This window comes from Ranitomeya variabilis, chromosome 2 (assembly GCF_051348905.1).
Source record: "Ranitomeya variabilis isolate aRanVar5 chromosome 2, aRanVar5.hap1, whole genome shotgun sequence".
Classification (NCBI taxonomy): domain Eukaryota; kingdom Metazoa; phylum Chordata; class Amphibia; order Anura; family Dendrobatidae; genus Ranitomeya; species Ranitomeya variabilis.
Window position 1 is genome coordinate 1081354272 of NC_135233.1, and position 144179 is coordinate 1081498450.

The following is a 144179-nucleotide window of genomic DNA, read 5'->3' on the forward strand; positions in this document are numbered from 1 at the left end:
GCTGGACACACTGGGGCAGAATGCTGGACACACTGGGGGCAGAATGCTGGACACACTGGGGCAGAATGCTGGACACACTGGGGGCAGAATGCTGGACACGCTGGGGCAGAATGCTGGACACACTGGGGGCTGAAAGCTGGACACACTGGGGGCTGAATGCTGGACACACTGGGGGCAGAATGCTGGACACACTGGGGGCAGAAATGCTGGAGACACTGGGGGCAGAATGCTCGACACACTGGGGCAGAATGGTGGACACACTGGGGCAGAATGCTGGAGACATTGGGGGAAGAATGTTGGAGCCACTGGGGCACAATAGTGGAGACACTGGGGGCAGGACTGGAGACATTGGGGGCAGAATGGAGATACGGGGCAGAATGGATATACGGGGCATGATTGGAGACACGGGGCAGAATGAAAGACATGGGGGCATGATTGGAGACACTGGGGGCAGGATTGGAGACAGATCGTGCAGGATCATGGGTAGGATGGATACGATGGAGACAGATGGGGCAGGATAGGGAGATCATATGGGGCAGGATGGGGAGATCATATGGGGCAGGATGGATACTCATGAGGGCAGGATGCGAGAACATATGGCTGGAGCCAGTAATGAGACACACGAGGCTAGGATGGGGAATATTATTACCATAGGGGCTAATTTAAGGGATATTATTACTGCAGTGATGTATTTATTTTATTTTTTTAGTATACTGTTTTAAATGGGGGGGGGGCGGTCCTGTTACTGTGTAGAGTGATACTATGTCGCCTTTTTTTCTTCATGTGGTATAATGTAGAAGTTGGGAAAAATTAAGTAATGTGTTCTGCAAGCGGAGCTCGAGATAACTGTGTTATTTCCTGCAGAGACAAGTCCTGGCTGAAAGAAGTGACGGCGGCCTGTGCTGGATGAAAGTTGAAAGATGAAGGACTTCACATAGCGACATCACTGGTGACTCAGTGTGTTACCTATACACTGACACTATACACTGTATACTATATACAGAGCTCCTGTGTATAATGTCACAAGTGATCACTGTATTACCTATACATTATATACAGAGCTCCTGTGTATAATATCACCAGTGATCACTGTATTACCTGTACACTAATACTGCATACTAAGTACAGATCTCCTGTGTATAATGGCACTTATGGTGATAGTATTGTGTTTTTTTTATTACTGATCAGTAATGTAGTATTCAGTCACTATGTGGTGGTAATATGTGGTCTGGACATGGTGTTGCAGTATTTGTCCCTTCTATGTGCTATTTGCTCACTTTGTGGTGGTAATATGTGGTCTGGTCATGGTGCGGTGGTATTTGTCCCTTGCATGTGATATTATTCGGTCACTGGTGGTAATATGTTTTCTGGACATGGTGCGGTGGTATTTAACCCTTGTATGTGCTATTTGGTCACTATGTGGTAGTAATATGGTGTCTGGTCATGGTGTTGTGGTATTTGTTCCTTGTAGCTGCTGGCTATATGTGTGATCTGGTGATGGGAACTGTTAATGTGTGAGAAGCGGAGTTCTTCCAAGAGAGAGCGTTGGGATTGTGGACAGTTCGAGGGGTAGAGCGTGGAGGCGGGGCTGGGGTGGCACTGGGGCAGAGTCTTAAGGGGGCCCCGAAAAATTTGCCAGTAAGGGGCCCCGAAATTTCTAGTGGCAGCCCTGGTTGTGTGTGACAATGGCCGTAACTTAGTGGCAGCTCTGAAGATTGGCAACCTTGCACAAGTACCATGCCTGGCTCACATACTCAATTTTGTGGTTCAGCGCTTTTCCCAAAACCTACCCAGATCTGCCTGAGCTACTTGTGTAAGTATGCTGCCTGTGTGCCCATTTCCGCGAGTCAGCTACAGCTGTCCCCACCCTGACAGTTCTGCAGAGTGTTTGCAAATTCCAGCACATGGACAGGTGTGGCATGTCAGGTTCTTCAAGTTATTCAGGAACAGGCATATGATGGTTGATGTTAACACTCTCCCTAATGTAACCCTTGTGTCCAAAATGGATTACAGTCTTGGGTAATTTACAAAGTCGTCAAAGGGATCATCTCAGGTCATCTGTATGTGAATATGCCCTTTCACCTAGGAAAGGTGTTCATGACAAAGGCCTGAGGCCAGCTGTCAATTTTAAACAATGGTGTGTCCTCTAATAAGCCATTAAATTATAGCCAAACAATAGATGAAAATGCAAAACACCACAGGGATTGTTCATATGGCTAATAATGACTAACAAGTTAATCAGCATTTCTCATGTCATGACCCCTATTGCAGACCATTTCTATGATGTTCTAGTCCTTCTGACTACATTTTGATTAATCTATAGATCAGTGATCAAATGTAATTTCCAGTGCTCATTATTACTAATCTGGTCCCTTCTATCATTTGTTTTCACATCATCTAAGCACTCAGTAGCACTTTGTATCAGTAATTCTACAAATCCTGGCTGGTGACGGGTTTATGCAGCTTTAGTTGAATAGCCTATTTATTATACTGATGTCTGAACCTTAGAACACAAGCACTTTTTACCTACAGTGGCCTGCAAAAGTATTCACCTCCTTGGATTTGTAACTATTTTTTTTTTTACATTACAACCTGTGTTGTTTCTGGTGCAAGCAGTTGCCTTCATAAGTCACATGAATAGTGAGAGGAAGTCCACCTGTGTGCAATCTAAGTGTCACATGGGCTGTCAGTATATGCACTTTACCTTTTCTGAAAGGACACAGAGGCTGCAACACCATGAAGCAAGAGGCACCACTAACCAAACACCATGAAGACCAAGGAGATCTCCAAACAAATCAGGGGCAGAGTTGTTAAAAAATATAACCCAATCTTTGATGATGCCCTGGAGCATGAAATGCACGTACATGGTACTACAACAAACCTGCCAAGAAAGGGCCATCCACCACAACTCTCAGCCTGGGCAAGGAGGGCATTAATCAGAGAGGCAGCACAGAGACCAAAGATAACCCTGAATTAGCTGCAGAGTTCCCAAGCAGTGACTGGAGTATCTGTCCATACAACCCCAATGAGTAGTACATTCCATAGAGGTGGCCTATATGGATTAGTGACCAGAAAAAGCGTTTACTTTTGCACAAAAATTGTAAGGCTTGTTTTGAGTTTGCCAAAATACATGTGGGAAACTCAATACATTGTATGTATAAAGGTACTGTGGTTAAATGAGACCAAAACTGAACTATCTGGCGCCAAATCAAAATAACTCATCACCCTAAGATCACCATCCCCACAGTGAAACATGGTGGTGGCAGCATCATACTATGTGGATGTTTTTCAGCAGCAGGGACATGGTCCAAAGATGGATAGAGTGAAATTCAGGGATATGTGTAACACAGCACAGCACGTGTAACACAGCAGACACGCTGCCCTGCTGCAGACTGTGGCTCATGATTTGTATGTAACAGAGCGCTCTTGCACCCTGATGACTTTTTATGTCACTGCTCTTCCCTGCATTGAACAAGCAGGGAGAGCAGTGCAGCTCTGGATAAGACTAGCACAGTTTTTTGTCCTCTTCTCCCTGGCTGTGCAGCACAGCTCAGGTAATAAGCTGTGCTGTCATCTATAGCGTGTGCTCCCCTCCCTCACAGTGTAAGCAGCAGAGGGAGATCGATGACTCCCTGCTACAGAAACAATGGTTGAAGAAGGGCTCCCTGGCCAGCCTACAAGTGAGTAAGTGTAAATGGGGGCCTTTAGTCTGGGGTGAGAGGGGGAGGGGCTAAGTTACTTAGCCATGAATGAGGGCCCCATTACATCATCTCTCATTTCACCCCTGACTAACTGCACCCCCTTTTCCTATATCACTCCTGACTGAGCCCTCTCCCACTACATCCCCCCTGCTGAATCCTCTCCCCCTGTATCACCTTGCCTGAGCCCCTTAACCCTTGTATTACCCTTGACTGCACCACCTCCCCCTGTATCACTCCTGACTGAGCCCACTTCCCCATATCACCGCTGACTGCACCCCCTCCCTCTGTATCACCCTGTCTGAGCCCCTCTCCCCCTGTGTTACCCCTGACTGACTGAGCCTCTGCTCCCTATATCACCCCTGCTTAACTCTCTTTCCCTGTGTCACCCCTGACTGCATCCCCTCCCCCTGTATCTACCCCTGACTGTGTCCCCTCCCCCTGTATCACCCATGGCTGCATCTCCTCCCTCTGTATCACCCTGACAGACTGACCCTCTCTCCCTGCATCCCCCCTGTCTGCGCCACCTCCTCCTGTATGACCCCTGACTGAGCCCCTCTCCCCTGGTTTCACCCCTGACGAACTACAGTTTTTTCCCCCCACCACTAAGAAAATGAGGCCCTTCATAAAAAGTTATGGCCTTAAAGGTGGCAGAGAGTTTTATGTAAAAAGTGTATGAGGGACTGGGAGGGAAAGCTCTTTCGATATTACTCCAATGTCATACATAAGTGATCTAGGACCGCCACCGCTATAAGCGAGGACATTCACATAATGTATTTGCTACAATTTCCATTGTAATTTCTACAATGGAAATCCCACAGCAAAATAACAGCGGAAATATCCGCTCAGCTGTTGTGCCGATATTGTGCAGATATTGCTGCATTTCCTACTATGTAACGATGACCTTCACCACTGACCTGATTCTTTGTATTGCAAAGGATGAAATCGGTAGTGAATGTGCACAGCATAAATTGACACATTGTTCATGTTAAATCTGCATCGGTCAATTCATGCCGTGGATTTTCTCAGCGGATGGATGAGATGTCATAAAATCCCATCCTATAACACATTGGCTTAGTGGTTAATAAACACCAGGGAACATTTATCATTGAGTTTGCACCAAAACGTGGGCGCCAACCCCTGCTATATCATTAAGACGTCTACTACCTTATGTTACGCGATGATATTAGTGTGTTTTACCACAAAATTGGTGGTCTTGTATTTATTTCTATGTAGCTACATAGTGGGAATGATTTTCTCTGGTGGGCCCAAGGTGCTCCAGTCCAACGCTGGACGGAGGTTCACCTTCCAACAAGACAATGACACAAAGCATACTGCTAAAGCAACACTCGAGTGGTTTAAAGGGAAATGTGTAAATGTTTTAGGGTGGGCTAGTCAAATCCAAGACTTTAATCCTATTAAGAATCTGGTCAGACTTGAACATTGGTGTTCACCAGAGGAAACCATCTAAGGCCGGTTTCACACGTCAGTGGCTCCAGTACGTGAGGTGACAGTTTCCTCACGTACCGGAGCCACTGACACACGTAGACACATTGACATCAATGCATCTGTGCAGATATCATTGATTTTTTGCGGACCGTGTCTCCGTGTGCCAAACACGGAGACATGTCAGTGTTCGTGGGAGCGCGCGTATTACATGGACCCATTAAAGTCAATGGGTCCGTGTAAAACACAGTCCGTGTGCCGTGCAGGAGACAGCGCTACAGTAAGCGCTGTCCCCCCCCACGTGGTGCTGAAACCGCCATTCATATCTTCTCTGCAGCAGCGTTTGCTGTAGAGAAGATATGAATAATCCTTTTTTTTGTTTGTTTCTGGTGTTTAACATAAAGATCCCTGTCCCCACCCCCCTCCCACCCCCTATGCGCCCGCCCGCTGTTATTAAAATACTCACCTGTCTCCCTCGCAGTGTCCTGTCCTGGCCGCAGCTTCTCCTGTATGCGGTCACGTGGGGCCGCCCATTACAAAAATGAATATGCGGCTCCACCCCTATGGGAGGTGGAGCCGCATATTCATGACTGTAATCGGTGGCCCCACGTGTCCGCTCATACAGTAGAAGGCGCGGCCAGGACAGGACACTGCGAGGGAGCCGGGTGAGTATTTTAATAACAGTGGGCGGGCGCACAGGGGGTGGGAGGGGGGTGGGGACAATTATGTTAAACACCAGAAACAAACAAAAAAAAGGATTATTCATGTCTTCTCTACAGCAAACGCTGCTGCAAAGAAGATATGAATGGCGGCTTCAGCACCACGTGGGGGGGACAGCGCTTATCTCTAGCGCTGTCTCCTGCATGGTGCGTGTGGTACCCAGTCGGCACACGGGCGGAACACGTGTGCTGCACATGTGCCACACTGATGTGCCACAGAAACGCACGGGCACACGGATAATTCTGGTACCGATTTTTCCGGTACCGGAATTATCTGTGTCCGTGTGCCCGTGCGTTTCTGTGGCACATCAGTGTGGCACACGTGCGGCACACATGTGCCGCCCGTGTGCCGACTGGGTACCACACGCACCTTGCAGGAGACAGCGCTAGGGATAAGCGCTGTCCCCCCACGTGGTGCTGAAGCCGCCATTCATATCTTCTCTGCAGCAGCGTTTGCTGTAGAGAAGATATGAATAATCCTTTTTTTTTTTGTTTCTCGTGTTTAACATAAAGATCCATGTCCCCACCCCCTGTGCGCCCGCCCGCTGTTATTAAAATACTCACCCGGCTCCCTTGCTGGCGCTGCTTCCTGTCCTGGCCGCACCTTCTACTGTATGAGCGGTCACGTGGGGCCGCCGATTACAGTCATGAATATGCGGCTCCACCTCCCATAGGGGTGGAGCAGCATATTCATTTCTGTAATGGGCGGCCCCACGTGATCGCATACAGGAGAAGCTGCGGCCAGGACAGGACACTGCGAGGGAGGCGGGTGAGTATTTTAATAACAGAGGGCGGGCGCACAGGGGGGTGGGGACAGGGATCTTTATGTTAAACACGAGAAACAACAAAAAAAAAGGATTTTTCATATCTTCTCTACAGAGAATACTGCTGGAGAGAAGAGATGAATGGCGGCTTCAGCACCATGTGGGGGGACAGCGCTTACTGTAGCGCTGTCTCCTGCACGGCACACGGACAACGTCCGTGTGCGGTACGTGTTTTACACGGACCCATTGACTTTAATGGGTCCGTGTAATCCGTGCGCTCCCACGAACACTGATATGTCTCCGTGTTTGGCACACGGAGACACGGTCGGCAAAAAATCAATGACATCTGCACAGATGCATTGATTTCAATGTGTCTACGTGAGTCAGTGGCTCCAGGACGTGAGGAAACTGTCACGTACCGGAGCCACTGACGTGTGAAACCGGCCTAACCTGAAGGAGCTGGAACAGTTTTGCCTTGAGGAATGTGCAAAAATTCCAGTGGCCAGATGTGGAAAGCTCATAGAGTGTTATCAAATCGACATGCAGCTGTAATTGCTGCAAAAGGAGGCTCTACAAAGTACTGACTTTAGGGGGGGTGAATAGTTATGCATACTAAAGTTTTCACTTATTTTGTCCTATTTGTTGCTTGCTTCACATTATAAAGAAAACCAAATGTTCACAGTTGTAGGATAGTCTTTACATGAACTGATGCAAACTCTCAAAAAGAAACAGTCAAATTCCAGGTTGTGAGGTAGCAAAACACAAAAAATGCCAAGGGGGTGAATATTTTGGCTAGCCACCGTATTGTGTCCCTCCTATTTCTTTATAGATTGTAGCTTCTCTTGTTATTTGTGGAATTATGTGTTATTTTGTAATGTCTTTATTGTCTGCACAAGTCCCCTCTAAATTGTAAAATACTGTGAATTATGTTGTATAGAAATAAAAAATATTATATTATTACTATGCAGAAATTGGAAGAAATAAAAGACATGATTCAAGAAAAACACTTTATTGACGAAAAGATCCAATTCACTTATACATTTACATTATTGTTTTCATAAAACACTTTAGTTCCTATTATAAGGTCTGATTAAGATATTTAGTATTCTAATTAGGATAAAAGTGCCCTATTCTGGCAGTCAGCCGGATTCCCAGAGGTTGGACCCCCATCAATCTAAAGGTTACGACATATCCTATGGATAAGTGACTACTTGTTCCAACCAGAACCAGAATACCCCTTTAATGCTGACAATTGCCATATTCCTTCCAATGGATTCTGAGAATCTATAGATCTCTATGCCAGAAAACCACCGTGTATAACAGCACTATGTGACATGACCATTGACCCAATCATGGCATCTGGCTAAAATACTGAGCCATTTACATATGGGCATCACAACTAAGAAAGAAAAAACTAGAATTTTAGGTCGGAAAAATTGTCGAGGGAGACTACAATAAATTATATTATAGTCTACTGTAGCTAGTGTAGGATACATTGTACTACATGGTAAAAGTGCCTCTAAAAATGTTATAAAAAATAAAACATGCTGTAACTAAAAAAATCATAAAAAATAAAATATGCTGTAACTAAAAAAATCATAAAAAATAAAATATGCTGCAACTAAAAAAATCATAAAAAATAAAATATGCTGCAACTAAAAACATAAAAAATTAAATATGCTGCAACTAATTTTGAAAGAAAAATAAAAAAGGATTCCCTGTAATATATGTAGGTATGACTAATTATGAAATATTAGGAACATAATTTTCTATCTATAAATGTGATGCTGACGTATTGTCTTGAGCGTGGAAAATAATAGTTCGAGTAATAGTAAAAATTTTTGCTAAATACATGCTAAATATATTACTGATTATTTTTTTAATATTTCTTTATGGGATCAGAACTCCATTTTTTCTGATAAAGGGCTGTAAATCCCCAGCATAGTCATAGAGTTACGTGATAAAATTCCTACTGTCTGAAGTCACCAGTAGAGGGAGCTCCGAAGTTTGCTGCATACTATGTACGCATTGTGACATTTGCTGTTATGCTTCCCCTAGTGGTGACCTAAGGCAGCAAAAATTTGGTCAATCAATTCAATTTCAATATGGAGATTTTTAGCTCTGTGACTGAAAAACAGAGCTCAAAATGACCAAAAAAATCATGTTTTAAAATAAATCATAGAATGTTGAACCTAAAGGTGATGATGATTTATTTGAAAGCTTTATAAACAATGGTTGACTCTCAATGTGCTCCTGATTTAGTCTAAAGTACTTGCCAATGTAGAGTTCAATAGAATCTATACAAAGGATCGTGACGTACGGAACCTATGGTGCCTTGCTGGTCATGTCTACCATATAACAATCTAATCCCTCGCATAGAGTCTTATCTATTGTGTATAAAGTTTAGGATTTACTTTTCATACAATTTTTATTTTTTATTTCGAAAAGTGACAGTGGTGACTTTATGCATCTACACGGATTTTTCCATGTTGTCCTTGGTAATGGTTTTCTGGTTCTTCTTCAAGGGGAACCTAAATGAAATCATATAGTTCCAATGAAAGACATACAAAGACTAAGGTATCCAGGTATTATTTCTTATATTCCAATTATTTGGGGTAAGTTGCGCCTTTTTCATTTGCTTAGCTGAACTTATGGCAATTTTACAACCATAAAAACTTGATTCCAGCTCACCCAGTTGCTCTACACTCATCCACCTGGGGCTCAGACACCGGCCTCCTCACCCTGGCCTCACATCAAGGAAAATAGAAAAAGAGTCCAGCTCAAGAGCACTGGATTTTTCTTTTCTTTTTCTTTTTCAAAAGAAAATATAGTGCATACAAAAGAAAAATTTACATGGTCGACATGACCCAGTCGACGCGTTTCGACTGCACTAGGCAGTCTTACTCATGACTCGATTTTTTCTATTTTCCTCAATTTTACAATCATTGGCAACATTTTCAGTCTAATCTATTTTCATTAATGTCAGGACATTTTTGGACATGTGAAGTGGTTGGGTATGTGGGAGAGGTGGTAAGGGGAGACAGTAGAGGATAGAGGGGGAAAATTGAGAGGTTAGTAGTCAAGAACAGAGGGAAAACGGGATAGATGAAGGAGAGTATGGAGAAGAAAGGTTGGAACCACGTAGAGAAAAGGATAAAAAACAGTAGAACATGGATTAGTGAGGACAATAAAAAAAAAAAATAGAAGAAAGGTTAGAGGAAAAAGAAGAGGTAAAAAAGAGGAGGGTAAGATGGGGAGAGAAAAGGTGCAAAGGGGAGGAGAGAGGTAAGGGTGGTAAAGAAAAGGTGAAAACATCGGAGGAGAGGAAAGAGAGATAGAGGAAAGAGAGGTAGAGAAAAGGTGAAACGGGAGAGAAGAGGTGATAGGGAACAAAAAAGGGGAGAAGAAAGAAGAGCGGTGACAGGTAAAAAGGGAGAGGAGAAATAAGAGAGAGATGTAAAAGGGAGATGAGTGTTAAGAGGTGGAGTGAGGTGAAAGAGTAAAGGGGAGGTTAGAAAGAGAGAAGAATTAAAAGAGGGAGTGAAAGGAAAGAGGGTGAAGAGGTGAAAAAGTAGGACGGAAGGGGAAAGGAGCAATAAAAAGGTGAAAATGGAGGTTAGAGCTGAAGAGAGGAGGTATGAATAGATGATTAGAGGGAAGAGGTAGAGAAAAGAGATAAAAATGGATGGAGGGGTAAGTCGGGGAGACAACATGAGATAAAGTGTAGAGTGGGGGATGGAAAAAGATAAGAAGGAATGGGGAGCTGATGGAAAGGAATAACCCAGCAACGAAGAGGACAGAAGAGATAAAGAGAGGAAAGGTGAGAAAGGGAGGAGAGGTATGAAAAAGAAGTGTAGAAAATAAAGATTAAGGGATGGGAATGAGAAGGAGGAAAAGTAGGGGATGATTGGAAGAGAAAGGAGGAGGGAATAGAAGTAAAGAAAAGATGCAAAAGGTAGAAAGAAAGATGAAAATAGGAAAATAGAAACAGGAAAATAGGTGAAAAAAGGAAGGGGGAGGAGGAAAAGGAAGGAGGAGTGGAGAGGGAAAGAAAAATAAGGAATGGATGAGACATCGGTGTATGTGTATATGCTGCCATTTAATTCACAGGAAGGTTGCCGTATTTTCTGGGAATGTGATTCTCTCTTAATTTACAATATCAGATTGCGGAACCAATATAATGTCTGAGCAGTCTGGGGAAACCGTGAGGGAGATAATGAAGCCTTGATGTAATGCCTTTTATTAATGGGTAACTCTACTTACTTCCCAGTACACGGTGTCATCGTAGCAGTTCTCATCAGGTGGTTGCCCCCAGAACGGACATTTTAGGATGAAGCCTATAAAAAAGGACACAAAATAACAGAGAAATGATGGCAAGAGAAATAACTTTAGATACACATTAAAATCAAAAACCGTTTATGAACAAAGCTGGTTTTGGACTTAAATTGATTGTCCCGACATAGTCATTTATGGAATATTCACGAGATACGCCATAAACGCATGACGGGTGCAAGCAAACATGACCTGGTGACTCCACTGTGCCAATTCCAGGCTGTCACACCATCCATATACATCAATGGGGATGTGGCCTAACGCAGACCCCCACTGTGCAGAGAACCGAGTACATCACACGGTGAAAAGCCAATGTCATCATATACAGTAAGGGATCACTTCACATGATGCTGTTACTCACCTGTGATGACGCCTCCAACAACAGCGATAGCGAAGGTTGCGGCTAAAGCAGCTCCTTGAATAACAGGAGAAAAACTGGAAAATGTGGAAAATATTGTTATTATACAGCAATTGTATTTTTTAGTATAATAATTGTATGGAACTGTTATATGTACAGGCCTGACACCCACCCAAGGAAAACCTTGCTAGATTGGCTGATTGGGCCTGGAGATTCTACGGAACCTTAAAGGGAACCTAGCAGCAGGTTTTTGCTGTTTAATCTGAGAGCAGCATAATATTAAGCAAGAGATCCTAAATCCGGGGATGTGTCATTTCATAAGGTTTGTGTTGTACTTTGCTTACAATTAATGTGTTAAAGGCAGGCAATTACACGTATGCAACATTTGGCTTCTGAAAATTGTTACAAATCCAATGACTGATTTTTATGTTTTCTTATTCCCCGATTTCAAAAAAGCACTTCTAATTTTAACCATCACTTATGGATTTTGCACAGAAAACGAGTGAAATTACGTGCAAGCAAAATGAAGAAAAATCTTTACGGTAGCCAAAAATTTACACAATATTATATATAAAAAATGATTGAACATTCATTCTGCATCTTTATAGGAATTTAATTATTGCGCCTTTTCCTCTTCTCTTCAAAGCTTCTCTTGATACTTTTTCTGTTACGGAAGGCCTGCGGATCTTCTCTGTGAAGCATCCAGCAGAAGTCCTCCATCATATTCAAGAGCAATCTACCTTGGTATTGTCATTCCATCTCCTTGATATCTTAATATTTCTCCTTGCTTTTCACTAACCTCACCAAGGTTTTCAACAAAAGAAGTCCAAATGGGAATGTGAAAAATGTAGCTTCAAATTCATCAGACAACTCAAGGCTTTGAAATGTTGCAGCATGTTCTCCACGATGGACTTACATTTTGGAATTTTGTTGTTACCTTCAAATTTCTTCACATCTTCTTTAAAAATGTGGTCCTTAGTGAGTTTATGAATATCCAGACCCCTAAAAATGCCTTACTTCAGTTTTGCTTCGAACAGTACCTGAAACTTAGTACAAATGTACTTAAAAGTCTCTCCTTTTTTCGATAGAGCTTTCAGAAACTGCTTCATCAGTCCAAGCTTAATGTGGAGCGGTGACAGGAAAACATTAATAGAATCAAGTAAACTTCATCTTAAGTCCAGGATGCAAAGATCATCTTGATGGCCAACTTTTTGGCTCCAGTTGTGAGTCTTATCCTGGCTGTCCCATTCATATGGAAAACATGGGTACTTTGTGTATCCCCCTTGCTGCTCAAGGAGCAAAAAGAGAATTGTCAGATCACCACATATTGACCATCCTAGATCCTCGTAGTTAAGGCTTCTTGAGAATAAAGTATAAATTCTCATAACTTTCCTTCAAGTGCACAGAATCCCATACAGGCACTTTATCATACTTGCTGCCATTGTGCAGTAGCACAGCTTTCAGACGTTTTTTTTAGATGAATCAATAAACAGTCTCCAGTCTCCCACATTGTACTCAATGTTAAATTTTTCCATCAGCCTAGGAAGATCACTGCAATACACTAGAGTACCATCTTGAGAAAAGTATGGAAGGAACTAATTTTAATTCCATCTGTGCAATCTAATCACACCAAAATCAGCCACCAAAGGTCACACAAGGGGGTCAAAGTATAGTGCAAGAAAAAGTCTGAGTCAGTGTTTTTGAAAAGAAAACTGTACATGATGGATCAAAAGTACTGTATATAAAAATCACCTCTTACTTTTCAAACAATTTTACCTTTGCAGACCTGTGTTATCACTGCCTAACTAGGTCTCACGTTCACAGCAGTCTGGCTAATCTGTGTAAATCTGTGCCATCATGGGCAGCTTCCTGTGTGGAAGGTGTAATTTACAGCTCAAACTTTTGAGCACTACTAGATCTGCAGTGGATAAAACAGGGGCTCTACGAGAACTGCACCAAGCAACCCAGTAAGTGACACATCAGTAGGCTCTCTCAGCCTATATTATGCTGTTCTCAGATTACATAGCAGAAACCTTCTGACAGATTACATTTAAACGTAAAAAATAGAAATATCTGTAGAACAATCTTTGTATTTTCCTGTAAAATATGTTCCAAGAAATCCGTAATGCTCTCAAAATCAATTGGATGTCCACAGAGAAGAAACAATACCTCCTCCACGCCCGGCAGGAGAGCTTAGATAAAAATTTTAAAATTAAGCGATATAAACATGAAGATTAAATTAATTAAAATATAAAATCAGTAATATACAGTATATATATTATATAATAAAAAAAGTGATAATATGAAAAATAATTAATAATATACAGTCATGTCCGAAAAGGTCTGAACTCTTGAAATTGTTCCAGAAAATTATTGCAATTATACATGTTTTGTTATACACATGTTTATTTCCTTTCTGTATTGGAATAGCATTAAAAAAAAATCTGCTCGCGGTCTCTCATATTTGAAGGCGCCTTCTCCTAACAGCAATTTTAAGATCTCTCCACAGGTGATCAATGGGATTTAGATCCAGACTCATTGCTGCCATTTTAGAAATCTCCAGCACTTTATTTCCATCAATTTCTGGGGCTTCGTGAAATATGTTAGGGATCATTGTCCTCCTAGAAGACCCATGACCCAGGACACAAATCCAGGTTTCTGACACTAGGCACTACATTGCGACCCTAAATCATTTGGTAATCTTCAGATTTCATGATAACTTCCACACAGTCAAGGAACCCAGTGCCAGAGACAGCAAAACAACAATAAAATATTTTTGACTTCCACCATATTTGACTGTAGGAATGGTGTTTTTTCTTTGTAGACCTCTTTCCATTTTTAGTAAACTTGTGCTTTACCAAGTGGTCTCATTTGTTTACAAGACGCATTCCCAGAGGTGTTTTGATTTACTCACATACATTTTATTGGAGAAATACTTCATTTTCTGGAGCAATTTCAAGGGTACAAACACTTTCGTCCATGATTGTTTCTATATTTATATTAATTTGATGGTATGTGTGCTTGTAAATACAAAAGCGCAAAGGGAAAGAAAAAATGGTAATGATGAGTCCACAGCAATAATCATTGTAGAAAAAGAACCTGTTATGGCTGGCGGAACGCACCTAGTAATGATATGAATTGTTATTGGTGCATTCGCAGCCCGGGGTCCACCGTGCAGGAGAGAAGCCTGCTGCAAGAGGAATGGCTGCCCTATATGGTGGTATAATGTCAAGTTAGACTCGAGTTCCATGACTCGGTCAGTATAGCACGACCCCTGTTGCTTTACCGGGTCATGGAATAATAAGTGGGACTAAAGACCCTAACTAGGGTTGTGCTGCTCTGGAACTCTGTGCTAACCGCACACATGAAGGAACCAGATGCTAGGCCAAGCGACTAATTGCCCCCACTGATGCTAGCTGCCTGCCTATAAAAATTCTCACAGCTAACGGACACTCTCCACATGTAGCCTGAGGAGCAGAGTATGACTGGGGACAAGCAACAAACTACGAATGATACTAGCGCATGGCCGTGCGGCCATGCAAACCTTTTGTAGCTGCAGCAACTTCGGGACCTTCCTAGAGGACCAATGGGAGCTGCTACAGGACCTGAGCGTGTGACCCCTGACCTCCAATGAGAGGTCCTCCCTTGGGCATGCTCAGAAGGGAAAAAGCAGGACTTAGTCCCAGAGACGTCTGTTCACCGCAGACCAGTACTGGCTACAATGGCTGAGCCTGGAAGAGCAGCAGTAACCAAGCGCAGAGTATCAGCCTGAGCCAGACGCTGGGACCGACGTCTCCGCTGAGGTGACTCCACTGTGGCTAAAGCAGAATGGGAGACTGCAGTGGAGATGGTTCGAGATTCCCCCTGTGCAGCGGCGGGAACTCGACACCTAACAGAATCTTTATTAAATAAAAACAATCATGGTCTCAGCATGCTTCCAATAGTAAAATACAGCCATCACATATGCCAAGCAAGGACAGATAATGGGCATGTATTGTCTAATGACAAGCTGTACTTAGATAGTAAACTAATCAACAGAAGTAAAAACAGCAGTGATAGTCAATCAACTTAGAAACCACATAATTGTCCTCTCTTTCTGAAATGACGTCAGCCCCGTTGAGCATCCCCTTCATCTGGGTTGGGAACACACTAGCAAAAAGCTGTAGAAATATGGATCTCCAACAATCGAACTTCTTCCCTTGGGAGTCATGTGGCCTAATATGCACTTTGCAGTCATGAGTAAATTCCCAAACTGCTGGTTCTTTTGTGTTTCCCTATTGGTTTACCCTATTATTAGTCCTTGACATACCCTTAATTACATGCCATCAGAGTTGATACTATTAGTATAGTGTATTTTTTCCTAGTGAGCTTATTTGATTTATTCAGTGTGCGTATAAATCCATGAAGATCTTTGTCTGAATGCAGAAATTGTCAAAAAGAATTGTTAGCACTGGAAGGAGAATTACTCACTTGGGTTTAGCTCCGAGGGCCGTGGCCACAATGCCTGCGATCCCACCCATAACTCCTGGTAAACCGTGGAGATTGTGTACTCCGCATGTATCCTGAACCCTGAGCTTGGATGCAAAAATTGGCTGAAAGAAATAATGTGGATGAGAATAAAGTTAATACATAGCAAATTTACATAATGAAGTACTGTGCGAAACATTGTAGGCATTGGAGTAAAATTTACATTCATAAAGTGAGCTACACATTTCACCATTATTATGCTTACTAGAGACCAGACCCAGACTTAATAATTCAGGAATTAGAATTCAGATGTCAGCTCACAGTTAAGAACTTGAATCCCAGGGTAGAGATTATTCCTGCAATGAAACCAATAATCATTGCTCCAAAGGGTCCAATGTTCATGTCAGCACAGGTTCCTACTGCTACACCTCCGGCCAGGGTGGCATTCTGGATATGGACCTGTATGGACAAGTCAACGAGTATGAGACCTCAGGCTTGCTGATTGTGACAAATCAATCATGATATCTAAGTAATTTATTTTTAAAGCACTAATATTAAAAAAATATGTACTTAATAAGTATAAGGATCACTCAAGATTCAATTTTTAGAAAGATGGAGTCCCATAACTGCTGTTCCATGGTCAAATTTGTGTTGTAGCCAACAGGGAATAAGAAGCATCAGAGAGCCATACTACAGATGCTTCTCACAAAATTATAATATCATCAAAAAGATAATTTATTTCAGTTCTTCAATACAAAAAGTGAAATTCATATATTATATAGAGTCATTACAAACAGAGTACTCTATTTCCCGTGTTTATTTCTGTTAATATTGATTATTATATCTTACAGCCAATGAAAACCCAAAAGTCATTATCTTAGTAAATTAGAATACTTTATAACACCAGCTTGAATAATGATTTTAAAACCCAAAATGTTGGCCTAATGAAATTGATGTTCAGTAAATGCACTCAATACTTGGTCGGGGTTCCTTTTGCATCAATTACTGCATCAAAGTGGCGTGGCATGGAGGCGATCAGCCTGTGACACTGCTGAGAGGTTATGGAAGCCCAAGCTTGCTTTGATAGCAGCCTTCAGCTCGTCTGCATTGTTGGTTCTAGTGTCTCTCATCTTCCTCTTGACAATACCTCATAGTTTCTTTATGGGGTTAAGTTCAGCAGAGTTTGCTGGCCAGTCAAGCACAGTGATACTTTTGGCAGTGCGGAATGATGCCAAATCCTGCTGGATAATGAAATTTCCAGCTCCAAAAAGCTTGTCGGTAGAGGGAAGCATGAAGTGCTCTATAATTTCCTGGTAGACGGCTGCGCTGACTTTGGTCTTGATAAAACACAGTGAACCTACACCAGCAGGTGACATGGCTCCCCAAACCATCACTGATTGTGGAAACTTCACACTAGACCTCAAGCAGCTTGGATTGTGGCCTCTCCACTCTTCCTCCAGACTCTGGGACCTAGTTTTCAAAATTAAATGCAAAATTTGCTTTTATCTGAAAACAACACCTTGGACCACAGAGGACAGTCTGGTTCTTTTCCTCCTTGGCCCAGGTAAGACACTTCTGGCATTGTCTATTGGTCATGAGTGGCTTGACACAAGGAATGTGACACTTGCAGCCCATGTCCTGGATACGTCTGTGTTTGGTGGCTCTTGAAGCAATGACTTCAGCAGCAGTCCACTCCTTGTGAATTTCTCCCAAATTTTTGAATGGCCTTTGCTTAACAATCCTTTCAAGGCTGTGGTTATCCCGGTTGCTTGTGCATCTTTTTCTACCACACTTTTTCCTTCCACTCCACTTTCCATTAATACCCGTATTTTTCCGACTATAAGACGCACTTCCCCCCCCAAAAAAAGGGGGGAGATTTAGATCTCGGCTTCAGGAAAATGGCCACCGTGATCTCCATCTGCGCATGCGCGGCCTCCCGCGGCCATTTTCCTGAAGCCCCAGGAAGCAGAGCACTCCATCTGCGCACGCGCGGCCTTAGGAAGATGGCCTCCATTGCCGATAACAACATGATTCACCCGGCTCTGCTGCTTACCGGGCTGCTGCATCACCTCACCTGTGAAAGGGACCCTGCTCACGCCATACCGCTCACTGCGCCTCCTCATCCCCCATCTCTGCCACCGCACCTCTGCCGCCGCCACACCACTGCCGGTAAGTCTGTATTAACCCGGCTTCGCTGCGTCACCTCACCTGTGGAAGGGACCCTGCTCACGCCATACCGCTCATTATCCCAGCACCTCTGCCATCACCACACCACTGCTGCAACCCTCCCATGGATACCAGGCCGTGCCGTCTCCCACCTAAGCAGGAAGGGACCCTGCTCAGTTGCACGCCGTACCACATCACCCCACCTCTGCCAACATTATGCCTCCTGTGACCCTGCTCTGCCACCGCCAGCCCTCAGGTAAGATGCTGTAAATTCGGACAATAAGACGGACCCTCATCTTATAAAAAATCTTTTTTTCTGCAATTTTCACCCCAAATTTGGGGTGCGTCTTATGGTCCGGTGCATCTTATAGTCCGAAAAATACGATATGTTTGAATACAGCACACTGTGAACAGCCGGCTTCTTTAGCAATGACCTTTTGTGACTTACCCTCCTTGTGGAGTGTGACAATGACTGCCTTCTAGACATCTGTCAAGTCAGCAGTCTTCTCCATGATTGTGAAGCTACTGAAAGAGACTAAGGGACCTTTTAAAACACTTAGGAAGCCTTTACAGGTGTTTTTGTTAGTTATTCTAATTTACTGAGATAATGACTTTTGGGTTTCCATTGGCTGTAAGCCATAATCATCAACATCAACAGAAATAAACACGTGAAATAGATCACTCTGTAATGACTCTGTATAATATACGAGCTTCACTTTTTGCATTGTAGAACTGAAATAGATTAACTTTTTGATGATATTTTAATTCTGTGAGAATCTCCTGTATATCTTTGATAGTCTACATTTAAGGAGAAATTAAGCCAGTGTGAAATAGGAAATGATAGGAATATCCAGATTTTTGTTTTGAAAAAAATTGTCCAAAATATTATTGGTAGAATTGAATAAAAGCAGAACATAACCAGTACTATAGAAAACATATATATGTCAGAGGTTTTCCTACATGCTTCGGACTGAGTCTCAGACATGTAGGAAATGCTCTACACACAAAATAAGATCAAGAATAGTTTATTTTTCTTAAAATGAAGACATCTAGAGGGAATGATGATGGCCAAACAAGGGATTGACAAGCAGCTAGTTAAGGAGCACATTTATACGCTACTAAACACTTATGACAGCGGCATATCAGAAGAACTAATAAATCAGGCATTAACATTCAAATTGACTCAAACTTTATCTCTCCTGATGTCATTTGTTGGGAAAATTTGTTGATTTGGACCGGTTCATTAGTCTCATCTGTATACTGTGCTTAAAAGGAATCTGTCATCAGGTTTTTGTCACCTAATGTGAGAACAGTATAATGTAGGGGCCAAGGTCCTAATTCCATCAATGTATCAATTCTTTGGCCTCTTGGTGTAGTTTTGATAAAATCACTGTTTTTATCAGCAGGAGATTATTGCCATGTAGCTCTTAATATTCATGACTCGCTTCATATAACTCTGCCTCATTAATGATTAGCGGCTTTCTACCTACCTATGCATAGTGCACACAGAAAGCAGCCAATCAGTAGTGGGGCAGGGTTATACAAAGCTCAGCATGTGGATAACTGGTAGATCTACAGCAGAGGAAATAGTGGTTTTATTAAAACTGCAGCAAGCAACCCAGTAGGTTTGTCATAATCATAGTCTCTGTGCCTGATGACCCTTTTATATAGCAAAACAACCTGGTGAAGGATTCCTTTTTTATGTTTGTCTGACTATGGGACAATAGACTGTAATGGTGAAGGCAAAATGAACATGCGCTTCTTCGGGAGTGTACGCCTCGGGAGTGTGCACTTCTTCGGGAATGTACGCCTACTGGAGGTGGATACTCAGACATAGCTGACTGTGTCTGAGTGTCCGCCTCCTGTAGATGTACACTCCCAAAAATGATGCACTCTTTCATCACCATTACAGTCTATGGACCTGCTGGCGCATATGTCGGAACCCCATTTTGCATGTATTTTGGACATATGGCCCGATGGGGCCACTAAGTGGGCACAGAAACGCAATGTGAAAGCATCCCAAGTATTGTGACATAACTTATACAGTTTCTTACCATATCAAATTTTCCTTTGTGTTCAACCAAACTGGAGAAGGCATATGCAGTGAGCACACAGGCCGCCAATGAGAAGTAGGTGTTAATAATGGCCATTTCCTGATCTGCTCCATGTGCGGCAATAGCAGAGTTGAAGCTTGGCCAAAACATCCACAGAAAGAGGGTTCCTGAGAATACATGAGTTTTCGACAATAAGAGCACATCCTTGTGAGTCCTCGAGGATTCAATGATTTAGTAATGATTCATTGATTGATTCATACATTCAGTCAGTTAATGTATATAACAAAAAATTCAGAAGAGGAAGAGCCTGCTGATCTTGTTGGGACAGTGACCTTTCCACAAATGTGGTTCTTTGAAGACATGGTTGAATATGAAAGGGAAAATTCCCCAAAATATGGGGGTTACAATATAAGGCACACAAGCTACATGTGGCAGACACAAAATCCAGAAATGCATGGGGAAAGCATATACTGCACCAGATAAATTTCCTATGGGAATTATTGTAGCAGTGAGAGATTAGTGATCTGATCTTATAGAAGGCAGTGACCGACTCACTCAAGTGGAAATACGTGACAGGTATAGTATAAATAAATGGTCAAGGAAAGCACATAGTGCATTCAATAAAACTAATTATGGGAATTATTGCAGCATCCGGGGATGAGTTTTCCATTCTTGTGGGAGACAAGTGAGGATAGCAAATAAATCTAAATACAGTTGCATGGCTTAGGAGAAAACAGTGTGGTTAAGCGAGAAAGGGACATGATTTTAATTTTGACTTTTTTCAGACAAGATTACAAAGGCAGGAGTCACACAATGGTAGTGTCATGATTCAGCCCAGAGTTTGTTTTCTGTTATTCCCTCACTTGACTGGTCATGTTGGGGTTAACACCTTCTGTCTCGTTTTGGAGCTGGCTGGGCTTTTTTAGTCCTCTGCAGTCTGCTTGCCAGCATCAGTGATAGTTCATGCTTCCAGGCTAGAGCAGCTGGCCCATATACCCTGATGATCCTCCTGCCTCCGACTTCTCATATTTGTGTGAGACCCATTCCCTATCCCTGACATAGTGTTCGTCTGGTGGTTTTCCTAAGAGTGTATGGCTCGGCTTGATGTCTAAACTCTGCCTCTTGCTTTCCATCTCTGATACCTTGTTCCACAATCAGCTTTGACTTCTGGCTTGTACCCTGACTTTGTCTTATGTCTCACATTTTGGATACCGTGCTCCCGTTTGGCTCTGACTTCTGGCTTGTCTCTGACTTTGTGTATGCTTTGACCTCTGGTACCTCTGCTCCTGACAGTTTCTGACTCTGCTCATCTGACCACTTTTTTGTTACCTGTGAAACCTGTGCGGCTGCTCAGTGTTGCTACGCTGTTTGAGTGCAACTTCTCTTCCCTCACCAGCACCCCCTGGTGGAGATTGCACTAACCTGCACTGCAGCCACATCACAGGTAGAATACGGCTGAGTGCTATGCAAGAAAACATTGCATCACACTTTGCCCAGTGTTACTCAATGGGGCGGCTCAGATCAGCGTTTTTTTTCTCAGGCGTATTCGGCATGAGTGTAAAATTGCAGCAGGCTGTGATTGGCACTGAGAGTTGGCTGAGAATCGCCAATGCAAGCCTATGGGTGGAAGAAAAAAATCACTGCAATAGGACCATGCGAGTGCTGTCTGATTTTTATGCACCAATCTCCTCTGAAAAGCCAGCAATTCATCTGCCATGTAGAGTTAAATCACAGGTTTGGATAGATACAGTAGATACATGTAGATAGATAGATAGATAGATAGATAGATAGATAGACAGACAGACAGACAGACAGACAGATAGATAGATAGATAGATAGATAGATAGATAGATAGATTAAAAAAAACACTAATTCAGCAGCCACATACAGTAAAATACAGCAGGACCCGTCGGGATTGAAAAGATGGATTACTGTTATGGACCTGGTGGTTAGGAGCACCTGGAATGACCAGATGGTTAAACCAAAAGACAGGACAAGCTCTGGGAAGTGGGATCTCTGCTGACCGCAAACCCTGATCCTATCACACACACTAGAAATAGCCGTGGAGCGTACCTAACTCTCCCTAGATGCCTCTTCACAGCCTAAGAGCTAACTACCCCTAAAGATAGGAAATAAAGCCTTACCTTTCCTCAGAGAAATTCCCCAAAGCAAAAGGGCAGCCCCCCACAAATATTGACTGTGAGTTAAGAGGAAAGTCACAAACACAGAAATGAAACAGGTTTTAGCAAAGGAGGCCAGTCTTCACTAAATAGCAGAGGATAGTAAAGGGATCAATGCGGTCAGCACAAAAACTACAAAAAACCACGCAGAGTGTGCAAAAAGACCCCCGCACCGACTCACGGAGCGGAGGTGCCACTCTGCACCCCAGAGCTTCCAGCTAGCAAGGCAATATCATGATAGCAAGGTGGACTAGAACTTAGCAAGTACTAAGAAATATATTCAGTACACAATGAACAACAAATGAACTAGCAGGGACTTAGCTTCTGCTGGAGTAGACAGGTCATCAGAAAGATCCTAGAGAGATCTGAACCAGTACTAAGACATTGGCAGCTGGCATGGAGTAACGATCTGAGTGGAGTTAAATAGAGAAGCCAGCCCGGCCATAAACGAGGACAGCTGAGGAAGCAAACTCAAGAACCAGCAGTTCCACTCACAGCCACCAGAGGGAGTTCATGGACAGAACTCACCGAAGTACCATTCATGACCACAGGAGGGAGTTCGAGAATGGAATTCACAACAGATTACAAACAGTGTATACACATAGAATAGATAGATACACATATGTCAGTAACATATGCAATTAGCACAGTGTGTGTGCAGCTTACTGTACACGTATTTTATTATTAAAAGATTATTTTTCAGAAAAAAATGGCGTACGGTCCCATGTAATTTTCATAACCAGCGGTGAGAAAGCTGACAGCTGGGGTCTTATTTTTATATCCTGGAAAGGGGTAATACTCATGGAGCTTCCCAGGCTATTAGTTTTAGATCACAGCTGTATAGTTAGTCTTTACTGGCTACTAAAATAGGGAACCCCAAAAAAAATTACGTCGAGCTCCTCTATAACTAATAACCAGCAAAGGCTAGGCAGACAGCTGTAGGTTATTGCCCCCAACCCCGGCTAAAAACATCAGCTATTAGCCACCCCAGAAAAGGCGCATCTATAAGATATGGCAATTCTGGCACTTAGTCTCGCTCTTCCCACTTGCCCTGTAGTGGTGGCAAGTGAAGTGATAGTTGGTGGGGCTTGATGTCACCTTTGTCACCTAAAATCTTTATATCTATGTATTCTATGTGTATAGATCTTTTCTATCTATTCTATTCTAACCAGTCACTCTGTGATTTTACTGTACTTGGCTGCTGAATTGCCGGCTTATCTATGTTATAAATATACATATACTGTAGATGTGTGTGTCACGACATCTATCTATCTATCTATCTATCTATCTATCAATGTATATTTATCTATGCTGTCTATCCTGTTCTAACCTGTGTATTCTATGTGTATTTATCTATGCTATCTATTCTGTTCTAACCTGTCACGCTGTGATTTTACTGAACTCGGCTGCTGAATTGACGGGCTTTTCATCTCTATCTATTATATATATATATATATATATATATATATATATATATATATATACATACAGTATGTGTGTGTGTGTTTTGACAAATATTTCCTTTGAAAACGATGTGTAAATGTCATAAAAAATTGCTCTAAATAAAAGCTCATATTAAAATCACATTGCAATCTGATAGCAATCGCACTGGATTTGGATGTAACTCTGATGGTAGCTGTGAAAAATTGGATTGTACTCGCATGACACTCGCATTACACTTGTGTGACTCTCGGCAGTGAGAATCGGACCAATTTTTCATACATTTAGTGTGACTCCAGCCTTAACCTGCCTCTATGACTTTTTTAATCTTTTGGTCAAGTCACATTGGCAGTTTCAAAAACAGGGCAGAAATAAAATATGCTGTAGTCAATTGACTAACATATTATTATTATTATTATTATTTATTATTATTATAGCGCCATTTATTCCATGGCGCTTTACATATATATAAACCTCTAACATAATATATCTTTATTAATTAGTTTTTAAAAATGTGAGGGATAATTATTTCAAAGAGACATGACACATATACAGTAGATATCAATAGAAATAGAAGAAAAAAGATGTAGATTCGCTATCAATGTCCTAGTAAGAGACATGTTCTCAATCCCTGCCTACCAGCGGAGGTTGGTACCCTGTAATTTTTAATAAGAGGTAAATTGTAAAGTTGATTTGTTTTGCAAGAACTTTCCGTTTTTACCCATTTATTAAGATGAGACAACCCCTTTAAAGACATACTGTGCGTACAACAGAAAGTGATAGAATATGCTGCAGCCAATCAAACCAGGGAAATAATGAACGATCTGAACCTATTGGGGATAGTGACCACAAGGAGTTTGTCAGTGAAGACACGGATGAAGGTGATGTGTTGAAACAGTTCACAGAGTTCACTTTGAATGTCCTGGGTCCTTTTATCAGACATTAACAGAACTCAATGACTGTATAAACTTAACTTTAGCTTTCACAAATAATTAACATGTTGTGTTTACCCAGACTTAGATTCATGCAGTTGGGAAAGGGCTAGAAATGTGAAGGTGTACAAAAACAATTGGCTAAACGTCAAGTATTCAATTGTGACCTTTTGTATTACTTTCTCTGACTCTCCGGCCAAGCTTTCTGAAGAGCATTGTCCAGAGAGGTTTTTTTTTTATTTTAAAGGAATGTTCAATTATGCTCAAATAATTCTTATTCATTGTATTCTACACTATGTTCCAAATGATTATGCAAATTACATTTTTCTCGGATTTTCCTAAATGGTCGGTGCAAATGACAGTCAGTCTAATAAGTCATCACCCGTTAGAGTATACATCGAATTTTATTGAAGAAACCTCCCAATGATAACAGTATAATCTCCAAAATGAATAAAGACTCACAATGCACTGTTCCAAATTATTAGGCACAGTAGAATTTCTAAACATTTGATATGTTTTAAAGAACTGAAAATGCTCATTTGTGGAATTTGCAGCATTAGGAGGTCACATTCACTGAACAAAAAGCTATTTAACGCCAAAACATCCTAACAGGCCAAGTTACATGTTAGCATAGGACCCCTTCTTTGATGTCACCTTCACAATTCTTGCATCCATTGAACTTGTGAGTTTTTGGAGAGGTTCTGCTTGTATTTCTTTGCAAGAAGTCAGAATAGCCTCCCAGACCTGCTGTTTTGATGTGAACTGCCTCCCACCCTCATAGATCTTTTTCTTATGATACTCCAAAGGTTCTCTATAGGGTTGGGATCAGGGGCAGATGGTGGCCACACCATGAGTTTATCTCCTTTTATGCCCATAGCAGCCAATGACTCAGAGGGATTCTTTGCAGCATGAGATGGTGCATTGTCATGCATGAAGATGATTTTGCTCCTGAAGGCGCATTTCTGCTTTTTATACCATGGAGGAAAGTTGTCAGTCAGAAACTCTATATACTTGCAGAGGTCATTTTCACACCTTCAGGAACCTTAAAGGGCCCCACCAGCTGTTTCTCCATGATTCCGGCCCAAAACTTGACTCCTCCACCTCCTTACTGACGTCGTAGCCTTGTTGGGACATGGTGGCCATCCACCAGCCATCCACTACTCCATCCATCTGGACCATCCAGGGTTGTTCAACACTTATCAGTAAACAAGACTGTTTGGAAATTAGTCTTCATGTATGTCTGGGCCCAATACAACCATTTCTGCTTGTGAACACTGTTTACGGGTGGCCAAATAGTAGGTTTATGCACCACAGCAAGCCTTTGAAAGATCCTACACCTTGAGGTTCGAGGGACTCCAGAGGCACCAGCAGCTTCAAATATCTGTTTGCTGCTTTGTAATGGCTTTTTAGCAGCTGCTCTCTTAATCCGATGAACTTGCCTGGCAGAAATCTTCTTCATTATGCCATTATCAGCACAAACACATTTGTGCTCAGATTCAACCACAATACTCTGTTAACAGTACGATGATCACGCTTATGTTTTCGTGAAATTTCTAATGTTTTCATCCCTTCACCAAGGCATTGCACTATTTGATGCTTTTCTGCAGCAGAGAGATCCTTTCTCTTTCCCATGTTACATGTTCGGTGTGAATTACTTGTACGATGGACTCCTCACCAGAGACGGACTACACCTCAACAAACCTGGGAAACACACATTCGCCTGAAGACTCGCTACACTCATCAGGAGGGCATTAAACTAGAAGAAGAGGGCACGGGAAGAAAAACATTAGACTCGAACAAAGAAGACCCAGGAAAACATACTCAGAAGGGAGGTAAGAACATTTCTAAAACAATCCATAGCGAGGAGATTGGAACAAAACAAAATCCTCTAAACTGCATGCTCGCAAACGACAGAAGCCTGACAAACAAGATGGAAGAACTAGAAGCAGAAATATCTACAGGTAACTTTGACATAGTGGGAATAACCGAGACATGGTTAGATGAAAGCTATGACTGGGCAGTTAACTTACAGGGTTACAGTCTGTTTAGAAAGGATCGTAAAAATCGGAGAGGAGGAGGGGTTTGTCTCTATGTAAAGTCTTGTCTAAAGTCCACTTTAAGGGAGGATATTAGAGAAGGGAATGAGGATGTCGAGTCCATATGGGTCGAAATTCATGGAGGGGAAAATGGTAACAAAATTCTCATTGGGGTCTGTTACAAACCCCCAAATATAACAGAAATCATGGAAAGTCTACTTCTAAAGCAGATAGATGAAGCTGCATTTTAAAATGCGCGCGTGTCCTGCCTCCCGTGACGTCACGGCTTGTGATTGGTGAAACTGTACAATATTGTGGTCGCTATTTCCTAGATGCCCGACCACCTGCAGATTTGTTATTCTGTCAGGTCTATTAGATAGTATTAGGTCTAAAAGTGCTGCTCCTCTGGTTGGATTCTGCACCAATTGTGAAAGATAATTTTTCTTGGTTAATAGTAGTGTTGAGCGATACCGTCCGATACTTGAAAGTATCGGTATCGGAAAGTATCGGCCGATACCGGCAAAGTATCGGATCCAATCCGATACTGATACCCGATACCAATACAAGTCAATGGGACTCAAGTATCGGACGGTATCCCTGATGGTTCCCAGGGTCTGAAGGAGAGGAAACTCTCCTTCAGGCCCTGGGATCCATATTAATGTGTAAAAGAAAGAATTAAAATAAAAAATATTGCTATACTCACCTCTCCGATGCAGCCTGGACCTCACGGAGGGAACCGGCAGCGTTCTTTGCTTAAAATTCGCGCGTTTACTTCCTTCCGTGAAGTCCCGGCTTGTGATTGGTCGCGTGCCGCCCATGTGGCCGCGACGCGACCAATCACAGCAAGCCGTGACGTATTTTCAGGTCCTTCAGGATTTTAAAATTACGTTCTGGCTTGTGATTGGTCGCGTCGCGGTCACATGGGCGTTGCGACCAATCACAAGCCGTGACGTCATGGGAGGCAGGACACGCGCGCATTTTAAAATGCGCGCGTGTCCTGCCTCCCGTGATGTCACGGCTTGTGATTGGTTGCGTCGCCCATGTGGCCGCGACGCGACCAATCACAGCAAGCCGTGACGTAATTTCAGGTCCTTCAGGATTTTAAAATTACGTTCTGGCTTGTGATTGGTCGCGTCGCGGTCACATGGGCGATGCAACCAATCACAAGCCAGAACGTAATTTTAAAATCCTGAAGGACCTGAAATTACGTCACGGCTTGCTGTGATTGGTCGCGTCGCGGCCACATGGGCGACGCGACCAATCACAAGCCGGGACGTCATGGGAGGCAGGACACGCGCGCATTTTAAAATGCGCGTGTGTCCTGCCTCCCATGACGTCACGGCTTGTGATTGGTTGCGTCGCCCATGTGACCGCGACACGACCAATCACAAGCCAGAACTTAATTTTAAAATCCTGAAGGACCTGAAATTACGTCACGGCTTGCTGTGATTGGTCGCGTCGCGGCCACATGGGCGGCACGCGACCAATCACAAGCCGGGACTTCACGGAAGGAAGTAAACGCGCAAATTTTAAGCAAAGAACGCTGCCGGTTCCCTCCGTGAGGTCCAGGCTGCGTCGGAGAGGTGAGTATAGCAATATTTTTTATTTTAATTCTTTCTTTTACACATTAATATGGATCCCAGGGCCTGAAGGAGAGTTTCCTCTCCTTCAGACCCTGGGAACCATCAGGGATACCGTCCGATACTTGAGTCCCATTGACTTGTATTGGTATCGGGTATCAGTATCGGATTGGATCCGATACTTTGCCGGTATCGGCCGATACTTTCCGATACCGATACTTTCAAGTATCGGACGGTATCGCTCAACACTACTAATAACCAAGAAAAATTATCTTTCACAATTGGTGCATAATCCAACCAGAGGAGCAGCACTTTTAGACCTAATACTATCTAATAGACCTGACAGAATAACAAATCTGCAGGTGGTCGGGCATCTAGGAAATAGCGACCACAATATTGTACAGTTTCACCTGTCTTTCACTAGGGGGACTTGTCAGGGAGTCACAAAAACACTGAACTTTAGGAAGGCAAAGTTTGACCAGCTTAAAGATGCCCTTAATCTGGTAGACTGGGACAATATCCTCAGAAATAAGAATACAGATAATAAATGGAAAATGTTTAAGAACATCCTAAATAGGCACTGTAAGCGGTTTATACCTTGTGGGAATAAAAGGACTAGAAATAGGAAAAACCCAATGTGGCTAAACAAAGAAGTAAGACAGGCAATTAACAGTAAAAAGAAAGCATTTGCACTACTAAAGCAGGATGGCACCACTGAAGCTCTAAAAAACTATAAGGAGAAAAATACTTTATTTAAAAAACTAATTAAAGCTGCCAAAAAGGAAACAGAGAAGCACATTGCAAAGGAGAGCAAAACTAATCCCAAACTGTTCTTCAACTATATCAATAGTAAAAGAATAAAAACTGAAAATGTAGGCCCCTTAAAAAATAGTGAGGAAAGAATGGTTGTAGATGACGAGGAAAAGGCTAACATATTAAACACCTTCTTCTCCACGGTATTCACGATGGAAAATGAAATGTTAGGTGAAATCCCAAGAAACAATGAAAACCCTATATTAACCCCTTCACCCCCAAGGGTGGTTTGCACGTTATGGACCGGGCCAATTTTTACAATTCTGACCACTGTCCTTTATGAGGTTATAACTCTGGAACGCTTCAACGGATCCTGGTGATTCTGACATTGTTTTCTCGTGACATATTGTACTTCATGATAGTGGTAAAATTTCTTTGATATTACCTGCGTTTATTTGTGAAAAAAATGGAAATTTGGCGAAAATTTTGAAAATTTCGCAATTTTCCAAATTTGAATTTTTATGCAATTAAATCACAGTGATATGTCACACAAAATACTTAATAAGTAACATTTCCCACATGTCTACTTTACATCAGCACCATTTTGGAACCAAATTTTTTTTTTGTTAGGGAGTTATAAGGGTTAAAAGTTGACCAGCAATTTCTCATTTTTACAACACCATTTTTTTTTAGGGACCACATCTCATTTGAAGTCATTTTGAGGGGTCTATATGATAGAAAATACCCAAGTGTGACACCATTCTAAAAACTGCACCCCTCAAGGTGCTCAAAACCACATTCAAAAAGTTTATTAACCTTTCAGGTGTTTCACAGGAATTTTTGGAATGTTTAAATAAAAATGAACATTTAACTTTTTTTCACACAAAATTTACTTCAGCTCCAATTTGATTTATTTTACCAAGGGTAACAGGAAAAAATGGACCCCAAAAGATGTTATACAATTTGTCCTGAGTACGCCGATACTCCATATGTAGGGGTAAACCACTGTTTGGGCGCATGACAGAGCTCGGAAGCGAAGGAGCGCCATTTGACTTTTCAATGCAAAATTGACTGGAATTGAGATGGGACGCCATGTTGCGTTTGGAGAGCCACTGATGTGCCTAAACATTGAAACCCCCACAAGTGACACTATTTTGGAAAGTAGACCCCCTAAGGAACTTATCTAGATGTGTGGTGAGCACTTTGACCCACCAAGTGCTTCACAGAAGTTTATAATGCAGAGCCGTAAAAATAAAAAATCATATTTTTTCACAAAAATGATTTTTTGCCCCCAATTTTTTATTTTCCCAAGGGTAAGAGAAGAAATTGGACCCCAAAAGTTGTTGTACAATTTGTCCTGAGTACGCTGATACCCCATATGTGGGGGTAAACCACTGTTTGGGCGCATGGGAGAGCTTGGAAGGGAAGGAGCGCCGTTTGACTTTTCACTGCAAAATTGACAGGAATTGAGATGGGACGCCATGTTGCGTTTGGAGAGCCACTGATGTGCCTAAACATTGAAACCCCCCACAAGTGACACCATTTTGGAAAGTAGACCCCCTAAGGAACTTATCTAGATGTGTGGTGAGCACTTTGACCCACCAAGTGCTTCACAGAAGTTTATAATGCAGAACCGTAAAAATAAAAAATCATATTTTTTCACAAAAATGATCTTTTCGCCCCCAATTTTTTATTTTCCCAAGGGTAAGAGAAGAAATTGGACCCCAAAAGTTGTTGTACAATTTGTCCTGAGTACGCTGATACCCCATATGTGGGGGTAAACCACTGTTTGGGCGCATGGGAGAGCTCGGAAGGGAAGAAGCGCCGTTTGACTTTTCACTGCAAAATTGACAGGAATTGAGATGGGACGCCATGTTGCATTTGGAGAGCCACTGATGTGCCTAAACATTGAAGCCCCCCCACAAGTGACACCATTTTGGAAAGTAGACCCCCTAAGGAACTTATCTAGAGCTGTGGTGAGCACTTTGACCCACCAAGTGCTTCACAGAAGTTTATAATGCAGAGCCGTAAAAATAAAACAAAATTTTTTTCCCACAAAAATTATTTTTTAGCCCCCAGTTTTGTATTTTCCCAAGGGTAACAGGAGAAATTGGACCGCAATAGTTGTTGTTCAATTTGTCCTGAGTACGCTGATACCCCATATGTGGGGGGGAACCACCGTTTGGGCGCATGGGAGGGCTCGGAAGGGATGGAGCGCCATTTGGAATGCAGACTTAGATGGAATGGTCTGCAGGCATCACATTGCGTTTGCAGAGCCCCTAATGTACCTAAACAGTAAACCCCCCCACAAGTGACACCATTTTGGAAAGTAGACCCCCTAAGGAACTCATCTAGATGTGTTGTGAGAGCTTTGAACCCCTAAGTGTTTCACTACAGTTTATAACGCAGAGCCATGCAAATAAAAAATATTTTTTTTCCACAAAAATTATATTTTAGCCCCCAGTTTTGTATTTTTCCAAGGGTAACAGGAGAAATTGGACCCTATATATTGTTGTCCAATTTGTCCTGAGTACGCTGATACCTGATATCTGGGGGTGAACCACCGTTTGAGCGCATGGCAGAGCTCGGAAGGGAAGGATCATCATTTGCAATGCAGACTTAGATGGATTGGTCTACAGGTGTCACATTGCGTTTGCAGAGCCCCTAATGTACCTAAACAGTATAAACCTCCCACAAGTGACCCAATATTGGAAACTAGACCCCCCAAGGAACTTATCTAGTTGTGTTGTGAGAACTTTGAACCCCCAAGCGTTTCACTACAGTTTAGAACGCAGAGCCGTGAAGATAAAAAAAATAAAAAATTTCCCCAAAAAATTATTTTTTAGCCCCCAGTTTTGTATTTTCCCAATGGTAACAGGAGAAATTGGACCCCAAAAGTTGTTGTCCAATTTGTCTTGAGTACGCTGATACCCCATATGTGGGGGGGAACCACCGTTTGGGCGCATGGGAGGGCTTGGAAAGGAAGGAGCGCCATTTGGAACGCAGACTTAGATGGAATGGTCTGCAGGCGTCACATTGCGTTTGCAGAGCCCCTAATGTACCTAAACAGTAGAAACCCCCCACAAGTGACACCATTTTGGAAAGTAGAACCCCTAAGGAACTCATCTAGATGTGTTGTGAGAGCTTTGAACCCCCAAGTGTTTCACTACAGTTTATAACGCAGATCCATGCAAATAAAAATTTTTTTTTCCACAAAAATTATTTTTTAGCCCCTAGTTTTGTATTTTCCCAAGGGTAACAGGAGAAATTGGACCCCAAAAGTTGTTCTCCAATGTGTTCCGAGTACGCTGATACCCCATATGTTGGGGTAAACCCCTGTTTGGGCGCACGGGAGAGCTTGGAAGGGAAGAAGCACTGTTTTACTTTTTCAACGCAGAATTGGCTGGAATTGAAATCGGACGCCATGTCACGTTTGGAGAGCCCCTGATGTGCCTAAACAGTGGAAACCCCCCAATTATAACTGAAACCCTAATCCAAACACACCCCTAACCCTAATCCCAACGGTAACCCTAACCACACCTCTAACCCAGACACACCCCTAACCCTAATCCCAACCCTAATCCCAACCGTAAATGTAATCCAAACCCTAACCCTAACTTTAGCCCCAACCCTAACCCTAACCCTAGCCCTAACTCTAGTCCTAACCCTAACCCTAGCCCTAACCCTAATGGGAAAATGGAAATAAATACATTTTTTACATTTTTTTAATTTTTCCCTAACTAAGCGGGTGATGAAGGGGGGTTTGATTTACTTTTATAGCGGGTTATTTAGCGGATTTTTATGATTGGCAGCCATCACACATGAAAGACGCTTTTTATTGCAAAAAATATTTTTTGCGTTACCACATTTTGAGAGCTATAATTTTTCCATATTTGAGACCACAGAATCATGTGAGGTCTTGTTTTTTGTGGGACGAGTTGACGTTTTTATTGGTAACATGTTCGGGCACGGGATATTTTTTTGATCGCTTTTTATTCCGATTTTTGTGAGGCAGAATGACCAAAAACCAGCTATTCATGAATTTCTTTTGGGGGAGGCGTTTATACCGTTCCGCGTTTGGTAAAATTGATAAAGCAGTTTTATTCTTCGGGTCAGTACGATTACAGCGATACCTCATTTATATAATTTTTTTTTGTTTTGACGCTTTTATACGATAAAAGCTATTTTATAGAAAAAATAATTATTTTGGCATCGCTTTATTCTGAGGACTATAACTTTTTTATTTTTTCACACATGATGGTGTATGGTGGCTCGTTTTTTGCGGGACAAGATGACGTTTTCAGCGGTACCATGGTTATTTATATCCGTTTTTTTGATCGCGTGTTATTCCACTTTTTGTTTGGCGGTATGAGAATAAAGCGTTGTTTTTTGCCTCGTTTTTTTTTTTTTTTTTTTACGGTGTTCACTGAAGGAGTTAACTAGTGATATAGTTTTATAGGTGGGGTCGTTACGGACGTGGCAATACTAAATATGTGTACTTTTATTGTTTGATTTTTTTTTATTTAGATAAAGAAATGTATTTATGGGAATAATATATTTTTTTTTTTTATTTATTTAGGAATTTTTTTTTAATTTTTTTTTTTACACATGTGGACATTTTTTTTTAACTTTTTTACTTTGTCCCAGGGGGGGACATTACAGATCATTGATCTGGCAGTGTGCACAGCATTCTGTCAGATCGACGATCTTCTGTGCAGGGCTGCAGGCTTACCAAGTGTCTGCTCTGAGCAGACACTCGGTAAGCCACCTCCCTCCCTGCAGGACCCGGATGCCGCGGCCATCTTGGATCCGGGACCTGCGGCAAGGAGGGAGGTAGGAGACCCTCGGAGCAACGCGATCACATCGCTTTGCTCCGGGGGTCTCAGGGAAGCCCGCAGGGAGCCCCCTCCCTGCGCGATGCTTCCCTATACCGCCGGCACACCGCGATCATGTTTGATCGCGGTGTGCCGGGGGTTAATGTGCCGGGGGCGGTCCGTGACCGCTCCTGGCACATAGTGCCGGATGTCAGCTGCCATAGTCAGCTGACACCCGGCCGCGATCGGCCGCGCTCCCCCCGTGAGCGCGGCCGATCGCGTATGACATACTATTCCGTCCTTGGGAAGTAGGGCCCACCCCACATGGACGGAATAGTACGTCTAATGACAGAAAGGGGTTAAGGGACACCAATCTAACCCAAGAAGAGGTGCGAAACCGGCTAAATAAGATTAAAATAGATAAATCTCCGGGTCTGGATGGCATACACCCACGAGTACTAAGAGAACTAAGTAATGTAATAGATAAACCATTATTTCTTATTTTTAGGGACTCTATAGCGACGGGGTCTGTTCCGCAGGACTGGCGCATAGCAAATGTGATGCCAATATTCAAAAAGGGCTCTAAAAGTGAACCTGGAAATTATAGGCCAGTAAGTCTAACCTCTACTGTTGGTAAAATATTTGAAGGGTTTCTGAAGGATGTTATTCTGGATTATCTCAATGAGAATAACTGTTTAACTCCATATCAGCATGGGTTTATGATAAATCGCTCCTGTCAAACCAATCTAATCAGTTTTTATGAAGAGGTAAGCTATAGGCTGGACCACGGTGAGTCATTGGACGTGGTATATCTCGATTTTTCCAAAGCATTTGATACCGTGCTGCACAAGAGGTTAGTACACAAAATGAGAATGCTTGGTCTGGGGGAAAATGTGTGTAAATGGGTTAGTAACTGGCTTAGTGATAGAAAGCAGAGGGTGGTTATAAATGGTATAGTCTCTAACTGGGTCGCTGTGACCAGTGGGGCACCGCAGGGGTCGGTATTGGGACCTGTTCTCTTCAACATATTCATTAATGATCTGGTAGAAGGTTTACACAGTAAAATATTGATATTTGCAGTCGATACAAAACTATGTAAAGCAGTTAGTACAAGAGAAGATAGTATTCTGCTACAGATGGATCTGGATAAGTTGGAAACTTGGTCTGAAAGGTGGCAGATGAGGTTCAACAATGATAAATGTAAGGTTATACACATGGGAAGAAGGAATCAATATCACCATTACACACTGAACGGGAAACCACTGGGTAAATCTGACAGGTAGAAGGACTTGGGGATCCTAGTTAATGATAAACTTACCTGGAGCAGCCAGTGCCAGGCAGCAGCTGCCAAGGCAAACAGGATCATGGGGTGCATTAAAAGAGGTCTGGATACACATGATGAGAGCATTATACTGCCTCTGTACAAATCCCTAGTTAGACCGCAAATGGAGTACTGTGTCCAGTTTTGGGCACCGGTGCTCAAGAAGGATATAATGGAACTAGAGAGAGTACAAAGGAGGGCAACAAAATTAATAAAGGGGATGGGAGAACTACAATACCCAGATAGATTAGCGAAATTAGGATTATTTAGTCTAGAAAAAAGACGACTGAGGGGCGATCTAATAACCATGTATAAGTATATAAGGGGACAATACAAATATCTCTCTGAGGATCTGTTTATACCAAGGAAGGTGATGGGCACAAGGGGGCATTCTTTGCGTCTGGAGGAGAGAAGGTTTTCCACCAACATAGAAGAGGATTCTTTACTGTTAGGGCAGTGAGAATCTGGAATTCCTTGCCTGAGGAGGTGGTGATGGCGAACTCAGTCGAGGGGTTCAAGAGAGACCTGGATGTCTTCCTGGAGCAGAACAATATTGTATCATACAATTATTAGGTTCTGTAGAAGGACGCAGATCTGGGGATTTATTATGATGGAATATAGGCTGAACTGGATGGACAAATGTCTTTTTTCGGCCTTACTAACTATGTTACTATGTTACTATGTTACTTGAAAACTGTGGCCTGCTTAATAATGTGGAACATCATTTTTAAGTAGTTTTCCTTTAATTAGAATCACCTGGAAAACTAATTATCACATGTGTTTAAGATTGATTTCAGTGATCCATTGAGCCCTGAGACACAATACCATCCACGAGTTTATTTTAAAAACAAAACAATTAAATCTTTATGACACTTAAATCCAATTTGCATAATAATTTGGAACACAGTGTAAGGCTATGTTCACACTTTGTGGTTTTTGCTGCGGATCCGCAGCGTTTTGACGCTGCGGATCCGCAGCAGTTTTCCATGCAGGGTACAGTACAATGTTACCCTATGGAAAACAAAAACCGCTGTGCCCACATTGCAGAAAATCCTGGAAAAAAAACGCGCGGAATTGCTGCGGAAAAAAAGAAGGACCATGTCACTTCTTTCTGTGGATTCCGCTGCGGTTTTCAACATGCACCAATAGGAAAGTGCTGTTGAAAAACCGCAGAGGAATCCGCAGAAGAAACCGCAGGAAAATCCGCTTTGAAAACCGCAAAACCGCAAAATCCGCAGCTGAAAAATCCGCAGCAAAAAAAGCAAAGTGTGAACAAGCCCTAAACATTTTCCAATATACATTTTTTTTGTTTTAATTTCCCATGGCATTGTACAGGCTGTTATGATGGCAGCATGCCAAGAATGTAAAGCTGCTGCCTGCCGAGCTACAGGTTGTGAGTTTGAATCCTGTGGAAGACTTTAAAAAAATTGCAGAAATGATTTAATTGCTTTTCATTAAATTGCATGTGAATTGTTTAATTTTCCCTTACGTTGTATAGTAGAATGAATGGTGTCATTCAAAACTACAACTCGTCCTACACAAAATACAAGCCTTCGTATGGCTATTGTGATGGAAAAATAAAAAAATTAAGTCACTTTGAAGAAGGGGAAAAAATGAAAGCGTAGAAGATGAAAAATTGCCCTAACCTAAGAGTTAATATCTCGGTCTTTAAAATCCCTTTTTAAAGCACTTTTGTATTTTCTCCCATCTTCCCAGTGCCATAGGTTTTACATTTGTAAGTGCACATAGACATGTGAGGGTTTGTTTTTTTGTCAGACGAGTTGTACTTTTGAATGACTCCATTCATTTTAACCACACAGTCTTCTAGAATACAGAAAAAAAAATCCAAAAAAAGCCAGCCCCACAATTCTAACCTTCTTTTATGGGACTTGTTTTACAGTGTACAATGCGCATTGTATGGGCTTTTTTTAAATTAATTTAGTGATAAAAAAAATCTGAATTTAAAAAAATTGGGAGGAGAGGGTTGTTACCATTTTTTGAGAATCTTTCGATCAATTGAGCACATGACGTACCTGTCATCATAGGTTAACAGAAAATAAAAAAAATAAAAATAAATTGAAAAATTCCAGCCTTTTGTACTTTTACTTAAAGCAAAAAACTTTCTCTTCATTGAATATACCTAGCGTCTTTCCATGTGGAGAGTGACATGCCTTACATCCCAGTGTAAGGAGACTTATAGGCCGTGCAATATTCATTTGATAAATTAAATATACAAATTGTCTATTCAGAAAGGAAGACGACAAGAACTCTAGCGCCACCCACTGATGGTAGCAATCCTAAAAGTCAATGTCTACCCTTAGACAGGTCTTGATATATGACTTAGGATTAAAACCAAACCAGATGCTCTACTTGCTGACACATGTTTTGGGGTGTTTGCCCTTCCTCAGGACAAAGCTATAGATCTGATTTAGCTGTATAAGAAGTCTCTGAATGGGACCTAAGGAGTAACTTCTCTCCTTGTGAAGAGTGACATGCCAGTGTAAGGAGACTTGTAGGCCATGCAGTGCTCCTCTGCAGTTAAGTTTAGCAATACCTGGCATCCAATGGCAAGATGATTTTGTTTTTTGCCGATTTTAGGGGTATACATGTAAAAGCGTTTTTCCAATTTTTAAATACATATTTTCATGTAGTACAAACTTGATACTGTCATTTCGATCTAGGACATATACAGTATTTTGAAGTTCTGTTAGTCTTCCTACTTTACAATTTCTTTTACATTATTTTTTGTTAGTGATAAGTAAAGTAGGGATGATCATAACCTGCCCCTGTTCCTATCCAAGAGTCCGACCATCTGTGATTACCAGGGTGGAGGGTGGGGAAGGACTTATAAAATAAAGATTTGTACATTGTTACATTAATTTACTTTACCAATCATTGCAAATAAATCAGAGTGATAAACAGATCCTTCATGTTCATGTCCTCTTTTCAGTCCAGATCGATATAGTACAGCAGAAGCAGCGAGTCCGAAATAAGCTCCAAATGCATGGATGACCATAGATGCACCAACATCTGTCGCCTGCAAGATACAAAGATTGGATGATGTTATGTTTAAAGGGAATTTCTATTGATATATATATATATATATATATATATATATATATATATATATATATATATATTGCACATAAAGAATCTGAGTCATTATAGGAGCAATGCGCATTACTGATCCGGAGATAGAACTTGTGTTGTTCTCCAGAGCTGCATTTACAATTCTGGAGTTTTCAGAAATGAAATCTCAGCGCATTCCTTTGTTGGCTGCAGAGAGGTTTATCTAGTGCATTGTCGCATATATTAATCTAAAAGACAATCTGTATATAAAACACTTTAGAGGTTCAGACCATCATTGAATATTGAATAATTATATATAGAAAAAGTGGAAAAATAGAGAAAAATGTAGTCACAGTGCCTACTGAAGTACATTGGTATAGATAGTACTGCCTCCAAATATCTGAATGATGTATAGATAGTATTGCCTCACTGATTTTCCATGTGAATGAGGTAGGCACAGATAGTGCTGACTCCCCGTATCCCCCCTCTCATATTAACACAAATAGTGCTGATTATTTGTTTCTTTCTGCTTATCATATAGGCACAGATGCAACTGCATTCCTGCTTCTATCTGTATATAATGTAGGCACAGATACAACTGACTCATTGTCTCATTCTATATACTATTTACACAAAGATAAGGTCAACTCCCTGTCTCTGTCTGTATATCATTAAGGCACAGATAAAACCAACTCCCTGTCGCTTTCTGTATATAATATAGGCACAGACACAACTGAGTCTCTGTCTCTTTCTATGCATTATGTAGGCACAGATACAACTGCCTCCTTGTCTCTCTTTCTGTGTATAATGTTAGCACAGATACAAATGATTTTGTCTCTTTCTGTATATCATGGTGGCGCAGACACAACTGTCTATTTCCAGATAACAATGTAGGCACAGATACAACTAACTACTTGTCTCTTTCTGTATATTATGTAGGCACAGACACTACCAACTCCCTGCCTCTGTTTGTGTATCATTTAGGAACAGATACTACCAACTCCCTGTATCTGTCTGTATATAATGTCAGCAAAGACAAAACTGACTCTCTGTCTCTTTCTATGTATCATGTAGGCACAGATACAACCAACTCCCTGTCTCTGTCTGTGTATAATGTAAGCACAGACACAACTGACTCTGCCTCTTCTGTATATCATGATGGCACAGACACAACTGACTCTGTCTCTTTCTATATAACATGCAGGCACAGATACATCTGACTCCATCTTATTCTATATATTATATAGGTACAGATACATCTGACACCCTGTATATTTCTGGTTATCATTTAGGCACAGATACAACAGACACCCTGTCTCTTTTTACATATCATGTAGGCACAGAGACAACAAATCTCTGTCTCTACCTGTATACCATGGCATGTAGGCAGAAATACGCCTTAGTTCTATGTATTTCTGAATATCACGTAGGCACACATTCAGCTGACTTGCTGCCTCACCCTACATATAATGTAGACGTAGGTATTATGCCTTAATGCCTCTCCTTTCGCATTTTGAAGATGCAGATAGTACTGCCTTCCTGTATCTATATCCAAATGGTGTAGACATAAATTATAGTTACCCTTCTCCCCTCAAAATGTTGAAAGCAGAAAGTACTACCTACCTGTCTCTCTCTCTAAATGATAATGACATAAATAATCTTAATTGCTCTTTCTCTCTGTCCATATAAATCAAGTAGTCAGAAATAGCACTTCCTCCCTATCTTTGTCTGTAAATCATGTAGGCAGAGCTAGTACCTCTGCAGCTCCCCAGGGTCCTGGTCGTTGCAGTAATATCATTTTCCTCTAGGGGGAGTGATGTTTTGTTTGGAGGCAATAAAGGAGATCTCTTTACCAGGTAACACAAACATACAACACATTTCATACTCCAGTCCACCAGGGGGAGCTATGCTCCTATTTATTAGGGCACTCTTCACAATTAGGTAAAACTGGTGGCCTGGATAGGAAGTGAGGCAGATGCTGGCTGAGCTTCACTCTGGCAGTTGCTAGCTGAGCTCCACTCAGGTAGTTGGTGCCTGACAGGGGTGGGATCCTGTCAGAGGCCTAGGCAGAAGGTCACGGAGCTGCGCCTGCCCCACGTGCGGCAGTTCCTAAGAAAGGACATAAACATAAAACTGTATTGTAGAGAGTGAGAAAGAAGTCATAGCAAAAGGAGTGGAAACCAGAAGGAGTTCTGCCCTACACAGGCTGCCTCCTTCTGAGGCGCAGGATCCCAGAAGCCAGAACATTGAGGGAGCAACAGTCCTTTATGCCTTGCTCCAGAGACCGTCAGGACAGCTAATTTCACGTTACTGATCCGCCCCATACCCAGGAGGCAAGGTGGCACCCACGAGAGGCCGGGGCGTGCTAGAGTCCCTGTAAAAAGCCTCAGGCCACCGGTCATACGGGTTGTTCCTATCCATCTGGGGGACAGAGAAAGACATAACATCTAGAACATCTATAACAGTTGTGAGGACCTTATGAGAGGCTCATCAGTAAGGTACTACAAAACCCAGGCGCTAGAGGAAGGCTACTGATTTCCACCTGGATAAGGGGACTCTGGATTTGCCTTCAGACCAGCCGGACTCTGCCTACCCTGTGGTCTGGTGCTCTGGACTGTGGATGTTGAAGCCCTCAGTAAAAAGGTAAAGAGACTGCAACCTTGTGTCCTCGTTCTTCTCTGCGCCTCTCACCATCCACCATCTATACACTGGGAAGCCCTGAGGACACACTTCACCTGTGGGAAGGTATACCATCTAGCTGCCATCACATCACCCCAGCGGACCCCTTAAAGCAGCGTCGGTCACCCTGACCGAATACCACAGGTGGCGTCACGAACATTTCCCCTTTAAAGACCTTTCCCCCCTTTTACAACGGACGGCCCGAGGGCTATGGACCGGGTCAGCCACCGTGACATCCCCCCGAGAACCGAAGGACCCGGTACCGAGTACCCCACTTCTCTACGGGGGCGCTCCACCTCCTCTTTGTTTGTTTTTTTGTAAATTACGTTGGCACAGACATTACTGCTTCTGGAACAGATGGAGACAGCACTTAGCTATCTCCATCAGTCTCATAGACATGATTGCAGTGGCAATGTTTATAAATGACTATACCGTTTCATTTAAACCCAACACATTGTTAGACTTACAGTATAACGATAAACTGAAGACTCATGTTAAGGAAATCTATGACAACACCACTGGCCATTATTCTATGTGCTACTCATAAAAACTTGTATGGTTTTTCTTGAGAAAGAAGTGTATTTTAATTCCAAAAGTCGGCATTAGGTAAGTATAACTGTGTTTGTTATTTTTAAATAAAAAAGTAAAATTGTGTTTTTTTATTTTAAATAAAGGACTTTATTCTGGCTTTGTCTTTATTTACCATACAACTATAGGATTAGTAATGGATAGATGTCTTATTGATGCCTCTCCATTACTAAGCCGTTGGCTTGATGTAACCTGACAAAACAAAGGTGACATCAACCCCACAAATATGAACCCCGCTTGCCAACGCTACATGGCAAGTGGGAAGAGACAGGCAATGTGCCAGAATTGGAGCATTTAATAAATGTGCCTTTTTTTGGGCGGCTATTTTTAGGCTGGGGGGCCAATAGCCATGGCCCCTTAACATCCTGAGAATACCAGCCCCCAGCTGTCAGTTATGCCTGGCTGGTTATCAATAATACAATGGAAGTCACACTTTTTTTAAATTATTTATTTAGAGTGCAGGCGCCGGCTGATGAATACTCCCATTAGTCACTCCTGCTCTAGGAGCAGTAGTCCCTTCAGCCGACGCCAGTGACCAGAGGTAAACTTTTTACCTCTGGTCACAGCTGCGGGCTCATGCTATAATTTGACAGTGTGGGAACCTCTGCTGTCTTACTGGCGGTAATGATTTTACCCCTTGATTCTAAGCAGTGTTTGCCGTGATGTCACGCACATGACAGCGTGGCAAACACTGGATGTTTGGGCCATCCATTCAATGGAATGGTGCCCGGGTTTGGGTCCAGGTACTGTTCTGGTACCCAAACCCAAAATGTTTGGCCGAACCGGCCGAACCTGAACATCCAGGTGTTCACCCATCTCTAGTGTCGAATAAAACAGTATGTCAAATTAATTTTCTGAAATTGGCATCTTCAATAATCAGCAGCATGAACAGGTCGACAAATCCTTCCTAGTTTTTATTGCAAGTGGTTTGACGAGCCGCAGATCCACAGCAGCTGAATAGCATTCTATAACATACAATTCTATGGATCAGGTTAGCATATTCTGCTATTCTTAATTCTGAGTGTTTATCTGATAAAACCCTATTGCGCTATTTTTCCTGCAACCTATCTACTACTCACGAAGACGACACTTACCCCCAAGTAGTTTACAAGATGTTCGTTACATGCAAATATGGCAATTTCAAGGATGGCCATAATAAGCATCTGCAGAGGACTCGTCTTTCCCAGCACAGCTCCAAAAGAAATGAGAACGGTCGCGGTACTGAAGTCAGCATTAATCATACTAGAAAATAAAAAGACAAAACACATATTATAAAATATTCAGATTTACCTTAACCTATGCATCATATTATTACATTGTTCCATAGTTAAAACGTTAGAAAAAAAAGACTCATGTCCCTCAAGATCAACTGTGAAATGGACGATTATAAATGGATTGAAGAAAGAAACTGATGGGGTAACCGTACTGTAGAAGAGGCCATGTTGACCCTCTTGCTGCTTGTAAAGACAAAAATTAAAAACGTTTCCACATGATACTATGATAGTTGTTTCAACAAGACCACCAATTTTTAATTAAGTCTTAGGGTACTTTCACACTAGCGTTTTTTGCAATACGTCGCAATGCGTCGTTTTGGCGAAAAAACGCATCCTGCAAAAGTGCTTGCACCCGTTGTGCAGCGCTAACAACGCTAGCGTCGGTATGTTGGCCCGACGCACTGCGACGGGCCGAGTACGACGCTAGTGTGAAAGTAGCCTTACCCTACTATTAGCAGATCACCAAAATGCTGGCTTCTAGAGACCCTCAACAATTGAAACAACTCATTTCAATGTTGTTTTACATGCCAACCATGTAATGTTGTCCTCGTCAACCTGTAGGTGTCCTGCTGTTGGGACACTACAACTCCTGGGACATCCTTACAACCTGTGATCCTCAGGACATGCTGAAAGCTTTATTTTTGCAACAGAAACAAAGTCACAGGTTTTGAGGCACACTGATTCATTTCTGGTCACCCGAAAGTACTGGTGAGGCTGTTCTTTTTTGGCAGCTCTCTGCTCTTACTTATAAGCAGAGACATGAGTGAAGAGACATCCAAAAATTAAGAAGATTGTAAGTTTTGGGTGTGAGGGTCACCGGCTTAAGGTTGGCACACAGATTTACGTAGACACAAGTTTCAATTGGATCCAACATTTTCTCACCTTGAGCCAACGAGCTTTGCGGTTACAATCTGTCAATGAGGCTGTAAACTTGATGGTTATACATAGTATTAGACATGGAGCTTGGTAGTTACTAAATAAGGAATTTCCTAAACATTTTTCTGCTGCATCGACTGAATCATTTTAGAAATATCAATCGCATTATTACTTATTTTCTGGCACACCAAGGCCGATTCTCCACTCCTTCCCACCGGACTTTGTAGGCATGGCAGGAGTGATGACATCATGCTCAGAGTTCACCAACACTTCAGGCAGTAGGCCTAATGATGGTGGTTCAGAACGGTAGACAGCCCAAGGAAGCAAAGCAAAGCCTAGAGATTGGCTTCAGCGGTCACAAGGTGTTGAGATGATTTCATCACTGCAGACAAGTCAAAAGAGATAAGTGGGAAGCAGCAGAAAGACGACATTGGAGTGGCAGGAGGTGAGCAAGGATGATCATTGATTGAGTGCTCTTTTCTGTAAAATATTCCTTCTCTGCAGCTGGCACACTATTTCCAGCCATCTCTCCAAGCAGCAAGTGTGTAGCATCCCTTCCATACGGACACTCTCAGCAACACGTTTTGACTTTTACCCGCACCCCCACAGGAGATAGGATGTTGGGTGGCGCACATACCAGAATTTCCCAAATGTACCTATTCAGAAGCCGGTCTCCCTAGATCAGCAGTGTAGTTCACTGACAAAAGGGGTCGCTCCACTACTTTTATACCCAGCTCAGCTGGCATGTGCCAGAAAAGATGTGGGCTCAGCACCGGAGCCCACATCAAAGGGAGAGAACCGACATGTGCCAGGAAACCATGTATGGCGCATTTCATGAAGTGGTTAAAGATATCAACAACCGGGATTATTGAATTTGCCCCTATGCGTAAAGTTTTTTTTCAGTGTTTTATGGCCTGTTCCGTATGGCTGAGCTGTGAACATCTTCTTACTATTCATATTTACCACAAAATGACTGCTGCATTCCCTGCTTCTGCTTTTACACAAGCTATGATAGTCCATCCTCATTGGCTGTTCTATACCATGTGACGTGATAGCTGAAAGGCATTATGGGAAAGCCCATTCAACTGTATCTGAGCTCATGTGTTCCTCCTCTGGCTGATGCAATTTTCTCCAATGTGTAATATTGTGGTGACCATTTTAGGCGATTCATATGAAGCCTGAATTTTACACTAATTTGATACACATCGAATCGAATCTTTCAGTTTGGGGAAATCTGTGATATTTGTCTAGCACAGTGGCTCAGTGATTAGTACTGCAGCCTTGCAGTGCTGGGGACTTAGGTTCATATCCCACCAAAGACAACACCTGCATGGAGCTTGTATGTTCTACTGGTGTTCTTGTGGGTTTCTTCCGGGCTCTCCGTGCTCCTCAGACATCCAAAGAGATAACGATAGGGAATATAGATTGTGATCCCCAATGAGGACAGTGCCGATAATGTCTCTAAAGCACAGTAGAATTAATGGCACCATACAAGTGAGTAAAAATAAAATATAAGATTATTTTGGCCAGTGTTTCCCTCCAAATCTAACGTTTAGTCTTCCATAGATCATGCGGTTTGTTTCCTTCACATTAGCGCAGAACAAAATCATAATATTCTGTCTAACTGAAGCCACCACGAGGAGGCGCTTTACTTACACAAATTACCTTTTGATGCCGATTTCAATCTTTCCGCCATGTAAGTGCCAAAATCCCTGCATTAATGTTCCCCACTGAAGACCGAAAGCTGCGATAAGTAAGTTGATGCCGACGCTGCTGAATCCATATCTTTTCAAAAAAGTCATCAAGAACCCGAAACCAATGAAGATCATGACGTGCACATCCTGAAAAACTGCGTAGAGAAAAAGAAGACTCGATTACCAGATCATGATTACTACAGTATTTCCTTTCATCTGCTTTACTGATTAAACCATGTTCTATATTTTAGCCATTTTGTTTTTCATTTGTCTCTGTTTTTTTATTTTTAATATCAATGATTCATAAACAATAGATTGTTAGGCTCTGACTTCTGCCTCACCCACCAATCAGCTGACTCAAAGAGGTTGTCGGGTCTTAAATTTGACTGCAGACTTGTGAATCCTCGCATCATGCACTCTGGTGCTGGCAGGGGTGGGAGCGTGTCCTAAAGTGTGTGATTTGCATTCATGCGGTCATTTGCCAACTAGATGGACTCACACAATGCAAGTGTACTGAGAAAGGACAGAAACAGTGTAGTCTGAATGTGGTTGTAATTATGCAAATAGCGAACTTGTGGTCACATGAGCACCCGCTCCTGGCGATGCCACCGGAGAATCCTCACAGCTGTGCGCGATGTTAGAACTCACAAGTCTGCAGTGCGGGTGACACAGACACATGGTCCTGGTGAACACATGTGCTCAGCCCCATAGATTTAAATGGATCTATGTGTGAAATTGTCTCCAGTACATGTGAAAACTGTCCCCAAACATACTAGAGACACCGATGTGTGAAGGGGCCTTACATTGTGTAGGGGTCATTAATGGTGTTGCCAGCTCTCTGCCACTCGCATGAATAGGGGAAAGCCTCAGGAGAAAGAGAAGCATCACTGACGATGTATTTTGCTATTAAATCACTTTTATTACTGGTCACTAATAAAACCTTAGTAAAAATAATGGTGTTAATAGAAATAAAAGATGTGTCTGAAGAAAAGCTTTTTCCCGATCAGCACCAGGGTTTTCATTAAGCTCAAGAATTTATGAATATTGTGGTTTAGTTTCCCTGGTTCAATTAATTTTTTGGTGCTAACATTAAGGTGAAAGGTTATCCAATTTGGTTCTATTAAAGACCTATACAAACATATAAAATATTTTTTTTTTCACAAAAACATATACAGGTCCTTCTCAAAAAATTAGCATATAGTGTTAAATTTCATTATTTACCATAATGTAATGATTACAATTAAACTTTCATATATTATAGATTCATTATCCACCAACTGAAATTTGTCAGGTCTTTTATTGTTTTAATACTGATGATTTTGGCATACAACTCCTGATAACCCAAAAAACCTGTCTCAATAAATTAGCATATTTCACCCGTCCAATCAAATAAAAGTGTTTTTTAATAACAAACAAAAAAACCATCAAATAATAATGTTCAGTTATGCACTCAATACTTGGTCGGGAATCCTTTGGCAGAAATGACTGCTTCAATGCGGCGTGGCATGGAGGCAATCAGCCTGTGACACTGCTGAGATGTTATGGAGGCCCAGGATGCTTCAATAGCGGCCTTAAGCTCATCCAGAGTGTTGGGTCTTGCGTCTCTCAACTTTCTCTTCACAATATCCCACAGATTCTCTATGGGGTTCAGGTCAGGAGAGTTGGCAGGCCAATTGAGCACAGTAATACCATGGTCAGTAAACCATTTACCAGTGCTTTTGGCACTGTGAGCAGGTGCCAGGAAGCATGAAGTGCTCCAAAATCTCCTGATAGCTAGCTGCATTGACCCTGCCCTTGATGAAACACAGTGGACCAACACCAGCAGCTGACATGGCACCCCACACCACTGACTGTGGGTACTTGACACTGGACTTCAGGCATTTTGGCATTTCCTTCTCCCCAGTCTTCCTCCAGACTCTGGCACCTTGATTTCCGAATGACATGCAAAATTTGCTTTCATCAGAAAAAAGTACTTGGGACCACTTAGCAACAGTCCAGTGCTGCTTCTCTGTAACCCAGGTCAGGCGCTTCTGCCGCTGTTTATGGTTCAAAAGTGGCTTTACCTGGGGAATGCGGCACCTGTAGCCCATTTCCTGCACACGCCTGTGCACGGTGGCTCTGGATGTTTCCACACCAGACTCAGTCCACTGCTTCCTCAGGTTCCCCAAGGTCTGGAATCGGTCCTTCTCGACAATCTTCCTCAGGGTCCGGTCACCTCTTCTCGTTGTACAGCGTTTTCTGCCACATTGTTTCCTTCCAACAGACTTACCATTGAGGTGCCTTGATACAGCACTCTGGGAACAGCCTATTTGTTGAGAAATTTCTTTCTGGGTCTTACCCTCTTGCTTGAGGGTGTCAATGATGGCCTTCTTGACATCTGTCAGGTCGCTAGTCTTACCCATGATGGGGGTTTTGAGTAATGAACCAGGCAGGGAGTTTTTAAAAGCCTCAGGTATCTTTTGCATGTGTTTAGAGTTAATTAGTTGATTCAGAAGATTAGGGTAATAGGTCGTTTAGAGAACCTTTTCTTGATATGCTAATTTATTGAGACAGGTTTTTTGGGTTATCAGGAGTTGTAGGCCAAAATCATCAGTATTAAAACAATAAAAGACCTGACAAATTTCAGTTGGTGGATAATGAATCTATAATATATGAAAGTTTAATTGTAATCATTACATTATGGTAAATAATGAAATTTAACACTATATGCTAATTTTTTGAGAAGGACCTGTACTGTATGCATATGTGCTACGGTGCAAAGGCTTCCCTATTTTAATTAATCTCAAGAATTTAGTGAATTCATTTATTTGTTCCTTGTGTCCATTCGACGTCTGATGCACACGTGCTTGGTGTGTATAGTTTGACGTATTACTTTTGTGGCATGTGCTGACATCACACTATCTATATATATAATTGTCTAAGGGTTTTTCGGTCTGTCTGTCTGTCTGTCCTGGAAATCCCGCGTCTCTGATTGGTCGAGGCCGCCAGGCGACGGGCACAGCATGGCGACAATGATGTCATAAAGGTCGCCCCGACCAATCAGCGACGGGCACAGTCTGCCGCGAATTCGCCTCGACCAATCAGCGACGGGCACAGCATGGCGACGATGATGTCATAAAGGTCGCCTCGACCAATCAGCGACGGGCACAGTCTGCCGCGAATTTGCCTCGACCAATCAGCGACGGGCACAGCATGGCGACGATGATGTCATAAAGGTTGCCTCGACCAATCAGCGACGGGCACAGTCTGCCGCGAATTCTGGAATCATCATTGTCCATATACTACGGGGACATGCATATTCTAGAATACCCGATGCATTAGAATCGGGCCACAATCTAGTGTTATATAAATGCCGTTTTCTTTTGGGTAATAGAAAAATATGGGTGAGACGGTTACAAAATTAATGCGGATGTAGTATCTGTATTCAACCACTAGATGTCACTGTAACAATGGAAAACTTTTGCATTCTCGTGTGTATAGCTGCAATGTTTGATATTTTGTTGTTTCCTTTGTAATACAGACATCTACTGGTCAAACATAGGTACTACACCCTTATTCATTTTGAAAACGTCTCACCCAGTTTTTCTGGAACTTTGCATGTTAACCCAAAAGAGAGCCGCATTTATATTACATAGTGTGATGTCAGCACCTCCTTAAAAAATAATTAGATGAACAATACACACCAGGCACGTGTCCATCAGGCGTTGAATAGATATGTTAGGAACAAATAAGTGAATCCACTAAAGTTATGAAATTCAGTAAATCAAATTAAATAAATGCAATGAAATAGGGAAGCATTTATGTGTAACAGTTTATGAAAAAAAAATATTTTATGTGTTTTTATGACCTTACTGTTAGCAAAAATTGAAATTAAACCAGGAAAAAAAACTAAACAGCAAACTTCGTGAAGTCTTGAACCTGATTAGTGAGGGATCAAAAATATTTTTGTCGGACACATCTTTTCAAATTTTATCAGTGACCAGTATTAAAAGTTTCAGTGATATTCCCTTCATAGTTTTACCATTCACATGAAAAGGAGAGAGCTTGCAGTACCATTCATGGCCACTACGAATGTGTGGCGCTGTGCCTCTTCTCGTTCAATCAGCTGATTGTTGGGGGAGGGGGGGTTGAAGGTCAGACTTCCACTGATCTGATATTGATGACCTCTCCTGTGGGCTTGCGCATATGGCCATATTTTCGGTCCCGGTGCAATCCGACAACATATCAGATAGCACTCAGACCAATGTTATTCTCTGGGGTCGTGCACATGTCAGATTTCCTCGGCTCAGTCCGTGGATAATATCGCAGCATGCCCAAGTTAGATGCGTTTGATTATCATATCGCACTCGGTCATGGAAGTCAACGAGTCCGTGGAAACCATTGGCCCACACTCGCATGATATCTTAGTGCAGTCTGATTTCCACGCACTGACACAATGGAGAAGATGGAGAATTGTTTTTCTCCATCTTATTCTCACGCGAAAAAATTGGAGAACACTCATCACAGTATGATGAGAATGACTCTTGGAAGAGCCGCCAGACCCCGCCGTAAGAGGAGGTCATCAATATTAAAGTCCTAGAAAACCTCTTTAAGAATAGATTTCAAGCAAATTACGACTCAGTTATTATATATAACTTTCCATTCTTGTATTCTGATCGTCCCTTTATTTTATTTTTTTAGCTTTTTTTCTGCATTGGGAGCCGTGTTTTGATACTTTTACATTAGTAACTAATTCAATTTTAATTTAATATTTTGAAAAAAAACTGCTAAAAAAATATTTGATTTGCGGTTTTTGTAAATTTTTCAAGTGATTTCGGAAAGTATGAAAATATAAAAACTGCATTTTTTATACTCCTCTTTTTCCCTGAATCCTCCTCTGACTTTGCCTCCAATGCTGCACAGGTTTGGGGAATGAATCATGATAAACGTTTTTTGGGAATCCATCCCTGACTTTCCCGGTGGGGTTAGCCATCATATTTACTGGAAATAGTAAAAGACTAACGTTTAACCAGTTCCTGGCAGTTCAGTGTGAGAACATCGGGACCTGATGTATAATGATACCGTGGCTTTGTCACAGTGGGTCCGCTAAGTTTAACCATCTGGACAGTATTAAGGTTGAGAGGACATTGTGGAAATGTTACTCACGCAGACTCCATGCTTTCTCTGCCTCCTACACACAGATAACATGGAGGAAACCTCAACGTTTTACATTTTTTTCACTCTTGTCTGGATCTACGTTTACATAAGAAACTCAAGTAAGGAAATTCCAGCTTCATATTGTGCAGGTCATATTCTTTACATCAGTATAAGACCGGCTGACCATCAGATATTTAGGAGGACTCTTTGATAGTGAAGAGCGAACCCCCCCTCGTTGATCAGGATTGACGGGTTCACCCGAGTTTTTTTGTAAAGTTCAAGTTCGGGGCCGTAGATGATGTGAACTTGCATCCGAACTCCGAACTTGGACTTTACAGATATGGGATGGGGTGGGGGGGATGTAAAAGAAAGAATAAAATTAATAATAAACATTATAATTATACTTACCTGTCCTCCCGTCCCGCTGTCTCCCTGCACTCGACAGTCTTCGGCTTCTTCTGGCAGTGCTCGTGCGGTGACATCATCACACAAACACTGCCGGAAAATGCTGAAAACTGTCGAGTGCAGTGAATACCGCCGGAAAGTAATGAGCGGCCCCGGAAACAGATGCAGCCGGGAGGACGCGTCGCGGGACAGGTATGTAAAAGTATAAAAATGTAATGTTTATTATTAATTTTATTTTTTCTTTTACAGGCCCTGGACCCACATGGAGACCAATGTTCGGGACCTTGTGACTGAACGGTACGGGTCCTGACCTTTAGAGTTTGGGTTCACCCATCCCTACTCTTTGACTCTTCTCTAATGCCTGATATTGGGGGAGAGAAGGGTCGGACAGTTGGACAGTTATCTCCTCTCCTCACAGGGAGTGCATCGACACTCGGCCAAGTCAAGTGCAGGTATACGGGAAGTCAGCAGAGATCGCTGGTCGAGTATATGGCCTATAGGTATCTAATGTGTATGGGCGCCCAATGGAAAGCTTTCACTTTAATTTTCAAGAATTTTTGGCATTCTCATGGATCAAGACAAGGGGAGTAAAAGTGATGATGTGTGCTACTCCATTAACAGCGGCTCCTAATATCCCAGCAAATAGTGGTTTGGATGCCCAGAGGTACCCCATATCTCAGGCCTATCAACTCAAGTACACCTCCACCTCTAGTTTAGAGATGACCGAATATATTTGATTGGAATTTATTTCTTCTCGAATATCACAAACATGCATATCTTTCAAAACGTGAAGCTATTTCTAAATAATCCCACAAAAAAAATCAGTCAAATAGCGGCTAGCTTTTCTTGAACTGTAGAGGTCTGGCAAGAGGTTAAAGAAAAACTAATGCTGACCTCATAGTTCATGTGTCCTGCTGCCTCGCAGTTCACCGACTGGTCCTCAGCATCTTTTTTTTTTCACTTTTCCTTGTCGCTGGCCTCCTTCCTTCCATGTCAGGCCTACCGGCACTGAGTAGACCTCTTATGTAACTGCGCACACTGACATCACGGCGTGCGTCCTCCAAGGTACTAAATAGGCCACAGCCAACGAGCATCAGGGTATTATGATGTCATGACATGATCTGCGATGGCACCATGTGCAGGGACATCAGAGGTTTAGACTGTGCCGGAAGCCCCAGCGTAGAGGGAAGCCGGCTGAAGAAAATGAGGTCAAAACAGAAAGAAGAGGAGCAGAGGACTGGATGGTGGGCTAAGGGGGTGGCGGGGCAGGTGAGTGTTTAGGCGAGTATTACTAGCTATGTTATTTACATCCTACTATTCTTATGCTCTCGAGACTCCATCACATAGGAAGCACTCAAATAAATTCAGTGGAAATTGAATTTCCCAGCTAAATTTACATGATTTTCTGAATTTGAATCAAATTCAATCATTTGGTCTCTTTAAAGGTTTATTCATGGAAATTCAAGTTATCCTTTTCCTTTTCATAGAGGATAACTTGCTGGTCACTGGGGATTTGGCTGGTGGGGGAAGTCAGCGAGCCCAACGATGGGTCTCTGGATCCCAATAATAAAACTTCACAGCCCCATTCTGAATGGAGTGAAGGTGCGCGTTTGCTCCACACATTGTCTGTGGAGCCGTCAGGTACAGCGCTCGGCTATGTCTACCAGTCCCCAAAACAATGAATTTAGAGAAGGCTGCACATATGCACCTGTTCTACATTCAGGATGGGGCGGCACAGTCCCATTCTTACTATTGTTTGGGATTCAGTTGCTAGGAGTGTATGGATAGAGGATCACTAGATTTTGGGGGGAATAACATTTCAATCAGTTCCTGACCGGCGTGAAATGTGCCTACAGTTGCCACTTTGTAATATACATCTATACAAGCTAATCTCTTAGGAGCAGCCATTGCACCTGAATTATCAGCGGTAACAGCCTGCTCCATTCTCAACTGCCAGGATCGTTAGTAGCCACAATCCTAGAGGTATAACCTCTGCAGGGACTGTGACTGCAAAGATAGGACTCATGACATAAGAGAGGTTAGACTGGTTGCTCCCTCTGTCACACACTTGCTAAAACTGTAGTTTTTGTCCATCTTCCCCAAAAATTAATAAAAGCTTGTAAATCAGCTATGTTTGACCCCCCAAAAAGTGCAATTAACCTCTTGATAACAAGGCACAAAATGACTTAATCTCCCATCATTTTATTTGTCATATTGGCCTTATAACTTTTCACCAGCTAAAAACTTTTTTTATTTTTCACTTGGCGTGGCTGCATGAGAGTTTGTTTTATCAAAGAAAAATTGCAGTTTTTTTTTATTTTGTACTTTTTTGCGTTTAGGACTACTAAACTTTTTACTTCTTTTATTTTTGAATGTTTTATAGGTATTAGTGATGAGCGAGTATACTCGTTGATTGGGTTTTCCCGAGCAGGCTCGGGTGGTCTCCGAGTATTTATGACTGCTCGGAGATTTAGTTTTCATTCTCAGCTGAATGATTTACAGCTACTAGCCAGCCTGAGTACATGTGGGGGTTGCCTGGTTGCTAGTGAATCCCCACATGTACTCAGCCTGGCTAGTAGCTAGTAAATAATTCAGCTGCAGTGAGGAAAACTAAATCTCTGAGCACTTACAAACACTCAGAAATCACCCGAGCATGCTCGGGAAAATCCAAGCAACGAGTACACTCGCTCATCATTAATAGGTATATATATTTTTCTTAAAAAATTTCTTGCTAAGAGTTCATTAAACAACATCTTTTTCCTCTTATTATTTTTTCTTAAGTAATTGGGTATCCATAAGAGCTACAGTTACAATGAAAACAGTCTAGTGTAGATGCATAAGTCACTTGCAGGGCTGATCTGCATCTGCAATTACCAAAAATCTTTGCTCTACTGGTGGATATGTGTTCATGTGATTGCCAGTAGAGTTGAGTGACTTTTACTTTTGTCGGATCTAGTCGGGTTTTGCGAAACCCGACTTTGTCAAAAGTCGGGTCGGGTGAAATCGGCCGATTATTGTGAAAAGTCGGGGCTCCGACTGAAACACGAAACCCAATGCAAGTCAATGGGGAATCAAAGTCAGGAGTGAATGGAGGACAGGAAAACACCTACAGTGCCCATTTTAATGCCAAAAACATCAATTCTTATTACTTAAGCTTGTCAATCTTAATTTACTTTATAATAATAGTTAGGCATTGAAAACTTGGGGGCATTTGGCTAAAGTTGTGGAGGGTAGGGCTGGCTCACGATTTCCGTGGGCCCAGGAAACGCGGAATGCGTCACGGCGGTGGAGCAGGGAGAGGTCAGTATTTCAACTTTGCAAGTGCTGTTATCCTGAGCAAGCAGGGGGGGCCCACTCGTTGGCACTGGCACAGGGCCCCTCATAGTACGGCAGTGTGGTTGACGGTGGGGGCGCCTCCCACCAGCAGAGACACTTTTGCGTACTATGAGGGGCCCTGTGCCAGTGACATCGCCAACGAGTACGCCCCCCCACCTGATGAAGGAACCTGCACTTTCAGCAGGATCAGATTCTGGCTGTGTAGAGTGCAAGGGGAATGTAGTGGTCTGGATCAATGTACCAGCAGACTCATCAAGCAGTGGTTGGGCAATGGGCAGGATGAGGAGGAAACACAGATATAGGCCCAAATAATAAAGTAGTTTAAATGCAGTTCAAATGTGGTAACAAGACTAAACAGGCTGCATTGCTTTGTTCAGTGGAGGAAAACTGTAATGAGTGGCAGACCCAGTTAGTAGGCCCAAATAATAAAGTAGGCTAAATGCAGTTCAAAATTGGTATCAGGACTAAGCAGGCGGCATTGCTTTGTTCAGTGGAGGAAAACTGTAATTAGTGGCAGACCCAGTTAGTAGGCCCAAATAATAAAGTAGGCTAAATGCAGTTCAAAATTGATAACAGGACTAAGCAGGCGGCATTGCTTTGTTCAGTGGAGGAAAACTGTAATGAATGTCAGACACAGTTAGTAGGCCCAAATAATAAAGTAGGCTAAATGCAGTTCAAAATTGGTAAAAGGACTAAACAGGCGGCATTGCTTTGTTCAGTGGAGGAAAACTGTAATGAGTGGAAGACACAGTTAGTAGGCCCAAATAATAAAGTAGGCTAAATGCAGTTCAAATGAGGTAACAGACTAAACAGGCGGCATTGCTTTGTTCAGTGGAGGAAAACTGTAGACACAGTTAGTAGGCCCAAATAATAAAGTGGGCTAAATGTCTGCCAAAAAATTGTTCATAAATAAACAGGTGGCATAGCTAGGTACAGGGGTGGGCTCCTCTGCTGAGTAGCAGACAGTGGTAGTAGGCGAAAAGTATTAACTGGTCTAAATGGAGGCCAGGGCCCCTGTATATTTCAACTATCATCTATCATTTCAACAAATTTGTATTTGCAGTGCCATTGAAGGATTTAACAGCACAGACTACACAGTGGTGGAGCAGGGAGAGGTTAAGTATTGCAAGTGGTAGAGCACTGTTCGAGCATGGGGGGAACACTCTCTCGTGGGCGGCGGTACTGGCACAGGGCCCCTCATATTACAACGGTGTGTCTGACGTTGGTTGTGCACCACCACCATTAGAGACACTTCATTGTACTATGAGGGACCCTGTGCCAGTGCCATCGCCCAAGAGTGGGCACACCCACCTGTCCAGGCAAACGGCACTCGCACGGGTGCTTGCGCCAGGTGGTGACCATGGCCCTGTGGGGGGAGTCAGACCACTTAGGGAGGTATAAAAATGGCCTATGGTGGACATTCAGCATTCAGTAAGAGGAGGCCAAAAGCAAGACATTTTTCAGGCAAGCCAGCAGGGGATGGTGGGGCCAAATAATTTGAAATCCATTATATGGTACTGTTAAACAAGGTAGAAGGTGTATAGAAACTTGTTGAGAATTTAAATCTCCATTTTTTGGGGGGAAACTGAACCAAAACTCAGGCCCTGTGCAAAAAACAACGCAATGTAAGTGGCAGAAAGTGGCTGGAAGATATATGAAAAAATACAAGGACTGTAGTACGATTTCAATCTCCCTACAATAATCTCAGGACAAGTATGGCAGCAATAAAAAGGACTGCTGCACATAAAAGTGTGGACAAATAAACAAGATAACTGTGCAGAAAGGAGCAACAGGATTTTTGCTTTTAAAAAAGCGGTTGGTTTGCACAGCGGCGTACAAACAGCAATGCAGCTATCAGGGAGCATTATAAGCTACAGAGCTGATGCACAAAGATATATCCTCCACTGTCCCTGCAAAAAAAGGTGGTGTTAGACAGTGGAAATCGCTACAGCACAAGCAGTTTGGGGGTTAATCTTTCCTCCCTAACTATATCACTTCTTCTGATGAAGCTGCAGCAACCTCTCCCTATGCTCAGATCGGCAGAAGTAAGATGGCGGTCGGCGTGCACGCCCCTTTATAGCCCCTGTGACGCCGCAGAAAGCAAGCCAATCACTGTCATCCCTTCTCTAAGATGGTGGGGACCGAGACCTATGTCATCACGCTGCCCACACTCTGCGTGCTCCTTCATTGGCTGAAAAATGGCACTGAAAGCGTCATACGAAACGCTGACTTTTGCGCGCAGAACGGCGACCTCATGGCCTATCCCACACTAGGATCGGGTCAGGTTTCATGAAACCCGACTTTGCCGAATGTCGGCGATTTTTTAATTTGTCTGATCCGTTTCGCTCATCCCTAATTGCCAGGTCTTACAGAAATATCAGGTTCATTGAGCACTGTGTAGCTTGCAAAACATAAAACAGAATCAGTAATGAACTGCTTCTGTCTTCTCCGGCTCACACACCAATGGAGCTCTCTTTTTTGGTAGAGGAGGAGTCTCCTCATCTGCAAGATAAATTATTTCAAATTACCATTTTGTTTTGGTTCTAAAGGCTAGGTTCACATTTGAGAGAATTTCAGTTCCCTGCAAATTCATCATGGAACTTAGAAATGTTCTCAGCCTCCGCATGTTCCCAGCATGCGGGAGAGCGGGGAACGCGGTCCCTAGCAACCCGCTGTGTTTACTGGATACCAGCTACACAACGGGCTGCGGGGAGTGCGATTCGCACACCCGCATCCCCCCCCCCACACAGAGAACTCCTCAAGATGCATTCCCTGGGAGGAGGGATGCGGGGGTGCGAATCGCACTCCCCACAGCCCGCTGTGTAGCTGGTAACCAGTAAACACAGCAGGTTGCTAGGGACCGCATTCCCCGCTCTCCCGCATGCTGGGAACATGCGGAGGCTGAGAACATTTCTAAGTTTCCTGCTGGATTTGCAGGAAACTGAAATTCTCTTAAATGTGAACCTAGCCTAAAAAAGATAGTCAGGAAAAAAAAATAGGTAATTTGAAAAATCTAACCTGAAGACAGCTCAGAGTCTGAATCCGGTCACCTATTTATCCCCCACAGCACAATAGGCTGCATGCAAATTTGCTAAGGTGTTAGCAACCTTATGCATATCCCCTGCACAACAATGCAGCTGGGGGGTGGGCAGACACACTCAGGAGCAGCTTACATTCTTTTGCTTACACTCTCTTACAAGACCTTTGTTGAGGTGGATCAACACAATTGCCCCCTGCAGATTCCTCAGGCAATGGCCACATTTACAAATGAAAGGATGCTAATTGGAGCCATCAGAGTTGTCAGTTTGGACTAAGGGTACCGTCACACAGTGGCATTTTGATCGCTACAACGGCACGATTCGTGACGTTCCAGCGATATATTTACGATCTCGCTGTGTCTGACACGCTACTGCGATCAGGGACCCCGCTGAGAATCGTACGTCGTAGCAGATCGTTTGAAACTTTCTTTCGTCGTCAAGTGTCCCGCTGTGGCGGCATGATTGCATCGTGTGACACAGGTTGTATACGATGTGCGCACAGTAACCAACGGCTTCTACATCGCAAATACGTCATGAAATTATCGCTCCAGCACCGTGTATTGCAACGTGTGTCCGCAGTCTACGACGCTGGAGCGATAATCATACGACGCTGCAACGTCACGAATCGTGCCGTCGTAGCGATGAAAATGGCACTGTGTGACGGTACCCTAAGGGTACCGTCACACAGTGGCATTTTGATCGCTACGACGGCACGATTCATGACGTTCTAGCGATATCGTTACGATCTCGCAGTGTCTGACACGCTACTGCGATCAGACACCCTGCTGAGAATCGTACGTCGTAGCAGATCGTTTGAAACTTTCTTTCGTCGCTGGATCTCCCGCTGTCATCGCTGGATCGTTGTGTGTGACAGCGATCCAGCGATGCGTTCGCTGGTAACCAGGGTAAACATCGGGTTACTAAGCGCAGGGCCGCGCTTAGTAACCCGATGTTTACCCTGGTTACCAGCGTAAAAGTAAAAAAAAACAAACCGTACATACTCACCATCTGATGTCCGTCAGGTCCCTTGCCGTCTGCTTCCCGCTCTGTCTGTCTGCCGGCCGGAAAGTGAGAGCAGATCACAGCGGTGACGTCACTGCTGCGCTCTGCTCTCACTGTATGGCTGCACTCAGTCAGAGCAGGAAGCAGACGGCAAGGGACCTGACGGACATCAGATGGTCAGTATGTACTGTTTGGTTTTTTTTACTTTTACGCTGGTAACCACGGTAAACATCGGGTTACTAAGCGCGGCCCTGCGCTTAGTAACCCGATGTTTACCCTGGTTACCCGGGGCCCTCGGCATCGTTGGTCGCTGGAGAGCTGTCTGTGTGACAGCTCCCCAGCGACCACACAACGACTTTCCAACGATCACGGCCAGGTCGTATCGCAGGTCATGATCGTTGGTAAATCGTATAGTGAGACGGTACCCTAAGGGTCATTTGACCCTCTTTCAGGACTTCAGGGGGGAGCTCAAAATTTCTGGGACTTCTAGTGTTAAAATGGACGGTAAGAATGAGGTAAAAGGTCAGGCAGCAAAAAGATCCACAAGCAGAACACAAAGCACAGAGAGAACAAACCCCACACAGCTGAATATATATCTGGCAGAGAGCTGGGACTGACAGCTGGGCAATCACTTAGGACAGGGAACACCTGAAGGTAGCCCAGAACCTCCCAATATCAGATTGGCCAGACAATCTGTCAATCAAAACTTTGACAGCTCAGAAGACCCCTGCACCTGAGTGGATGAGGGAGCTGTCAATCCAAGTACTAACAACTCAGCCCACTCCTGCACCAGACTGAGCTGTTAATCAAAGTACTGACAGCTCAGCATGCCCCTGCACCAGACTGGGCAGCTGAGCTATCAGTAACTGCATCCCAGACACATTAAGGGGTGGAATCTTGACAAGAAGCATGAGTCAGTAGAGGAGACTGTGTGAATATAATTGTATATAGTCTAGTCAATGCTCTGTGAGCTAAACATGTCAGCTCGGCTGGCCTCGACCAATCAGCGTTCATAAATAAACTACATACATATACTAGAACGAGAGTAACATGAAGGACAGTCTGTGAGGGAGATAATAACATGGAGGACAGTGTGTGAGGGAGAGAATAACATGGATGACAGTGTGTGAGGGAGAGAATAACATGGAGGACAATCTGTGAAGGAGAGAATAACATGGATGAGAGTGTGTGAGGGAGAGAATAACATGGAGGACAGTGTGTGAGGGAGAGAATAACATGGAGGACAGTGTGTGAGGGAGAGAATAACATGGAGGACAGTCTGTGAGGGAGAGAATAACATGGAGGACAGTCTGTGAGGGAGAGAATAACATGGAGGACAGTGTGTGAGGGAGAGAATAACATGGATGACAGTGTGTGAGGGAGAGAATAACATGGATGACAGTCTGTGAGGGAGAGAATAACATGGAGGACAGTCTGTGAGGGAGAGAATAACATGGAGGACAGTCTGTGAGGGAGAGAATAACATGGAGGACAGTCTGTGAGGGAGAAAATAACATGGAGGACAGTGTGTGATGGAGAGAACAACATGGAGGACAGTCTGTGAGGGAGAGAATAAAAATTGTCCCCGTTTTTAAGGTTATCATATGATAAAATAAATGGTGTTTTTGAAAACTATAAGTCATCCTGTAGAAAACAAGCTGTCATACAGCGATAGATGACTAATAAAGTTTTGACTCTTAAAATAAAGACAGAAGAAAAACAATGGCAGTGTGTCCAATGGGTTAAAACATAAATATAAGCACCAATGTTTATATGAATACTAGATGGTGGCCCGATAGATGGTGGCCCGATTCTACCACATCAGGTATCTACTATAAAATCGTCTAATTCCGTCTGTTTGTCTGTAATGGAAATCCTGCGTTGCTGATTGGTCTCGCTAGCTGACATGACCAATCAGCGACAGGCACAGTCTGGGCCGCGAATTGGCACGGGATTTGGCCGCGACCAATCAGTGATATTGGCGTGGGATTTAAACACCGCTTCACAGATAATGTATATATTTTACCTGGAAAATGCTGTGTATTCATTGCATTACTCTTAAATCTTCATAAATAAACTACATACATATTCTAGAATACCCGATGCGTTAGAATCGGGCCACCATCTAGTCTCCAATAAAAGGAGCAAAATAGGATGAATCGGGGCCAAACTGTAGAAACCAGCAGAATATTTCATTACAAATCTTAAGGCTTTTTACACAACTGTAAAACTCATTAGATGACTGCGGTAATGACGGGGGAATGACACATTATCGCTAAGTAAGCGGAGCCTTCTCCCACCTTGTTTCTCGCTGATAACTGATATCTTTGTTTATACAAAATCAAGATATTTTTCTTGTGCATTTGAAGTATGCAGCTCCCGCCATGTGCCAAACACTGGGAACGTCTCGTTCTCCTTTCTCAAGAACTAAAACCGGAGGGAGACACCATTGGATTGGCTTCTAACTAGCAAGGACAAAACTCTCGAGGCATAGTTTTATTTTGTAGGTCTGCAGACTACACCTTTACCTATCACATAACAAGCTCTAATCCTGTTCCATAATACTCTGGGTTGTTGGGTAACATTGGACGTGTCTCACATGATCTACTAACACTGTTCCCACTTTATCTTTACCCCTGCTCAATGTGGGAGGCTCGATATGTCAGGGTAAGATGTTGGCAAAAACTAGAGGCATAGGTGGTGTATACAAAGCAGTCATCACAAAGGTAAAAACAGATTGTACTTTACAAAAAGAACAGGATGAGTAATGTAAGGCATCTACACAGTGACTGCACCAGCAGAATAGTGAGTGCAGCTCTGGGTATAATACAGGATATAACTCAGGATCAGTAATGTATGTATATACACAGTGACTGCACCAGCAGAATAGTGAGTGCAGCTCTGGAGTATAATACAGGATATAACTCAGGATCAGTAATGTATGTATGTACACAGTGACTGCACCAGCAGAATAGTGAGTGCTGCTCTGGAGTATAATACAGGATGTAACTCAGGATCAGTAATGTAATGTATGTACACAGTGACTGCACCAGCAGAATAGTGAGTGCAGCTCTGGGGTATAATACAGGATGTAACTCAGGATCAGTAATGTAATGTATGTACACAGTGACTGCACCAGCAGAATAGTGAGTGCAGCTCTGGGGTATAATACAAGATGTAACTCAGGATCAGTAATGTAATGTATGTACACAGTGACTGCACCAGCAGAATAGTGAGTGCAGCTCTGGAATATAATACAGGATGTAACTCAGGATCAGTAATGTAATGTATGTACACAGTGACTGCACCAGCAGAATAGTGAGTGCAGCTCTGGAGTATAATACAGGATGTAACTCAGGATCAGTAATGTAATGTATGTACACGGTGACTGCACCAGCAGAATAGTGAGTGCAGCTCTGGAGTATAATACAGGAGGTATCTCAGGATCAGTAATGTAATGTATGTACACAGTGACTGCACCAGCAGTATAGTGAGTGCAGCTCTGGAGTATAATACAGGATGTAACTCAGGATCAGTAATGTAATGTAATGTATGTACACAGTGACTGCACCAGCAGAATAGTGAGTGCAGCTCTGGGGTATAATACAGGATGTAACTCAGGATCAGTAATGTAATGTATGTACACAGTGACTGCACCAGCAGAATAGTGAGTGCAGCTCTGGGGTATAATACAAGATGTAACTCAGGATCAGTAATGTAATGTATGTACACAGTGACTGCACCAGCAGAATAGTGAGTGCAGCTCTGGAATATAATACAGGATGTAACTCAGGATCAGTAATGTAATGTATGTACACAGTGACTGCACCAGCAGAATAGTGAGTGCAGCTCTGGAATATAATACAGGATATAACTCAGGATCAGTAATGTAATGTATGTACACAGTGACTGCACCAGCAGAATAGTGAGTGCAGCTCTGGAGTATAATACAGGATGTAACTCAGGATCAGTAATGTAATGTATGTACACAGTGACTGCACCAGCAGAATAGTGAGTGCAGCTCTGGAGTATAATACAGGATGTAACTCAGGATCAGTAATGTAATGTATGTACACAGTGACTGCACCACGCTCGTGGACATTTCCCTGGCTGAAATACGGGTAATATGCTCTAGTTATGCAAGATCTTTATGAGTCCCCCTTATTTTTATTTAGACGCTGGGTTTATAATAGTTCAGGCTAGGTGGCGATTGTGCAATACATGTATGGAGCAATACTTACCTAGTTTTCTGTTTAAACATATGTCCTGACGGGCGTCCATTTCTGGCATGTGCTAGTGGTTGTACCCCTTCCTCTTCCTTTTTGTCATCCTTACCTGTTTCTCTAATAAATATATTGTGGATTATTTAAAATCATATTTTGGAGTCTATAGTCGTGTTTTCTTCGTGTTTTACAGTGACTGCACCAGCAGAATAGTGAGTGCAGCTCTGGGGTATAATACAGGATATAACTCAGGATCAGTAATGTATGTATGTACACAGTGACTGCACCAGCAGAATAGTGAGTGCAGCTCTGGAGTATAATACAGGAGGCAACTCAGGATCAGTAATGTATTGTATGTACACAGTGACTGCACCAGCAGAATAGTGAGTGCAGCTCTGGAGTATAATACAGGATATAACTCAGGATCAGTAATGTATGTATGTACACAGTGACTGCACTAGCAGAATAGTGAGTGCAGCTCTGGAGTATAATACAGGATATAACTCAGGATCAGTAATGTAAAGTATGTACACAGTGACTGCACCAGCAGAATAGTGAGTGCAGCTCTGGAGTATAATACAGGATATAACTCAGGATCAGTAATGTATGTATGTACACAGTGACTGCACCAGCAGATTAGTGAGTGCAGCTCTGGAGTATAACACAGGATATAACTCAGGATCAGTAATGTAATGTATGTGCACAGTGTCTACACCAGCAGTATAGTGAGTGCAGCTCTGGGGTATAATACAGGATGAAACTCAGGATCAGTACAGGGTCAGTACTGTATGCACACAGTGACTGCACCAGCAGAATAGTAAGTGCAGCTCTGGAGAATAATACAGGCTTAACTCAGGATCAGTACATGATCAGTAATGTAATGTATGTACACAGTGACTGCACTAGCAGAATAGTGAGTGCAGCTCTGGGGTATAATACAGGATGTAACTCAGGATCAGCACAGGGTCAGTAATGTAATGGATGTACACAGTGACTGCACCAGCAGAATAGTGAGTGCCGCTCTGGAGTATAATACAGGATGTAACTCAGGATCAGTACATGATCAGTAATGTAATGTATGTACAGAGTGACTGCACCAGCAGAACAGGGAGTGCAGCTCTAGAATATAATACAGGATGTAACTCAGGATCAGTAATGCACTGTATGTACAAAGTGACTGCACCAGCAGAACAGTGAGCGCAGCTCTGGGGTATAATACAGGATGTAACTCAAGATCGGTACAGGGTCATTAATGTAATGTATGTACACAGAGACTACACCAGCAGAATAGTGAGTGCAGCTCTGGAGTATAACACAGGATGTAACTCAGGATCAGTAATGTAATCTATGTACTCAGTGACTGCACCAGCAGAATAGTGAGTGCAGCTCTGGAGTATAATACAGGATGTAACTTAGGATCAGTAATGTAATTTATGTACACAGTTACTGCCCCAGCAGAACAGTGAGTGCAGCTCTGGAATATAATACAGGATGTAACTCAGGATCAATAATGTAATGTATGTATGTGTGCTCTGTTTGACAAGTGTGAACAGAACCATATCTAGCAAGCTTTTTTCATGGTATTTAATCCATCACTCCTGTGGTGTTTTTTTTTTCTCTCTTTTTGGTTTCTGCTTTAAAGTGTTAATTATGCAAATTGTCTCTTCAGAGAGGAAGAAAACTAGAATTCTAGTACCACCAATTGGAAGGTAGCAATCCTAGGAGTCAATGTCGACCCTTTAACGAGCCTTGTCACATGACTTAGGATAATAACCAAACCAGAATCTCAATTTTCACTTTGTTTTGGGGTACTGCCCCTCGTCAGTGCAAAGTGGAGATCTGGCTTGGCTGATGAGAGGCATCTGACCAGGATCCAAGAAGTATTGTTTCTCCTTGCGGAGAGTGACATGATAAGCATGTCGAGATGAGGAGACTTAGAATGCTTCTCTGCGAAATATGCTAATTATGCAAATTGTCTCTTTAGAGAGGAAGAGAACTAGAACTCTAGCGCCACCTATTGGAAGGTAGCAATCCTAGGAGTCAATGTCGACCCTTTAACCAGCTTTGTCACATGACTTAGAATAACAGCCAAACCAGAATCTCAATTTTCATACATGTTGTTTCGGGGTACTGCCCCTCGTCCGTGCAAAGTGGAGATCTGGCTTGGCTGATTGAGAGGCGTCTGACTGGGATCCAAGAAGTATCGTTTCTCCTTGTGGAGCGTGACATGATAAGCATGTCAAGGTGAGGAGACTTAAAGCCGCAATGCACCTCTGGGAAATATGCTAATTATGCAGATTGTCTCTTCCAATAGGTGGCACTAGAGTTCTAGTTCTCTTCCTCTCTGAAGAGACAATTAGCATATTTCCCAGAGGAGCATTTCGGCTTTAAATCTCCTCACCTCGACATGCTTATCATGTCACTGTCCGCAAGGAGAAACAATACTTCTTGGATCACGCTTTAAAGTGTTCAAAGCAATTTTTTTCCCCACTGTTTGATGACCTTGTTCAGCATTGTTTGTTTACCCTCCATAGTAATGCCTGCTCTGGCCTTATGCTAATTGGTTAGTTGCTGATTGTGGCCATTTGGTGCCTGATGCTAGCAGTCATTTCATTTCATATATATTTAGTCTGGCTGGGATAGCACGTGCGGGGAGTGACGTGTGCAACAGTATAAAGTGCTTGGCAGTTAGACAGTAGCAGTTGGACAGGGCAGGAGACAGGTAAAGTGCATACGTTTTTCATGCACGTGTAGGGTAGAGAAACCTGAATTGAACCTGAAGGGAACTGAAGGTAACTGGCCTGTCACTGCAAACAATGTTTCTGTTTGTTGTCACTTTTACCCCTATAATCTTTCACTTTCTGCTACCTCCCCCAATCCCCACACCAAGTAAGGAACTGTTCATCTCCTCTTCACTCCTCCCCATCCATCTCACCTCCTCCTCAGAACTGTTCCTTAACATACAATCCTCTGTCTCAAAGCACAGGCAGCCCCCTCATGCCCTCTCCTGCTCCCACCTGCTAACACTATCTCTGCTCCTTCTCACTGCTGGTGATATCTCTCCAAATCCTGGTCCTCCTCACCACATTCCCACAGTCATTTCTACCTCCCATCCACGCTCCATCACAAACTTCCGTAACCTCTCTAACCTTATACCCATTCGCCCAGCCCCCGCTTCCCCTGTCCCACTAACAGGAGCTCTATGGAACGCTCGCTCTGTCTGTAACAAGCTTTCCTACATCCATGATCTTTTTGTTACTACCAAACTTTCCTTCCTCGCCATCACCGAAACCTGGCTCACCCCTTCTGACACAGCCTCTCCTGCTGCACTCTCTTACGGTGGCTTCCACCTTTCTCACACACCCCGCCCCAGCAGCAAGCATGGTGGAGGAGTTGGTTTTCTCCTGTCAGATAACTGCTCCTTCACCCCAATCCCACTGCCACCCTCTGTTACCCTCCCTTCCTTTGAGGTGCACTCTGTGCGCATCTACTCCCCCTCCAACCTCCAACTGGCTGTCATTTACCGCCCCCCAGGGCCAGCCACCATCTTCTTTGACCACTTCACCACCTGGCTACTTCATTTCCTTTCTGCAGACATCCCCACTATCATCATGGGCGATTTCAATATCCCCATTGACACTTCCCTCTCAGCTGCCACTAAACTTCTATCTCTCTCTTCCTCCTTCGGCCTCACTCAATGGTCTTCTGCAGCCACTCACAAAGATGGTCACACACTGGACCTCATCTTCACCCGCCTCTGCTCCCTATCTAACCTCTCTAACTCACCTCTTCCTCTCTCTGACCACAACCTTCTCACATTCTCATCTCTCTCCACTCCATGTCTAGAGTCCCCACCCCACAAACTTTCACACCCTCGCAGAAATCTTAAACATCTTGACCTACATTCATTCTCTGAATCCCTCCTCCCTCTCACAGACATAAGTTCCATACACAATGCGGATGACGCTGCCGCTCTATATAACACCACAATAGCTGTAGCTTTGGAATCTGCTGCCCCACTTACACATACCAAAGCTTGCAAAATCAACAGACAGCCCTGGCACACCAGCCTGACCAAAGAACTGAGGCGAGCTTCCAGGGCTGCTGAGCGCAGATGGAAAAGATCCCACTCCAACGACCACTTAATCGCATTCAAACAGTCCCTCACTACTTTCAAGACTGCACTCGCCACAGCTAAACAAACCTACTTCTCATCTCTCATATCCTCCCTGTCTCACAACCCTAAACAGTTATTCAACACCTTCAATTCTCTCCTCCGTCCCCCAGCACCTCCTCCCTCCTCACTTATCTCTGCTGAAGACTTTGCCTCATTCTTCAAGCAGAAGATTGATAACATCAGAGACAGTTTTGGTCAACAAGCCCCAGAGCCCTTCCTCCCAACTTCCCTACCCTCCACCTCCAAAACCAACTACTCCACCATTACAGAAGATCAACTCGCCACTCTACTCTCAAGATCGCATCTCACCACCTGTGCACTTGACCCGCTCCCATCCCACCTCATCCCAAACCTCACCACAATCTTCATCCCAACCCTAACCCATCTCTTCAACCTATCACTAACAACTGGTGTTTTCCCCTCAAGCTTTAAACATGCCTCCATCACACCTATCCTCAAAAAGCCCTCTCTTGACCCATCCTCTGTATCTAGCTATCGCCCTATATCACTTCTCCCCTATGCCTCAAAACTACTGGAACAACACGTCTACCTTGAACTGTCCTCCCATCTCTCTTCTTGCTCCCTCTTTGACCGCTTACAATCTGGCTTCCGGTCACACCATTCCACTGAAACTGCGCTAACTAAGGTCACCAATGACCTCTTAACCGCCAAGAGCAAGCGACACTACTCTGTTCTCCTCCTCCTCGACCTGTCGGCTGCCTTTGACACAGTGGACCATTCCCTATTATTACAGACCCTCTCATCCCTTGGCATCACAGACTTGGCCCTATCCTGGATCTCATCATACCTAACAGACCGGACCTTCAGCGTCTCCCACTCACACACCACCTCCTCACCTCGCCCCCTCTCTGTCGGAGTCCCACAAGGTTCAGTCCTTGGGCCCCTGCTCTTCTCCATTTACACCTTTGGCCTGGGACAGCTCATAGAATCTCATGGCTTTCAGTATCACCTCTATGCTGATGACACACAGATCTACATCTCTGGACCAGATATCACCTCCCTACTAACCAGAATCCCTCAATGTCTGTCCACTATTTCATCCTTCTTCTCCGCTAGATTTCTGAAACTTAACATGGACAAAACAGAATTCATCATCTTTCCCCCATCTCACGTGACCCCCCCAACGAACCTATCCATTACAGTAAATGGCTGCCAACTCTCCCCAGTCCCACAAGCTCGCTGCCTCGGGATTATCCTTGACGCTGATCTCTCCTTCAAACCACATATCCAAGCCCTTTCCACTTCCTGCCGACTTCAACTCAAAAATATTGCACGAATCCGTTCATTCCTCAACCAAGAATCTGCAAAAACCCTAGTCCATGCCCTCATCATCTCTCGCCTTGACTACTGCAACCTCCTGCTCTGTGGCCTCCCCTCAAACACTCTCGCACCCCTCCAATCTATTCTAAACTCTGCTGCCCGACTAATCCACCTGTCCCCCCGCTATTCTCCGGCCTCTCCCCTCTGTCAATCCCTTCACTGGCTCCCCATTGCCCAGAGACTCCAGTACAAAACCCTAACCATGACGTACAAAGCCATCCACAACCTGTCTCCTCCTTACATCTGTGACCTCATCTCCCGGTACTTTCCTACACGCAACCTCCGATCCTCACAAGATCTCCTTCTCTACTCCCCTCTTATCTCCTCTTCCCACAATCGTATACAAGATTTCTCTCGCGTATCACCCCTACTCTGGAACCCTCTACCACAACACATCAGACTCTCGCCCACCATCGAAACCTTCAAAAAGAATCTGAAGACCCACCTCTTCCGACAAGCCTACAACCTGCAGTAACCACCGATCGACCAAACCGCTGCATGACCAGCTCTACCCTCACCTACTGTATCCTCACCCATCCCTTGTAGATTGTGAGCCTTCGCGGGCAGGGTCCTCTCTCCTACTGTACCAGTTATGACTTGTATTGTTCAAGATTATTGTACTTGTTTTTATTATGTATACCCCTCCTCACTCGTAAAGCGCCATGGAATAAATGGCGCTATAACAATAAATAATAATAATAATAATAATAATAATAATAGAGTATGTCACCACAGAACAGACAGACCAACTGTTGAGGGGGGTTTATTAACAGGGGAAATATTCTCCTCGCAGGGAGAAAACCGTAGAATATAAACTGATAAAATAACTGTGCAAAAATATGGGAAGCAGTATAAGTTCACAGACAGTCAAACAGTATAACAGTAATAAACGGAATTTCTGGGGAAAACACTTATCAGTCTGATGAGGACTTGCTTGTAGGGTCGTCTTCTCCAACATAGGTGTCGAGAAACAGCAACACTTGTCGCCCCTCTGTTATCCGTGGGTTGTGTAGTCTCTAGGAACCCACAACCTGGGGTTTAAGGGGTTACTGTGGTAAGCAGAGAGGATGCTAGGCAAACGGGGTCCCCTGTGTTCTGAGTCTTTTGCTTCAACAGTGCAGCCTATCCCGGGAGAACGATGCTCAGTCTCTTCACCCGGGACACCCCCACTTACCACACTTATCGGAATACACGTACCATTAATACCCAGCAGCTTATGGACAATCTCCACACATCTTTAGCCCCCATCTCCTCCCTCTCCTGTCCAGACTTTTGCACTGTCACACCTCAGTAATACACTGAAGAATGCGCTAGATAAAGCAGCACCTTCTACATGCAGAAAGACCCGACACAGACAATGGCAGCCCTGGCACACAATGCAAACAAACTTTCTTCAGAGCTGCTCAAGGTGTGCAGAGCGGCAGTGGAGAAAATCTCTCTTAGCAGAAGACTTCATTCACTATAAGTTCATGCTCAAAACCTATAACTCTGCCCTTCATCTGGCCAAACAATCCTACTTCACCACCCTCATCACCTCACTATCCAACAACCCAAAACAACATTTTGAAACCTTAAACTCCCTCCTGAAACCTAAAGTACAGGCCCCCATCACCAACCTCAGGGGTGAGGATCTGACCCTTATTTCCTAGAAAAAACCAACCACATCCATCAGGATATCTCAGCCCAATCTCCTCACTGCCTGGATCCCCTTCCCTGCCGCACCTCAAGTTCACTAGAAATCTTTGCGCCGGTTTCAGAAGACGTTTCCAAGCTCCTCGCTTCTGCTCAGCCTACAACCTGCAACAGTGACCCCATTCTTTCACATCTCCTCTCTCACCAGTGGTCACCACTCACCTGACTAAAATTTTTAACCTCTCTCTTTCTTCAGCTATCTTTCCCTCCTCATTTAAAAATGCAATCATAACCCCTTTACTTAAAAAGCCATCCCTGGACCAGAACTGCACTGCTAACTACAGACCTGTCTCTAACCTTTCCTTCATCTCTAAATTCCTGGAACGCTTGGTCCACTCCCGTCTAATCCGCTATCTCTCAGATAACTCTCTTCTCGACCCCTTACAATCTGGTTTCTGCTCTTTACACTCCACTGAAACTGCCCTCACTAAAGTCTCTAATGATCTAAAAACAGCTAAATCCAAAGGTCATTGTTCCCTGCTGATTCTCCTGGATCTCTCTTCCGCATTTGGCACTGTGGCTCACCAGCTCCTCCTCACTATGCTCCACTCTATAGTCCGCAAGGACACAGCCCTCTCCTGGTTCTCCTCCTACCTCTCTGACCGCTCCTTCACTGTATCTTTTGCTGGGTCCTCTTCCTCTACTCGTCCCCTTACTACCAAGGTTCCACAGGGCTCAGTCCTAGGCCCCCTCCTCCTCTATCTATACACTGCCCCTATTGGACAAACAATCAGCAGATTTGGGTTCCAGTATAATCTCTTTGCTGACGACACCCAATTATACACTTCTTCCCCTGACATCACCCCTACCCTAATTCAAAATACCAAGGATTGTCTGTCTGCTGTCTCTAACATCATGTCCTCCCTCTACCTGAAACTAAATCTCTCCAAAACGGAATTTCTTGTGTTTCTCCCTTCTACTAACCTCACTCTATCCAACATTGAAGATACCCTGGACAGCATGCCCGCTGTCTTGGGGTCATATTCGACACCGAACTTTCCTTTACTCCCTATATCTGATCACTCACTCGCTCTTGTCACCTGCATCTTCAGAATCCGACTTTTTCTCACCTTTGAGACTGCTAAGACTCTTTCTGTATCTCTTATTCATTCTAGTCTGGACTACTGCAACTCTCTTCTGATCGGTCTCCCTCTTACCAAACTTTCTCCTCTCCAATCCATCTTGAGTGCGGCAGCCAGGGTCATATTTCTGTCCAGCCGCTTCACCGATGCCTCCATCTTGTGCTAGTCATTACACTGGCTACTCATTTGCTACAAGGTCCAGTATAAACTCATCTCTCTCACCCATAAAGCCCTCCACAGTTCTTCACCGCCTTATATCTCCTCTCTCATCTCCGTCTATCGCCCTACACGTGCCCTCCGTTCTACAAATGATCTAAGACTAACATCCCCGAAATCCGAACCTCGCACCTCCATCTCCAAGACTTGTCTCGTGCTGCGCCAGCTCTCTGGAATGCACTTCCCCAGGCGATCAGACTGATACCTAGCCCCGACCTATTCAAGCGCGCTTTGAAAACCCATCTCTTCAAACAAGCCTACCACATCAACTACTCAGTAAACTAACTTTGTCTGTTCCCTCCTTCCAAATATTACTCTGAATCTACACCCTACTATTCATCTGTCTCCACACCCTCCATGCACACGATAACTGCACTCGATACTTGAATATTGCACTTACACATGGGCTGATGACCGGATCATGCAGCTTTATATGAAAATCTCTATTTATTCTAATGCCAGACCTGAAATAACAAGCACTTTTCACCTATTGTGTCCCCCCCTTTTCCTTGTAGATTGTAAGCTTGCGAGCAGTGACCTCACCCCTAATGTCACTGTTTAAATTGTCTTAAATTGTATTGAATTTATTGTACATGTCCCCGCTTAATTGTAAAGTGCTGCAGAATATGTTGGCGCTATATAAATAAAAATTATTATTATTATTATTATTATTAATAATCGTGAGTGCAGCTCTGGCGTATAATACAGGAGGTAACTTAGGATCAGTACAGGATCAGTAATGTAATGTATGTACACAGTGACTTTCCCATCCGATCTGAGATTACCTTGACGTTTGGTGGATGGACTCACATTTTTTGGCCAAATCTTGTGCTAAGCATCTCATGTGTTTTTTCATAGATTTCACAAGCCATTAAGCTATTCACATGTATCGCACATTTTCTTGCTTTAGTACAGTTGAGTGCAGCCATTGATCTATTTGCTATGTAAGACTTTTTTGGTTATGCACCAGTTCAGACTAGATTGCAGTTCAGTCAGTTTTCCTATATTTACTATGTACACAGTGACTGCACCAGCAGAATAGTGAGTGCAGCTCTGGCCATGTGTTGCTCATTGTGCTAATTGTGGGCATGGCTGCTGGAAAGGTTGATGTTTTACTCCTGAGAATAATCACCTTTCCATCGGGGTCTTGCTCTCTTTATTTTCCATGGAGGGCGTGGGTCTGTTTAGTTCCAGGCTCCTGTTTCCTGATCCAGGTCAGTGAGACTCAGGAGTAGCCAGCCTCACTGGATGGATTGAAAGTCAATGAGATTCCTGTGTTTAACCCTTTCTCTCTGCAGCCAATATTAGTTTTTGCATTTTCGTTTTATGTTTCCTTTTTTAAACTGACATAACTTTTTTTTTATTTTACACTGATACACACCTTTAATGCTGTAGTCAAAATAACCTCGAAACATAAATCTCCAGATCAGTTTGATTGCAGGAATACCAAATGTGTGGTTTTTTACTAGATTATTGGCTTAAAGTGACATATAGCAGAAGGCTACAACCAACTCAGTTTACTGGGATATAGTGTATTGGAATAAAGATTAACTTTTAATGAACGTCTTTAAAAATTGTAATGACTAACTTAAGGTGCAAGTGCAAGGACAAACAAAGAAATAGTGGTACACACAAATATAGATTGGTCCGTTTAACCCCTTCATGACCCAGCCTATTTTGACCTTAATGACTTTGCCGTTTTTTGCAATTCTGACCAGTGTCCTTTTATGAGGTAAAAACTCAGGAACTCTTCAACGGATCTTAGCGGTTCTGACACTGTTTTTTCATGACATATTGAGCTTCACGTTAGTCGTAAATTTAGGTCAATAATTTTTGCGTTTATTTGTGAAAAAAAATGGAAATTTGGCAAAAATTTTAGAAAATTTTGCAATTTTTAAATTTTTAACTTTTATTCTGTTAAACCAGAGAGTTATGTGACCCACAATAGTTAATAAATAACATTACCCACATGTCTACTTTACATCTGCACAACTTTGGAAACAAAATTTTTTTTTGCTAGGATGTTATAAGGGTTAAAATTTGACCAGCGATTTCTCATTTTTACAACAAAATTTACAAAACCATTTTTTTTAGGGACCACCTCACATTTGAAGTCAGTTTGAGGGGTCTATATGGCTGAAAATACCCAAAAGTGACAGCATTCTAAAAACTTCACCCCTCAAGGTGCTCAAAACCACATTCAAGAAGTTTATTAACCCTTCAGGTGCTTCACAACAGCAGAAGCAATATGGAAGGAAAAAATGAACATTTAACTTTTTAGTCACAAAAATGATCTTTTAGCAACAATTTTTTTATTTTCCCAAGGGTAAAAAGAGAAACTGGACCCCAAAAGTTATTGTACAATTTGTCCTGAGTATGCCGATACCCCATATGTGGGGAGGAACCACTGTTTGGGCGCACGACAGGGCTCGGAATGGAAGGAGCGCCATTTGACTTTTTCAATGAAAAATTGGTTCCAATCTTTAGCGGACACCATGTCGCGTTTGGAGAGCCCCCGTGTGCCTAAACATTGGAGCTCCCCGACAAGTGACCACATTTTGGAAACTAGACCCCCCAAGGAACTTATCTAGATGCATAGTGAGCACTTTGAACCCCCAGGTGCTTCACAAATTGATCCATAATAATGAAAAAGTACTTTTTTTCACAAAAACATTTTCTTTTAGCCTCAATTTGTTAATTTCCTCATGGGCAAAAGGATAAAATGGATCCTAAAATGTGTTGGGCAATTTCTCCTGAGTACACCTTTACCTCACATGTGGGGGTAAACCACTGTTTGTGCACACAGCAGGGCTCGGAAGGGAAGGAGAGCCATTTGACTTTTGAATGAAAAATTAGCTCCAATCGTTAGCGGACACCATATCGCGTTTGGAGAGCCCCTGTGTGCCTAAACATTGGAGCTCCCCCACATGTGACCCCATTTTGGAAACTAGACCTCCCCAAGGAACTTATCTAGATATGTGGTGAGCACTTTGAACCCCCAAGTGCTTCACAGAAGTTTATAGTGCAGAGCCGTGAAAATAAAAAAATAATTTTTCTTTCCTCAAAAATAATTTTTTAGTCCGCTATTTTTTATTTTCACAAGGGTAACTGGAGAAATTGGACCCCAAAAGTTGTTGGCCGGTTTGTCCTGCGTATTCTGATACCCCATATGTGGGGGGAACCACTGTTTGGGTACACGTCGGGGCTCGTAAGGGAAGTAGTGACATTTTGGAATGCAGACTTTGATGGAATGGTCTGCGGGCATCATGTTAGGTTTGCAGAGCCCCTGATGTGCCTAAACAGTAGAAACCCCCCACAAGTGACCCCATTTTGGAAACTAGACCCCCCAATTAACTTATCTAGATATGTGGTGAGCACTTTGAACCCCCAAGTGCTTCACAGAAGTTTATAACGCAGAGCCGTGAAAATAAAAAATCATTTTTCTTTCCTCAAAAATGATTTTTTAGTCCGCTATTTTTTATTTTCACAAGGGTAACTGGAGAAATTGGACCCAAAAAGTTGTTGTCCAGTTTGTCCTGAGTAAGCTAATACCCCATATGTGGGGGGAACCACTGTTTGGGTACACGTCGGGGCTCGGAAGGGAAGTAGTGATGTTTTGAAATAAAGACTTTGATGGAATGGTCTGCGGGCGTCACGTTGCATTTGCAGAGCCCCTGATGTGCCTAAACAGTAGAAACCCCCCAAAAGTGACCCCATTTTGGAAACTAGACCCCCCCAAGGAACTTATCTAGATATGTGGTGAGCACTTTGAACCCCCAAGTGCTTCACAGACGTTTACAACGCAGAGCCGTGAAAATAAACAAATATTTTTCTTTCCTCAAAAATGATATTTTAGCAAGCAATTTTTTATTTTCACAAGGGTAACAGGAGAAACTGGACCCCAATTGTTGTTGCCCAGTTTGTCCTGAGTATGCTGGTACCCGATATGTGGGGGTAAACCACTGTTTGGGCGCACGTCGGGGTTCGGAAGGGAGGGAGCACCATTTGACTTTTTGAACGCAAGATTGGCTGGAATCAATGGTGGCGCCATGTTGCGTTTGGAGACCCCTGATGTGCCTAAACAGTGGAAACCCCTCAATTCTAACTCCAACACTAACCCAAACACACCCCTAACCCTAATCCCATCTCTAGCCATAACCCTAATCACAACCCTAACCCCAACACACCCCTAACCCCAACACACCCCTAACCCTAAATCCAACCCTAACCCAACCCTAACCACAACCCTAACCCCAACATACCCCTAACTACAATCCTAACCCAAACACACCCCTAACCCTAACCATAACCCTAACCACAAGCCTAATCTTAACCCTATTTCCAACCCTAGCCCTAAATCCAACCCTAACTCTAATTCCAACCCTAACCCTAAGGCTATGTGCCCACGTTGCGGATTCGTGTGAGATTTTTCCGCAGCATTTTTGAAAAATCCGCAGGTAAAAGGCCCTGCCTTTTACCTGCAGATTTCCAGTGTTTTTTGTGTGGATTTCACCTGCGGATTCCTATTGAGGAACAGGTGTAAAATGCTGCAGAATACGCACAAAGAATTGACATGCTGCGGAAAATACAACGCAGCGTTTCCGCGCAGTATTTTCCGCACCATGGGCACAGCGAATTTGGTTTTCCATAGGTTTACATGGTACTGTAAACCTGATGGAAAACTGCTACGAATCCGCAGCGGCCAATCCGCTGCGGATCCGCAGCCAAATCCGCACCGTGTGCACATAGCCTAATTCTAAGGGTATGTGCACATGCTGCGGAAAATGCTGCGGATCCACAGCATTTCCACAGCTGCGGGTCCGCAGCAGTTTTCCATGAGTTTATAGTTCAATGTAAACTTATGGGAAACAAAAAACGCTGTGCACATGCTGCGGAAAAAACTGCGCGGAAACGCAGCGGTTTACATTCCGCAGCATGTCACTTCTTTCTGCGGATTCCGCAGCGGTTTTACAGCTGCTCCTATAGAAAAACGCAGTTGTAAAACCGCAGTGAAATCTGCAGAAAAACCGCAGTAAATCCGCAATAAATCCACAGCGGTTTTGCACTGCGGATTTATAAAATCTGCTGCGGAAAAATCCGCAGAGGACCAGAATATGTGTGCACATAGCCTTACCCTAACCCTAATTCTAACCCTAGCCCTAACCCTAACCCTAACCCTAGCCCTAACCCTAACCCTAGTTCTAACCCTAGTTCTAACCCTAACCCTAGTGGAAAAATAAAAGTAAATATATTTTCTTCATTTTATTATTGTCCCTACCTATGGGGGTGATAAGGGGGGGGGTCAATTACTATTTTTTTTATTTTGATCACTGTGATAGGTTTTATCACAGTGATCAAAATGTACATGAAGCAAATCTGCCGGCCGGCAGATTCGGCAGGCGCACTGCGCATGCGCCCGCCATTTTGGAAGATGGCGGCGCCCATGGAACAGACGGATGGACACCGGGAGGCTCGGTAAGTATGAGGGGGGGATCGGAGCACAGGGGGGGTGATCAGAACACGGGGGTGGGATTGGAGCAAGGGGGAGGCAGACAGGAGGACAGGGGAGCGGACAGGAGGACGGAGGGGAGCGGAGCACAGGACGGAGGACTGGGGAGGAGATCGGTGGCGGTGGGGGGGCAGATCAGGGTTTCCAGCCATGGCTGATGATATTGCAGCATCGGCCATGGCTGGATTGTAATATTTCACCACTTTTCATAGGTGAAATATTACAAATTGCTTTGATTGGCTGTTGCACTTTCAACAGCCATTCAGAGCGATCGTAGCCACGTGGGGGCAAAGCCACCCCCCCTGGGCTAAAGTACCACTCCCCCTGTCCCTGCAGATCAGGTGAAATTGGAGTTAACCCTTTCATCCGATCTGCAGGGACGCGATCCCTTCATGACGCCTACGTGGCGTTACAGGTCGGGAAGGGGTTAAGGAGACTCGGAGGACTCAGTCCTCTCTTTTGAAAGCAATATAACATTCCTGGTATCCAAGGACAGCAATATCCTAAATGATGCTGTACCAGTGCGCACTAATTGAATTTAGACAAAAGTGTGTGAGGATTTTAGCACAATCATGTGTGAGATCCATCTCAGAACATACATAAGATCTCTAGTATTGCACATTCGGTTATCTATCACAGAATGCAACTCTTATTCCAATTCAAACCGTTTTCAGCAGCTCTGTACGTTTGTACACGTTAGCATATTGGAGATTTTGCACAAGAAGTGGCTTACCACGGAATCAAATCTGCATGCCACTATGCAGACCCTTACTCAATGCTGCAGCATATGTACAGGTGCTTCTCACAAAATTAGAATATCATCAAAAAGTGAATTTATTTCAGTTCTTCAATACAAAAAAGTGAAACCCCTATATTATTTAGAGTCATTACACACACAGTGACCTATTTCAAGTGTTTATTCTGTTAATGATGATTATGGCTTACAGGCAATGAAAACTCAAAAAGTCATTATCTCAGTAAATTAGAATAATTAACAAAAATCACCTGCAAAGGCTTCCTATGCGTTTACAAAGGTCCCTTATTCTGTTTCAGTAGCTCCACAATCATGGGGGAGACTGCAGACTTGACAGATGTCCAGAAGGCAGTCATTGACACACTCCACAAGGAGGGTAAGCCACAAAAGGTCATTGCTAAAGAAGCCGGCTGTTCACAGAGTGCTGTATCCAAGCATATTAATGGAAAGTTGAGTGGAAGGAAAAAGTGTGGTAGAGAAAGGTGCACAAGCAACCAGGATAACCGCAGCCTTGAAAGGATAGTTAAGAAAAGGCCATTCAAAAATTTTGGGGAGATTCACAAGATGTGGACTGCTGCTGGAGTCATTGCTTCAAGAGTCACCACACACAAATGTATCCAGGACATGGGCTACAAGTGTCGCATTCCTTGTGTCAAACCACTCATGACCAATAGACAACACCAGATGTGTCTTACCTGGGCAAACGAACTGGACTGTTGTCAGTGGTCCAAGGTGTTGTTTTCAGGTGAAATTTTGCATTGCATTTGGAAATCAAGTTCCCAGAGTCTGGAGGAAGAGTGGAGAGGCCACAATCCAAGCTGCTTTAGGTCTAGTGTGAAGTTTCCACAATCAGTGATGGTTTGGGGAGCCATGTCATCTGCTGGTGTAGGTCCAATGTGTTTTATCAAGACCAAAGTCAGTGCAGCCATCTACCAGGACATTTTAGAGCACTTCATGCTTCCCTCTGCTGACAAACTTTGTGCAGATGGAAATTTCATTCTCCAGCAGGACTTGGCACCTGTCCACACTGCAAAAAGTACCAATACCTGGTTTACAAACAACAGTATCACTGTGCTTGATTGGCCACAAACTCGCCTGACCTTAACCCCATAGAGAATCCATTGTAAAGAGGAAGATGAGAGACAGCAGACCCAACAATGCAGATGAGCTGAAGGCTGCTATCAAAGCAACCTGGGCTTCCATAACCCCTCAGCAGTGCCACAGGCTGATAGCCTCCATGTCACACCGCAGTAACTGATGCCAAAGGAGCCCTGACCAAGTATTGAGGGCATTTACTAAACATACATTTCAGTAGGCCAACATTTCAGATTTTTAAATCATTTTTCAAGCTGGTGTTATAAAGTATTCTAATTTACTGAGATATTGACTTTTGGGTTTACATTGGCTGTAAGCCATAATCATCAACATTAACACAAATAAACACATGAAATAGATCACTCTGTGTGTAATGACTCTATATAATATATGAGATTCACTTTTTGTATTGAAGAACTGAAATTAACTTTTTGTTGATATTCTAATTTTGTGAGAAACACCTGTACCTTATAGATCACAATGCAACATATTTTCACACAAGAGACATAGCATGACAAAGGCAGGTATAGGAAGATTTAAAGGGCAGTATTATTCATTCACTCATCTCACCCATATTCATTCCTTAGTCAGCATTCCTCATTTGTCTTCCTCCCACCATCACATTGAAAAATCAGTGCGACATTAAGGGTATGTGCACACGTCAGGATTTCTTCAGGAATTTTTGCTTTTTTTGCGGATTTCCCCAATAAAAACGCTATAATACCACATAAAAAATGCATACATTATGCATACTATCATTTAGAAAGCATTCCGCATTTTTTGTGCACATGTTGCATTTTTTTCCGCAAAAAAACGCATTCCGGAAAAAGAAGCAACATGTTCATTATTTTTGTAGATTTTTTGTGGATTTCCCATTAAATTGGAGTGTCAGGAAAAAAACGCAAAAAATCCGCATAAAATCCGCAAAAAAACAACACAAAAACCGGGTAAAAAAAGAGTAAAAACGCAAAAAAAACGCATGCGGAATTTTTCCCAGGCTCGAGTTCATATGAGGACATCCAGCAGAGGGCACATCACCGCGACTCAAGGTAACTACAGGACATTCCCCTGCTTTCCATTCATTCCCCGGGGTTTTACAGCCATGAGCACTGCATTAGCGGAGCTCCTGGGTGTAAAATGATTTAACCCCTTCAGATGGATTTACATCGTGGGACGTGACCTGAACAACGGAAGGTATGGGATATTGTTGTTTTTTTATTTTTCCTTTTTTACAGAATGAGGGTCTTCAGGTGGATTAAGAGTCTAATAAAATATTAAAACACCCTGAGTCTTTATTTCATTAAAGTACTTTGTAGTAATAATGTGTGTTTTATTAAACATTCCGTACTATTGGATTAATAATGGATAGGTGACATAATTGATGCCTCTCCATTATTAACCTGGCTTAATGTCACCTTACAATAGCAAGGTGACATTAACCCTTCATTACCCCATATCCCACTGCTACACGGGAGTGGGAAGAGAGTGGCTAAGTGCCAGAATAGGTGCATCTTCCAGATGTGCCTTTTCTGGGGTGGCTGGGGGCAGATGTTTTTAGCCAGGGGGGGGGCAATAACCATGGATCCTCTCTAGGCTATTAATATCTGCCCTCAGTAACTGGCTTTACCACTCTGGCGGAGAAAATTGCGCGGGAGCCCACGCCAATTTTTTCTGCGATTTAACCCTTTAATTTAATAGCTAGAGGGCCCAAATTTTGCACATACACACTACTAACATTAGTAGTGTGGAATATGCAAAAAAAAGGGATATGAGATGGTTTACTGTATGTAAACCATGTCTCATATCCTGTCGGGTTTGGGAAGGAGATAGCAAAAGCCGGCAATTGAATTAGCGGCTTTTATGCTATCTAGCGCTGAATTAAATATAAATATATATATATATATATATGTGTCACAATGACACATATATAGATATATATATATATACTGTATATATATTTTAATGAACATTTGAGCACTAGTGTTGAGCGATACCTTCCGATATCGGAAAGTATCGGTATCGGAAAGTATCGGCCGATACCTTCAAAGTATCGGATCTAATCCGATACCGATACCCGATCCCAATGCAAGTCAATGGGACGAAAATATCGGAATTAAAAAACCCTTTCTTTCCTTGTAGGTTCATTCTACATGAAGGAAAACAACTAAGAATAATGTAGGATGTATTGGGGGAGGTGGCGGAGACATTAAAGTCACAGAGGTTTGGCCCAATCAAATAGAATAGCAGGAATTTTATTTTTTTTTATGACGCTCGGCGTTAGAAAGATTTTGACTATGTTAATTTTTTTTTTATTTTGTCAGATATTGATGTTTCACTACTTCCACGCCCTTCACCTTCTTTTTTACTTCTCCCACACTTTCTTTTTCATTATCCCCATCATCAGCTTCTTTGACATCAACTTCTTCACCTTATTCATCTTCTTCATCTTCTACCTATTATTTTTTTTGTTACATTGTTCATATTCTTTTTATTTTACTATTATCTTCTTCATATTCAACTTCTTCATCATATTCTTATTTGTGACAGGCATTCCCGTAGTTGTTATCTATAAAAGTTTGAAGATTACACCTTCCATTCTGCCTGTCACAAAAGAGTTACATTTGTCCGCGTTCAGTTTGGCCTGCAGCATCAGGCTTTATCCAGGGGCACCACGAGGAGGAACGGACTCACCCCCATACACTGCTTAGTCTTCTTCTGCTTATAATTTAGATAATATCTTTTGCTCTGATATTTAGTCTTATGCTTAATTTTCTTCTGCTCTTTGTTCTGCAGCCTCTTGTTCTTCTGCTTCTCGGTCTTCCAGGTCGTCGTCGTCTCCAGGGTCATCGTCTCCGGGGTCGTCGTCATCGGGGTGGTCTTCAGGGTCATCGTCTCCAGGGTCATCGTCATCTCAGTGGTTGTCGTCTCTGGTGTCGTCGTCATCTTAGGGGTGGTCTTCTGGGTCATCGTCTTTAGTCTCTTGAACTTGGAAATGTAGCAGAAGGTACAAGAAGGCTGAGAAAATGCCGAGAAACAGCTGATGGAACTGGAACCCGGATGGCTACCCGAAGGTCCAAGAGCCAATGGAACTACCAAGGACCAGCTAACGTTACTGGAACCCGGTTACTAAGCAGGAGGTACCCGTGCCTGAAAGCACTACCAAGGACCACCTGACGTTGGTGGAACTCGGATACCCAGAGGGAGGCACCTAAGCCAAAGGCTCTGCCCGGAACCAGCTGACGGTACTGGAACCAGGATGGGGAGCAGAAGGTAAAAGAGCAAAAGACACTGCCGAGAACCAGCTGACAGTACTGGAACCCGGATGGGTAGCCAAAGGTCCAAGAGCCAATGGAACTACCGAGGACCAGCTGACGTTACTGGAACCCGGTTACTAAGCAGGAGGTACCCGTGCCTGAAAGCACTAACAAGGACCACCTGACGTTGGTGGAACTCGGATACCCAGAGGGAGGCACCTAAGCCAAAGGCTCTGCCTGGAACCAGCTGACGGTACTGGAACCAGGATGGGGAGCAGAAGGTAAAAGAGCAAAAGACACTGCCGAGAACCAGCTGACGGTACTGGAACCCGGATGGGTAGCCGAAGGTCCAAGAGCCAATGGAACTACCGAGGACCAGCTGACGTTGCTGGAACCCGGTTACTAAGCAGGAGGTACCCGTGCCTGAAAGCACTAACAAGGACCACCTGACGTTGGTGGAACTCGGATACCCAGAAGGAGGCAACTAAGCCAAAGGCTCTGCCCGGAACCAGCTGACGGTGCTGGAACCAGGATGGGGACCTATTCAAGCTTGTCTTCCTAGAGCCCCAACTAGCAGTGTTGGAGCAAAGGGTCAGCAGGGGGAGCAGAGTGTAGGCCGAAGCCTGCACTGGCTGCAGCTCTGTTGTGTCTGCGTGGCTGTTGCAGGACACGTTGCCGGCTACACAGCAGGGGAACAGCTGGTGGTGCTGAACCCCACTGACAGAGTGGCGGGTGTTTTGCTCTGTGCAGCCAGCACTTCCGGACAGCAACTAGCGTTGTTGGAGCCCGGGCTCTGCAGGTGGAGCAGAGTGTAGGCCGAAGCCTAATTGAACCGATTTCAAAGGTAACCTTTAACCCCCCCTCAGGGGTTACAAACTACAAGAGCCACAGCTTGGGCAGCAGTAATGCTGCACAAGTCTAAGGTTGCTCTTTTAATTTTGCTCCTTGCACACGCAGAAAGAAACACGTATAACATTTAGGCCCTTAAGCAGTCAAACTGTTTTGGAGGCATGAGTTCCCTTCGTAATGAGACGCAGCACAGCTGTCAAAAATCCCACCTTGGTGCTGGTCGCGGCCTCCTGAGCATCGTTATTTGCTGCACAGGAGTCTGCGCTGTCGTGTTATCCCTTGGCCTTGCGCTGTTAGCGCTGCCCATCTTCTGACATCATTTAATGTTGGCCGGTGCGGTTCGCGATGACCATGAATCCCTGCCCCGCAGTGTCTTTACATTGTAAAAACACTGCGGGCTGGGATTCATGGCCTGGCGCAGTACATATGTTCGCCTCTCACACTCGGGTCCTTACACCTGCTTCAGACTGTGCGGCGTCAGCTGATCCCTTATCGCATGCCACGGCCATGAAGCCGCACAGTCTGAAGAAGGCGGAAGGAGATGAGGAACAGGCGAACATATGCACTGCTCATGCCCATCAATCACACCCTCGCAGTCAAAATAAATAAGACACCGAGGGGCGTTGTGTGGGGCAGGGCGGCCGCAGAGGCGCAGCCAGCCAAACAATGATGCCAGAAGACGGGCAGCGCTACCAAGGGGGTTGCAGCGTGTCATTACAAAGGAAAGTCACACCTCAGGGACGGTTTAATGGTCACAGAGGACACATTTTAGACGTGTTCAGTTCCACGTGTGAAAGGGGAATAAGTTTATGAGCCACCTTGCACACATGCAGCATTACTGCTGTACAAGGTGGCTGTGAAACATACAAACGCCGGGGGGAGGGGGGACAGGTTCCCTTCAATTTCAGTTCTTCTGTCTGCGTGGCTGTTGCAGAACACGATGCCGGCTACACAGCAGGGGAACAGCTGGCGGTGCTGAACCCCACTGACACATTGGCGAGGTGTTTGGCTCTGTGCAGCCAGCACTTCTGGGCCCCAACTGGCGTTGTTAGAGCCCAGGGTCAGCAGGGGGAGTAGAGGGAGCGGAGTGTAGGCCGAAGCCTGCACTGGTGGCAGCTTTGTGTCTGCGTGGCTGTTGCAGGACACGTTGCCGGCTACACAGCAGGGGAACAGCTGGCGGTGCTGAACCCCACTGACAGAGTGGCGGGTGTTTTGCTATGTGCAGCCAGCACTTCCGGACAGCAACTAGCGTTGTTGGAGCCTGGGCTCTGCAGGTGGAGCAGAGTGTAGGCCGAAGCCTAATTGAACCGATTTCAAAGGTAACCTTTAACCCCCCCCCTCAGGGGTTACAAACTACAAGAGCCACAGCTTGGGCAGCAGTAATGCTGCACAAGTCTATGGTTGCTCTTTTAATTTTGCTCCTTGCACACGCAGAAAGAAACACGTATAACATTTAGGCCCTTAAGCAGTCAAACTGTTTTGGAGGCGTGAGTTCCCTTCATAATGAGACGCAGCACAGCTGTCAAAAATCCCACCTTGGTGCTGGTCGCGGCCTCCTGAGCGTCGTTTTTTGCTGCGCAGGAGTCTGTGCTGTCGTGTTATCCCTTGGCCATGCGCTGCTCGTCTTCTGACATCATTTCATGTCGGCTGGTGCGGTTCGCGATGCCCATGAATCCCAGCCCCGCAGTGTCTTTACAGTGTTTCACACTGCGGGGCTGGGATTCATGGCCTGGCGCAGTACATATGTTCGCCTCTCGCTCGTGTCCTTACACCTGCTACAGACTGTGTGGCGTCAGCTGATCCCTTATCGCATGCCACGGCCATGAAGCCGCACAGTCTGAAGAAGGCGGAAGGAGCTGAGTGACAGCCTGGCGAAGATATGCACTGCTCATGCCCGTCAATCACACCCTCGCAGTCAAAATAAATAAGACACCGAGGGGCGTTGTGTGGGGCAGGGCGGCCGCAGAGGCGCAGCCAGCCAAACAATGATGCCAGAAGACGGGCAGCGCTACCAAGGGGGTTGCAGCGTGTCATTACAAAGTAAAGTCACACCTCAGGGACGTTTTAATGGTCTCAGGGGACACATTGTAGACGTGTTCTGTTCAACGTGTGCAAGGAGAATAAGTTTATGAGCCACCTTGCACACATGCAGCATTACTGCTGTACAAGGTGGCTGTGAAACATACAAACGCCGGGGGGATGGGGGACAGGTTCCCTTCAATTTCAGTTCTTGTGTCTGCGTGGCTGTTGCAGGACACGTTGCCGGCTACACAGCAGGGGAACAGCTGGCGTTGCTGAACCCCACTGACACATTGGCTGGTGTTTTTCTCTGTGCAGCTAGCACATCTGGGCGCCAACTGGCGGTGTTAGAGCCCAGGGTCAGCAGGAGGAGCATAGTGTAGGCCGAAGCCTGCACTGGAGCAAGTTGAGAGGGAAGCTTTAACCCCCCCCCCCAGGCGTGTGTAGCTGAAAGAGCCATCTTGTACAGCACTATTGCTGGAAAAGGTAAACTTAGCTCTTTTAATTATGGTCCTTGCACATGCTGAACCTAACACTTATGAAATGTGTCCCCTCACACCGTTAAACCGTCCGGTCGGTGGAACTTTCCTTTGTCATGTGACGCAGCACAGCCATCATTCATACCCCCTTGGCGCTGTGCGCTGCCTCCTCAGCGTTGTTTGAATCTGCCCTGGAGCCTGCGCTGTTAGGTTAGCCCTTGGCCATGCACACATTTTGCGCTGCCCGTTTTCGGACATCATTTGGTGTCAGGCTGGCTGCGCCTGTGCGGCCGCGCTGGCCGAGAGCCCGCCTCGCAGTGTCATCTAATGTAATCCCACCGCGGGCCTGGGATCCGTGGCCATGCGCAGTGCATATCCTCGCCTCTCACTCCCCTCCCTACGGCTTCTTCAGACTGTGCAGTGTCACGGCCGTGGCATGCTATTAGGGATCAGCTGACACCACACAGTCTGAAGAAGCCGTAGGGAGATGAGTGAGAGGTGGAGGTTCAGATATGCACTGCGCATGTCCATGGATCTCAGGCCCCCAGTGGGATTAAATCAGAAGACACTGCAAGGTGGGATCTCGGCCAGCGCGGCCGCACAGGCGCAGCCAGCCTCACACCAAATGATGTCAGAAGGCTGGCAGCGCAAAATGTGTGCATGGCCAAGGGGTAACCTAACAGCGCAGGCTCCGGGAAAGATTCAAACAACGCTGAGGAGGCGGTGCATGATGCCAAGGGGGTAAGAATGATGGCTGTGCTGCATCACATGACAAAGGAAAGTTCCACCTACCGGACAGTTTAACGGTGTGAGGGGACACATTTCATAAGTGTTAGGTTCAGCATGTGCAAGTAGCACCACGAAAAGAGGCACTTTTTCCTTTTGCATCATTACTGCTGCACAAGGTTGCTCTTTCAGTAACAAACGCCCTGGGGGGGGACAGATTCCCTTAAATTTAAGTTGTTGTGCCTGCGTGGCGGTCGCATGACACGTTGCCATATACACAGCAGGGGAGCAGTTGGCATTCCTGAACCCCACTAACACATTGGTGAGGTGTTTGGCTCTGTGCGGACAGCACTTCTGGACAACAACTAGCGGTGTTGGAGCCCAGGGACAGCAGGAGGAGGAGGTGGAGGAGATAGGAGGGATTGCCACACACACAGCTGGGGAACAGCTGACGTTACTGAACCCCAAGAACAGAGGAGCGACTGTTGACTGTGCGTACAGCACTACCAGGCAACAACTAGCGGTGTTGGAGCCCAGGGACAGCCGGAGGAGGAGGTGGAGGAGATAGGAGGGATTGCCACACACACAGCTGGGGAACAGCTGATGTTACTGAACCCCAAGAACAGAGGAGCGACTGTTGACTGTGCGTACAGCACTACCAGGCAACAACTAGCAGTGTTGGAGCCCAGGGACAGCAGGAGGAGGAGGTGGAGGAGATAGGAGGGATTGCCACACACACAGCTGGGGAACAGCTGATGTTACTAAACCCCAAGAACAGAGGAGCGACTGTTGACTGTGCGTACAGCACTACCAGGCAACAACTAGCGATGTTGGAGCCCAGGGACAGCAGGAGGAGGAGGTGGAGGAGATAGGAGGGATTGCCACACACACAGCTGGGGAACAGCTGACGTTACTGAACCCCAAGAACAGAGGAGCGACTGTTGACTGTGCGTACAGCACTACCAGGCAACAACTAGCGGTGTTGGAGCCCAGGGACAGCCGGAGGAGGAGGTGGAGGAGATAGGAGGGATTGCCACACACACAGCTGGGGAACAGCTGACGTTACTGAACCCCAAGAACAGAGGAGCGACTGTTGACTGTGCGTACAGCACTACCAGGCAACAACTAGCGGTGTTGGAGCCCAGGGACAGCAGGAGGAGGAGGTGGAGGAGATAGGAGGGATTGCCACACACACAGCTGGGGAACAGCTGACGTTACTGAACCCTAAGAACAGAGGAGCGACTGTTGACTGTGCGTACAGCACTACCAGGCAACAACTAGCGGTGTTGGAGCCCAGAGACAGCTGGAGGAGGAGGTGGAGGAGATAGGAGGGATTGCGACACACACAGCTGGGGAACAGCTGACGTTACTGAACCCCAAGAACAGAGGAGCGACTGTTGACTGTGCGTACAGCACTACCAGGCAACAACTAGCAGTGTTGGAGCCCAGGGACAGCAGGAGGAGGAGGTGGAGGAGATAGGAGGGATTGCCACACACACAGCTGGGGAACAGCTGACGTTACTGAACCCCAAGAACAGAGGAGCGACTGTTGACTGTGCGTACAGCACTACCAGGCAACAACTAGCGGTGTTGGAGCCCAGGGACAGCAGGAGGAGGAGGTGGAGGAGATAGGAGGGATTGCCACACACACAGCTGGGGAACAGCTGACGTTACTGAACCCCAAGAACAGAGGAGCGACTGTTGACTGTGCGTACAGCACTACCAGGCAAAAACTAGCGGTGTTGGAGCCCAGGGACAGCCGGAGGAGGAGGTGGAGGAGATAGGAGGGATTGCCACACACACAGCTGGGGAACAGCTGACGTTACTGAACCCCAAGAACAGAAGAGCGACTGTTGACTGTGCGTACAGCACTACCAGGCAACAACTAGCGGTGTTGGAGCCCAGGGACAGCCGGAGGAGGAGGTGGAGGAGATAGGAGGGATTGCCACACACACAGCTGGGGAACAGCTGACGTTACTGAACCCCAAGAACAGAGGAGCGACTGTTGACTGTGCGTACAGCACTACCAGGCAACAACTAGCGGTGTTGGAGCCCAGGGACAGCAGGAGGAGGAGGTGGAGGAGATAGGAGGGATTGCCACACACACAGCTGGGGAACAGCTGATGTTACTGAACCCCAAGAACAGAGGAGCGACTGTTGACTGTGCATACAGCACTACCAGGCAACAAATAGCGGTGTTGGAGCCCAGGGACAGCTGGAGGAGGAGGTGGAGGAGATAGGAGGGATTGTGACACACACAGCTGGGGAACAGCTGACGTTACTGAACCCCAAGAACAGAGGAGCGACTGTTGACTGTGCGTACAGCACTACCAGGCAACAACTAGCGGTGTTGGAGCCCAGGGACAGCAGGAGGAGGAGGTGGAGGAGATAGGAGGGATTGCCACACACACAGCTGGGGAACAGCTGACGTTACTAAACCCCAAGAACAGAGGAGGTACTATTGACTGTGCGTACAGCACTACCAGGCAACAACTAGCGGTGTTGGAGCCCAGGGACAGCCGGAGGAGGAGGTGGAGGAGATAGGAGGGATTGCCACACACACAGCTGGGGAACAGCTGACGTTACTGAACCCCAAGAACAGAGGAGCGACTGTTGACTGTGCGTACAGCACTACCAGGCAACAACTAGCGGTGTTGGAGCCCAAGGACAGCCGGAGGAGGAGGTGGAGGAGATAGGAGGGATTGCCACACACACAGCTGGGGAACAGCTGACGTTACTGAACCCCAAGAACAGATGAGCGACTGTTGACTGTGCGTACAGCACTACCAGGCAACAACTAGCGGTGTTGGAGCCCAGGGACAGCCGGAGGAGGAGGTGGAGGAGATAGGAGGGATTGCCACACACACAGCTGGGGAACAGCTGACGTTACTGAAACCCAAGAACAGAGGAGCGACTGTTGACTGTGCGTACAGCACTACCAGGCAACAACTAGCGGTGTTGGAGCCCAGGGACAGCAGGAGGAGGAGGTGGAGGAGATAGGAGGGATTGCCACACACACAGCTGGGGAACAGCTGACATTACTGAACCCCAAGAACAGAGGAGCGACTGTTGACTGTGCATACAGCACTACCAGGCAACAACTAGCGGTGTTGGAGCCCAGGGACAGCCGGAGGAGGAGGTGGAGGAGATAGGAGGGATTGCGCCACACACAGCTGGGGAACAGCTGACGTTACTGAACCCCAAGAACAGAGGAGCGACTGTTGACTGTGCGTACAGCACTACCAGGCAACAACTAGCGGTGTTGGAGCCCAGGGACAGCAGGAGGAGGAGGTGGAGGAGATAGGAGGGATTGCCACACACACAGCTGGGGAACAGCTGACGTTACTAAACCCCAAGAACAGAGGAGCGACTATTGACTGTGCGTACAGCACTACCAGGCAACAACTAGCGGTGTTGGAGCCCAGGGACAGCCGGAGGAGGAGGTGGAGGAGATAGGAGGGATTGCCACACACACAGCTGGGGAACAGCTGACGTTACTGAACCCCAAGAACAGAGGAGCGACTGTTGACTGTGCGTACAGCACTACCAGGCAACAACTAGCGGTGTTGGAGCCCAGGGACAGCCGGAGGAGGAGGTGGAGGAGATATGAGGGATTGCCACACACACAGCTGGGGAACAGCTGACGTTACTGAACCCCAAGAACAGAGGAGCGACTGTTGACTGTGCGTATAGTACTACCAGGCAACAACTAGCGGTGTTGGAGCCCAGGGACAGCAGGAGGAGGAGGTGGAGGAAATAGGAGGGCTTGCCACACACACAGCTGGGGAACAGCTGACGTTACTGAACCCCAAGAACAGAGGAGCGACTGTTGACTGCGTACAGCACTACCAGGCAACAACTAGCGGTGTTGGAGCCCAGGGACAGCAGGAGGAGCAGAGGAACACAGTGTAGGCCGAAGCCTGATTGGAGAAAGTCGAAAGGGAACCTTTAACCCCCCCCCAAGGCGTTTGTAGCTGAAAGAGCCAGGTTGTGCAGCACAAAGGATGCAAAAGGAAAAGGTGGCTCTTTTCATTATGCTCCTTGCAAACACAGAACTAAACACTTATAAAATGTGACCCCTGATACCGTGAGACCGTCCCGGAGGTGGGACTTTCCTTCGTAATATGACGCAGCACAGCTGTCTTTCCTACCCCCTTGGCGCCGTGCCCCGGCTCCTCAGCGTTGTTTGATTCCGACCCGGAGCCTGCGCTGTTATGTTATCCCTTGGCCAGGCACACTTAGCGCTGCCCATCTTCTGACATCATTTGGTGTCAGGCTGGCTGCGCCTGTGTGGCCGCGCTGGCCGAGAGCCCGCCACGCAGTGTGTTCATCTTTCTACCACCTGAACTTTAATTCCTGGGCTCCAACACTGCCAGTTGAGGCTCAGAAGTGCCGTCTGCACAGTCAAAACATATGACCCAGTGTTATTGGGTTTCAGTAACGTCAGCTGATCCCCAGCTGTGTAGCCGGCAATGTGTCCTGCGACCGCCATGCTGACACAACAACTGAAATGTAAGGGAACCTGTCCCCCCCCCAAGGCGTTTGTTACTGAAAGAGCCACCTGGGCTCTCTGTCTGCCTGGCCAATTTGGCAGGTGGTGAAGAGACAGATGGCTGCTCTCCTGTGCTTTGTGTCTGAGAGGATGTGGCACTAATTGAAGTCGATGCGTTAGCTGCCATCCATCCGACAACAGCTTCAATTTGGTCTTCACGCAGCAGCGGTGTATGGCGCTCTGCGACAAAGCTGCGCATGAAGGACTGTTCCCTGGTGAAACTGGGTGCTGAGGAGTCACCGGTGCCCGCAGCAGGCACAGAATCCCCACGTCCTCTCCCTGCTCCGCGCCCACGCCCACGTGCCTTACTCCCTGCCTTCTTCATCTTGGTTGACTGATAAAGATAAGCAGAAAAGTACTAACGGCTTTGTGTGATCTGAACAGCTCCGAGTCCTAACAGGTATAGGAAACACTAATTTTCTAAAGTGTGGACTAGACTTTAATATGAGCTAATGTGGCCTACACAAATGTAAAGTGGTGTGTTTGGTGAACTTTATTATTTATTTATTTTTTGGGGGCTGAACTGACAACAGAGAGAGCTGCAGTCACACGGAGACCGTGCAGACAGCCGTAAACGGCGCTGCAAGGCCCAAAAAACCTCCTCTACTTTATCCTATGTAGTGTTTTTCCACAAGTTAGCTGGATACGGGTGGAAAGACACTAATAGGAATTTTTTGAAAAAATGTGCAGCAGCCTGCACTACTTAAAACAAAAGGAAAATTGATTTGACGTTATGACGCAGTGAAGAACCCTGAGCTGGATACAACCAGGCTATGGCTGCTCACAGACTACAGGGAAAGCTGCAGTCACACGGAGACCGTGCAGACAGCCGTAAACGGCACTGCAAGGCCTGAAAAACCTCCTCTACTTTATCCTATGTAGTGTTTTTCCACAAGTTAGCTGGATACGGGTGGAAAGACACTAATAGGAATTATGAGAAAAAATGAGCAGCAGACTACACTACTTGAAAAAAAAAAAAGAACAGTATGAGGCAATGAACCACCCTCCCTGAACTGAATACAACCAGCTGTGGATGGCCTATGGCTGCACTCAGACTAGAGAGTGGGCTGCACTCACACACACACACACACACAGACCTTGCAGATCGCTGTGAAAACAGCGCTGCAAGGCAAAAGCAAGGTGATTAGTAGGTGAACACAGCGGTTGCTAAATTAGCCTTGGAAAAGCACAAAGAAGCAAATCGCTATCTCTAAACTGGCCCTCAGTCAGCAAACAGCGTCCTGTCACTAACTGAATTCACAGCAGAGTGAGCGCAAAATGGCACCAGCGACTTTTAAACTGCATCATGACATCATTTCAGCAGCCAATCACAGCCTTGCCAGTAGTTTCAGGCCCTCCATGCTGAACAGGATGTGCCCACACTTGGAATCATTCTCATTGGCTCATTTCGTGCAAATTTGTGCAGTTTGAATCCTGGGAACTTCCGATTCCGGTATCCGATACGCGGCAAGTATCGGATCTCGGTATCGGAATTCCGATACCGCTAAGTATCGGCCGATACCCGATACTTGCGGTATCGGAATGCTCAACACTATTGAGCACATAAATCTATTAGATGTCAGTTGTGCAAGCCTGCGAGAAAATATCGCAGTACGGATGCCATACGGATTACATACGGAGGATGACATGCACAAAATACGCTGCCACACTCTCCCTACAGATGACATATGGATCACTATTTTGGGAACATTTCTGCGTATTACGGCCGTAAAAAATGGACCGTAATTTCATACGCTGAGTCTGACGCCGGCCTAAGGGTTACAGCCGAGTAAGCAGCCCAGTAAGTGACATAGAGCTGGAATCAGCGTCTTTGTCTCTATGTTATGTTGCGTATATATACGTCACAGGTCATGAAAGGGTTACAGATGCTGCACATACGTACAAGAAACACGTTAAATAAATGGGAAAAGGCATAAAAGAACACAATTCAGCATTTATCTAGATTATGTTTTTATATATTTTCAACCCCTTAGTGACGGAGCCAATTTTCACCTCAATGACCAGGCCAAATTTTACAGCTCTGGGCACTGTCACTTTATATGATAATAACTCTGGAACCCTTCAATGGATCCAAGTGATTCTGAAAAAGATTTTTTATGTCATATTGTCCTTCATACTTTGATCAATATGACTTGTGTTTATTTGTAATAAAAAACAAAACAGAAAGTTGGCAATTTTTAAATGTTTTATTTTTTTGCCCTTAAATCAGAGCGTTATGTCACACAAAATATTTAATAAATAAGATTCTCCACATACCTACTTTACATTTGCATTATTTTTTTAAACTTTTTTTTGTTAGGAAGTTATAAATGTGAAAATTTGACCAGCGATTTCTCACTTTTCCAACAAAATTTACAAAACCAATTTTTTAGAGTCCACATCACATTTGCAGTGACTTTGACGGGCCTATATGAGAGAAAATACCCAAAAATCACATCATTCTTAGAACTGCACCAATCAAAGTTCTCAAAACTAAATTCAAAAAGTTTATTAACCTTGCAGGTGCTTCACAGGAACTGAAGCAATGTGGAAGGAAAAAAAATGAACATTTAACTGTTTAACCAAAAATGTTTTTTGGACTAAATTTGTTTTATTTTTACAAGGGTAAAAGGAGAAAATTGACCACGAAAATTTGTTGTGCAATTTCTCCTGAGTGTGCCAATACCCTGCATGTGGGGGAAAACTACTGTTTGGTCACACAACACGGCTCGGAAGAGAAGGAGCACCATTTGACTTTTTGAATGCAAAATTGGTTGGAATCGAGAGTGGACGTCATGTTGCGTTTGGAGACCCCTGATCTTCCTAAATAGTGGAAATCCCACACAAATGACCCCATTTTGGAAACTCAACTCCTCAAGGATTTTAACCAGGGATTTAGTGAGCATTTTGAACTCACAGGTACAACACAGAATTTCATAAGATTAGTTTGTCATATTAAATATATAGTCATTAGTGTTGAGCGCAAGTGCTCGCTGCTCCAGTTTGCATCAATTGCTTGGGTATTTATGAGAGTGACATGCTCGAGTCCTGGCCACTCATGTTTCTTGGCTGTTAGACACTCAAAAAAAGCTGCAAACTTGAGTAATGAGCAGTTGCACTCAACAATAGCCATCATATTGTCATCATTTTTTTTTATTTTTTTTTACTTTTGGGGAAAAAAAGCAATTCTAATTCCAAACCTAACCATAACCCAAACTGCAAAGAATGGAATTTTTTAATTTTATGTTTATCTGAAGAGATTGAAAAGGGGATTTAATTTACTATTTTTTTTCTTTTGTTCTCTGTGATATGGCCTACCACAGTGATCAAACAGAAGCAATAGGAAAAATTCTATATTGATGCATCCACTCACCATTTTTATTTCCAGAAAGATGACCTGAAGTACAGGGGGACTGCGGGAAGGTAAAAGTCCAGGCTCGAAAGACTTCATTTCGCTCTCCCCTGCCTGACATGTATATTTTGTCAGAAGAGATAGAAATGATTTTACCATTTTTTGGTTTTCGTGATGGTCGTTATTTAGCGAATATCGGTGATCACATGATAGGGAACTGGAAAATCCGGCCCTGATCATGTTCTTCAGATTTTATGACTCTGGGCCGCTATAGCCTTATTCCCAATTGCCATTTTAAAATGGCAATGAGGGAAATAGGTTCCTTAGCAGCAGCTGTTTTGATGCGATCTTAAAGGGATTAATGTCAGTCTTTAAGGGGTTAATGGAGGAAAAACCAATCACATTATTTTTTTTCACCATTAACCGATCACCATAAGTGCGGTAATCTGATTAATGTGTTACACAGGTCGTTTTAAGTATAGAGACACGAGCTAAGTCTGTTCTCTGATACTTCGAGAGTGGTGTTTTTTTTTAACTGCATTAAAATTGTATTATTATAATGGATTTTAAATATTTTTAAGCAATTTTTTGGAAAGAAAAAAAAAGTACTGATATATATAGAGACGTAAATGTTAGAGGTGAACATACCATTGGCTCAAGTTGTGCAGCCAAATAGGTGTCCAAGAGGAAAGGGATAGTAATGAGCAAGCACTAAAATGCTCGGGGGCTCATTACTTGTGTCGAGCAAATTGTAATTCTTAGGTGCTCAACCCGAATAACAAGTATAATGGAAATCAATGGGAAACTCGAGAATTTCTCTGGGGGCCCCTCACGGGGGCCTGGTGGAGTCTAAAAATTTCTGAAAATTATGGAACCAGTGCTGAAAAGGCATGAGAACAGTATCGGAAAGACCCCTGGAGGCATATCTGAATCCCATGTTGCTGCTGGAAACAATGTTGTCAAAGTATTCCGACACTTTTACGGACTGACAATAAAACAAACAAACTGCAGTTAAAATTTAATTGACTGGAAAACATGTTAAGAAATATTCTTTCCAGGAGAATGACTGGTATATAAGGCAAAATAAATAGTAGGAAAAAAATTTTCTTCCATATTTTGGGCTATGTTCACACATGGTGTTTTTGCTGCCTTTTTGCACATTTGCATTGCCTTCAATCGTGAAAAAAAACATTCTACAGAAAATAAAATTGTATCATTGTATTACTTTGTTTGTCCATGTGGTGTGTGAGACATGATTAGACACATCCTGCTTAATTTATGAAGGAGGGACAAATTTTCTTTTTTGTATTAATACTGAAAAAGTTTGAAACCTATATGGACAGCAGGGACATGTTACACAGTATTTATCATGCTAGAGTTGGGCCTCAAAACACACACAATAAAAATCTGCAGAACAAAAATTCCAGCATTACAATGCCAGCAAAATGTGCCCACTTTAGATGGACATATAAGACTGCAGTATCAATACTGCAATTCTATTTATAACCAAACAAATTTGTTGTGTGTTTTGAGACACAACAGGAAAGCGGTAAATGCTATATAGAATTCGACTTGTAAAAAAGGAAATATTACAATGTCAGCAAAATTTGCCCAATTCAAATGGACGTATAAGACTGCAGTATCAATATAGCAATGGTATTTGTAAGCAAAACATTTTTTGTGTGTTTTGAGGCACAGCTATAGCATGATAAATGTCATATAAAATGTCACTGTAGAAAAAAATTAGTATTACAATGCCAGCAAAATGTGCCCACTTCAAATTGATGCATACTGATGCAGCAATAGAGCAATGCAATTTATTTAGCAAGCTATTTTTTTTTGGGGGGGGGGCTATGAGGCCCAACTCTAGCATCATAAATGCCACATAAAATTTCACTGTTGAAAAAATGGCAGTATTAAAGTGCCAGGAAAATTTGCCCACTTCAGATGGACGTATTAGACTGAGGTATCAATATAGCAATGCTATCTGTAACCAAACAATTTTTTGGGTGTTTTGAGGCACAACCGGAGCACAATAAATGGTGTACAAAATTTCACTGCTAAAAAATTGCAGTATTACTATTGCAGGATAATTTGTACAACTCAGATGAACTGGTTACACTGCAGGAGCAATATAGTGATGCTATTGATATCCAACCAGTCTGGCGGAATACTTTTGATGCACAACTAATGCATCAAAAGCTAAGATAAAAATGCAAGGACTGGGGGAGACATGTAGATGGATAAGGAATTTGCTAAATGACAGGAAACAAAAAGTCATCATAAATGATATTAAATGGTTTATAGTCAGTAGTGGGGACCGCAGGCATCTGTACTGGGAGCAGTAGGGACCACATGGATATGTACTGGGAGCAGTGGGGACTGTAGGGATCTGTGCTAGGACCAATTCTTTTTAACCTCTTTATTAATGACCTTGTGGTTGGGAATGAGTGCAAAATGTCAATCTTTGCTGATGACTCCAAACTATGTAGGATATTAAAATCTGACCTTGACATTACAATATTTCAAAATGATCTGGATAAGATGACTGAATGGGCAAACACTTGGCAAATGAGATTTAATGTAGATAAATGTAAATGAATGCACCTAGGACGGAGTAATCCTATTGCTGCATATACATTAAATGGGAGAATACTCGAGAAGGACGGGGGATTCTCGTTATAAGTAAATTGTGCAGCAGCACTCAATGTCAAGCAGCAGCCACAAAAGCAAACACGATTTTAGGGAGTGTAAAAAAGAGAGAGAAACTCCTGCGATTACAAAATTTGTTACCCCTTTATAATTCACTGGTGAGGCCACATCTAGAATATGGGATCCATTTTTTGGCTTCACATTAAAAAAAGGACACTCAGAAATTAGTCAGTTTAAAGGTGGCAACTAGATTATTACAAGGGATGGAGGCCGCTCATATGAGGAGAGGTTGGAAAAGTTGGGCTTGTTCAGCTTAGAAAAAAGACGTCTCAGAGGAGATCTCATTTACATGTATAAATATGTGTGGCAGTACAGAGGATGGCACATGACTTATTCCTTCTAGAGACCATACTGAGGACTAGGGGGCACTCATTACGGGTGGAAGAAAGGTGATTCAGATAGCTAAATTGGAACGGGTTCTTTACCGTTAGATCATTCAGACTGTGGAATGCCGACCACAGGAGGTAGTAATGGCTGACACTATAACAGTTTTTAAAAAAGGGCTGGATGATTTCCTCAATACAGAAAACATTGCAGGTGATAGTTAATTTAGTGACAAAATGTATAATTGGTGGAGAAAGGTTAAACTTGATGGACCGAAGTCTTTTTTCAACCTGTGCAACTATGTAACTATGCATAGAGTAAAAGAAAATAAAAAGCAGCACCAAAAGAAAACAAAGGGTGCAAAAAATCCTCCCAGGTATGTACCAAACCTCATGCTATTATCCAGAAAAACGAAGGCAGCACTCCAATAGAAAAAATATGTGTGGTTTATTGGCCCATGTGCAACGTTTCAGTCCAGGATGTGGACCTTTCTCAAGCTGGATAATATGCATAGAGTAAGTGAGATTTAGGGTATAGCTCTGGACAGTGAGATGGCTCAGCCAAATCGGGACAGTTCCGATGAATCTGGAATGGTTGGCAGCAAGGCTTTAACTTTATAAGGATGTTCAAGGTGTCCACTCCTGCGTATTTTCATCCACAGCCATCTCATTGCAGGAGATAATATCTATAACTTGTCTGTATACATCTGATTCTTGTAATCTATGAAACTCAGGTAACAATGTAATAATTCTTGGGCCTCTTGATTAATGTTTTAAAGAAAGACCTCAGTACAAAATAAGTCATTGTGTCCCTGAAAGAGTTTCCTTGTCCTGGTGCCAGAAAGGGAAGGAAATTCATTTGTAAGAGAAGCAGCTTAATTTACCCCATTCATTCCATAAATTAATGATAAGAACCCAACGGCCTTACGACTTGATTGTTTGAGTAATCAAGGAATTCCGTGGATGGGAAAAAACATCTCAAATCATTAACTTTGTGCTGTGTCCAATGCAAAAAAGTGCAATAAAATCTTCTGAGGAATATACTGTACATCTTAAGGAATAGGAAAAATAGGGAATCTTTTTGATGTTACTCCCCCACCCAACAATTATTTGAAGATACAAATATTAATGTGCATGATAAAATCAAGCCAAGAGCCATTGTAAGGCTCACCGAGGGCCACATCCATCTCCTGGGCCATAGGTAATGACTATATGTCTACACTAACATATTAGTAAGAGAGACATAGATTATATAGATTTCCCATTGGTAAATATTAGTATTTCCTGCTCTTACCCTGTATCAAATCACTCCAGTCGAGCGCCCCTCTATCACCCAGCATGTGAGTCAAAAGTTGGGATTCCCATGTTCCAAACAGAAGGCCTGCTCAATCTCTTAAAGAGGTTGTTTGAAGAATTTTCTTCAGTGGCACAAAGGCTTACTGCTTGCCAGAAAGGAGTGCAATTCTACATGATTGACAGTTCAGGCCAGCGGCACGATGGAGCCACTAAGCTGAACTGCGTGTGCTCTTCTCAACATCGGAGAAGCACGGGAAGATGGCCAGATCTAGAGCAATGAAGTCAAGTACCAAAGCAAAAATCTTTTAATTGTGAGCTCCATGCCTTGACAACTGGCCACCAGTGGTTTATCAAAGAGGTGGTCGATATCACAGGCAACAATGTGTACACTATAAATTAAAAATAAATGTTCTTGAAATAGAAGGATTTTTTAATAAGAGGTAAAAAAAGGTACTTATTTGTACAAGCACTTCGCAATTTTATTCATATATGGTTTTGAGAAAACTCTACACAGGGAACTGGTCATGTGAAAAAATGCTATTAATCTACAGACATGAGGCTAATCTGCAGGTTATTAGCATTCTGAACCTACCCGGCACCCGTACTTAGAGCCCCACTACAGGGAGGAAATTAATTTTATAACTCCCCCGGTAGCGTTTGGGTTTGAGTCATGGGAGTGGCACCAGCGCGGGATTAGTCAGCATGTGTATAGAGAGTGATGGCATTAATAGCTGGGTCTAATGCCGAACATACAAACACATACATATATGCTGTATATACAGTACAGACCAAAAGTTTGGACACACCTTCTCATTTAAAGATTTTTCTGTATTTTCACGACTATGAAAATTGTCCATTCACACTGAAGGCATCAAAACTATGAATTAACATATGTGGAATTATATACTTAACAAAAAAGTGTGAAACAACTGAAATTATGTCTTATATTCTAGGTTCTTCAAAGTAGCCACCTTTTGCTTTGATGACTGCTTTGCACACTCTTGTCATTCTCTTGATGAGCTTCAAGAGGTAGTCACCAAAAATGGTCTTCCAACAATCTTGAAGGAGTTCCCAGAGATGCTTAGCACTTGTCGGCCCTTCACTCTGCGGTCCAGCTCACCCCAAACCATCTCGATTGGGTTCAGGTCTGGTGACTGTGGAGGCCAGGTCATCTGGCATAGCACCCCATTGCTCTCTTTCTTGGTCAAATAGCCCTTACACAGCCTGAAGGTGTGTTTGGGGTCATTGTCCTGTTGAAAAATAAATGATGGTCCAACTAAATGCAAACTGGATGGAATAGCATGCCGCTGCAAGATGCTGTGGTAGCCATGCTGGTTCAGTATGCCTTCAATTTTGAATAAATCCCCATCGCACAAAGACACGGTGGTTGGAACCAATGATCTCAAATTTGGACTCATCAGACCAAAGCACAGATTTGCACTGGTCTAATGTCCATTCCTTGTGTTCTTTAGCCCAAACAAGTCTCTTCTGCTTGTTGCCTGTCCTTAGCAGTGGTTTCCTAGCAGCTATGTTACCATGAGTGCCTGCTACACAAAGTCTCCTCTTAACAGTTGTTGTAGAGATGTGTCTGCTGCTAGAACTCTGTGTGGCATTGACCTGGTCTCTAATCTGAGCTGCTGTTAACCTGCGATTTCTGAGGCTGGTGACTTGGATAAACTTATCCTCAGAAGCAGAGGTGACTCTTGGTCTTCCTTTCCTGGGGCGGTGAGCCAGTTTCTTTGTAGTGCTTGATGGTTTTTGCAACTGCACTTGGGGACACTTTCAAATTTTCCCAATTTATCAGACTGACTGACCTTCATTTCTTAAAGTAATGATGGCCACTCGTTTTTCTTTACTTAGTTGCTTTTTTCTTGCCATAATACAAATTCTAACTGTCTGTTCAGTAGGACTATCAGCTGTGTATCCACCAGACTTCTGCTCAACACAACTGACGGTCCCAACCCCATTTATAAGGCAAGAAATCCCACTTATTAAACCTGACAGGGCACACCTGTGAAGTGAAAACTAATTCCAGTGACTACCTCTTGAAGCACATCAAGAGAATGCCAAGAGTGTGCAAAGCAGTCATCAAAGCAAAAGGTGGCTACTTTGAAGAACCTAGAATATAAGACATATTTTCAGTTGTTTCACACTTTTTTGTTAAGTATATAATTCCACATGTGTTAATTCATAGTTTTGATGCCTTCAGTGTGAATGTACAATTTTCATAGTCATGAAAATACATAAAAATCTTTAAATGAGGAGTGTCCAACCGTTTGGTCTGTACTGTATATATATATATATATATATATATATATATATATATATATATATATATATATATATATATACAATAAAAAATTAGCTCATTGTCTTACTACTAATCAAAGTCAGCAGCTTTTCTCTTAATGTAAATTTCAGACTTTGGAAAGTTATCATAAAAGAGGAAATCCTGCTTCATGGATGTAATTAGACACAGTCAGACTATTCTATTCTGCAATACTTCCCGTGATACGATGTATTTTTTTTTTTTTTTTTTGGCAGTCAAACATGATATATTAATTTTACCAACAGTAATAAAGTAACAGAAGAAATTATAATGAATGAATAAATAATGTAATTAATCATAAATATAATATGTAATAAATTAATGCAATATTTAATTAATGCAAACAATTATATAAATAATTAATTGTAATCAAACTGAAAAAAACCTTTTTTTTTGCTATATACAATATCAATATGTCTAACAATATTTATTGTTTAGTTATTAAATATACTACCTGCATTATTTTATTAATTTTGTTCATATGTCACATATTTTTTTAGAAAGGTTAATATCTACAAATAATCAACAATAATAGAAAATGATGAATTAACTACGAGCTAAAATATTTTATAGCAAAAATCCAAACTTTTTCACATATTTGTCAATAATCAAACAATATATTAAAGTGATACTTACATGGATATAAGTCAATGAATTCATCTTCCCTGTGCGTGGCGTTATGAGAGGGCGAATGGCTTTGTGTGTCATATTGAACAAATATTCCAAATAATACAATGAGAAGGATCTGGAGTCCGATGGCCAAGATGGAAAATTTAAACCTCATATTAGTGTCATATGCCATGATGACGGTGATGTAACTTTGTGCTTGTCAAGTCCTGCAAGAAACTGATAAAGGGAGAGTGTGCAGCCTCTATTTAATGGGTTTCACTAGATATGGATGACACTGCAGAAAGAAAAGGGGTCTGGTCAGAGTGACACTCCCTCTGAGTTAGGACTTTCTGCTTATTCTCTTATTGTAAGTTAAGAAGTCAAGAATAATGCAAAGAAAAGTAAGAAGAAAAGGAACAACATAGAAAAAACATCTTTTGTAGATATACTTAAAAAATGGCAACTCTCCAATCTCCAAGAAAAACGGTAAACATGCCTTTATTAATTCATGACTTACAGGTGGAAAAGAGTTCCAGGAGATACTGAAAAATTTCTACACTAAGTCATGTATTAGGAAAGGCATCATCACCTTGATTTACTGACATATATCTGTAGTAATGATGGACTTTCTTACCCTGTTCCCGCCCCAGATGAGTGTCTTGTATCATGTGTTATGGTAATATACAGCATATAAGTCATGTTGAATGTGAGTAATACAGGGTAAGCACTGGATAAGAATAGGGATAGCATAAGTTAGTTTATATAGTAAGTGGTTTAGCAATAGCATAGGACATAAGATAAGGACAATAGGTTTAGTCTATCGGATAGAATTAAGGCAGCACTCTGTAGCACCATAGCATCCAAACATAAAATATGAAAATTGAATTGTATTACTGCACTAGAAATATGAAAAATTGAGAATGCTTAGCGCATAAAATGGCCAATTGATGTGTACCTGGCAGCCACGTTAAAGCGATTCTCGTTGCCAGGACCTAATGCCAATCCTCTCTTAGACAGTCTACATTTCTCTGGGAACCTAATGTGAATCCTATCTTGGACTAAAGTCTATATCTCTGTGGAGGGGTAGAATCCTGCTGCAATTAAAAACACCTAAGGCTAAGGGGCAGCGTGCTCAGTTGGAAGGCTAATACTAATATAAAAAAAACTGACCGTTTTTGAAAAAAAATCAAAACACCAGAATTACTTTTCTTGGTTGCTGCTGCAATGCAATAAAATGTAATAAAGGGTGATCAAAAGATCATGTCTGCACCAGAATGGTATAATTGAAAACGTCTGCTCGGCGCGCAAAAAATAAGCCTTCACCCAGCCGTTTCTCCAAAAGAAACATTAAAAACCCAGTTTAATGATTGCAAATGCACACTGCTAGGGTTGGCGGAATGCACAAAGTATATACTGTATATATATATATTGAGTAGTTGGTGCGTTCGCAAACCAGGGTCCACCGTGCAGGAGAGAACCTGCTGCTAGTAAAAGACAGTACTATATGGCGGTATAAGCAAACTCTGTTACTTCACAGATTTGCTTGAGAAAGAGAATGCTGAGCCCTGTTAACCTCACAGAGGAACAGCTACCTAATAGAGCCGACAGTGGTCATGCAGTCAGCATGGCACACACAAAACTCCTCATCGGAGGTGCCTGTATTCTAGGGGCTTATTTCAGCCAAACCCTGAATCCACATACACAAACTCCTCACAGGAGGTGCCGGTATTCTAGGGGCTTATTTCAGCCGAACCCTGACTACATGCAAGCATGACCACACTGGCGCTGAGCTCATAACTTAGGTTAATACTAGCGCATGTCCGTGCAGCCAGGTAAACCTTTTATAGCTGTAGCAACTTCAGGACCTACTACAGAACCTGAGCAACTTTAGGACCTTCCTAGAGGACCAATGGGAGCTGCTTCAGTACCTGAGCATGTGACCCCCGGCCTCCAATGAGATGTCTTACCTTGGGCATGCTCAGAAGGGCAAATGCAGGACTTAGTCCCAGAGACGTCTGCTCACCGCTGACCAGTACTGGCTACAATGGCTGAGCCTGAAAAGGCAGCAGCAATCATCTGCACCGTATCAGGCTGAGCCAGACGCTGGGACCGACATCTCTGCTGAGCAGGCTCCACTGCGGCTGGAGAAGAATGTGAGACCACAAAGGAGATGGTTCAAGATTCTTCCTGTGCAGAGGTGGGAACTCGACCCCTAACATTACCCCCCCTCCTAGAGCCCCACCTCTTGGACCTCGCTACGCTCGAAGTCCGCAATGAGCTGCGGAGCTCGAATGTGCTCAGCAGGCTCCCAAAACCTGTCCTCTGGGCCATAACCCTTCCAATCCACCAAATTAAATTTCTTGCCACGTACCACCTTGCACCCCAAAATAGCGTTCACCTTGTAATCGACCGTAGACGAACCCAATGTCCTGGCAGATGACTCAGAAAACCGGGACATGTATACGGGCTTGAAGAGGGAAACATGAAAGGTGTCGATGACACCTAGGCGTGGAGGAAGGGCCAGACGATAGACCACAGGGTTAACCTGTTCGAGGACCTTGAAGGTACCCAAGAAGCGAGGGGCAAACTTAGTGGACTCAACACGCAGCCTTATGTTATGGGCGGAGAGCCACACTAAGTCACCAGAAGCAAAGGTCGGAGCGGGGCACCGATGAGCATTGGTGGAGGACCTCATTCTCTCCTTGGAGGCCCGTATGGCATCCTGAGTGTGGTCCCAAATGTCCCGTGCCTCCACAGCCCAGTCTGCCACCCTGGAGTTAGTGGAAGACACGGGCATGGGCACAGGGATGCGCAGATGCTGGCCATAATTTAGAAGGAATGGAGTCTGACCGGTTGAGTCGGCTATGGCATTGTTAAGCGCAAACTCTGCACACGGTAGCAAGGATGCCCAGTCATCCTGAACGGCAGAAACAAAATGATGTAGGTATGTGACCAGAGTCTGGTTGGCCCTCTCTACCAACTCATTCATCTCGGGATGATATGCCGAGAAGAGATTCAACTCAATGCTGAGTAGACAACAAAGCTCTCTCCAGAATCGAGACGCAAACTGGGGACCCCGGTCACAATTTTGTCCGGCATATCGTGTAGGCGAAAGATATGTTTGATAAACAATGCTGCCAGTGCCTGTGCAGAAGGTAGCCATGGAAGAGGCACCAAGTGCACCATTTTGGAAAAATGGTCGGTGATCACCCAAATAATGGTGCAGCTACAAGACTTGGGTAAGCCCACCACAAAATCCATCCCGACCATCACCAAGGGACTGTCCGCCACTGGCACTGGTAGGGCAACCAAGCTGGCCATTGATGAGGAGACTTGTTCTTGGCGCTGGAGACACACACCCGAACATAGTCTGCAACCTCACGGGCCAAATGCGTCCACCAGTATGTCCTCGCCAGTAGCTCAGATGTCCTTTTGAACCCAAAATGTCCACCCACGCTGGATGAGTGAGCCCAAGAGAGAACCTCCGGACGTAGACTGGATGGTACAAAAGTCTTGCCTGGAGGCACAGGCTCTAGCGAAACCAAAGCCACAGTTCTCAGACTCTCGGTGAGGACAATAAGCCGAGGCTCATCTTCCTCCTCCTCAGATGACACAATAGAGCTAGAGAGAGCATCGGCACAAATGTTCTTCTCCCTGGAAAGGAAATGGAGGGTGAAATGGAACTGGGTGAAGGACAAGGACCATCTGGTCTGGCGAGAATTTAACCGCTGGGCTGTCTGTAGGTAAACCAAATTCTTGTGGTCTGTGAATACTTGGAAAGGAAAGCGAGCCCCCTCCAAAACATGTCTCCACTCTGAGAAGGCCAACTTCATTGCTAGCAACTCCCTGTCCCCAATGGAATAATTCCTTTCTGCTGGTGTGAAGGTCTTGGAAAAGAAGAAGCAAGGATGCTTCCGACCTTGAGCATCCTTTTGAAAGAGGACTGCTCCAGCACTAACAGAAGAGGCATCCACCTCCATTATAAACGACTTATCTACATCGGGGCAATGTAGGATGGGAGCGCTTACAAAATGGGACTTAATGGAAGTGAAGGCCTTGGAGACCTCCTCAGACCACAATTTGGGAGTTGCTCCCTTCATGGTGAGTGCTACCAAGGGAGCTACCAAAGTTGAGAAATGAGGAATGAACTGACAATAATAGTTAATGGACCCCATAAAGCACTGCACCGCTTTAAGAGATTGGGGTTCTTGCCAGTCCATTACAGCCTGTAGATTGACAGGATCCATAGCCAATCCCTGGGTGGAGATGATAAAGCCCAGAAAAGGTAAGGACTCCTGCTCAAACACATATTTCTCCAACTTGACATAGAGGGAATTAGCTCGTAAGAGGTCGAAGACTTTGCAAACATCTCTCCAGTGGGAGTTCAATATCTGGAGAGTAGATGAGAATATCATCCAGACAGACTATGACCAAGGTGGAGAGCATATCCCGGAAGATATAATTTACAAAGTCTTGGAAAATGGCTGGGGCATTACAGATCCCAAAGGGCATCACTAGATATTCATAGTGCCCATCCTTGTTGTTAAAAGCCATCTTCCATTCGCCCCCCTCACGAATGCGAATCAGGTTGTAAGCACACCGCAGATCTAATTTAGTAAATACCCTTGCTCCCCGAAGCCTATCCAATAGCTCAGATATCAGGGGCAGAGGATATTTATTTTTATCAGTGATTGCGTTAAGACCCCTGTAGTCTATACATAGACGTAGTTCCCCATTCTTCTGCACAAAGAAGAACCCGGCCCCTGCAGGTGACACTGACCTCCTAATGAATCCCCTTGCCAGATTTTCCTGGATGTACTGTGACATTGCCTCCATCTCCGGGAGAGATAATAGATAGACTCGACCCTGGGGAGGATCAGCATCAGGCAAGAGGTCTATAGCACAGTCATAGGGGCGGTGAGGTGGAAGGGTCTCCACAGCCCTTTTGGAGAACACGCCCATATAGGGCCAATATTGCTTGGGGAGAGAGCAGAGATCTGGGGGTACCTCGGTAGTAGCAACCTAAACGCATTCCCTCTGACATCTACCCCCACAAGATTCACTCCATCCCAAAATTCTGCCTGTGGACCACTCAATATGAGGAGAGTGGTACCGCAGCCAAGGTATCCCTGACAGGACCTCATCAATTCCCTCAGGAATAACGAGCAGAGATATAATCTCCTGATGAGATGGTGACATGGAAAGAGTGAAAGGGATGGTCTGGTGTGTTATCTGAGAGGGTAGTGTCGACCCATTCACCACTCGTACGGTAACTGATTGAGCGAGCATTACCAGGGGAATTGCGTGACGTTGGGCGAAGGCTCAAGACATAAAATTGCCCTCCACCCCAGAATCCACACAGAGCTCTACCGAGTGGGAGAATGAGCCTATAGTAATTGTCCCCTTAAAGGACAATTTGGAGGCAAACATCGCCATGTCTAGTGTACCCCCACCTACTACCACTAGACGCTGACATTTCCTTGACTGCTGGGGACATCTGGTGGCAAGATGTCCTGACTGCTGGCAAACATGACAGACCTTGAGTGTATGAGCGGTCCGGGACTTAGATCTTGCTCGTGACACATCTATGGCCTCATGTGACTCAGGGACCAGGCCATGGATTCCAAAGATTTGGCGAAGGAGGGAGCCAGCCGATACCTCTGCCTACACTGGGCTCGCTCTAACCTCCGCTCATAAAAACGGAGGTCAATACAAGTGGACACAGCTATTAACTCCTCCAGAGTGGTGGGAATCTCACTAGTGGCCAGAGTGTCATTCACATGGTCAGCCAGCCCCTTCCAAAATATTGGGATAAGGACTTTACCTGACCACGCCAACTCAGATGCTAGGGTACGGAAGTGGACGGCAAAATGGCTGACCAAGGACGAGCCCTGAGTCAATGCCAACAGTTGGAGCGCCGTATCATGGGTGACTCGAGGTCCTAAAAAGACCTGTTTCAGAGTGCTCAGGAACAGCAGAGCACTCTGCACTAGGGTTGAGCGACTTTCATTTTTTTAAGATCGAGTAGGGTTTTGGGAAACCCGATTTTGTCCAGAGTCGAGTCGAGTGCAGTCGGCCGATTATCGCTAAAAGTCGGGGATCGACCGAAACACGAAACCCAATGCAAGTCAATGGGGAAGCATAGTCGGCAGTGAGTGGAGGCCAGGAAAACACCTACAGTGCCCATTTTAATGCCAAAAACATCCATTCTTGTTTCTGAAGCTTGCCAATCTTAATTAACTGTATAATAATAGTTGGGCATAGGGAATTGGGGGAAAGTTGTGGGGGGAGTAGGGCTGGCTCAAGTTTTTCGTGGGCCCAGGAAATGCGGACTACGTCACGGCGGTGTTGCAGGGAAAGGTAAGTATTTAAAAGTTGCAAGTGCTGTGATCCTGAGCAAGCAGGGGGGGGGCCCACTCGTTCGCATTGCCACTGGCACAGGGCCCCTCAAAGTACGGCGGTGTGTTTGCATGGCGGGGGCGCCTCCCACCAGCAGCGACACTTTTGCGTACTCTGAGGGGCCCTGTGCCAGTGACGTCGCCAACGAGTATGCCCCCCCACCTGATGAAGGAACCTGCACTTTCATCTGCACCTTCCTCTTTGTCCCTGTGTAAGGTGGTATAACATGCGGGAAGGGGAACCTTACTTTCAGCAGGGACAGATTCTGGCTGTGTAGAGTACAAGGGGAATGTAGTGGTCTAGGTCAATGTACCAGCAGACTCATTTAGCAGTGGCTGGGCAATGGGCAGGATGAGGAGGAAACAGATATAGGGCCAAAGAATAAAGTAGGCTACATGCAGTTCAAAATTGGTAACAGGACTAAACAGGCGGCATTGCTTTGTTCAGTGGAGTAGCAAACCCAAGAGCAGCAGACACTGTTTCAAGGGCCTAACCACACTAGTAGGCCAAATGCAGTTTAATATCTGATAGTATAGGGCGAAAGCCAGAATGTGGAAGCTCAGCTTTGTTCAGTTGAGGACAACACCAGGGAGGGGCAGACACCTTTAGTAGGCCGGAAAAGCCTATTGCATTTTTTAAAATGGTAATTTGGAGCAGAAGGTTGAAGCTCAGCTTTATTTAGTTGAGGGCAACACCAGGCAGGGGCACACAGACAGACACCTTTAGTAGGCCGGAAAAGCCTATTGCATTTTTCAAAATGGTAATTTGGAGCAGAAGGTTGAAGCTCAGCTTTATTTAGTTGAGGGCAACACCAGGGAGGGGCAGAAGCCGTTAGTAGGCCCTAACCACCATTTTTTTTTTAAAACCACTTAATGAGAGCCGGAAGGTTGAAGCTCAGCTTTATTTAGTTGAGGACAACACCAGGGAGGGGCAGAAGCCGTTAGTAGGCCCTAACCACCATTTTTTTTTTTTAAAACCACTTAATGAGAGCCGGAAGGTTGAAGCTCAGCTTTATTTAGTTGAGGACAACACCAGGGAGGGGCAGAAGCCGTTAGTAGGCCCTAACCACCATTTTTTTTTTTAAAACCACATAATGAGAGCCGGAAGGTTGAAGCTCAGCTTTATTTAGTTGAGGACAACACCAGGGAGGGGCAGAAGCCGTTAGTAGGCCCTAACCACCATTTTTTTTTTTAAAACCACATAATGAGAGCCGGAAGGTTGAAGCTCAGCTTTATTTAGTTGAGGACAACACCAGGGAGGGGCACACAGACAGACACCTTTTGTAGGCCTGAAAAGCCTATTGCATTTTTCAAAATGGTAATTTGGAGCAGAAGGTTGAAGCTCAGCTTTATTTAGTTGAGGGCAACACCAGGGAGGGGCAGAAGCCGTTAGTAGGCCCTAACCACCATTTTTTTTTTTAAAACCACATAATGAGAGCCGGAAGGTTGAAGCTCAGCTTTATTTAGTTGAGGACAACACCAGGGAGGGGCAGAAGCCGTTAGTAGGCCCTAACCACCATTTTTTTTTTTAAAACCACATAATGAGAGCCGGAAGGTTGAAGCTCAGCTTTATTTAGTTGAGGACAACACCAGGGAGGGGCAGAAGCCGTTAGTAGGCCCTAACCACCATTTTTTTTTTTAAAACCACATAATGAGAGCCGGAAGGTTGAAGCTCAGCTTTATTTAGTTGAGGACAACACCAGGGAGGGGCACACAGACAGACACCTTTAGTAGGCCTGAAAAGCCTATTGCATTTTTCAAAATGGTAATTTGGAGCAGAAGGTTGAAGCTCAGCTTTATTTAGTTGAGGGCAACACCAGGGAGGGGCAGAAGCCGTTAGTAGGCCCTAACCACCATTTTTTTTTTTTAAAACCACTTAATGAGAGCCGGAAGGTTGAAGCTCAGCTTTATTTAGTTGAGGACAACACCAGGCAGGGGCACACAGACAGACACCTTTAGTAGGCCTGAAAAGCCTATTGCATTTTTCAAAATGGTAATTTGGAGCAGAAGGTTGAAGCTCAGCTTTATTTAGTTGAGGGCAACACCAGGGAGGGGCAGAAGCCGTTAGTAGGCCCTAACCACCATTTTTTTTTTTAAAACCACATAATGAGAGCCGGAAGGTTGAAGCTCAGCTTTATTTAGTTGAGGGCAACACCAGGGAGGGGCAGAAGCCGTTAGTAGGCCCTAACCACCATTTTTTTTTTTAAAACCACATAATGAGAGCCGGAAGGTTGAAGCTCAGCTTTATTTAGTTGAGGACAACACCAGGGAGGGGCAGAAGCCGTTAGTAGGCCCTAACCACCATTTTTTTTTTTAAAACCACATAATGAGAGCCGGAAGGTTGAAGCTCAGCTTTATTTAGTTGAGGACAACACCAGGAAGGGGCACACAGACAGACACCTTTAGTAGGCCGGAAAAGCCTATTGCATTTTTCAAAATGGTAATTTGGAGCAGAAGGTTGAAGCTCAGCTTTATTTAGTTGAGGGCAACACCAGGGAGGGGCAGAAGCCGTTAGTAGGCCCTAACCACCATTTTTTTTTTTAAAACCACATAATGAGAGCCGGAAGGTTGAAGCTCAGCTTTATTTAGTTGAGGACAACACCAGGGAGGGGCACACAGACAGACACTTTTGTAGGCCTGAAAAGCCTATTGCATTTTTCAAAATGGTAATTTGGAGCAGAAGGTTGAAGCTCAGCTTTATTTAGTTGAGGGCAACACCAGGGAGGGGCAGAAGCCGTTAGTAGGCCCTAACCACCATTTTTTTTTTTAAAACCACATAATGAGAGCCGGAAGGTTGAAGCTCAGCTTTATTTAGTTGAGGACAAAACCAGGGAGGGGCAGAAGCCGTTAGTAGGCCCTAACCACCATTTTTTTTTTTAAAACCACATAATGAGAGCCGGAAGGTTGAAGCTCAGCTTTATTTAGTTGAGGACAACACCAGGGAGGGGCACACAGACAGACACCTTTAGTAGGCCGGAAAAGCCTATTGCATTTTTCAAAATGGTAATTTGGAGCAGAAGGTTGAAGCTCAGCTTTATTTAGTTGAGGGCAACACCAGGGAGGGGCAGAAGCCGTTAGTAGGCCCTAACCACCATTTTTTTTTTTAAAACCACATAATGAGAGCCGGAAGGTTGAAGCTCAGCTTTATTTAGTTGAGGACAACACCAGGGAGGGGCACACAGACAGACACCTTTTGTAGGCCTGAAAAGCCTATTGCATTTTTCAAAATGGTAATTTGGAGCAGAAGGTTGAAGCTCAGCTTTATTTAGTTGAGGGCAACACCAGGGAGGGGCAGAAGCCGTTAGTAGGCCCTAACCACCATTTTTTTTTTAAAACCACATAATGAGAGCCGGAAGGTTGAAGCTCAGCTTTATTTAGTTGAGGACAACACCAGGGAGGGGCAGAAGCCGTTAGTAGGCCCTAACCACCATTTTTTTTTTTAAAACCACATAATGAGAGCCGGAAGGTTGAAGCTCAGCTTTATTTAGTTGAGGACAACACCAGGGAGGGGCAGAAGCCGTTAGTAGGCCCTAACCACCATTTTTTTTTTTAAAACCACATAATGAGAGCCGGAAGGTTGAAGCTCAGCTTTATTTAGTTGAGGACAACACCAGGGAGGGGCACACAGACAGACACCTTTAGTAGGCCTGAAAAGCCTATTGCATTTTTCAAAATGGTAATTTGGAGCAGAAGGTTGAAGCTCAGCTTTATTTAGTTGAGGGCAACACCAGGGAGGGGCAGAAGCCGTTAGTAGGCCCTAACCACCATTTTTTTTTTAAAACCACATAATGAGAGCCGGAAGGTTGAAGCTCAGCTTTATTTAGTTGAGGACAACACCAGGGAGGGGCAGAAGCCGTTAGTAGGCCCTAACCACCATTTTTTTTTTTAAAACCACATAATGAGAGCCGGAAGGTTGAAGCTCAGCTTTATTTAGTTGAGGACAACACCAGGGAGGGGCAGAAGCCGTTAGTAGGCCCTAACCACCATTTTTTTTTTTAAAACCACATAATGAGAGCCGGAAGGTTGAAGCTCAGCTTTATTTAGTTGAGGACAACACCAGGGAGGGGCACACAGACAGACACCTTTAGTAGGCCGGAAAAGCCTATTGCATTTTTCAAAATGGTAATTTGGAGCAGAAGGTTGAAGCTCAGCTTTATTTAGTTGAGGGCAACACCAGGGAGGGGCAGAAGCCGTTAGTAGGCCCTAACCACCATTTTTTTTTTTAAAACCACATAATGAGAGCCGGAAGGTTGAAGCTCAGCTTTATTTAGTTGAGGACAACACCAGGGAGGGGCACACAGACAGACACCTTTTGTAGGCCTGAAAAGCCTATTGCATTTTTCAAAATGGTAATTTGGAGCAGAAGGTTGAAGCTCAGCTTTATTTAGTTGAGGGCAACACCAGGGAGGGGCAGAAGCCGTTAGTAGGCCCTAACCACCATTTTTTTTTTTTAAAACCACTTAATGAGAGCCGGAAGGTTGAAGCTCAGCTTTATTTAGTTGAGGACAACACCAGGCAGGGGCACACAGACAGACACCTTTAGTAGGCCTGAAAAGCCTATTGCATTTTTCAAAATGGTAATTTGGAGCAGAAGGTTGAAGCTCAGCTTTATTTAGTTGAGGGCAACACCAGGGAGGGGCAGAAGCCGTTAGTAGGCCCTAACCACCATTTTTTTTTTTAAAACCACATAATGAGAGCCGGAAGGTTGAAGCTCAGCTTTATTTAGTTGAGGACAACACCAGGGAGGGGCAGAAGCCGTTAGTAGGCCCTAACCACCATTTTTTTTTTTAAAACCACATAATGAGAGCCGGAAGGTTGAAGCTCAGCTTTATTTAGTTGAGGACAACACCAGGCAGGGGCACACAGACAGACACCTTTAGTAGGCCTGAAAAGCCTATTGCATTTTTCAAAATGGTAATTTGGAGCAGAAGGTTGAAGCTCAGCTTTATTTAGTTGAGGGCAACACCAGGGAGGGGCAGAAGCCGTTAGTAGGCCCTAACCACCATTTTTTTTTTTTAAAACCACTTAATGAGAGCCGGAAGGTTGAAGCTCAGCTTTATTTAGTTGAGGACAACACCAGGCAGGGGCACACAGACAGACACCTTTAGTAGGCCTGAAAAGCCTATTGCATTTTTCAAAATGGTAATTTGGAGCAGAAGGTTGAAGCTCAGCTTTATTTAGTTGAGGGCAACACCAGGGAGGGGCAGAAGCCGTTAGTAGGCCCTAACCACCATTTTTTTTTTAAAACCACATAATGAGAGCCGGAAGGTTGAAGCTCAGCTTTATTTAGTTGAGGACAACACCAGGGAGGGGCAGAAGCCGTTAGTAGGCCCTAACCACCATTTTTTTTTTTAAAACCACATAATGAGAGCCGGAAGGTTGAAGCTCAGCTTTATTTAGTTGAGGACAACACCAGGGAGGGGCAGAAGCCGTTAGTAGGCCCTAACCACCATTTTTTTTTTTAAAACCACATAATGAGAGCCGGAAGGTTGAAGCTCAGCTTTATTTAGTTGAGGACAACACCAGGGAGGGGCACACAGACAGACACCTTTAGTAGGCCGGAAAAGCCTATTGCATTTTTCAAAATGGTAATTTGGAGCAGAAGGTTGAAGCTCAGCTTTATTTAGTTGAGGGCAACACCAGGGAGGGGCAGAAGCCGTTAGTAGGCCCTAACCACCATTTTTTTTTTTAAAACCACATAATGAGAGCCGGAAGGTTGAAGCTCAGCTTTATTTAGTTGAGGACAACACCAGGGAGGGGCACACAGACAGACACCTTTTGTAGGCCTGAAAAGCCTATTGCATTTTTCAAAATGGTAATTTGGAGCAGAAGGTTGAAGCTCAGCTTTATTTAGTTGAGGGCAACACCAGGGAGGGGCAGAAGCCGTTAGTAGGCCCTAACCACCATTTTTTTTTTTTAAAACCACTTAATGAGAGCCGGAAGGTTGAAGCTCAGCTTTATTTAGTTGAGGACAACACCAGGCAGGGGCACACAGACAGACACCTTTAGTAGGCCTGAAAAGCCTATTGCATTTTTCAAAATGGTAATTTGGAGCAGAAGGTTGAAGCTCAGCTTTATTTAGTTGAGGGCAACACCAGGGAGGGGCAGAAGCCGTTAGTAGGCCCTAACCACCATTTTTTTTTTTAAAACCACATAATGAGAGCCGGAAGGTTGAAGCTCAGCTTTATTTAGTTGAGGACAACACCAGGGAGGGGCAGAAGCCGTTAGTAGGCCCTAACCACCATTTTTTTTTTTAAAACCACATAATGAGAGCCGGAAGGTTGAAGCTCAGCTTTATTTAGTTGAGGACAACACCAGGCAGGGGCACACAGACAGACACCTTTAGTAGGCCTGAAAAGCCTATTGCATTTTTCAAAATGGTAATTTGGAGCAGAAGGTTGAAGCTCAGCTTTATTTAGTTGAGGGCAACACCAGGGAGGGGCAGAAGCCGTTAGTAGGCCCTAACCACCATTTTTTTTTTTTAAAACCACTTAATGAGAGCCGGAAGGTTGAAGCTCAGCTTTATTTAGTTGAGGACAACACCAGGCAGGGGCACACAGACAGACACCTTTAGTAGGCCTGAAAAGCCTATTGCATTTTTCAAAATGGTAATTTGGAGCAGAAGGTTGAAGCTCAGCTTTATTTAGTTGAGGGCAACACCAGGGAGGGGCAGAAGCCGTTAGTAGGCCCTAACCACCATTTTTTTTTTTAAAACCACATAATGAGAGCCGGAAGGTTGAAGCTCAGCTTTATTTAGTTGAGGACAACACCAGGGAGGGGCACACAGACAGACACCTTTTGTAGGCCTGAAAAGCCTATTGCATTTTTCAAAATGGTAATTTGGAGCAGAAGGTTGAAGCTCAGCTTTATTTAGTTGAGGGCAACACCAGGGAGGGGCAGAAGCCGTTAGTAGGCCCTAACCACCATTTTTTTTTTTTAAAACCACTTAATGAGAGCCGGAAGGTTGAAGCTCAGCTTTATTTAGTTGAGGACAACACCAGGCAGGGGCACACAGACAGACACCTTTAGTAGGCCTGAAAAGCCTATTGCATTTTTCAAAATGGTAATTTGGAGCAGAAGGTTGAAGCTCAGCTTTATTTAGTTGAGGGCAACACCAGGGAGGGGCAGAAGCCGTTAGTAGGCCCTAACCACCATTTTTTTTTTTAAAACCACATAATGAGAGCCGGAAGGTTGAAGCTCAGCTTTATTTAGTTGAGGACAACACCAGGGAGGGGCAGAAGCCGTTAGTAGGCCCTAACCACCATTTTTTTTTTTAAAACCACATAATGAGAGCCGGAAGGTTGAAGCTCAGCTTTATTTAGTTGAGGACAACACCAGGCAGGGGCACACAGACAGACACCTTTAGTAGGCCTGAAAAGCCTATTGCATTTTTCAAAATGGTAATTTGGAGCAGAAGGTTGAAGCTCAGCTTTATTTAGTTGAGGGCAACACCAGGGAGGGGCAGAAGCCGTTAGTAGGCCCTAACCACCATTTTTTTTTTTTAAAACCACTTAATGAGAGCCGGAAGGTTGAAGCTCAGCTTTATTTAGTTGAGGACAACACCAGGCAGGGGCACACAGACAGACACCTTTAGTAGGCCTGAAAAGCCTATTGCATTTTTCAAAATGGTAATTTGGAGCAGAAGGTTGAAGCTCAGCTTTATTTAGTTGAGGGCAACACCAGGGAGGGGCAGAAGCCGTTAGTAGGCCCTAACCACCATTTTTTTTTTAAAACCACATAATGAGAGCCGGAAGGTTGAAGCTCAGCTTTATTTAGTTGAGGACAACACCAGGGAGGGGCACACAGACAGACACCTTTTGTAGGCCTGAAAAGCCTATTGCATTTTTCAAAATGGTAATTTGGAGCAGAAGGTTGAAGCTCAGCTTTATTTAGTTGAGGGCAACACCAGGGAGGGGCAGAAGCCGTTAGTAGGCCCTAACCACCATTTTTTTTTTTAAAACCACATAATGAGAGCCGGAAGGTTGAAGCTCAGCTTTATTTAGTTGAGGACAACACCAGGGAGGGGCAGAAGCCGTTAGTAGGCCCTAACCACCATTTTTTTTTTTAAAACCACATAATGAGAGCCGGAAGGTTGAAGCTCAGCTTTATTTAGTTGAGGACAACACCAGGGAGGGGCACACAGACAGACACCTTTAGTAGGCCGGAAAAGCCTATTGCATTTTTCAAAATGGTAATTTGGAGCAGAAGGTTGAAGCTCAGCTTTATTTAGTTGAGGGCAACACCAGGGAGGGGCAGAAGCCGTTAGTAGGCCCTAACCACCATTTTTTTTTTTAAAACCACATAATGAGAGCCGGAAGGTTGAAGCTCAGCTTTATTTAGTTGAGGACAACACCAGGGAGGGGCACACAGACAGACACCTTTTGTAGGCCTGAAAAGCCTATTGCATTTTTCAAAATGGTAATTTGGAGCAGAAGGTTGAAGCTCAGCTTTATTTAGTTGAGGGCAACACCAGGGAGGGGCAGAAGCCGTTAGTAGGCCCTAACCACCATTTTTTTTTTAAAACCACATAATGAGAGCCGGAAGGTTGAAGCTCAGCTTTATTTAGTTGAGGACAACACCAGGGAGGGGCAGAAGCCGTTAGTAGGCCCTAACCACCATTTTTTTTTTTAAAACCACATAATGAGAGCCGGAAGGTTGAAGCTCAGCTTTATTTAGTTGAGGACAACACCAGGGAGGGGCAGAAGCCGTTAGTAGGCCCTAACCACCATTTTTTTTTTTAAAACCACATAATGAGAGCCGGAAGGTTGAAGCTCAGCTTTATTTAGTTGAGGACAACACCAGGGAGGGGCACACAGACAGACACCTTTAGTAGGCCTGAAAAGCCTATTGCATTTTTCAAAATGGTAATTTGGAGCAGAAGGTTGAAGCTCAGCTTTATTTAGTTGAGGGCAACACCAGGGAGGGGCAGAAGCCGTTAGTAGGCCCTAACCACCATTTTTTTTTTAAAACCACATAATGAGAGCCGGAAGGTTGAAGCTCAGCTTTATTTAGTTGAGGACAACACCAGGGAGGGGCAGAAGCCGTTAGTAGGCCCTAACCACCATTTTTTTTTTTAAAACCACATAATGAGAGCCGGAAGGTTGAAGCTCAGCTTTATTTAGTTGAGGACAACACCAGGGAGGGGCAGAAGCCGTTAGTAGGCCCTAACCACCATTTTTTTTTTAAAACCACATAATGAGAGCCGGAAGGTTGAAGCTCAGCTTTATTTAGTTGAGGACAACACCAGGGAGGGGCACACAGACAGACACCTTTAGTAGGCCGGAAAAGCCTATTGCATTTTTCAAAATGGTAATTTGGAGCAGAAGGTTGAAGCTCAGCTTTATTTAGTTGAGGGCAACACCAGGGAGGGGCAGAAGCCGTTAGTAGGCCCTAACCACCATTTTTTTTTTTAAAACCACATAATGAGAGCCGGAAGGTTGAAGCTCAGCTTTATTTAGTTGAGGACAACACCAGGGAGGGGCACACAGACAGACACCTTTAGTAGGCCGGAAAAGCCTATTGCATTTTTCAAAATGGTAATTTGGAGCAGAAGGTTGAAGCTCAGCTTTATTTAGTTGAGGGCAACACCAGGGAGGGGCAGAAGCCGTTAGTAGGCCCTAACCACCATTTTTTTTTTTAAAACCACATAATGAGAGCCGGAAGGTTGAAGCTCAGCTTTATTTAGTTGAGGACAACACCAGGGAGGGGCAGAAGCCGTTAGTAGGCCCTAACCACCATTTTTTTTTTTAAAACCACATAATGAGAGCCGGAAGGTTGAAGCTCAGCTTTATTTAGTTGAGGACAACACCAGGCAGGGGCACACAGACAGACACCTTTAGTAGGCCTGAAAAGCCTATTGCATTTTTCAAAATGGTAATTTGGAGCAGAAGGTTGAAGCTCAGCTTTATTTAGTTGAGGGCAACACCAGGGAGGGGCAGAAGCCGTTAGTAGGCCCTAACCACCATTTTTTTTTTTTAAAACCACTTAATGAGAGCCGGAAGGTTGAAGCTCAGCTTTATTTAGTTGAGGACAACACCAGGCAGGGGCACACAGACAGACACCTTTAGTAGGCCTGAAAAGCCTATTGCATTTTTCAAAATGGTAATTTGGAGCAGAAGGTTGAAGCTCAGCTTTATTTAGTTGAGGGCAACACCAGGGAGGGGCAGAAGCCGTTAGTAGGCCCTAACCACCATTTTTTTTTTTAAAACCACATAATGAGAGCCGGAAGGTTGAAGCTCAGCTTTATTTAGTTGAGGACAACACCAGGGAGGGGCAGAAGCCGTTAGTAGGCCCTAACCACCATTTTTTTTTTTAAAACCACATAATGAGAGCCGGAAGGTTGAAGCTCAGCTTTATTTAGTTGAGGACAACACCAGGGAGGGGCACACAGACAGACACCTTTAGTAGGCCGGAAAAGCCTATTGCATTTTTCAAAATGGTAATTTGGAGCAGAAGGTTGAAGCTCAGCTTTATTTAGTTGAGGGCAACACCAGGGAGGGGCAGAAGCCGTTAGTAGGCCCTAACCACCATTTTTTTTTTTAAAACCACATAATGAGAGCCGGAAGGTTGAAGCTCAGCTTTATTTAGTTGAGGACAACACCAGGCAGGGGCACACAGACAGACACCTTTAGTAGGCCTGAAAAGCCTATTGCATTTTTCAAAATGGTAATTTGGAGCAGAAGGTTGAAGCTCAGCTTTATTTAGTTGAGGGCAACACCAGGGAGGGGCAGAAGCCGTTAGTAGGCCCTAACCAAAGTTGAAGGCCAAATGCAGTTTAATTTCTGATACTATAGGCCGAAAGCCAGAAGGTGGAAGTTCCGATTTAGACAGTGGAGGACAATTTGAATTAGGGACTGCAGACAGACTTAGTAGGCTGTCCCCTGTGGACCATGCATCCACCACATTAACCCATTGCGCCGTAATGGACACGTAATCTTCCGTGGCCATGCCTACAGGTCCATGCGTCTGTTGTCAGGTGCACCTTTGTACTCACAGATTGCCAGAGTGCATGGACAATGCGGTCTTCTACATGCTGGTGGAGGGTTGGGATGGCTTTTCTCGCAAAAGAAGTGTCGACTGGTTAGCTTGTAGCGTGGTACAGCGTAGTCCATCATGGCCTTATTAATAGTAAATAAAATATATAACTAGGCTCTATGAACTTTTAAATAGGTTCCAGGGGTACACGGGCAGCATTGGTGTGGTCAGTGGAGGAGTATTGCAAGTAGGGGCTGCAGACAGGCTATCAAAGGCCTAAAATAACAAACAGTAGGCAGTCATGGCAGTTTTACATCGGTTACATGGATACACAGGCAGGCACTCCAGGCAGCATTGTGGTCAGTGGAGGAGTATTGCAAGTAGGGGCCGCAGACAGGCTATCAAAGGCCTAAAATAACAAACAATAGGCTCATGGCAGTTTTACAGCGGTTACATGGATACACGGGCAGGCAGCTTGGTGGTCAGTGGAGGAGTATTTAAAGTAGGGACCGCAGACAGGCTATCAAAGGCCTAAAATAACAAACAATAGGCTCATGGCAGTTTCACAGCGGTTACATGGATACACGGGCAGGCAGCTTGGTGGTGGTGAGTGGAGGAGTATTTAAAGTAGGGACCGCAGACAGGCTTCAAAGGCCTAACATAAGAAAATGGGCTGGCTGTAGGCACTTTATAATTGGTTCCAGGGGTACACGGGCAGCAGTGGTCTGGTCAGTGGAGGAGTATTTAAAGTAGGGACCGCAGACAGGCTATCAAAGGCCTAACATAACAAACAATAGGCTCATGGCAGTTTCACAGCGGTTACATGGATACACGGGCAGGCAGCTTGGTGGTGGTGAGTGGAGGAGTATTTAAAGTAGGGACCGCAGACAGGCTTCAAAGGCCTAACATAAGAAAATGGGCTGGCTGTAGGCACTTTATAATTGGTTCCAGGGGTACACGGGCAGCAGTGGTCTGGTCAGTGGAGGAGTATTTAAAGTAGGGACCGCAGACAGGCTTCAAAGGCCTAACATAAGAAAATGGGCTGGCTGTAGGCACTTTATAATTGGTTCCAGGGGTACACGGGCAGCAGTGGTCTGGTCAGTGGAGGAGTATTTAAAGTAGGGACCGCAGACAGGCTATCAAAGGCCTAACATAACAAACAATAGGCTCATGGCAGTTTCACAGCGGTTACATGGATACACGGGCAGGCAGCTTGGTGGTGGTGAGTGGAGGAGTATTTAAAGTAGGGACCGCAGACAGGCTTCAAAGGCCTAACATAAGAAAATGGGCTGGCTGTAGGCACTTTATAATTGGTTCCAGGGGTACACGGGCAGCAGTGGTCTGGTCAGTGGAGGAGTATTTAAAGTAGGGACCGCAGACAGGCTATCAAAGGCCTAACATAACAAACAATAGGCTCATGGCAGTTTCACAGCGGTTACATGGATACACGGGCAGGCAGCTTGGTGGTGGTGAGTGGAGGAGTATTTAAAGTAGGGACCGCAGACAGGCTTCAAAGGCCTAACATAAGAAAATGGGCTGGCTGTAGGCACTTTATAATTGGTTCCAGGGGTACACGGGCAGCAGTGGTCTGGTCAGTGGAGGAGTATTTAAAGTAGGGACCGCAGACAGGCTATCAAAGGCCTAACATAACAAACAATAGGCTCATGGCAGTTTCACAGCGGTTACATGGATACACGGGCAGGCAGCTTGGTGGTGGTGAGTGGAGGAGTATTTAAAGTAGGGACCGCAGACAGGCTTCAAAGGCCTAACATAAGAAAATGGGCTGGCTGTAGGCACTTTATAATTGGTTCCAGGGGTACACGGGCAGCAGTGGTCTGGTCAGTGGAGGAGTATTTAAAGTAGGGACCGCAGACAGGCTTCAAAGGCCTAACATAAGAAAATGGGCTGGCTGTAGGCACTTTATAATTGGTTCCAGGGGTACACGGGCAGCAGTGGTCTGGTCAGTGGAGGAGTATTTAAAGTAGGGACCGCAGACAGGCTATCAAAGGCCTAACATAACAAACAATAGGCTCATGGCAGTTTCACAGCGGTTACATGGATACACGGGCAGGCAGCTTGGTGGTGGTGAGTGGAGGAGTATTTAAAGTAGGGACCGCAGACAGGCTTCAAAGGCCTAACATAAGAAAATGGGCTGGCTGTAGGCACTTTATAATTGGTTCCAGGGGTACACGGGCAGCAGTGGTCTGGTCAGTGGAGGAGTATTTAAAGTAGGGACCGCAGACAGGCTATCAAAGGCCTAACATAACAAACAATAGGCTCATGGCAGTTTCACAGCGGTTACATGGATACACGGGCAGGCAGCTTGGTGGTGGTGAGTGGAGGAGTATTTAAAGTAGGGACCGCAGACAGGCTTCAAAGGCCTAACATAAGAAAATGGGCTGGCTGTAGGCACTTTATAATTGGTTCCAGGGGTACACGGGCAGCAGTGGTCTGGTCAGTGGAGGAGTATTTAAAGTAGGGACCGCAGACAGGCTTCAAAGGCCTAACATAAGAAAATGGGCTGGCTGTAGGCACTTTATAATTGGTTCCAGGGGTACACGGGCAGCAGTGGTCTGGTCAGTGGAGGAGTATTTAAAGTAGGGACCGCAGACAGGCTATCAAAGGCCTAACATAACAAACAATAGGCTCATGGCAGTTTCACAGCGGTTACATGGATACACGGGCAGGCAGCTTGGTGGTGGTGAGTGGAGGAGTATTTAAAGTAGGGACCGCAGACAGGCTTCAAAGGCCTAACATAAGAAAATGGGCTGGCTGTAGGCACTTTATAATTGGTTCCAGGGGTACACGGGCAGCAGTGGTCTGGTCAGTGGAGGAGTATTTAAAGTAGGGACCGCAGACAGGCTATCAAAGGCCTAACATAACAAACAATAGGCTCATGGCAGTTTCACAGCGGTTACATGGATACACGGGCAGGCAGCTTGGTGGTGGTGAGTGGAGGAGTATTTAAAGTAGGGACCGCAGACAGGCTTCAAAGGCCTAACATAAGAAAATGGGCTGGCTGTAGGCACTTTATAATTGGTTCCAGGGGTACACGGGCAGCAGTGGTCTGGTCAGTGGAGGAGTATTTAAAGTAGGGACCGCAGACAGGCTTCAAAGGCCTAACATAAGAAAATGGGCTGGCTGTAGGCACTTTATAATTGGTTCCAGGGGTACACGGGCAGCAGTGGTCTGGTCAGTGGAGGAGTATTTAAAGTAGGGACCGCAGACAGGCTATCAAAGGCCTAACATAACAAACAATAGGCTCATGGCAGTTTCACAGCGGTTACATGGATACACGGGCAGGCAGCTTGGTGGTGGTGAGTGGAGGAGTATTTAAAGTAGGGACCGCAGACAGGCTTCAAAGGCCTAACATAAGAAAATGGGCTGGCTGTAGGCACTTTATAATTGGTTCCAGGGGTACACGGGCAGCAGTGGTCTGGTCAGTGGAGGAGTATTTAAAGTAGGGACCGCAGACAGGCTTCAAAGGCCTAACATAAGAAAATGGGCTGGCTGTAGGCACTTTATAATTGGTTCCAGGGGTACACGGGCAGCAGTGGTCTGGTCAGTGGAGGAGTATTTAAAGTAGGGACCGCAGACAGGCTATCAAAGGCCTAACATAACAAACAATAGGCTCATGGCAGTTTCACAGCGGTTACATGGATACACGGGCAGGCAGCTTGGTGGTGGTGAGTGGAGGAGTATTTAAAGTAGGGACCGCAGACAGGCTTCAAAGGCCTAACATAAGAAAATGGGCTGGCTGTAGGCACTTTATAATTGGTTCCAGGGGTACACGGGCAGCAGTGGTCTGGTCAGTGGAGGAGTATTTAAAGTAGGGACCGCAGACAGGCTTCAAAGGCCTAACATAAGAAAATGGGCTGGCTGTAGGCACTTTATAATTGGTTCCAGGGGTACACGGGCAGCAGTGGTCTGGTCAGTGGAGGAGTATTTAAAGTAGGGACCGCAGACAGGCTTCAAAGGCCTAACATAAGAAAATGGGCTGGCTGTAGGCACTTTATAATTGGTTCCAGGGGTACACGGGCAGCAGTGGTCTGGTCAGTGGAGGAGTATTTAAAGTAGGGACCGCAGACAGGCTATCAAAGGCCTAACATAACAAACAATAGGCTCATGGCAGTTTCACAGCGGTTACATGGATACACGGGCAGGCAGCTTGGTGGTGGTGAGTGGAGGAGTATTTAAAGTAGGGACCGCAGACAGGCTTCAAAGGCCTAACATAAGAAAATGGGCTGGCTGTAGGCACTTTATAATTGGTTCCAGGGGTACACGGGCAGCTGTGGTCTGGTCAGTGGAGGAGTATTTAAAGTAGGGACCGCAGACAGGCTATCAAAGGCCTAACATAACAAACAATAGGCTCATGGCAGTTTCACAGCGGTTACATGGATACACGGGCAGGCAGCTTGGTGGTGGTGAGTGGAGGAGTATTTAAAGTAGGGACCGCAGACAGGCTTCAAAGGCCTAACATAAGAAAATGGGCTGGCTGTAGGCACTTTATAATTGGTTCCAGGGGTACACGGGCAGCAGTGGTCTGGTCAGTGGAGGAGTATTTAAAGTAGGGACCGCAGACAGGCTTCAAAGGCCTAACATAAGAAAATGGGCTGGCTGTAGGCACTTTATAATTGGTTCCAGGGGTACACGGGCAGCAGTGGTCTGGTCAGTGGAGGAGTATTTAAAGTAGGGACCGCAGACAGGCTATCAAAGGCCTAACATAACAAACAATAGGCTCATGGCAGTTTCACAGCGGTTACATGGATACACGGGCAGGCAGCTTGGTGGTGGTGAGTGGAGGAGTATTTAAAGTAGGGACCGCAGACAGGCTTCAAAGGCCTAACATAAGAAAATGGGCTGGCTGTAGGCACTTTATAATTGGTTCCAGGGGTACACGGGCAGCAGTGGTCTGGTCAGTGGAGGAGTATTTAAAGTAGGGACCGCAGACAGGCTTCAAAGGCCTAACATAAGAAAATGGGCTGGCTGTAGGCACTTTATAATTGGTTCCAGGGGTACACGGGCAGCAGTGGTCTGGTCAGTGGAGGAGTATTTAAAGTAGGGACCGCAGACAGGCTATCAAAGGCCTAACATAACAAACAATAGGCTCATGGCAGTTTCACAGCGGTTACATGGATACACGGGCAGGCAGCTTGGTGGTGGTGAGTGGAGGAGTATTTAAAGTAGGGACCGCAGACAGGCTTCAAAGGCCTAACATAAGAAAATGGGCTGGCTGTAGGCACTTTATAATTGGTTCCAGGGGTACACGGGCAGCAGTGGTCTGGTCAGTGGAGGAGTATTTAAAGTAGGGACCGCAGACAGGCTTCAAAGGCCTAACATAAGAAAATGGGCTGGCTGTAGGCACTTTATAATTGGTTCCAGGGGTACACGGGCAGCAGTGGTCTGGTCAGTGGAGGAGTATTTAAAGTAGGGACCGCAGACAGGCTATCAAAGGCCTAACATAACAAACAATAGGCTCATGGCAGTTTCACAGCGGTTACATGGATACACGGGCAGGCAGCTTGGTGGTGGTGAGTGGAGGAGTATTTAAAGTAGGGACCGCAGACAGGCTTCAAAGGCCTAACATAAGAAAATGGGCTGGCTGTAGGCACTTTATAATTGGTTCCAGGGGTACACGGGCAGCAGTGGTCTGGTCAGTGGAGGAGTATTTAAAGTAGGGACCGCAGACAGGCTTCAAAGGCCTAACATAAGAAAATGGGCTGGCTGTAGGCACTTTATAATTGGTTCCAGGGGTACACGGGCAGCAGTGGTCTGGTCAGTGGAGGAGTATTTAAAGTAGGGACCGCAGACAGGCTATCAAAGGCCTAACATAACAAACAATAGGCTCATGGCAGTTTCACAGCGGTTACATGGATACACGGGCAGGCAGCTTGGTGGTGGTGAGTGGAGGAGTATTTAAAGTAGGGACCGCAGACAGGCTTCAAAGGCCTAACATAAGAAAATGGGCTGGCTGTAGGCACTTTATAATTGGTTCCAGGGGTACACGGGCAGCAGTGGTCTGGTCAGTGGAGGAGTATTTAAAGTAGGGACCGCAGACAGGCTTCAAAGGCCTAACATAAGAAAATGGGCTGGCTGTAGGCACTTTATAATTGGTTCCAGGGGTACACGGGCAGCAGTGGTCTGGTCAGTGGAGGAGTATTTAAAGTAGGGACCGCAGACAGGCTATCAAAGGCCTAACATAACAAACAATAGGCTCATGGCAGTTTCACAGCGGTTACATGGATACACGGGCAGGCAGCTTGGTGGTCAGTGGAGGAGTATTTAAAGTAGGGACCGCAGACAGGCTATCAAAGGCCTAAAATAACAAACAATAGGCTCATGGCAGTTTTACAGCGGTTACATGGATACACGGGCAGGCAGCTTGGTGGTCAGTGGAGGAGTATTGCAAGTAGGGGCCGCAGACAGGCTATCAAAGGCCTAAAATAACAAACAATAGGCTCATGGCAGTTTTACAGCGGTTACATGGATACACAGGCAGCTTGGTGGTGAGTGGAGGAGTAGTGCAAGGAGTGTCTGTCCCAGTACTCCCAAAATATAAATAGATGTTAATGTCTCGCAAAACAACCAAAACAAAAAAAAAAGGTGGCATACTTAGGTACAGGGGTGGGCTCATCTACTGAGTTTCTGACATAGTAATTTGGCAGTAACTATTTAATGGTGCCAATATAGGACACAGACACAGACTACTTTAAGTTGCATCATAGATGTCTACAAATTTGTATTGTCAGTGCCAGACATTGAATGATGTCAGCGAATAGACTAAAGATTGGTGGAGCTGTGCGACATAATTTTGCACGTGGTAGAGCACATTTTGAGCTGGGGTAGGGGGGAACTCTCTTGAGGCCGGCGGGACCGCCCCAGAGCCCCTCATGTTACAACGGTGTGTCTGACGTTGGGTGCGCACCACCACCGCCAGAGACACTACATTGTACTATGAGGGACCCAGTAGCAATGCCGTCAACCAAAAGCGAGCACACCCACCTCTTCAGACAAACAGCAGTCTCACGGGTGCTTGCGCCAAGTCGCGATACCACGGCCCCGTGTGGGGAGTTTTGCCATTTAGGGAGGTGTAAACATGTCGTATGCTGTACAATCAGCTGCAGCAAATTAGACATTAGAAAAGTAATTCACAGGCAAGAGCTTTTCATAGGAAAGCTAGGTGTCGGCCGGGCAAGGTGGGGCAAAAGATTTCGAAATCCAGTTGTGGTTCATTTTAATGAATGTTAGATCGTCAACATTTTGGGTAGCCAGACGAGTCCTTTTTTCGGTTAATATTGAACCTGCAGCACTGAATACTCTTTCTGATAGGACACTTGCTGCCGGGCAAGCAAGCTCCTGCAATGCATATTCTGCCAATTCTGGCCAGGTGTCTAATTTGGAGGCCCAGTAATCAAATGGGAATGACGGTTGAGGGAGAACATCGATAAGGGATGAAAAATAGTTAGTAACCATACTGGACAAATGTTGTCTCCTGTCACTTTCAATTGATGCAGCAGTACCTGTCCTGTCTGCGGTCATAGCAAAATCACTCCACAACCTGGTCAGAAAACCCCTCTGTCCAACGCCACTTCTGATGTGTGCACCCCTAACACTCCTAGTCTGCTGCCCCCTGGAGCTCGTGTGAGAACGATCACGTGCGCTGTGTGCTGGGAATGCCTGAAGCAAACGGTCAACAAGAGTTGATTGTTTGGTTGCTAATATTAGTTCCAAGTTCTCATGTGGCATAATATTTTGCAATTTGCCTTTATAGCGTGGATCAAGGAGGCAGGCCAACCAGTAATCGTCATCGTTCATCATTTTCGTAATGCGTGTGTCCCTTTTTAGGATACGTAAGGCATAATCCGCCATGTGGGCCAAAGTTCCAGTTGTCAAATCTCCGGTTGTGATTGGTTGAGGGGCAGTTGCAGGCAAATCTACGTCACTTGTGTCCCTCAAAAAACCAGAACCCGGCCGTGACACGCAACCAAATTCCTGTGCCCCCGGGAAAGGTTCGGCATTAAAAATATACTCATCCCCATCATCCTCCTCGTCCTCCACCTCCTCTTCGCCCGCTACCTCGTCCTGTACACTGCCCTGACCAGACAATGGCTGACTGTCATCAAGGCTTTCCTCTTCCTCTGGTGCAGACGCCTGCTCCTTTATGTGCGTCAAACTTTGCATCAGCAGACGCATTAGGGGGATGCTCATGCTTATTACGGCGTTGTCTGCACTAACCAGCCGTGTGCATTCCTCAAAGCACTGAAGGACTTGACACATGTCTTGTATCTTAGACCACTGCACACCTGACAACTCCATGTCTGCCATCCTACTGCCTGCCCGTGTATCCTCCCACAAATAAATAACAGCACGCCTCTGTTCGCACAGTCTCTGAAGCATGTGCAGTGTTGAGTTCCACCTTGTTGCAACGTCTATGATTAGGCGATGCTGGGGAAGGTTCAAAGACCGCTGATAGGTCTGCATACGGCTGGCGTGTACAGGCGAACGTCGGATATGTGAGCAAAGTGCACGCACTTTGAGGAGCAGGTCGGAGAACCCAGGATAAGTTTTCAATAAGCACTGCACCACCAGGTTTAAGGTGTGAGCCAGGCAAGGAATGTGTTTCAGTTGGGAAAGGGAGATGGCAGCCATGAAATTCCTTCCGTTATCACTCACTACCTTGCCTGCCTCAAGATCTACTGTGCCCAGCCACGACTGCGTTTCTTGTTGCAAGAACTCGGACAGAACTTCCGCGGTGTGTCTATTGTCGCCCAAGCACTTCATAGCCAATACAGCCTGCTGACGCTTGGCAGTAGCTGGCCCATAATGGGACAACTGGTGTGCAACAGTGTCATCTGCCGATGGAGTGGTTGGCAGACTGCGTTCTGTGGAAGAGCTGTAGCTTCTGCAGGAGGACGAGGAGGAGGAGGAGGAGGGGGTGCGAACGCCTACAGCCAACTGTTTCCTAGACCGTGGGCTAGGCACAACTGTCCCTAAATTGATGTCGCCTGTGGACCCTGCATCCACCACATTCACCCAGTGTGCCGTGATGGACACATAACGTCCCTGGCCATGCCTACTGGTCCATGCATCTGTAGTCAGGTGCACCTTTGTACTCACAGATTGCCTGAGTGCATGGACGATGCGCTGTTTAACATGCTGGTGCAGGGCTGGGATGGCTTTTCTGGAAAAAAAGTGTCGACTGGGTAGCTCGTATCGTGGTTCAGCGTACTCCATCAGGGCTTTGAAAGCTTCGCTTTCAACTAACCGGTAGGGCATCATCTCTAACGAGATTAGTCTAGCTATGTGGGCGTTAAAACCCTGTGTACGCGGATGCGAGGATAAGTACTTCCTTTTTCTAACCAGAGTCTCATGTAGGGTGAGCTGGACTGGAGAGCTGGAGATCGTGGAACTTTCGGGTGTGCCGGTGTACATGGCAGACTGAGAGACGGTTGGAGACGGTATTGTTTCCGCCGGTGCCCTAGATGCAATATTTCCTCCTACAAAACTGGTGATTCCCTGACCCTGACTGCTTTTGGCTGGCAAAGAAACCTGCACAGATACTGCCGGTGGTGCGGAAAATGGTGGCCTTACAGTGACGGAAGGGATGTTGCGTTGCTGACTAGCTTCATTGGCCGAGGGTGCTACAACCTTGAGGGACGTTTGGTAGTTAGTCCAGGCTTGAAAATGCATGGTGGTTAAGTGTCTATGCATGCAACTAGTATTTAGACTTTTCAGATTCTGACCTCTGCTTAAGCTAGTTGAACATTTTTGACAGATGACTTTGCGCTGATCAGTTGGATGTTGTTTAAAAAAATGCCAGACTGCACTCTTCCTAGACTCGGATCCCTTTTCAGGGATTGCAGACTGAGCTTTAACCGGATGGCAACGCTGTGCTCCAACAGGTTTTGGCTTTGACACGCGTTTTGGTCCAGATACGGGCCCGGCAGATGGAACCTGTTGCGATGTTGATGCCTGCTGCGGCCCCTCCTCCACCTCCGCTTCTGAACTACTGCCGCCTGCACCCTGTTCCCCCAATGGCTGCCAATCGGGGTCAATAACTGGGTCATCTATTACCTCCTCTTCGAGCTCGTGTGCAACTTCGTCTGTGTCACTGTGTCGGTCGGTGGTATAGCGTTCGTGGCGGGGCAACATAGTCTCATCAGGGTCTGATTGTGGATCTGTACCCTGAGAGGGCAATGTGGTGGTCTGAGTCAAAGGAGCAGCATAGTACTCTGGCTGTGGCTGTGCATCAGTGCACTCCATGTCAGAATATACTTGTAATGGGCATGGCCTGTTAAATGTTTCACTTTCTAAGCCAGGGACGGTATGTGTAAAGAGCTCCATGGAGTGACCCGTTGTGTCGCCTGCTGCATCCTTCTCTCTTGTTGTAGTTTTTGCTGAGGAGGACAAGGAAGCGACTTGTCCCTGACCGTGAACATCCACAAGCGACGCGCTGCTTTTACATTTACCAGTTTCGGAAGAGGAGGCAAAAGAGCTAGAGGCTGAGTCTGCAATGTAAGCCAAAACTTGCTGTTGCTGCTCCGCCTTTAAAAGCGGTTTTCCTACTCCCAGAAAAGAGAGCGTTCGAGGCCTTGTGTAGCCTGACGACGAAACTGGCTCCACAGCTCCAGACTTAGGTGGAATATTTTTATCCCCACGACCACCTGATGCTCCACTACCACTACCATCATTACCAGCTGACAATGAACGCCCACGACGACCTCTTGCACCAGACTTCCTCATTGTTTTAAAATCTTAACCAAAGTAACTTTATTTGTTGCTGTCAAACAACTTACACGGTGAGCTATAACTTCAGTATGATTTCAATATCCCTTAACAGGTTGGTGAGACCACAAGGAAAATCAGGCACAATGTTACACACTCTGTTTTCTGTGGCACAAAATCACAGAGATGACACACACGCAGGACTGTCACTCAAGCACTAATGTCAATATTAATCTCCCACCTAATTTATTTATTTTTTTTTCTCAGGGAGACTTTAGAAACCAAATAATATTAAAAAAAAAAAAAAAAAAAGGCTTTCTATGGCCCACAATTAGAGAGAGAGAGGTGGCACAACCAGGAGTCAAGACTGGCGCACAAGCTGAAAGGGCAATATTACTCTCCCACTGTTTTTTATGTTTTTTTTGTTTTTTTCAGGGAGACTTTAGAAACCAAATAATATTAAAAAAACCAAAAAAAAAAAAGGCTTTCTATGGCCCACTGAATGAGAGGGAGAGAGGTGGCACACCCAGGAGTCAAGACTGGCACACAAGCTGAAAGGGCAATATTACTCTCCCACTGTTTTTTTAGGTTTTTTTTTTTTTTTCAGGGAGACTTTAGAAACCAAATAATATTAAAAAAAAAAAAAAATAGGCTTGCTATAGCCCACTGAATGAGAGATAGCACACACAGCAGTGGCACACAAGCCCTGACTGAGGCCAATATTTTTCTCCCACTGATTGATGTAGTGTTTTTGTGTTGAGGTAGAATTTAGAACACAAATCACGGAAAAAATAAATAGGCTTTCTATGGCCCACTGAATGAAAGGGAGAGAGGTGGCACACCCAGGAGTCAAGACTGGCACACAAGCTGAAAGGGCAATATTACTCTCCCACTGTTTTTTTATGTATTTTTTGTTTTTTCAGGGAGACTTTAGAAACCCAATAATATTTAAAAAAAAAAATAAATAGGCTTTCTATGGCCCACTGAATGAGAGGGAGAGAGGTGGCACACCCAGGAGTCAAGACTGGCACACAAGCTGAAAGGGCAATATTATTCTCCCACTGTTTTTTTAGGTTTTTTTTTTTTTTTTCAGGGAGAATTAGAAACCAAATAATATTAAAAAAAAAAAATAAATAGGCTTTCTATGGCCCACTGAATGAGAGGGAGAGAGGTGGCACACCCAGGAGTCAAGACTGGCACACAAGCTGAAAGGGCAATATTACTCTCCCACTGTTTTTTTAGGTTTTTTTTTTTTTTTCAGGGAGACTTTAGAAACCAAATAATATTAAAAAAAAAAAAAAAAAAAAAAAATAGGCTTGCTATAGCCCACTGAATGAGAGATAGCACACACAGCAGTGGCACACAAGCCCTGACTGAGGCCAATATTTTTCTCCCACTGATTGATGTAGTGTTTTTGTGTTGAGGTAGAATTTAGAACACAAATCACGGAAAAAATAAATAGGCTTTCTATGGCCCACTGAATGAAAGGGAGAGAGGTGGCACACCCAGGAGTCAAGACTGGCACACAAGCTGAAAGGGCAATATTATTCTCCCACTGTTTTTTAGGTTTTTTTTTTTTTTTTCAGGGAGAATTAGAAACCAAATAATATTAAAAAAAAAAAATAAATAGGCTTTCTATGGCCCACTGAATGAGAGGGAGAGAGGTGGCACACCCAGGAGTCAAGACTGGCACACAAGCTGAAAGGGCAATATTACTCTCCCACTGTTTTTTTAGGTTTTTTTTTTTTTTTCAGGGAGACTTTAGAAACCAAATAATATTAAAAAAAAAAAAAAAAAAAAAAAATAGGCTTGCTATAGCCCACTGAATGAGAGATAGCACACACAGCAGTGGCACACAAGCCCTGACTGAGGCCAATATTTTTCTCCCACTGATTGATGTAGTGTTTTTGTGTTGAGGTAGAATTTAGAACACAAATCACGGAAAAAATAAATAGGCTTTCTATGGCCCACTGAATGAAAGGGAGAGAGGTGGCACACCCAGGAGTCAAGACTGGCACACAAGCTGAAAGGGCAATATTACTCTCCCACTGTTTTTTTATGTATTTTTTGTTTTTTCAGGGAGACTTTAGAAACCCAATAATATTTAAAAAAAAAAATAAATAGGCTTTCTATGGCCCACTGAATGAGAGGGAGAGAGGTGGCACACCCAGGAGTCAAGACTGGCACACAAGCTGAAAGGGCAATATTATTCTCCCACTGTTTTTTTAGGTTTTTTGTTTTTTTTTCAGGGAGAATTAGAAACCAAATAATATTAAAAAAAAAAAATAAATAGGCTTTCTATGGCCCACTGAATGAGAGGGAGAGAGGTGGCACACCCAGGAGTCAAGACTGGCACACAAGCTGAAAGGGCAATATTACTCTCCCACTGTTTTTTTAGGTTTTTTTTTTTTTTCAGGGAGACTTTAGAAACCAAATAATATTAAAAAAAAAAAAAAAAAAAAAAAAAATAGGCTTGCTATAGCCCACTGAATGAGAGATAGCACACACAGCAGTGGCACACAAGCCTTGACTGAGGCCAATATTTTTCTCCCACTGATTGATGTAGTGTTTTTGTGTTGAGGTAGAATTTAGAACACAAATCACGGAAAAAATAAATAGGCTTTCTATGGCCCACTGAATGAAAGGGAGAGAGGTGGCACACCCAGGAGTCAAGACTGGCACACAAGCTGAAAGGGCAATATTACTCTCCCACTGTTTTTTTATGTATTTTTTGTTTTTTCAGGGAGACTTTAGAAACCCAATAATATTTAAAAAAATAAATAAATAGGCTTTCTATGGCCCACTGAATGAGAGGGAGAGAGGTGGCACACCCAGGAGTCAAGACTGGCACACAAGCTGAAAGGGCAATATTATTCTCCCACTGTTTTTTTAGGTTTTTTTTTTTTTTTTCAGGGAGAATTAGAAACCAAATAATATTAAAAAAAAAAAATAAATAGGCTTTCTATGGCCCACTGAATGAGAGGGAGAGAGGTGGCACACCCAGGAGTCAAGACTGGCACACAAGCTGAAAGGGCAATATTACTCTCCCACTGTTTTTTTAGGTTTTTTTTTTTTTTTCAGGGAGACTTTAGAAACCAAATAATATTAAAAAAAAAAAAAAAATAGGCTTGCTATAGCCCACTGAATGAGAGATAGCACACACAGCAGTGGCACACAAGCCCTGACTGAGGCCAATATTTTTCTCCCACTGATTGATGTAGTGTTTTTGTGTTGAGGTAGAATTTAGAACACAAATCACGGAAAAAATAAATAGGCTTTCTATGGCCCACTGAATGAAAGGGAGAGAGGTGGCACACCCAGGAGTCAAGACTGGCACACAAGCTGAAAGGGCAATATTACTCTCCCACTGTTTTTTTATGTATTTTTTGTTTTTTCAGGGAGACTTTAGAAACCCAATAATATTTAAAAAAAAAAATAAATAGGCTTTCTATGGCCCACTGAATGAGAGGGAGAGAGGTGGCACACCCAGGAGTCAAGACTGGCACACAAGCTGAAAGGGCAATATTATTCTCCCACTGTTTTTTTAGTTTTTTTTTTTTTTTTTCAGGGAGAATTAGAAACCAAATAATATTAAAAAAAAAAAATAAATAGGCTTTCTATGGCCCACTGAATGAGAGGGAGAGAGGTGGCACACCCAGGAGTCAAGACTGGCACACAAGCTGAAAGGGCAATATTACTCTCCCACTGTTTTTTTAGGTTTTTTTTTTTTTTCAGGGAGACTTTAGAAACCAAATAATATAAAAAAAAAAAAAAAAAAAAAAAAAAATAGGCTTGCTATAGCCCACTGAATGAGAGATAGCACACACAGCAGTGGCACACAAGCCCTGACTGAGGCCAATATTTTTCTCCCACTGATTGATGTAGTGTTTTTGTGTTGAGGTAGAATTTAGAACACAAATCACGGAAAAAATAAATAGGCTTTCTATGGCCCACTGAATGAAAGGGAGAGAGGTGGCACACCCAGGAGTCAAGACTGGCACACAAGCTGAAAGGGCAATATTACTCTCCCACTGTTTTTTTATGTATTTTTTGTTTTTTCAGGGAGACTTTAGAAACCCAATAATATTTAAAAAAAAAAATAAATAGGCTTTCTATGGCCCACTGAATGAGAGGGAGAGAGGTGGCACACCCAGGAGTCAAGACTGGCACACAAGCTGAAAGGGCAATATTACTCTCCCACTGTTTTTTTAGGTTTTTTTTTTTTTTCAGGGAGACTTTAGAAACCAAATAATATTAAAAAAAAAAAAAAAAAATAGGCTTGCTATAGCCCACTGAATGAGAGATAGCACACACAGCAGTGGCACACAAGCCCTGACTGAGGCCAATATTTTTCTCCCACTGATTGATGTAGTGTTTTTGTGTTGAGGTAGATTTTAGAACACAAATCACGGAAAAAATAAATAGGCTTTCTATGGCCCACTCAGTGAGAGATGGCACACACAGGGATGGCACTGTAGCAGAAATGCCAATCTTAATCTCCCACAAAAAAAAAAAAAAAACTGTCCTACAATTACTATCTCCCTGCAGTAATGTAAGCCAGGTATGGCAGGCAGCAATAGGAGTGGACTGATGCACAAATTAAATAAAAAGTGTGGACAAACAAAAAAGATAGCTGTGCAGAAAGGAAGGAACAAGAGGATATGTGCTTTGAAAAAAGCAGTTGGTTTCCACAGTGGCGTACACACAGCAATACAGCTATCACGGAGCCTTCTAGGGCAGCCCAATGAGCTACAGCGCTGAGGAAAAAAAAAAAAAAATAGCTTCCACTGTTCCTGCACACCGAAGGTGGTGTTGGACAGTGGAAATCGCTGCAGCACAAGCGGTTTGGTGGTTAGTGGACCCTGCCTAACGCTCTCCCTGCTTCTGACGAAGCGGCAGCAACCTGTCCCTAAGCTCAGATCAGCAGCAGTAAGATGGCGGTCGGCGGGAACGCCCCTTTATAGCCCCTGTGACGCCGCAGACAGCAAGCCAATCACTGCAATGCCCTTCTCTAAGATGGTGGGGACCAGGATCTATGTCATCACGCTGCCCACACTCTGCGTTCACCTTCATTGGCTGAGAAATGGCGCTTTTCGCGTCATTGAAACGCGACTTTGGCGCGAAAGTCGCGTACCGCATGGCCGACAAGCACAGGGGTCGGATCGGGTTTCATGAGACGCCGACTTAGCCAAAAGTCGGCGACTTTTGAAAATGATCGACCCGTTTCGCTCAACCCTACTCTGCACCACATGATCGCCACGCTCCCACAGTGGCATAGCCCACTCCATCGCCCTGTCCGACAAGCGCGACACAATAAATCCCACCTTTGCCCGCTCTGTGGGGAAACGTGGCCAGAAGTTCGAGGTGTATAGAGCATTGGCTCATGAAACTCCTACAAGATTTACTATCACCAGAAAATGTTTCTGGCAGCGGGAGGCAAGATAGAGTCGGAACAGGGACAGGGGTGGCAGTGGACAAGGTTGCTGCAGCCACGCTAGTAGCCTGAACAGCAACTGCGGTAACATCCACAGCTGAGGTTGTGCGCTAGAGAGCCTCAAACCTACCCTCCAGCTGCTGGATGTACCACAAGGATTGCTGTTTATCCGCCATTTACTAGCCAGACCCTGGCGCTAGTATCTGTTATGGTTGGCAGAACGCATCGAGTATATATTTATTTATAGAGTAGTAGGTGCGTTCGCAACCCGGGGTCCACCGTGCAGGAGAGAACCTGCTGCTAGTAAAAGACATAACTATATGGCGGTATAAGCAAACTCTGTTACTTCACAGATTTGCTTGAGAAATAGAATGCTGTGCCCTGTTAACCTCACGGAGGAACAGCTACCTAATAGATATAGCCCAAACATTCATAAGGAAGTCAAACGCCAAAATGTAGAATCAAATAAACAATTTTATTCCAATATTTATTACATACAACATTAAAATACATATAAGAGGGAACACAGACAAAGACTGCCAACACTAGCATGTATAAAAAAAAAATATATGTATCTCAGCACCTTTATAATTATAAATTGATGTTCAGTACACAAAAAAGACAGCCCGCTATATGATAAATGTGTCTACCACACCATCTATTAAATAGGAGTATAAAACGACAAAGTGCATATAATGTTACCAGATTCCATAATAAACCACCATCTTTAAACATATGTAAAAAAAGCCAAGTGCTTTATAAATAATTTATCTAGTTGAATATAATAACAAATTCCTCATACATGAACGGGTAGATTCAATAAAGATATATCACATATAGACCAAATGTTCATTGAAGCATATATATCAGTATACCAGTATTTTTGCCTAAATCTGCCAAAATACTTAGTGCTCCTATACGTAACATCCACTGACTTGTAAAAATGCCTAGTGCATAAATGCCCAATAAATAGACAGCGGTAAGAAAGTGCTTTAGTGCTAAATATAGTGGAGAGCAAAAAAAAGGCATATATAATGCAAACAATGATAGAAGGGCTTAAGATGCTGAGCGATACATGACCTGTGCGAGCAGCTGAGCCCCGACGCACGTTTCGCAACTTGCTTCTTCCTGGGGGGTTATCGTATAGGGGATGGTAACTATCGTGCTCTTTTTATACACAATCCAGCTCATTAATCACAGCGGTACGGTAGCGGCGCTTCCGTTGTGCTAATCCGGATGTGACGTCTCATCAGCTCGGCGTCTCACGCGGCAGGTCCACTCCTCCCTCTGACGCGCCAGAGAGAGGGCGGAATCTGCAGCGCTTAGACGCGTCGCCAAGGAGACCCACAGAGCCAGAGGACTCGAGAAGCGCTCAGCCACTATGATACCTAGACGGACTCATGATTTTGTTTTATTTATATTTTAACTCTACATACCCCAGATGTGTTATTAATACAAAAATTTGGTAAAAATATATAAAAGTGATTCATTATTAAACCCTAGTGACCTAGGCTAAGAAAGTGAGCTATAATGGTGAAGATTATACTAATTATATAAATATAAATAATTTATATCCCATGTAGAGAGTGCAATATTTATAAAAATAAAAAAATGTTACAATATTTTTTATAACGCATAATATTTATGAAAAAGCTAGACTGCTATATATTTAATACACATCAAGCAGCAATACCAACAAATATACACATACATAACAGTGCAATAATATGTGACGGTGATGGGACGTATGTCAGAGTCTGATTCATCCTTCATGTCAATGAGAACCAAGCCATCTGGAATAAGCACAGAGCAGGATATAGATGACACAAACTGAAAAACTAAAACAAGACATGATTAAAACATAGAAAAAAGAACACATATGTACCGTATATAAAAAACTTTAAAAAGTACTGAGAAGGACATTAAAGAAATGGGGCAAAAGTTAGAACTTCATTTAACCCATACGGCTGAACTGAATTAATTTTGAAAATCCATTTTGCCTCCAACTGGGCCAGATTTTTCCACCAATTTCCTCCCCTCTGATCAATGTGGACTTTGTCAATACCTGTTACTTTCAAGAGCTTCGCATTGCAGTTATGTTTAAGTTTGAAGTGTCTCGGAACAGGTTTTAATGTTGCGACATCACTAATATCCTTAGAATTAAGTAAGTCTATATAATGTTCTCTAACACGCGTCTTCAAAGGTCTTGAAGTTAAGCCCACATAAATCTTATTGCAAGGACATTTGGCATAGTATACTACACCAATGCTATTGCATGTAATATTTTGTGTGATGCTATATACATGCTTTCCATCACTGGACTCAAAGGTGGATGCTTGAGACATATTAGGGCAAGCTATGCAGTCATTGCAAGGGAAGAAACCCCATTTGGGGCCTCTTGATCCAAACGCTCTCCCTGGGGTCTGTCCTGCATGATAACTATGGACCAATAGGTCCTTCAGATTGTGAGATCTCCTATATGTGACAGATGGCTGTTCATTGAGATATTTAGACAGTGTTCTGTCCGTTGTTAGCATTGGCCAATATTTTTCCAACGACTGTCTCACACTAGGCCATTTATCACTATACGTTGATATAAATCTCACCTTTGAGTCCATGGGAGGTTTGATTATTGGTTGCAACAGATCGCTTTTGGTCGAGTTTGCTTTTCTCCATCCTCTTTTTATACATCGTTTTGAGTAACCTCTGTCCACAAATCTATCAGAGAGAGCCTCAGCCTGTGCTTTAAAAGAATCATGATTAGAACAAATCCTTCTAATTCTCAGGAACTGGCCAGTTGGTATACCATTAATTAGTGGCTGAGGATGTGATGATGAAGCATGCAATAAGGAATTTACAGCCGTCTCTTTGCGATGTACGATGGTCTCAATCCGGTCATTTGTTCCTTTATTAATCATTACGTCCAAGAATTCAACACTCGTCTGACTGTATTTACATGTGAGTTTGACATCTATCTTGTTGTCATTCAAAATATCAAGGAAAGCGAGAAGGTCCTGTTCTGTACCCTGCCACATTAAAAAAATGTCATCAATAAATCGTACCCAGATCAGGACCTTCTCAATAAAAGCAATAGGTCTCGTGAAAAAGATACTTCTTTCCCATGATCCCAAAAATAAATTTGCATATGAGGTAGGAGAGGAGACGTGGCATCCACCGCAAGTCTGAGATGCTGTCGGACTTGCGGTGGATACCGCGTCTCCTCTCTTACCCTCCAGCCTCCTACAGGCGTGATCGGCTTGCTTAGCCCTCTATTTTCAAGATTCCCCTGTGTTACCTCCAATGCTCGACCGGCCAGTGTCAGCCCTCTATTCTTAAACAGCTGACCCTGTTTAACTCCAGTACCTGATGCAAATCTCCAATATAAAGGGTGAATAGCATATACCCTTTGGCTCAAACAATACAAACACTGATGAAGGTCTTTGCAGACCGAAACTTATGTGAATGTGAATATTGTATGTATTAAACACCCTTTTTGCATTAGACTCCCTGGAGTGTGCTGAGTATATTCTATATCACTAACCAGGTAACAACCAGGACCTGAACTATGCAACAGATTGGGAGGTGGCTGGGGACGGAGCCAGATACTGGGATGCAGAGAAGACAATACACACAGGAGAACAGTAACACAAGCTAAGATCAGTACCAGGGGATCACAAATCACCAAAGGGAAGAGACAGAGGATTGTCTGAAAAGAAGCCAGAGTTCATAAATCCAAAAGAACAAATGAGCAGAATAACGCACAGAGAGCAAGGAACACAAATGCAAACCGAGCACACACTCCAGAGGTCAGGCACACAGGCAAGACGTAAGTATAGCTGACAAGGAATACTAGTCTAGAGTGAGTATAAATACCCCTCCCAGATCCAAAGAAAGGCCAACAAAATTAACCCTGAGAGTGCAGGACATTAACCATGTCCTAACCATGACAGTACCCCCCTGTTAACAGGGGCTATTGGACCCCCTGGATTCTCATGGTATCTGGCATGAAAGCCCGCACCAGTCGGTCAACGTGCACATAACTGGCTGGAACACATGACTGATCCTCAATGGAATAACCCTTCCAGTGGATTAGGTACTGAAGCCCCCAATGCACCCTCCATGAATCAATGATGCACACTACCTCATACTCCAGCTGACCCTCTACCAACACTGGCAGAACATTGGATAAATAATCTTCTCTAACCATTCCCACAGGTTTTAATAGGGACTTGTGGAAGATATTAGATATTTTGAAGGAGGTCGGCAACTGTAATCTATAGGCCACTGGATTGATCACCTCCACAATCTTGTACAGACCTATAAACCTGGGACCCAGCTTCAGAGAGGGTATCTTAAGTTTGATATTATGGGTAAACAACCACACCTTCTCCCCCACAGCCAATGCCAGAGCTGACCCCCTCCTCTTGTCCACAAAATGTTTGTACTTCTTCTGGGCTTTGGATATATTCCTTTGAACTTCCCTTCAAAGGGATCTTAAGTGTTGCACCATACCCTCAGCACCAGGACAATCAGAATCCATGTGGGAAAATTCTCCAAAGTGCGGAAAAAAACATAATTGACCTGAAATGGAGAATTACAAGTAAACTGATTAACATGACAGTTGAACACAAATTCTGTCATGGGCAATACCTCACACCAGTCCCCTTGTCTGAAAGAGGCCAGGCATCTCAAAATTTGTTCCAAATATTGATTTGTGCTTTCAGTCTGTCTGTTAGATTCTGGGTGATAAGCAGAGGAGAAAGACAACATAACCCCCAACTTCTTACAAAAGCCCTCCAAAACCTGGCCACAAACTGCACACCCCTGCCAGACACCACATTCACAGGTACCCCATGGAACCGAATTATGTGATGTATAAACAAGCGAGCCAAGGTTTCAGCAGAAGGTAACGCAGGTAACAGCACAAAGTAGGCTTGCTTCAAAAATCTATCAACCACTACCCATACAACTGAGTTGCCCTTGGAAGATGGAAGATTAGTGATAAAGTCCATGGACAGGTGTGTTCATGGTTTATCCAGAATTGGCAAAGGTACCAATTCCCAGGCCGCCTGGACCTTAGAGCTCTTGGAGCTAGAGCACACCCCATGAGTATTTACAAACCTTTTGATATCAGCAACCATAGAGGGCCACCAAAAACCCCTAGCTACTGTCCCCCGGGTAGCTGCAATCCCAGGATGAACACTTAACACAGAATCATGAAATTCTTGCAGGAGTGTGAGATGGAAATGTACGGGTACAAACAATTTACCTGGGGGTTTATGCCTGGGAGCTTGTGCTTGTGTTTCCAAAATCTCTCTCTGTAACTCAGATAAGACTTCTGCCTGAACCAGAATGAAGGAAGGAGGTTCTGGAGGTGACACAGAATCAAAACTTTGGGATAAGGCATCAGCCTTTACATTTTTAGACCCTGGTCGGATCGTAATGGTAAAATGAAATCGAGAAAAAAAAAGTGCCCACCGAGCCTGTCTGGGGGTCAATCTTTTAGTGGACTCGATATAGGCCAGATTTTTATGATCAGTGATGACCGAAATGGGATGAACAGCCCTCTCCAGAAAATACCTTCATTATTCGAAGGCCAATTTAACCTCCAACAATTCCTTGTTGCCGACATCAAAATTTCTCTCGGCCGAAGATAATTTTTTAGAGAAAAAGGCACAGGGTTTAAGGTTAGTAAGGGTGAACGGACCCTGGGACAGCACTGCTCCCACCTCTGAAATGTCGACCTTCACGATGAAAGGTCTTGACGGATCAGGTTGTACCAACACGGGTGCTGAAGTAAAACATTTCTTCAGTGTCTGGAAGGATTTTTTTTGCGGCCATGGACCAATTTTTAACATACACCCCTTTGAGAGTGAGGTCCTTCAAGGTTTCACCACCTGCGAAAACCCTTTAATGAACTTCCTATAGTAATTAGCAAAGCCCAGGAATCGTTGCAACCGCTTTAGGTCATGAGATTGCACCCAATCAGAAATTACCTGATCCTTCCCCGGATCCATGCAGAATCCCTTCCCTGATATAATTAAACCCAGAAAAGACAGTTCTTGCATAAAGAATGAACACTTCTCCAGCTTAGCGTATAAATGGTTCTCCCTGAGTCTCATAAGAACCAAACTTAAAATGTGGAAGTGTGATTGACTGTCCTCTGAGTATATCAGGATATCATCCAGGTAATTGACCACATAGTCTCCAATCAAGTCAGAAAAAACAACATTAATGAAATTCTGGAAAACATCAGGGGCATTAGTGAGACTGAAGGGCATAACCAAATTTTCAAACAACCCCTCAGTCGTCATAAATGCTGTTTTCCATTCATCTCCCTCCTGGATCCTTATAAGGTTATAAGCCCCTCGTAAGTTAAGCTTAGAAAACCATTTAGCCCCCAAGAGTTGATTACATAAATCGGGAATCAGATGAGGAGGGTATGTGGTCTTCACGGTAATCTTATTAAGTTCCTGAAAGTTGAGGCACGGTTGCAAACCATCATCTTTTTTCTTCACAAAGAAAACCCCTGCTGCTGTGGCGGGTGAGACAGAGGGCTGAATGTACCCCTTGCGGAGGCTCTCTGAAATGTACTCTTTCCTGGCTTGGTGCTCATGCCCGGAAAAATAGTACAGACGAGCCTTGGGTAATTTGGCTTCTGGGACTAAATCAATAGCACAATCACAAGGTCGATGTGGGAGAAGCGCCTCAGCCTCACTACCGGAATACTCAGGTACTCCGGAATACCCTCCAGACAGACAGACAACACAGATAGAGACTTAACCGGGTTAACAAAAGGTCCCAGGTTACAATACGGAACATTTTCCTTACATTCCCATTGAGTGATTTCCCCCGCCACCCAATCAATGACAGGATTGTGGCATTGCAACCAGGGCATCCACAATACCAGTCCTGCAGGCAGATTATTCATAATGAAACAACTTATTTTTTCCACGTGAGTGGAACCCACTTTCAGAGAAAAGACATCAGTCCTGAAACAAATTCCATCTGGGGTAAGAGGGGATGAATCAACAGCCACAATTTTAACAGGGTCTTTCAGCCTGACTCTCCCTATCTTATTAAGTGTCACAACTTGGGCATTAATCAAGTTAATCAAAGAACCATAGTCAGCAAAGGCGGTGGTCACCACAGGACCGCCAGCAAGTTCCAATACCACTGGAGCACAATTTTTGCAAGCAAGAAAACAATTTACCTGGGAGTCTGGACAACCTCCACGATTGTTGCCCAGAATCAGTCATTTCTCTGACGGTTTCACTGAAGGACAGGAGGGGCAGTTCTTTTTCCAATGTCCAGAGGCTCCACAGTAAAAGCATAGTAGGCTATCTCTATGATGCCTTCTCTCTTTCACCACAACCGAGACTGACCCAATCTCCATGCGTTCAGATACAGGTGCAATGTAACACAAGGGAGCCTCTTGTTGCATCACTCCTCTTGCACGGAGTCTCCGGTCAATCCAGACCACCTGTGTCATGGCATCTTCCAGGGTATCAGGAGGAGGATGAAGTGCCAGAGCATTCTTTAGATGGTCAGACAGCCCCTTGCAGAACAACCCCCTCAGGGCGTCGTCGTTCCAAGATACTTCGGCTGCCCAATGTCTAAATTCTGAGCAAAACCATTCAGCGGAGTGCATCCCCTGTGCCACACTCATCACCATATCCTCTGCCAGATGCATTCTATCAGGCTCATCATAAATGTGCCCCAGAGCCTCAAAGAACAGATCACACAGACATACATTCAGCAGCAGAGGAAGAGAGAGAGAAAGCCCATGCCTGTGGAGCCTCCCTTAACAAGAACATTACGTTACACACCCTCGGCCTTTCATTTCCAGAGACCCGGGATGCAATTCGAAAAACAACTTGCATCCCTCCTTGAAGACTCGAAACAATTTTTTATCTCCTAAAAAATTGTCGGGTAACTTTACCGGTGGCTTGGGGTCTGCTAAAGATGCATCAGTGGGGCCCCCCTCCCGGAACCCCAAAGGAGCAGACCCCGGTAAAGCACCTGCCACATCTCTCAGTTGGTGCGAGTGGACCAGGGCTTGCTGCTTCATGGACAGCTCCTGCATAAGCTGGGAAAGCTCATTAACCTGCCCCATGAGAGCCTGTACCGGATCCATAATATACTAACACCCCACCACCAGGGAAAGGCTGTAAGGTCAGCTATAATTTCACGACTTCCAGGTAATACTGCAGAGAGAGCCGCACACAGCAGCAAGAGAGCTGAGCAGAGTGCCAGGTTGCTAACCAGGTAACAGACAATACAGATAGAGACTTAACCGGGTTAACAAAAGGTCCCAGGTTACAATACGGAACATTTTCCTTACATTCCAACCAGGACATGAACCATGTGACAAATTGGGAGGTGGCTGGGGGTGGAGCCAGACGCCGTGGTGCAGAGAAGACAATACACACAGGAGAATGGTAAAACAAGCTAAGATCAGAACCAGGGGATAACAAAATACCAAAGGGGAGAGACAGAGGATTGTCAGAAGAGAAGCCAGAGTTCAGAAATCCCCAAGAGCAAACGAGTAGAGTAACGCACGGAGAGCAAGGAACACGAATGCAAACCGAGCACACACTCCAGAGGTCAGGCATACAGACAAGACGTAAGTATAGCTGACAAGGAATCCTTGTCTAGAGTGAGTAAAAATACCCCTCCCAGAAGCAACGGGAGGCCAGAAAAATTAACCTTGAGAGAACAGGACATTAACCATGTCCTAACCATGACACCACCCCTATCATTGCCCTTTCCACCACCCCATGATTGCTTTCTCCTCCACTACCCTATCTTTGCTCATTCCACTGCCTCCATCATTGCCTCCTCCCCCACCACCATCATTGTCCTTTCCACCACTACCATCATTGTCCTTTCCACCACAACCATCATTTCCTTCTTCCCCACCACCTCATCATTGCCCTTTCCACCACCTCTATCATTGGTTTCTCCCCCACCACTCCCATCATTGCCCTCTCCATCTCCTCCATCATTGCCTCCCCCTTCATCACCATCATTGTCCTTTTCACCACCTCCATCATTGTCTCCTCCCCCACAACCCCATCTTTCTTTCCACCAGAACCAACATTGCCTTCTCCCCCACCACCCCATCACTGCTCTCTCCATCACCTACATCATTTCCATCTTCAATGCATACACAGCACCACTCTCACACACACAGCACCACACACACAGCAACACACCACTCTCACACACACACAGCACCACACCACTCACACATGCATGCACACAGACAGACAGACACATACCACCTCTCACTTTCTCTGAATGTTTGCCGCAGCCACAGCACATCCCAGCAGCATCTTCGTCGCTGGCTGCTTTCTTGGTTGTAGCTAGAATGTATGGGCTCCATCCAGGTCCAGACTACTGTCCATACATTCTAGCTGTCTCCCGGAAATGACATCATATCTGGAAGCAGCCCATACATTCCAGCATCCACGCTGCAGGCAGTGTTAGCCTCAGCCTGCGGCTAACACTGCTCGCTATTAAAGTAAAATGAATATTCACTCCTCTACATGCCCATGAAGGCATGGAGAAGCATAACTATTCCTTTCTCTTTAGCAGCAGGGATGGGCTCCTGTCTCCAGCTGCTGCTCCACTGGCATCGGGCGGGCTCCATGACTCAGGGGCCCCATAGTAGCTACGGGTGCCGCTATTAGCAACATGCCACTGGCAGGGGACACCTGGAGCAGTGGGGGCCCTAAGCAGCTGGCGGCCCTGTATGCCAGCAGATGTAAGTGCCTGGGCCCACCGGAGAATCCTCCGGTTCCCCAGTGGGCCAGTCTGACCCTGGACAGGGAATAGTTAGAGGCATTGGTTCGCATAAAAAATGGCATGCACAACGCCCTTCAGGATTTGTTCCTTTC

At 44.3% G+C, this 144179-nt stretch overlaps 1 protein-coding gene across 1 annotated transcript; it reads right to left on the minus strand.

Annotated features, from left to right (window-relative positions):
* Positions 1-7620: 7620 nt before the first annotated feature.
* Positions 7621-101033, minus strand: RHAG (Rh associated glycoprotein). The gene is made up of 10 exons (XM_077291676.1): positions 100774-101033; positions 45212-45395; positions 42491-42638; positions 37950-38097; positions 20005-20171; positions 16106-16243; positions 15788-15909; positions 11321-11394; positions 10891-10964; positions 7621-9158 (listed from the first exon to the last, which is right to left on the minus strand). The coding sequence occupies exons 1-10, from the start codon at positions 100937-100939 to the stop codon at positions 9090-9092; spliced, it is 1290 nt and encodes a 429-aa protein (XP_077147791.1). The 5' UTR covers positions 100940-101033; the 3' UTR covers positions 7621-9089.
* Positions 101034-144179: the final 43146 nt, after the last annotated feature.

Excerpts from the sequence above, each read along its gene's own strand:
- RHAG (XM_077291676.1), bottom strand. The coding sequence starts at position 100,939 with ATGGCATATGACACTAATATGAGGTTTAAATTTTCCATCTTGGCCATC. Across the intron at positions 11,395-15,787 it reads GCCCTCGGAGCTAAACCCAA|TTTTTCTCCTGTTATTCAAG; the intron begins GTGAGTAATTCT and ends CACATTTTCCAG. Across the intron at positions 10,965-11,320 it reads TGTTGGAGGCGTCATCACAG|GCTTCATCCTAAAATGTCCG; the intron begins GTGAGTAACAGC and ends CCTTTTTTATAG.